The sequence below is a fragment of the Saccopteryx bilineata genome, chromosome 2, assembly GCF_036850765.1.
Source record: "Saccopteryx bilineata isolate mSacBil1 chromosome 2, mSacBil1_pri_phased_curated, whole genome shotgun sequence".
NCBI lineage: Eukaryota > Metazoa > Chordata > Mammalia > Chiroptera > Emballonuridae > Saccopteryx > Saccopteryx bilineata.
The window spans coordinates 143,425,230-143,537,674 of record NC_089491.1 but is presented as its reverse complement, the minus strand read 5'-3'; the positions used below and the strand labels follow the sequence as shown (position 1 = coordinate 143,537,674).

General features: G+C 36.8%; 1 protein-coding gene and 1 pseudogene across 1 annotated transcript; one reads left to right on the top strand and one right to left on the bottom strand.

The window, feature by feature from the left end:
• Nucleotides 1-5,927: 5,927 nt before the first annotated feature.
• LOC136322338 (small ribosomal subunit protein eS7-like) lies at nt 5,928-16,726 on the bottom strand (annotated as a pseudogene).
• A 13,849-nt stretch (nt 16,727-30,575) lies between these two features.
• On the top strand, nt 30,576-89,260 carry ABCD2 (ATP binding cassette subfamily D member 2). Its single transcript, XM_066258113.1, has 10 exons — nt 30,576-31,692; nt 33,238-33,418; nt 40,179-40,294; nt 44,398-44,566; nt 45,686-45,780; nt 51,006-51,151; nt 71,195-71,340; nt 76,332-76,416; nt 81,844-81,969; nt 87,510-89,260. Exons 1-10 carry the CDS (start codon nt 30,757-30,759, stop codon nt 87,727-87,729), a joined length of 2,220 nt encoding a protein of 739 aa, XP_066114210.1. The 5' UTR covers nt 30,576-30,756; the 3' UTR covers nt 87,730-89,260.
• Nucleotides 89,261-112,445: the final 23,185 nt, after the last annotated feature.

The window sequence follows — 112,445 nt, the reverse complement described above, 5'->3', positions numbered from 1 at the left end:
AGAAGCAAATGGGAGGTGAGACTGAAGGGGCAGCAGCAAGAAAGAGAAAGAATCCAGAGAGGCCTGTACTTATTTCAACAAGAGGACTGAAATACCGATAGCCTCCAGTTGACCCGGAGCGGAAAAAGACACAGAAAGGAAAGAAGTAACTTAGGTCCTTGAAAAGGCAGAAATAAATGAAATCCAGATAACAGAAAGACACCTTCCTTTGACAAAAGGGAACTACTTCTGTAGTCACGGCAGGGAAAGAAAAAAGTGAAGATATAAGATGGTTTATAGAAGTGGTGGTAAAAACTGAGAATTCTTATCTAATAGTTTCCATTTTCTCTGAAATATGAGACAAGGTCACCTAATGAGTATGAAGGGACAAAGAATAAGGTTTGGGGAGTCAAAGAAAAATATAAAATTTTCAAATAAGAAAGTAAAATGACTAGAGAACACTTGGGGAAAGGGCTGTTTGTCTCTCCCTTTGTTATAAATATTTGGAAGAGTGAACCAAATAGAATAAAATTGTTTGGGGTTTTTTTTGTTTTTTTGTGGGGGTTTTTGTATTTTTCTGAAGCTGGAAAAGGGGAGAGACAGTCAGACAGACTCCTGCATGTGCCTGACCGGGATCCACCCAGCATGCCCACCAGGGGGTGATGCTCTGCCGTGACCAGAGCCACTCTAGAACCTGGGGCAGAGGCCAAGGAGCCATCTCCAGCGCCAGGGCCATCTTTGCTCCAATGGAGCCCTGGCTGCGGGAGGGGAAGAGAGAGACAGAGAGGAAGGGGGGGTGGAGAAGCAAATGGGCACCTCGCCTATGTTTCCTGGCCGGGAATCGAACCCGGGTCCCCCACACGCCAGGCCGATGCTCTACCGCTGAGCCAACCGGCCAGGGCCGAATAAAATTCTGTTTTAAAAATAGCCTGGGGGCCCTGGCCGGTTGGCTCAGTGGTAGAGCGTCAGCCTGGCGTGCAGAAGTCCCGGGTTCGATTCCCGGCCAGGGCACACAGGAGAGGCACCCATCTGCTTCTCCACCCCTCCCCCTCTCCTTCCTCTCTGTCTCTTTCTTCCCCTCCCCCAGCGAGGCTCCATTGGAGCAAAGATGGCCCGGGCACTGGGGATGGCTCCTTGGCCTCTGCCCCAGGCGCTGGAGTGGCTCTGGTTGCGACAGAGTGATGCCCCAGAGGGGCAGAGCATCACCCCCTGGTGGGCAGAGCGTCGGCCCCTGGTGGGCATGCCGAGTGGATCCCGGTTGGGCACATGCGGGAGTCTGACTGTCTCTCCCCGTTTCCAGCTTCAGAAAAAAAAAAAAAAGTCTGGGGACGAATTACATTCATAGTATATTTATTATTGAGTACCTATGTTATTGCTAGACACCGTTCTAGGCACAGGAGATACAGAATGAACAAAGTAAGACCCCTCTTCTCATTGATATATTTTAATGAAGGGAGAAGGAGAACTGAGCAAAAATCAGAGGAAAATACTAGATTATAAAATGAGTGATGAATAAAAGGGTACAAGAGACAGTAATTGGAGGGCTGGAAGGTATTTTGATATAATGATTAGAGGAAATTGATCTAAGGAGGATACTTTAGCTGAGACACAATAGTTGAGACAAGACACATGCAAATAACTGGAGGGAGAGTATTATAGATGAAAAAGGGTAACAGAAAGAGGTCAGTGTGGCTGAAATACAATGCACAATAGAGCAAGTGGTAAGAAATAAGGTCAGAGAAGCAGGGAGGGTGCAGATTCTTCAGGCCCTCGTAGGCTATGGTTAAACTCAGATTTTACTCTCTAAAGGTAATGAAAAGCAATTGAGGCTGTTAAGCCTAGGAATGATAAATTGTGATCCGTGCTTTGAAAAAATAGTAACGGCTGTGTAAAGAACAGGCTACAATGTCATAAAATATAGCAGAAAAAAGTTGGTAGTTTTTCCTTACCTTTTGCTTTCTCTTTTCCTGCTTGATTATAACCCTGGTCCTGCAACAGGAAGGATAAAAAATATAACAAAGTGTCTCTCAAACAAGTTTCACTTCAGTTGAACTGAAGACTTAGAATTACAACTAAAAGTGTAGTGATAAAAACATATAAGGTCTACCAGAAAGTTCTGTCCATTTTTGGAATAAAACAAAATACAAATTTTCTTACCGTCAATAAACTTTATTATATAATATAATTGCCATTATTATTCATGATTTCTTGCCAGTGTGAGGGCAATTTGTATATCCCATTTTTGAAAAATGTTTTATCTTTTGATGCAAAAAATTGAACCAGTGCTGCTTTGATATCTTCTTCATTTTTGAATTTTTTGCCCTTCAAAAAATTTTGTAAGGACAAAAACAAGTGATAGTAGGAGGGTGCTAAGTCTGGGGAATATGGTGGATGCGACAGACATGCTTCTGTAGCATTTCTTCCTTGTTGAAATTCGTAAAAATTACAGTGGCGTAAATGAACTTTATCAGTAGCCATGGGTACACTATCGCTTCACACATAAGACTAACGTGACTCAACTTTGTTTTAGTTAATTTGCTACATCAGTATGTATACATTAAGTGATAAAAATAGAGAGGCACACATGCACCAAATAAACATGTGCTTACATGTCGAAACTTGTGATAGAAATGGACAGAACTTTACGGTAGAACTTATATTTTGTAATTAAAAAAAGTATAGTGAGAATTACCTTATTTTCTGAAAAGAAATTATGAAAATGCTCTTAAAATACTTATACTATTGATATATAAAGTTGCACATAATTTTCTTAGATAGAAAATCTAAGAATAAAACAGATCTATACCTATGATAAATAATTATGCATAAAATAAATCTGAATTATAAAATCAAGATAAGCAAAGAAAAGCCAAATATTAGAAAGGATACAGTATTTTTCGCTCCATAAAACGCACTTTTTTCCCCAAAAAGTGGAGGGGGAAATGCCCATGTGTCTTAAGGAGTGAAAACTATGGTATTATATTATTATAAATATGGTATTATAATATTTTAACACACCATTTGGTTCAGAATATTTCTTTTCTTATTTTCCTCCTTAAAACCATAGGTGTGTCTTATAGTCAGGTGTGTCTTATGGAGCAAAAAATATGGTATATGACTGAAATATTCTCATCTGATAGCAATATTCTTAGTCAACACTGCTATTTTCTTTGCCTTTCTTTATATTGAATATTACACTAAAACCAACAGGAAATAAACAATTGAAATCTATACATAGGATCTAAGAAAATGCTGTTTATCATTAGAACAACTTCAGCTACAAATATATCAGCTATTTGTACTTAAAATCTCTTATCTTCTTTAAAAAATATTCTTTATGGATGTCCTTCACACCTAAGACCTCTGTGCCAAACACTGTATTGAATCACAATGATAGTACAATATCTAATAGTTTAAAATATTTGTTCTGTTAGTAATAGTAGAATGCTGCCTGACCAGGTGGTGGCGCAGTGGATAGAGCATCAGACTGGGATGCAGAGGACCCAGGTTTGAAACCCTGAGGTCGCACACCTGAGTGCAGGGTCATCAAGCTTGAGTGCAGGCTCACCAGCCTAAGCGCATGGTCGCTGGCTTGAGCGTGGGATCATAGAAATGACACCATGGTCGCTGGCTTGAAGCCCAAGGTTGCTGGCTAGAGCCCAAGGTTGCTGGCTTGAGCAAGGGATCACTTGCTCTGCTAAAGCCACTCAGTCAAGACACACATGAGAAAGCAATCAATGTACAACTAAGAAGACTAAGAAGCTGCAACGAAGAATTGATGCTTCTCATCTCTCTTATCCTGTTTGTCCCTCTCTGATTCTCTGTCACAAAAAAAAAGTAGAATGCTAAAACATTCATGACAACATAAGCAGATCTGCACAATACACCTTTTGAACAGACATGATACTAAGGTCTCAAATTCAAGATCTGTGCAAGAATTTCAAGTAAAATGACAAAATGTATCTTAGCTCTATGAGATTATGTAATAATATAACAAAAGTAGCAATTGCTAATAAATAGCATATGTCTTGCACCATTCTGGATGCATCAGTTACTTCACATGTACAAGCTCATTTAATACAGTAACTCTATAAGATAGGTTATAATTTTATTCCTACTTTATTGATAAAGAAACTAAGACACAGAGAGGTTAAGTAACTGTCCACAAACACACTGAATCATAGAGCTCATATTCAAACCCAAGATTTATAATTTTGAAGTTTTTAACCAGTGTAGGATATTACTTCCTAAGTATATGAATTGTAAATATACAAAGTTGTTCATTTTCCAAATGATTTTCATAAGCTACATGAATATGACCATCACTGAATACCTCCAGACTCTTGCCATTTAGTGAACTTGTTCTTTACCATATTTCTTAATAGTTATGTCTTAATTGACCATTTTGAGCTCATTGAGCAAAGAATCTGGTATATTCAGCTCCATGAAGCATCATAAGTTATATTATTGACTTTCAAACTTTAGAAAAGAAAATGTTAATAAGTTACATTTCATTGACTCATCAAATGCTAAGTCTAGAGTGGACCTTAAAGTTCAGTTTATTCCCCATCCTTTTAAAGTTTAGGCATAGAGGCCCTGGCCAGTTGGCTTAGTGGTAGAGCGTCGGCCTGGCGTGCAGGAGTCCCGGGTTCGATTCCCGGCCAGGGCACACAGGAAAAGCGCCCATCTGCTTCTCCACCCCTCCCCCTCTCCTTCCTCTCTGACCCTCCCTTCCCCTCCCGCAGCCAGGGCTCCACTGGAGGAAGAGATGGCCCGGGTGCTGGGGATGGCTCCTTGGCCTTTGCCCCAGGCGCTGGGGTGGCTCTGGTTGCGACAGAGCGACGCCCCGGATGGGCAGAGCATCGCCCCCTGGTGGGCGTGCCGGGTGGATCCCGGTCGGGCACATGCAGGAGTCTGTCTGACTGCCTCCCCGTTTCCAGCTTCAGAGAAATAAAAAAATTTAAAAAATTTAAAAAAAAAAGTTTAGGCATAGAAAGCAAAGTTACTTTTCAAAGTTCAGAAATACTATATAAGAAATAATCTGTATAAAGAGATAATAAATAATCTGTAGAAAGAGATAATAATTATCGATTCTGTGAGCAGTTACCACATTATAAAGCTCAGTAGAATGAGGAACATGTCAAAGTCTAAATACAGTCTTCATATACATATAAATCAAGTGACTTTATTCCAGGCTGATTCTCCATTGTCCAGGTTGCTCTTGCAGTTCTCACCAAACTATATATACTACATAATACCTATTCCTATGGGAAAAAAAAATAAAAACTAATTAGAAACTCAAGACCAATTGCGAGATCAGTGTATTAGTCGCTAGACCACAGTGAAAATGAAAAAGGATCCTGACTTGTAAATAAAAGGTCATTTCTTAAACAAAACATTGTAAATTATTATTAAGGCAACCAATGCTACTAAGTCATACTATATGTCTAAAAGAAGAGACTGCATCAGTTAATATTTTTAGCTTCAAGAAAGTAGAAGCAACTCAGGCTAAATTAAACAGAAAATTTATTAAAAGGAAACTGGGTTAGCCAACAGATTTGCCAAGAAAGCTAAAGTAGTAGATTTGGCAACAGGAATAAGAAAAAAGAAGTTGTTTAGGGAGCTATGTGATCCCAGTCAAAATCCTGTCATAATTAGTCTCTAAAGCCCCCACTGTTGGCACTGCTGAAAACTGAACATCATCACCTGACTGGAGCATCGCCACTTCTAGACAGTGCTAGCATCACTGGCATTGATCCTGCTGCAGCTCCTGCAACTACCTGCAACTACAAAAGATGCTAGATGCTCTGCAGTCCCTATTTCTTTGGGTCAATAACGTGTGTGTGTGTGTGTGTGTGTGTGTGTGTGTGTACAGGGTATTTTATTTAGCCATTTATTTTGTGTGTGTGTGTGTGTGTGTGTACATGGTATTTTATTTAGCCATTTATTTACAACTGAAACTCCAGGATTTCAAAATTAACATCTTTGCCCATGAGTTTCTTATAGACACCAGAAAAAGTTTCAACCTGTGTTCCATATTAATCTGCTGGGCCTTATCCAAATGAACCTTCAGGAGCCAGCTGCCACCAGTTTCACATGGATTCTTTTGCCCACAATTGCCCTTGAGAAAACCAAGTCCTCCAGGATGGCTTCGTGCATGGCTGTCAGAGAGCAGCTCCTGGTACACTTTTGCTTATTCTTTGTACAGCTTTTCTGAGTAGGCTTAGGCAGAATTCTCCTCTGAGCAATAAAGACAATGTGCTTACACTAAACTTTTTCTCCAATTCGTATACGAGCCAGACTTGAATTTTCTGGAAAGAATTCAGTTGAGGAACAGGAACAAAGAGTATAATAGCTTTCCGACTGCCACCAACTTCAATTTCCTTCGCTGCTGTTATACTCACTCAGCTCCTGAAGCTGGCCCAGAGGTCCGAGTTCACCTCCAACTCAAAGAGAGTCTAGGACAGGAGTAGTCAACCTTTTTATACCTACCGCCCACTTTTGTATCTCTGTTAGTAGTAACGTGTTCTAACCATCCACTGGTTCCACAGTAATGGTGATTTATAAAGTAGGGAAGTAACTTTACTTTATAAAATTTATAAAGCAGAGTTACAGCAAGTTAAAACATATAATAATAATTACTTACCAAGTACTTTATATCAAATTATTGCTAAGTTTGGCAGAATAAATCTCTATAAAACAACTTACGGCCCTGGCCGGTTGGCTCAGTGGTAGAGCTTCGGCCTGGCGTGCAGGAGTCCCGGGTTCGATTCCCGGCCAGGGCACACAGGAGAAGCACCCATCTGCTTCTCCACCCCTCCCCCTCTCCTTCCTCTCTGTCTCTCTCTTCCCCTCCTGCAGCCGAGGCTCCATTGGAGCAAAAGATGGCCCAGGCGCTGGGGATGGCTCCTTGGCCTCTGCCCCAGGCGCTAGAGTGGCTCTGGTCGCGACAGAGCGACACCCCAGATGGGCAGAGCATCGCCCCCTGGTGGGCGTGCCGGGTGGATCCCGGTCGGGTGCATGCGGGAGTCTGTTTGTCTCCCCGTTTCCAGCTTCAGAAAAATACAAAAAATACAAAAAAAAACAAACCCAACTTACTATAGTTAAATCTATCTTTTTATTTATACTTTGGTTGCTCTGCTACTGCCCACCATGAAAGCTGGAATGCCCACTAGTGGGCAGTAGGGACCAGGTTGACTACCACTGGTCTAGGAGATGCCAGACTTATGGAGGAAGCAGGCATATCACTCATCTCCCAGTCTTTCCTTCAAAAGGTTTACCTGTATACTATAAAAGCTGCTGCACAAAATCCAAGCTTATAATTCTCAGAGCCCTCCCTGACTGCAATCCTCCCCAGAGACCAGAGAATCTGAAGGATACCTAACCTGCCTTTTTCTTCCAATGCACTCCAAGTTACCAGTATCTGCCTGAACTGTGTTTATAACCACACCTGTGGCCCAGCTTAACAGGGCACTGGGTGCTCTGGCTCTATAGCCAAAAGGGCTTTCATTCATGAAAACAATAGGACTCTAGAAAAGATTGTGTGTGTGTGTGTGTGTGTGTGGCAGAGAGAGTCAGAGAGGGACAGACAGACAGGAAGGGAGAGAGATGAGAAACATCAATTCTTTGTTGCGGCTCCTTAGTTGTTCATCAATTGATTTCTCAAATGTGTCTTGAGTAGGGGGCTACAGCAAACCGAGTGACCCCTTGCTCGAGCCAGCGACCTTGGGTTCAAGCTAGTGAGCCCTGCTCAAACCAGATGAGCCTACGCTCAAGCTGGGGACCTCGGGGTCTCGAACCCGGGTCCTCTGCATCCCAGTCCGATGCTCTATTCACTGCACCACCGCCTGGTCAGGCTAGACAAGATTCTTAACTGGATATCACCCCAGGACTCAGCCTAGAAATCAGGCAAAATTGCCTGACGGCAAGGCTTCTAATATAGGGGGCATCGAGGGGCTGCGTGTTATTTTCCCAAGACCAGAGAAGCCCTCAGACACCTCTCAGGTCTTATCCCTCCAGCCCACTCTAATAATAATACTAAGTTGCTAGTAGGTCCTCAGAAGGAGCTTGTTCACTTATCTTGTGCCACAGCTTTCGTGACAGCCACCAGAAGGGCAGGTTTCCAAATCATCTCACTTCAACAACCAAAGGGTCTTATATTCATAGTCCCATAGGAATGTAACAAAGAAAAAAATAGCTCTTTTCTTTTTTTTTAAGGTTTATTGATTTTACAGAGAGAGGAGGATGGGGAACAGGAACGAGAAGTATCACCTCATAGTTGCTTCACTTTAGTTGTTCATTGGTTGCTTGTCATATGTGCTGCCACCAGGCAAGCCTAGGGTTTTGAAATGGTAACCTCAGCACCACATACCAGGCAGAAATAGTTCTTATGTATTACATAAGAATATATCTATCTCTATATAGAGAGATGGATTTTTTTTTCTGAGAGAGAGAGAGGAGAGAGAGAGAGGAGAGAGAGAGAGAGAGAGAGAGAGAGAGAAAGTAGGAGGGGAAATGGGAAGCATCACCTCATAATAGCTGCTTCTCATATGTGCCTTGACGGGGCAAGCCCGGGGATTTGAACCGGCAACCTTAGCATTCCAGGTCAATGCTTTATCCACTGTGCCACCACAGGTCAGGCCAGGCAGAAATGGTTGTTGTTTTTTAATTATTTTCCAAGTGAGAGGAGAGGAGATAAACAGACTTCCACATGCGCCCCAACCAGGATCCACCCAACAACCTGAACCTGGGGCTGATGCTCTGCCCATCTGGGACCATGCTTGCAACCAAGGCAAAGGCTCAACAGAGCCATCTTCAGCACCCGGACCAATACACTCAAACCAATCGAGGCATGGCTGAGGGAGGGGAAAAGGAAGGGAGAGGGAGTAAGAGAGAGGGACAGAGAGAGAGAAAAGGAGAAGGGGGAGGGGTAGAGAAGCAGATGGTCACTTCTCCTGTGTGCCCCGACCAGGAATTGAACTTAGGACATCCACACACTGGGCTAATGCTCCACCGAGCCAACCAACCAGGGCCATGTAGAAATAATTCTTAATCATCATAGGAACACCATCCAGAACACTAGGTTCAGCAAAGAAGGATTGGAAAAAACAACTCATCACCCAGTTTCTTCCTGGAAGGGTCTTAACTACATACATGCCTCAGCTGCTGCCTGAGGGTCAAACTTCCAATCAGCTAGTATTCAGGGGTCTCCAAACTTTTTACACAGGGGGCCAGTTCACTGTCCCTCAGACCATTGGAGGGCTGCCAAATACAGTGGTCCTCTCACTGACCATCAATGAAAGAGGTCCCCCTTCCAGAAGTGCAGTGGGGGCTGGATAAATGGCCGCAGGGCGCGGGCCGTAGTTTGGGGACGCCTGACTAGATGCTGACTGTGATCCTCCCCTTTAAGATACGTATGGATCTTGCCAGACTCTCAACTACTGAGAGACACTAAGAACAAAGAAGGAGGTTGGGAAATTCCAAAACCTGAGAGACAATCAAGAGCTAGGGCCAGGCTGTTCAAGGTGCTTCATCTCCTGCTGAGACCATTCAGTCAAACTGGGAGAAGTGGCTGTTTATCTACTTTGCAGAAACCAAAACAGAGGGTCAAGAAAAATAAAGAAACAAAGGAAAATGTTCCAAACAAAAGCAAAGAGAGGTCTCCAAAAATAGATCTTAATGAAATAAGGGTTGAAAGACAAGATTATTAAATATAACTATAACCACAATAATTTAACAATGGATACCCAATGAAAATAATGCAAACGTGCTATCAAAATATAAAAGGTAAGAATGAAAGAACTTTGATAGAGGTTTGAAGTTAGTTATTATCAGCTTCAAATAGACTGTTATGTTTATGTAAGACTCATGGTAACCACAAAGTAAGAGCCTATCATAGATAAAGAGAAAGAAAAAGGCATCAAAGCATAACACTAAAGAAAAATCATCAAATCACATATGAAGAGAGTAAGAGAAGAAAGAACAGAGGGATTACAAAACAACCAAAAAACAACTAACAAAATGGCGATGGTAAGTCCATAACAATGATTACTTTAAATGTAAATGGTCTCAATTCTCCAACCAAAAGAGACAAAGTAGCTAAATGGAACACACGAACACACACACACACACACACACACACACACACACACACGGCCCAACTATTTGTTGCCTACAAGAACTTCACCTCCGCCCTGACTAGGTGGTGGCGCAGAGGATAGAGCATCGGAATGGGACACGGAGGACCCAGGTTTGAAACCTTGAGGTCGCCAGCTTGAATGCACAGGCTCATCCAGCTTGAGCATGAGCTCACCAGCTTGAGTGCGGTGTCACTGGCTTTAGTGTGGGATTACAGACATGACCCCAGGGTCACTGGCTTTAGCAAGGGGTCACTCGCTCTGCTGTAGCCCCCCCCCCTCCCATCAAGGCACATGGGAGAAAGCACTCACTGAACAACTAAGGTGCCGCAGTGAAGAACTGATGCTTCTCATCTCTCTCCCTTCCTATCTGTCTGTCCCTAACTGTCCTTCTCTCTGGTTCTCTCTCTTGGTCAAAAAAAAAAAAAAAAAAAGAAAAGAAAAGAAAGGAACTCACCTCTAGTTCTCTAGTTTAAGGACATTTATAGACTGAAAATGAAGGGATAGAAAAAAATATTCCATGCAAATAGAAACAAAAAAAAAAAACTGAGATAGTTATACTTAAATCAGATAAAATCTACTTTAAGCCACAGACAGTAATAGGAGACTAAGAAAGTTGTTACATAATGATAAAGAGGTAATTTCACCAAGAGGATATATTATAATTAGTTATAGGCAACCCTGCTTTCCCTCTCTCATATTACCTCTCTCTCTTTCTTTCCAACTTGAGCCTGAGATAATGGCTCCTGAAAATAAGAGTGGCAAGAAGAAGAAGGGCTGTTCTGCCATCAACAAATGGGGTAGTGACCAGAGAGTACACCATCAACATTCACAAGCATATTCATGGAGTAGGTTTCAAGAAGCATGTCCCTCAGGCACTCAAATACAATAGATCCAGAAATTTGCCATAAAGGGGATGGGACCTCCAGATACACGCATTGACACCAGGCTCAACAAAGCCATCTGGGCCAAAGAAACAAGGAATGTCCCATACCGTATCTGGCTGACCTTGTCAAGAAAATGTAATGAGGATGAAGATTCACCAAACAAGCTCTATATGCTGGTTACTTAATACTAATCATCAATTTCAAAAGTCAACAAACAGTTAATGTGGATGAAAACTAACTGCCATTTGTTGAAGAAAGTTATAAAACTGCCCCCCCCCCAAAAAAGAGCCCTGGCCAGTTGGCTCAGTGGTCAATTGGTCAATTGTTCACCCATCGTATGGATATCCCAGTTCAATTCCAGGTCAGAGAACACAGAAGTGACCATCTGCTTCTGCACCCCTCCCCTTGCCCCTTCTCTCTGTTTCTATCTCTCTCTCTTCCCCTCCCACTGCCATGGCTCAATTGGTTTAAGCTTATCTCCCTAGGCACTGAAGATGGCTCTGTAAAGCCTCTGCCTCAGGCACTAAAAATAGCTCAGTTGTCAGCATGGTCCCTGAGGGCAGAGCATCGGCCCCAGGCTGGGGTGGAGGGGTGGGGGGCAGGTAGATCCTGGTCAGGGCGCATGTGAGAGTCTGTCTCTCTGTCTCCTCTCCTCTCTCTTAAAGTAAATAAAAAACTGCCAAAAAAATAAATAAAAATTTATACACCCAACAAAAGAGTACTTAATAAATAAAACCAATATAAACAGAGCTGAAGGGTGAGATAGGAAACATTACAATAACAATAGGAGACTTTAATACCCCACATTCAACAAGTTGATTACTATGATACTGTGATTAAAATAAAAAATATGTATTTGTTCTTTATCCCCAATCCTAGCACAGAGCTCCTAAAACCCTTGGAATTTCCTAAATGAGAGCATAAAAGGTATCTTCTGTTATATTAATGAAGTGACTCTGGAAACACAACTTGGATGGAGCTGGTTGCCAAGAGACATGCCCATGTGATTAGTGGTTTGGAACTTTAATTCCCCCCACAGGAGGGGATATGCACTGGTGGTCCAATGGCTGCCAATAGAAAATAATTTAATTGATCCTGCCTGGGTGATGGAACCTCTATAAAACTATAATCTAGTAAGTAAAATGTTTCTCTGAGTTCTGTAAGCTCTTCTAGTAAATTAATTTGACCCTAGAAGGGGCTCATGAAATCTCCAATCTATTATTGGTTGATCAGAAGCACAGGTGACATCCTGGACTTGCAACTGATGACTGAAGTTGATGGAGGGCACGATTGGGACAGTCTTATAGGACTGAGCCTTTAACCCATGGACTATAACACTATCTCCAGGTGTATACTATCAGAATTGAGTTGAATTGTAGGATACCAAGCTGGTGTTGAAGAATCTTGTAAAGATGGAAAAAACAGATATATTGGAATGTAAATCAGAATCAGAATCATCCAGATATAAAATCAATATGGGAACATTGAACTTAACTACATATTAAATCAGATGGACTTAACAAACATATACAGAACATTTCATACAGCAGTAGCAAAATATATGTTCTTCTCAAGCACACAGAGAACATTCTCCAAGACAGATCATATATTAATCCAAAAAACAGGTCAATAAATTTAAGAAGACAAATCATATCAAGCTACAATGGTATGAAACTAGAAATCAATTACAAGAAGAAAAATACACATTTATGAGGAGACTAAACAACGTGCCCCTAAACAATCTATGGGTCAAAGAAATTAAAACAGAAAATTTAAAAAGATGTCTTGAGAGAAATGAAAATACAAACACTACATATAAAAACTTATGGGATGCAACAAAAGCTGTTCTATGATGGAAGATTACAATAATAAATGATTATACTAAGAAAAAACACTCAAATAAATAACCTAATTTACACCTCAAAGAAGCAGAAAAAGAAGAACAAGCTAAGCGTGAAGTTAACAGAAAAAAAGGCTACCATGTATGTCTAAGTGGAAATAAAAGAGACAAAAAAAAACAACAGAAAAAACTCAATGAAACTATGAGATGGCTCTTTAAGAAGTTAAAGAAAATGGACAAACTGCTAAATAGAATTATCAAGAAAAAAAGATGATTCAAATTAGAAATTAAAGAGGAGACATTACAATTGATATTATACAAATAAAAAGAAAGGATCATAAGAGACTACTATGAACAATTGTAGACCACAAACTGAACAACCTAAAACAAATGGATAATTTCTGGAACACATACAATCTATCAAGACAGAATCATGAAGAAACAGACTACTATTTCAACAGGTCAATTACTAAAAAGTAGATTTAATTAGTATTACAAAACCATCCAATAGCAAAAAATCCAGGACCAGATGGCTTAACTGGTGAATTCTACCACACATCTAAAAAATAACTAATATTAAGCCCTATCAAACTCTTTCAAAAAATAGAGGTGTAGAAAACACTTCCAATTTCATTTTACCAAGCCAGCATTACCATGATACCAAAACCAGGCACGGATACTACAAGAAAAGAAAATTGTAGGCCAATACCCCTCTTAAAAATAGAGGCAAAAATCTTCAACAAAATATTAGCAAACCAAATTCAACATTACATTAAAAGATCATATACTGAGATTAAGTGGGATTTGTTCCAGGGATGCAAGGACAGTTCAACACTGGTACAGGAATCCCAGTTATATACTACATAAACAAAATGAAGGGGGAAAATTACATAATTACTTCAGTAGCTACAAAAAAGTCATCTGAGAAATTCACCATCTTTTTATGATAAAAACTCTCATAAAAGTATGTGGAGAATTTACTTCAATATAATGAAGACCATAAACGACAAGCCCACAACAAAAACTATTCTCAACAGTGAAATGTTGAAACCTCTCCAAGTTCAGGAACAAGGGATCCACTCTCACCACTTTTATTCAACATAGTAAGGAAGTCCTAGCATGTGTAATCAGACAAGGAAAAAATTAAAAGCATCCAAAACAGAGAGGAACATGTAAAATCACCTTTAATGGCAGACAACACGGAAACTCTAAAAACACCACCCAAAAAAAGCAATAAATAAATTCAGTAAAATTGCAGGATACAAATCAATCTATAATAATCACTTGTGTTTTATATACTATCAACAATCTATCAAAAAGGGAGATAAAGAAATAACCCCATTTACCACTGCAGCAAAGGGAATCAATTACAGCAAAAAGTACTTAAAGCAGGTGAAACACCTGATACTGAAAACGATAAGACACTGATGAAACTGAAGAAGAGAAAAATAAATTGAAAGATATTTTGTGATCATGAATTGGAATACTATTTTTTAAATGCCCATACTACTCAAAGGAATCTGCAAATTCAATACAATCCCTGTAAGAATTCCAATGACCATTCTCACAGAAACAGAACAACCTGAAAATCTCTAAGGAACCACAGAAAGACCTTGAATAGCCAAGGTAATCTTGAGAAAGAAGAATAAAGCTGGAGGCATTACGTTTCCAAATTTCAACCGATATCACAAAACTCTAGTAATGAAACAGTATGGTACTGGCATAAAAGCAGATACACTGGCCAATAATAGAAAGCCCAGAAACAACACCATACATATATGGTCAATTAATTTATGGCAAAGGAACCAGAATATACAATGTGGCAAAGAGAGTCTTTTAATAAATGGTGTTGGGGGAAAAAACTAGATATAGCCACAGAATGAAACTGGAACCCTACCTTACACCATATTTTAAAAAATCAACTTAAAATGGTATAAAGACTTGAATGTAAGACCTGAAGTCACAAAATTCATAGAAGAAAATATAGGGAGTAAGCATCTTGTCATTGCTCTTAGCAACGATCTTTTTAAAAGCAACGGTATTAAGAGCAAAAATACACAAGTGGGACTACATCAAATAAAAAAGCTTCTGCAAAACAAGAAAACCATCAACAAAATGCAATGGAGAAAATATCTACAAATCATATATCTGATAAAGAGTTAATATTCACAATATATAAGGAACCTATACTACTTATTGCTACATACTGAAAAGAACACTACAAGTTTTCAATTCTGGGAAGAAGGAACATAGATATGTTACAATATTATTTGTTAAGAAAGAATCAAGTAAAATAGAGATGCATAAAGAGATTAAGGGAGGAAAGGAAAAGAAAGAAGGGAAGAGGAGGGAGAGAAGGGAAAGAGAGGAGAGTGACAGAAAGAATTACAACCATGCTGAAAACAGAAAAGTATCAAGGTATTCTTCCTCTTGCTAATCTTTCTAATAAGAAAAGATTTAAAGGAAAATGCTAAAGAAATACTTTCTTTACGAAAAATAGACACAAAAGCAGTAAAGTTGTCAAGGAAATATCAAAAACAACACTAATATCAAAAACAACACTAACATACATTTTACATGGAGTACACAGGAGATACTGATCCCACATTAGGGATTAAATAAAGTCATATGCCTTATATTGTTACTCTTGAATTTTCCCTTTTTGTTTATTTTACTTCTTAGTTTGCTGCTTAATTTTTTTGGTGGCATGGTGCCATTCAAAATAAATTGTTTCCAGATTGTTAAGATCTTATAATAATATCTTAAGTTGTGAATAAAAGTGAAAAATGTAAATAAAATTAATAAAGCCATAACTAACAAATGAAAAAAAAACAAGACTTTAGGGCTTGTGTTAGACTGAAATTGATATTAACCTTAAAACATCATAATCTAACATTTTAATTAGCAGACTTATTAAGATTCAGGACAGTACCTAGCCTAGAAAAAGTACTTACATTGGCTCTCCAAAAAACTAAAAAAGTTCTACCTGATGTGTGAGGAATAGTAATGATATATGTTAGAATGTTTCGGCTTTTAAATAAAGTCTTCCAATATAAGAATAAAGTTTTTAAAGATGTATGAATTACAAAAGATGAGGTATTTAGAAAAAATACTGAAATCAATAAGGCAGAAATCCATCTAATGCAGAATACAGAGTCTAAAGTTAAGTTCTGAGAGACTGAATTCTCATAGTATTTTCACACAATAAAAATCATTTCACAGTTACCGGCTAATAATGATAAACATAAGCAGCTATCTCCTGAATCCCAAAGAAGATTTTAGAATGTGAATAAAACCCAAATATAGATGTATTTTCAGGCTACTCACAATTAAATCTTATAAACTTTGTTTTTGATAATTGTAACTCACTAAAAGCTTCAAAACTGGAAGGTTTTTCACTCAATTTATGGGATTCTGTGAATAATGATTTCCAACTGATCCTGAACAAAATGTCATGAAAATTTGGAGAACCTGCTTCCAAAAATGTTCAATAACAAAGTAGAGCACATAGATTTATAAAGTAATTCATCGAAGACTCATGTGTTGGTGAAATCTAATTAATGAAAGGCAACAAAACTTATAATGACATGACCAAGAACTTTTGTATTCAAAATTAGTATTATTTCAAAACATTGCAATCCGGTTACATTAATTGTGCATACCGTGTTTCCCCGAAAATAAAACAGTGTCTTATATTAAATTTTGCTCCTAAAGACGTGCTAGGTCTTATTTTCAGGGGATGTCTTATTTTTCCATGAACAAGAATTCACATGTATTGAAAAAATCAACATTTATTAATATACTGTAGTCATGTCATCACAAATATCAGCATAACTAGCCAAACTCTGAATTCCATCAAGAATTTCTTGTGACTCTATTTCCATGTACAACAATCTACATGTTAAGGTGTTTAAAATTTTGAAAATCTCAGCTTCTGTTTGGTAAAATATCAAGCTTCTTTGGATGCATCTGTGATATATATGTAAACCAAAACCAATTCCAGGTATATCTTGGCTACACTGGTTACACAATTTAATAATAACCCTGTTTTGCCATAATGCTATGATTCACCAAGTTTGTAATCATATTATCATTGCAGAAATAATTTTATCTACAATGATCTGCTGTTACATGTGTCAAATTACTGTCTGCAGCAATAACCTCCTTTAAATAACAACTAAATCTAAAAGTAAATGGTGATGCTTTTTCAATAGTTTAGTGTCTTCAGATTGTCATTGGTCACATGACAATCTGAAGACACTAAACTATTGAAAAAGCATCACCATTTACTTAAATGTTGGCAAATATTTTATGCACAAGTTATAGGTTCATCATCAACCTTACTGAAAAACAAAATATCAGTACCTAACTTATCATTAAGCATTAATTTTCCTTTATTTGAGTTCCCTGCTGCCAAAAGGATTACAAACACATTACCAAACAATAAAAAAAAATAGTTGTTGGTAAAACCACGGTAGCAACAACATTCCTACTACTCTGTATGTCTCTGACAGGACTGGTTCGCCTCCATTTTCTTGCAGATATTTCACTTACACCTAATCTAAAATTTCCATGTTTCCTATTGACCTCAAACCTGGCATGGTGGTTATACAAATCTCTCTGACTTTAGTTTGCAATAGTACAACCAGATGATACAAAAAGTGGCCAGCAGGGGCCTGACCTGTGGTGGCGCAGTGGATAAAGCGTCGACCTGGAAATGCTGAGGTCGCCGGTTCGAAACCCTGGGCTTGCCTGGTCAAGGCACATATGGAAGTTGATGCTTCCAACTCCTCACCCCTTCTCTCTCTCTCTCTGTCTCTCTCTCTCTCCCCTCTAAAGATGAATAAATAAAATTAAAAAATAAAAAAGTGGCCAGCAGGGACAGCAACACTCAATACTTCTCCCACCCAACTCAGTGAGTTAGTTGTCTCTAACTACTCACACCCCAGCATTCTTTATTTTATCAGTAAGTGCCCTTTATGCTGTCTTTTAAAAGGCGCTATTAGTTACTTTCCATCTGAAAAGTGGAGGCCTGAGTTATCATTGGATGTCTTTAGATTTAACCACATGTTAAACTGGGAACTCTCTTCACTGCACATATGGCTCATGCACTAATTCAAACCATGGCAAAGATTAAAACAAAAATAGATGTACACTGAATTTACCTGGGCTCATTTAAATAGAACGATTTAATGGTAGTTAATATTTAGTTAAAATACAAAAATTCCAAGACAGATGCTAAACTGGGCATGCCACTAGGATCACAGGCATAAACAATAGATATTGAAGCAAACTGGAATGAGGTTCACTATACACTTAGGTATTATTCTCACTTATCAGATGAAGAAAGAGACACACAGAGACAGAAGCTACTTTACTGTACAGCAGGGGTCCCCAAACTACGGCCCGCGGGCCACATGCGGCCCCCTGAGGCCATTTATCCGGCCCCCACTGCACTTCCGGAAGGGGCACCTCTTTCATTGGTGGTCAGTGAGAGGAGCATAGTTCCCACTGAAATACTGGTCAGTTTGTTGATTTAAATTTACTTGTTCTTTATTTTAAATGTTATATTTGTTCCCATTTTGTTTTTTTACTTTAAGATATGTGCAGTGTGCATAGGGATTTGTTCATAGTTTTTTTTTATAGTCCGGCCCTCCAATGGTCTGAGGGACAGTGAACTGGCCCCCTGTGTAAAAAGTTTGGGGACCCCTGCTGTACAGAGTATTAATTGTAGAGTTAATTATGCTTGAGCTTCAGGCTCTACACTTATATATGCCCCTTCCAAATCCTATATCTAATTCTATAGTCATAATTTTGCATCCTTTTTCCATAAAGAGGGCTCCTCACAACCTGGAACTGTCCATGTATAGAGAGGTTTAATAATTAACCCAAACTCAGACAGCACAGGATATGTAAAAAGTGAGTTAGGCCTGACCTGTGGTGTCTCAGTGGATAGAGCGTTGACCTCAAAAGCTGAGGTTGCTAGTTCGAGGCCCAGGGCTTGCCCAGTCAAGGCACAAACAAGAAGCAGAGAAGTGGCTACTAGTTGATGCGTCCCTCTTCTCCTCCTACCCCACATTCTCGCTCTCTCTTTTCTCTAATATCAATAAGTAAAACATTTTTTTAAAAAAGTGATTTAGGAATGGTGTTGATTTAACTTGGAGAATACACAGTTTTACCAGAAAATGACACTAATTTTTTCTCCTGCAGAATCCTAACTGGTGTCACTATTTTGAAGTCTTTTCCTGCTATATTCCAACCTACATACCACTGACACCACACACAGTCATAAAATACCACTTTTATTGTGTTACTTCCAAATTTGAAAGATTCCTCAATAAAAAACAAATCAAATTTCAACTTCTCAGTGCGGTTTTCAACCTCACCATCAAGCAGATAGAACCACTTAATGACAAGAAAAAGAAAAGCTCTGTACAAACTTCCCTTGATGCCTATCTACTTCAAGAAACTGACTCTCTTAACACCAGTCCCATCATCTCCAACAAGTCCATCATCTTCTGCATTATCCAAGATTGTTTAAGGTTGTATTTGAAAATGTTTAAGTATTTATATGCAAAGAAAGGTAAAAATAAATACTATGTTAAGACAAACATCTAAGTTGCACTTAATAAGTAAAGGTACCTGTTCCAACTTACATACAAATTCAACTTTAAGAACAAACCTACAAAACCTTTCTCATTCATAACCTGGGGACTGCCTGTATTAAGAACCTGTTTCATTGCTTCTCTGTGGTGCTTGTTCTGGGCAATAGTACTGCTGTCCTTCAAGACTTAATATAATTTCCTGTTTCTCAGTCCTCTAAATATACACAGACTTTTACTTGTACCACTTTTACAATACTCATCTTTCCATATAAGCATAGCATATATTGTTAAGCACATTGTTCTCAAATCCTAACTCTGTCCCTGATTAAATGGGTGACCTTGGGCAAATAACTTTACAGTGCTTCAGTTTCCCCATCAGTAAAATGGGGATAACATTTGTAAATACCTTATAGCAGGGGTCCCCAAACTTTTTACACAGGGGGCCAGTTCACTGTCCCTCAGACCACTGGAGGGCCGGACTATAAAAAAACTATGAACAAATCCCTACGCGCACTGCACATATTTTATTTTAAAGTAAAAAAACAAAACGAGAACAAATACAATATTTAAAATAAAGAACAAGTAAATTTAAATCAACAAACTGACCAGTATTTCGATGGGAACTATGCTCCTCTCACTGACCACCAATTTAAGAGGTGCCCCTTCCGGAAGTGCGGTGGGGGCTGGGTAAATGGCCTCAAGGGGCCGCATGCGGCCCGCGGGCCGTAGTTTGGGGACCCCTGCCTTATAGGGTTCTTGTTTTGCGTAAATGAGTTACTATACAAAAAGCACTTAGAACAGTGATTGTCATACATACAAGTGCTATTTAACTACCTATTATAGTCATTTACCTAATTTCTACATTCACCATTCTACCATAGATCCTTTTTGTGAACCAAAATTGTATTATTTTTTTTCTGAAACCCCCTATCAGGAAAACAGCTGTAGTTAGGCTTGCTCGCTTATTTTCCAGCAGCAAGCACTTTGCATAATTGGTGCATGAGTACGTGGTGTGTGTGTGTGTGTGTGTGTGTGTGTCCTATATAAGGCTACAGATACTTTCCCTCCAGCGTGCAGTTTTCCTGACTGCTGGCCTACAACCACAAGGGATGGTTTTCCTATTTGCTCACCCACTGCCATGAGAAGCGTTTTCTCCTGCCTGTTTGCTCATCCACCATTGTGAGAATCCAATTATTGGGAATGGCCCAACACCTTTCGCTTCTGCTGTTCTTCTGTGATTTACTGGAATCCAATGTGAACCTGCCTGGCCTTGACCACCAGCATTACGCCACTCCCCCACCATACAGCTTAATAATGCCCTAAACAAGTAGGCAAGTAAAAAACATATTTGTTGAATTAATTAATGTGGAATGCTTTGAAGGAGTAGTTGTTCCAAGAAAGCTTTGTAAATGGTCTCCAGTTACTTCCCTTGTCTACATTAGGAACTATTATATTCCTAACTTGTCTAAGCTAGGAATTATTATAGGTGGAAAACAAGTAGAGTTTTTTTTTTCTCTCTCTCTCTGTCTCCTTGCCCCTCCCTCTCTCTCTCTCAAATAATCAGTAATTTTAAAAGAAAAAAAAAACTTTTAATTACTAAGTTCCTAACAATTCTCAAAACTTCCAACTGAAAAACAACCCTAACAACAGAGGAGAATAAACAAGTACTCCAGGATGATCTGGAATGATTAAAATTTTGATTCTATAGTAGCTCCAATTAGCTGCCAGTCATTACTAAGCACTGTCTCGGACTCTGAGGTCCTTTATTTAAGGCCTTATGATTCAGAGTGCTATGATCAACTAATTTTGCCTACCCGTCCACTGTGATAGAACAAAGTGGAGACACTAATTTTTTCATTACCAATTGAGGGGTTTGACCCTAAGGAGCCTAACCACTCCCCCCAAATTTCTTTTAAATTGCACCTTTTATCTTAAAATTTCACAAAAGTCTTGCATTTTATTCTGTAATGTATCCATGTTTGTTTAAGTTTTAAAAAATATCTTTTTCCTCTGATCTCTCCGTAAAACTGATGCTACAGGGAGGTGCATCATGTTTCTTCTGTGGTTTCTTAATTACCTTGGTACCCAATACCTCCAGGTGCAGCACCACTTCATTTGGAGAAACACAATCTTAAACTACATGTTTCCTGCAGTGTATTGTTGCCTGAATAGCCAGAAGATTAAGCTATATGAACGAATAACAGCACCTATATTTTAAGCATTTGTAAAATGATTTCATATCTTACTTAATATTCACATTTTAAAGTTCAATTCAAAACATCAAATTGTCATTTATCAACTAACTCTTATGAAGCCTGTAAGAGAATTTTCACTTTTCTCCAAAGTGGAAACATGATGCTAGAACACTTGCCAGGAATAATTCAGATAAATTCCTAAAATACAATGCTAATATATATTCAATAGGATAAATATTCCTGCTAAAATTATCAGACATAGTTACACTACTTGGTGAACAAAAGCTGTCTTTCCTCTTATAAAATTCCTCAGGATGTAAATGTTATATTCTAATCATATCACCACCGTCCTAGGTCAACTTGTCACAAAAAAAAAAAAAAAAAAAGGAATTTGATGAAGTGAAATTATAGGTCAATATGATTTCCACCCTAGTGGATTTGCATGTCAACAGTAATGATTAGATTATATAAAACTAAACTGTCAATCTATCATGCTTTATAGGATTAATACAATATACAAGATCAACTGTTAGTTCTCTTGCAAATTATTAAAGTAAAAATTATTCCTTTACCTCCTTTTAAGAAACAAATTCTTTTGGATTTATGCCCCCAATAATGAATTTAAGGGCAGGAAGGAAAGGCCTCTTCCATAACTTTCCAAATCCAATCAAAGACTATACTGTATAATGACTCAGACGAAAACCCTCCCAAAAGAAAGGCTCGGGTGCGAGAAGACACAGGAGGGCTCACGAGGCAGAGAACGTGGTAGGAGGGAAGAGAGGGCCGAGAACCTCGTCCACTGCGGGCTGACACCAGAAGCCCGCAGGGCAGTGGGAGAAGTTGAGTTGCTCTTGATTTACAGAGATATGGGGCTAGGGCTTCGCAGCTTGGTTAATGGTCAAGACCCACTACTAGCAAGTTCTCTCCAGCTAAGTTTATGTACTGCCCTGAGGGCCTAGGAAAGAGGCGCCATTACGGTACTAAATGTTCACGGACTCAAGAACCGCAGTCTCACGACCAGCAGCATAACTCACCGGGACCCCCCGACCCAGTTCATCTTCCCAAAACTTCTGAGTGAGGAGAAAGCGGTCCCAATGGCTAGAGCCGGAGCGTAGACGTCTCAGTTCAGAGCCGAGCAGCAGATTTCATGTGGTTCTCCGGCCCCAAGGCTCAGCCTCCCTCCGGCCTCCGCCTGGGGTAAACTCTTCCCTGCCCTCCCGACAGCCTCCGCGCCTGGGGTAAACTCTTCCCTGCCCTCCCGACAGCCCCTGCGCCTGGGGTAAACTCTTCCCTGCCCTCCCGACAGCCTCCGCGCCTGGGGTAAACTCTTCCCTGCCCTCCCGACAGCCCCTGCGCCTGGGGTAAACTCTTCCCTGGCCTCCTGACTGCCTCTGCTGTCCCCAGTAGGCTCCTCCCCGTTCTCCCAACAGCCCCTGCGGTTTCTGCAGAGATCCTGTATTGACAGCGCTCAGCGAAGGCTATGAGAAAGCAGTCAGCCCACCTAAAGGAGAAGGAACAGGAACACTTATAACTGTTCAGGCAAGGAAGCCTAAGTAGATGAAATATCGGAAGGATCGTGGTCACATGGTTAGTGTTTCAAACCATCTCCACAGTAGTTTTGTTTCATTGTGGGTCCCAGCCTTCTTTTTCCTTTTTTTTCTTTTTCTTTTTTCTTAATAAGAAGCTGAGAGGCAGAGTGACAGACTCCTGCATGCACCCCAACAGGGATCCACTGGGTAAGCCTTCTACTAGGGGGATGCTCTACCCATCTGAGTCCATTGCTCCATTGCTTGGCAACCAAGCTATTTTTAGCACAGGAGGTGTGGCCATGGAATCATCCTCACTGCTGGGGCCAACTTGCTCCAACCAGTCATGGTTGTAGGAAGGGAAAAGAGAGTTAGAGATAGAGCAAAGGGAAAGGGGAAGGGTGGAGAAGCAGATGGTCGCCTCTCCTGTGTGCCCTGACCTGAATGGAACCAGGACGTCCATACTCTGAGCAGAGATTCCAGTACTGAGCCAACCCGCCAGAACCAACTAGCTTTTATTATTTTTTTTCCAAGTCAAGTACCAGACTTGGAGGACAAAAAGAAGGCAAGAACAAGGTTATAGGCCTTCTTAATCCTAAAGATATTCCCATTCCCACTTATTACCTTGTATCCAAATCCTTTAGATATCTCTAATGTGCAATTTTAATAGCAGTTTGTTTATTAGAAACATTGCACTGTAGTAATATACTATTTTGAACATTTTGTGAGTTTCTGAGAGAGCTGTGATTAAAACTTGATTCAGGGCCTGGCCAGTTAATCCAGTGGATAGAACATCAGCATGACCTGTGGATATTTCAGATTCCATTTCCGGTCAAGGCACACAGGAGAAGTAGCCATCTGCTTCTCTTTCCTTCCCTCGCCCCCTTCTCTCTTGTCCCCTCTCATGCTGTTGGGTCAGCCCTCTCATGCTCTTGGGTCAGCCCAAGTGCTGATGATAGTTCGGTTCATTCAATCATTGGCCCAGGCAGGGGTTGCTGGTGGGTCCTGGTCTGGGCACAGGCAGGAGTCTGTCTCACTATCTCCCCTCCTCTCACTTAAAAAGAAGAAGAAGAAGAAAAAGCTTGATTTAGCTGTAAAGGCCTAATTAAGACTTTCAATTCTTTACCCAAAAAAGAAAAATCTCAAAACAAAAGTGATTTTACTGTTCATGTCTGTATTATGTTTGTATATTATCACAAAATATTCATCTTATAAACTGTTCTATAATTTTTGGTTAGAAGCTAGAAATTTTTTGTCCTAAATAAATGCACAAAGTATCCCCCCCCCCTTGTTATTATGATTATTTTCTAGATTTATATCTAGGGAATAGCTTTTCATTTCAAATGAATATATTTTCTGTTAAGTCATTGGGAAATGGCCCTTACAATAGAATTATGTCCTGTTTAATTATATAAATTCTGATTTTCTTAACAAAAGTTCACTAAAGTACATCTATCATTGGTTTGGCCAGGTTATTACAGCATTTCAAATCAAATTAGTCTTAGGCATGAAATAAGTGGTCATTTTTCAAACCATACAATCAAGGTAGAACAATGGCCCAATATATTTGCCTTTCCTACTTTCAACATTTTAAAACAGATGCAAACTGACTAAATTAACTAGAGAGGGATGAGCACTTTGCTAAAGGATTAACAGGTTGGTGTGTGTGTGTGTTTTGCTATATTGTATGTGAAGGGACATAAAAGAGAAGGTGACCAATTTATTGAAAAAGTCAAGAACTGGCAGATGGATAGAACTATCTCTCTGCTTTCCTTCCAGTCACAGGGAGGTAGTGGAAGTGGTGAATGAAGCTAAGAAAAGATTGATCTAAGAGACACATCTTCAGACAAGGTATTTACTGATTTTTCCTTAACAGAAAATACATTTCCTTACGAACTAGTTATTAGGTATTATGTGTAACAGTTGAAATGTTGCCCTTAGATCTCAGGTCAGCATTGTTTATGCCTCACATAAATAAGGCTAGCATAATTGGGGAACTGAGTGGAAAAGGTGAAGGGATTAAGAACTACTAATTGGCAGTTATGAAAAGTCACGGGAATGTAAAGTACGGCATTGGGAATATAGTCAGTAATATTGTGATTACTATGTGTGGTGTCAGGTGGATACTGGAAATATTGGGGGAACACTTTGTAAAGAATATGATTGTCTAGCCCAGTGGTTGGCAAACTCATTAGTCAACAGAGCCAAATATCAACAGTACAATGATTGAAATTTCTTTTGAGAGTCTAATTTTTTAAACTATAAAGGTAGGTACATTGTTAATGACTTAATTAGGACCGACTGACAACCCTGCACATATGTGGTATTTTGTGGAAGAGACACACTCAAGGGGCCAAAAAGCCGCTTGTGGTTCACGAGCCGCAGTTTGCTGATCACTGGTCTAGCCACTATACTGTACACCTGAAACTAATACAAATAATATTGAATGTAAACTGTAACTGAAAAATAAAATTTAAATTAAGAAAATAAAAGGAGATATTTTAGTTGGGGGAAAATAAGAAAGTCTGGCGTAACTGATAGATAATGAGTCAAACACTGTGCTATTTTAGAACCAGGAGGGCAATTAGGTATTCTCTTTGGTCAGGAATCACTTCAAGAAAGGAATATAGGAGTGGTTTTCAACCTTTTTACACTTGGGGACCGTTGAAAATAGGAGAATTATCTCGGGGACCAGGAAGACAGAAATCACCCAGAGCATAAGTGAATTCAGCTAAGATCATTGGGTCTGTAATCTTCAAACAGCATCAGGATGATTAAGTCTTTCACAGACCAGAACGAAATTTCTGGTGGACTAATCCACAAACCAGTGTTTGAAAACCACTAGAATACAGCATATACAATACTACTTAAGATTTGTTGAAAAGGAAAGTCATCCAAATTCTTAAACCTTAAAGTATCTTGTATATGTATATATTCTCTAATATATAAATCTATTTAATTCTGCTTTTATGTGGTTTTTGATAGTGACCACTTTGACACTGACATTGAGAGTCTCATATTCGAGAAGAGAGTAATCTGGTAATTTTTGCTTATTTTTATTTTCATTCATTTTCTAAATCTTTTTCTAAGATTATATCTCCCCTCTTAAGAAAATTTTAATACTTTCACACATAAACACATGTAAAGTTGAGAAACTCAAATGAAAATTAGGCTGAATTATGTTTGCTAGAGTAAGTGATCTTTTGTTCACCTCCTTTTTCCCACATAGTTTGGAATTCAAACTAAATTTACATTCTTATTGCTTTAATTACATACTCCCAGTGGGGGAAAAAAATGAAAGTACCTTGACATTCTTAGTTTCTTACTTGAATGGCATATATTTCAACTGGAAATACCTATCTAGTTTCTTATCATCTCAAATTCTTCCTCTGCCTTCCCTGAAGGCTTGAGTCTAGTCTCACATACTAGGATCAACTCTGACTCTGAGTGAAGAGAAGGAGTGGAATTTAAATGGCTACAATTAGGTCTGTCCTTAAGACTGTACTTAACTAGCTCAACATCAAGTCAAATCTCACATTAACTGTTTTCCCAGTTCCAGTGACCAGCCTTCAACCTTCCTTGTACCACAATTCTGGTCATCACATTTCTACCTTGGTTATTTTCCTCATACCTAATTTGTCATTCTACAAGTCTTTCTCTCCAGGCATTAAAAGTTTGTTTCTGTAACCCAGCCTTATTATCAATTGTTAAACTGACCTATCTATAAATAGGGACCTACTTAGATTTCTAATATTGTTTGCTTATAGAATTCCCACCACCCTGCTCCTCCCCTTATATCGCTGTCTTATGCCAGTGATGCAAGCCACTTGTCTCAATTGCCTGCTGTTTTCTGACCCATTCACCCTCTGTGTGCCATGTTCTGCCTGGCTGATGTTGGACAAATAAGTTTGTAAAATTTGTGTTATTTGATTTTGATCACTTTTATTATTAAAAATGGCCACTGCCCAGATATGTGATCTGTGAAACTGTTAATTACCTTCCTGCTTGGGAAGGGGCTTTGTTATGCTAATGTGTGCTGGAGGAGGGGTTTTCACTCCAAAAAGTTTTTTTTTTTGTATTTTTCTGAAGCTGGAAATGGGGAGAGACAGTCAGACAGACTCCCGCATGTGCCCGACTGGGATCCACCCAGCACACCCACCAGGGGCGACGCTCTGCCCACCAGAGGATGATGCTCTGCCCCTCCGGGGCGTCGCTCTGTTGCGACCAGAGCCACTCTAGCACCTGGGGCAGAGGCCAAGGAGCCATCCCCAGTGCCCGGGCCATCTTTGCTCCAATGGAGCCTCCGCTGCGGGAGGGGAAGAGAGAGACAGAGAGGAAGGAAAGGGGGAGAGGTGGAGAAGCAGATGAGCGCTTCTCCTGTGTGCCCTGGTCAGAAATTAAACCCGGGACTTCCGCACGCCAGGCCAACGCTCTACTATTGAGCCAACTGGCCAGGGCTCCAAAAAGTTTTAAGAGAAGAAGAAGGAGAAGAGAAGCAGCCAAGATGGCCGAGTGCTGAAGGAGAAGCCAGTTTGTGCAGAGAGGAGAAGGTGTGCAGATGGGAAACAGAGGTGGCTGAGCTAGTGAGGGCCTTTGATTCTAGGAAAACCCAGATGTGTCAGTAGCTTTGTGAGCACTGAATGAGTGGGTTTTGGTACCCAGTGTGTTTATGTTTACTCACCGGCCAGGTGCGAGGCTAGAATAAAAAGAATGCCCAGCCAGTTTTCGGCTCTGCTGTTTCTCTACCATCTCTCTGAATCTAATGTGAACCTGCATGTGCCTGGCTGTGATGGCGGCAACGACTGGCCGTACACTGAATATCTTCCTATCATCCCTAGTTAAGTTTACCCTGACCCTCCACCTGTCCTATCACAGTCAAGAAATGTAACATAAAGCCTTAAAATGTATAAATAAAAGATACCTTATTTTGTTACATGAAAAGCATGAGATTAGGAATATAAGATTATGGCGATTCTAATAGGGACGGGGGTAAGAGGGCAGTTGTAGAAGGTAAAGGGGGGATAAATGATGATGAAAGGAGACTTGACTCAGGTTGGTAAACACACAATACAATATACAGCCCGATCAAGTCGTGCCACAGTGGATAGAACATCAGCCGGGGATGCTGAGGACCCAGGTTCGAAGCACCAAGGTTGCCAGCTTGAGAGCAGGTTGCTGGCTTGAGCAAGGGTTTACCAGCTTAAGCATGGGGTCTCTGGCTTGAGTGTGGGATCATAGACATGATCCCATGGTCACTGGCTTGAGCCCAACGTCGCTGGCTGGAGCAAGGGGTCACTCGCTCTACTGGAGCCCCCCAGTCAAGGCACATATGAGAAAGCAATCAATGAACAACTACTAAGATGCTTAAACAAAAAAAACCCCGATGTTTTTCATTTCTCTACCTTTCTGTTTGTCCGTCCCTTTCCCCACACACACACACTAAAAATAAATAAGTAAATAAACAAACAAGCAAAAAATACAGTATACAGGTGCTATATTATAGAATTGTGCAACTGAAACCTATATAATTTTATTAACCAATATCATTCCAACAAATTCAATTAAAAATAAATTTTTAAAATATTTTGAAATAAACTACTAAGATACTATGAACTCTACATATAGACTTAGAAAGTTTTAAGGGAATAACAGATTGTGCTGCTAATCTGCAAGCTAACAAAGAGACTTGCATGAATTTGCCACTCATGTATTAGTAAATCTGTTGAGTTGAATGTAAACAAATGAAAAAGGATCTGTAACAATTCTTGAAATAATATAGGTACATGGGAAAGGAGTTTTTAAAGTGTAGGAATATTGTTACTTATAGTAGTAAGGATAGTTCCTTATTCATAGTAAACTGAATGATGATCATTCAATACTGAGATAGGTTGTGTATTCTAAAACAGGGACTGACAAACTTCTGAAGAGAGCCAGATAGTAAATATTTTAGGCTCTGTTTCCTCTACCCAACTCTGCCACTGTGGATTGGAAGTCATAGATAATAAGTAAATAAAGGAGTGTGGCTGTGTTCCAATAAAACTTTATTTATGGACATTGCAAAATTTTTACATGTCACAAAATGTTCTTTTGATGTATTTTCAACCATTTTAAAATGTAAAAATTATTTTAGCTCATAATCCATATAAAAAATAGATGGTTCTATATATATACACACACATTGTGTGTGGGGGGGGGGTTTGAGGAAGCAAAATGTTTTCACATATTCAAGAATGTACTCATCCTTATCTTTTAAAAAATGCCCTTTATTTCCTTTTAAGTATGCAGAATTTTGCTTCACTATTTAGCAGCTCAAGTCCTACATTAGGGATATAGATGATTTTTTTTTAACACTCTTGGTTGTTATCAAATAACTAAAATGTAAATGGGAAGTAGCCAATAGATTATCTGTAAACCTAAACAAAACAAACAAAAGCTTGCAAAAGGGAAAGAACTCTTGAAAAATGAAGTAAGGTCCTGGAGAAGCTACTTCCACTCTCTAACTCTGGTTGGATTCCCAATGGTTATATTTGATTATCAAGTCAGATACCTCTAATTAAGAAGGGACGCAAGAGGGTGGTAGAAGGGAAACATTGAAACTGCTCTCATTTATTTAGTAGTCACCTTGTAAGTAAATACCAGTGCATCAGAGCTCTATGGCTAAAAATAGCTGATATGGGCTGGGAGACCTTTATTATAAGCAAAAGTAAACAGGGATGGAGGTATAGCAAAGAATTAGTTTCTATAATACAGAAGACTTCTCTCCTATTTATTTACAAAATTATGCCCTCAACTACAACTTTTATGATAAGTTCTTGGGTTTCATATAAAAATCAGAGACAGTATTAAAAAATTTTAAATGGATGAGAAAGGGACTGCAAAACAGAGCCACGTATTTTTTCCAGTGCCCTTCCCACTTGTCACTTTCTTCTCTCCCCCTTTCAGATTCATTCCATAGCCTTTCATATTCATATTCCATTGATCCTCTTGTCTTTCCTCCCTTAACTCCCTGGTTCTTTCTCCCTCCTCCCGTTTTATAAGCTTTTGAAAATCTCTTTTTGCTCTTCCCTTTGTGGTATCTACTAAAACCTTAGAGAAGTGATGTATGTTCTGAAACTTCTGTGGGTTTCTAAGTGACGCTGGGCATGCTCAGTAGCGAGGGCAGGTTTTGTTGCCAGCGGCTGCCCTGATTCGACCTCTCCAAAAATAGACATTTAACTCTCCGAATTCCAGTTTAAGGCTGTAATTCGTTTTGCTCTCTCCTTGTTTTCAAGGTTCAAAGGGAAGCAGTGAAGATTCCAAGGTCCCACCGCCCTGTCAGCCAATGAGGGGTCTGAGAGGGAGGAGCTTGGGGCAGCTTGGTGCAGCTTTAGCTTCTGATCGAATCATCCCCAGTAGATGCGGGAGAGCCTGAGCTCTGCTGCATCTGTCAGAGCAGAACAAAATTAAAAACAAAAACAAAAACACAGAAGAGGAGAAGCGCTACAGAGTATGAAACGCTGTAGGACTTTCTGAAACATTTACTGGGGATCCCCGCGGAGCATGATCTTTTAAACAATTCTTTTCGAAGCCGGTTTGGGTAACTGGGAAAATGATACATATGCTAAATGCAGCAGCTGATCGAGTGAAATGGACCAGATCAAGTGCTGCTAAAAGAGCTGCCTGCCTGGTGGCTGCGGCATACACTCTGAAAACCCTCTATCCCATCGTCAGAAAGCATTTAAAGCAAACTGGCCACAGGAAGAAAAAAGAAGCTTACCCGGCTGCAGAGAAGAGAGAAATACTGCATTGCACCGAGATTACTTGTAAAAAACCTTCGCCTGGAGTGAATGCAGATTTTTTCAGACAGCTACTAGAACTTCGGAAAATCCTCTTTCCAAAACTTGTAACCACTGAAACAGGGTGGCTCTGCCTCCACTCGGTGGCTCTAATCTCAAGAACATTTCTGTCTATCTATGTGGCTGGTCTGGATGGAAAAATCGTAAAAAGCATTGTGGAAAAGAAGCCTCGGACTTTCATCATCAAATTAATCAAGTGGCTAATGATTGCCATCCCTGCCACCTTTGTCAACAGTGCAATAAGGTACCTGGAGTGCAAATTGGCTTTGGCTTTCAGAACCCGCCTCGTAGACCATGCCTATGGAACCTATTTTGCAAATCAGACTTATTATAAAGTGATCAATATGGATGGGAGGCTGGCAAACCCTGACCAGTCTCTTACTGAAGATATTATGATGTTCTCCCAATCTGTGGCTCACTTGTATTCCAACCTAACCAAACCTATTTTAGATGTAATACTGACCTCCTATACGCTCATCCAGACTGCTACATCCAGAGGTGCGAGCCCCGTTGGGCCCACCCTGTTAGCAGGGCTTGTGGTATATGCCACTGCTAAAGTGTTAAAAGCCTGCTCCCCCAAATTTGGTAAACTAGTGGCTGAAGAAGCTCATAGAAAAGGCTATTTACGGTACGTGCACTCCAGAATTATAGCCAATGTTGAAGAAATTGCCTTTTACAGAGGACATAAGGTAAGAGAAATTAAGGTGATGAGTGAAATGTGAGACGATTCAAGCTGCCACTTCAGTGCTAGATACCATCTGTTGTACTATTGATAGACCCACTTCTTTAGGGTTTTAGATTCCTGTGACATGTAAACCTTTATTAAAATATATGCCTCATTACCCTGTTTAATGACAAACTGTTAAAAAATTATAGATTGCAAACTCTTCTGAAGTTTCATGGGAATGAAACGTTCAGCACTGTAAAAAAAAAAACAGAAGCAGCCTACCTAGCCCTAGTTACCCAAATATGCTCAGAATGATCTCTAAAGCATTTTTTAAAACTTAAGTCCTAACTTAGTAGGTTGTTCTACAGAATTAAAAGAAAATATATATTTGGAGACTAAGTAAACAGATTTCTATTAAGATGGAAAGTTTAGGATGGTATTTCGTTATCGTTGTTGTTGTTTATTATTTTACAAGAGAGGGGGAAGCATGCTTTTATATGAAAGACAAGTTTAACAATTTTTCATGTCTGGTCAATGATGGAGTGTCCTAAGTTCTAAGAAGTACAGTAGCATGTGTCTACGAATGGCACTTCCATTACTCTTAGTTAATATTACTCTTAGTTAATGTTCAGCACTATATTTTCACACGAATAAAAAGAAGCAGTGAAATAAAATTTTGTCTAGCTTTGAGAAAAGCTAAGATTAGAAATGAGGAGGAGAAAAGGACTTCTAGAGTGTTATTTTAAATATTTAAGATTTTCAACATTAAGCAGATCCCCAAAATAGTTAGCCTAATTACCTAAAATTGCAGTGCATGAAAGTAACTTTATAATATTAAATATGACAGAAATTATTAAGGTGAAGCATCTGAAATCTTAATACAAATGACTTGCCAAATAAAATATTAAGTTGAAAATGATGTTTTAATTAGCAAGCAGAATTATTTAATTTTTGAAGCATCAATTATCAAAAAAAATTTTATAGCAAAGTTAGGACTTCTACTCCCACTTGATTGGCCTCATATGTTACATTAGTCATAGGGATGTGTCAGTTTTCTTGAATCATTTTACTCAGTGATATAAATTATAGCATGCTGTAGCTTTCTTGAATTTAAGACAAAATCCAATAAATTGAGTTAGTTCAAATCTGGAATCTAATTACACATACATATATCATGTATTTATTTTCAGATATTTTTGGTACAATCAAGAAAGATAGTTTCTAACATTGTTTATTCATGTCTTATAGCATATCATTTGATTTTAACATCTTATACATATAATTTTAAAATCATGATTACAAATCATGCATATTCTATACTTAACAATACTTACTGAGTATCATGTTTTTTAATATTACAAGTGTGATAAAACTAAATAATGATGAATAAATATAATACATATTAAGATGTATTTAATAGTTGTTAGAATTATAGACAGTACAATACTGAGTAAAACAAACTAATATGTAATAATATGTAACTTATCTTTAAAAAAACCCTCAAGCAAACAATATTTATTTTGATAGCTCATGCTAAGTTAATTCTTAACTCTTTTTCTTTCTATAGGTAGAAATGATGCAACTCCAGAAAAGTTACAAAGCTTTAGCAGATCAGATGAACCTCATTTTATCCAAACGTTTGTGGTACATCATGTTAGAGCAATTCTTGATGAAGTATGTTTGGAGCGGCAGTGGACTAATTATGGTGGCTGTACCTATTATCACTGCAACTGGCTTTGCAGATGGTGGTAATGGCATTTATGCTTAATCTCAAATATATTTTTAAGATTACTTCTCTTGAAGGTATCGCTTTTGCTTTTGTGTGAGTAAAACTGTGTATGTAGCCATTGTTCTATAGTTATTAACACTCAGAAACAATGGAGGACTTTGCAATATCCAATAATAAGACAAACAAAGTGAAAAAAGGAGACAAGTGGCTCAAATGTTCCATTTCTAAACTATTTCAGAGCTCTCTGATGCAGTGTTTCTGGGAGTTGAACTTGAGCAATCTTAATTATACTGCCTAATATAAAATAGCTCTCTGGTTTAACATTTAAAAACAAAACAAGATACCTTCAAAAAGAGTATAAATACAAGTTTTTCCCTTTGCCAACTTCAGTTCTGTATGTCCAATGCATTTAATCTATAAATATTCTCTAACTAGATCTGCCCTGATTTGATTTGAAAAGTTAGGCAACCAGTACTGTGTCACAGAGTGCTTCATGTCATGATACAGGGTCTCCTCTACTTGAAGATAATATAGATAACCTCTTATGTAGCATGATTTGCTGGTATTGTGGGAGAAGAGGTTTTCAAGTTACAAGTGTTTAATTCTGTCCTATCACCATCTTAATAGTTTTTACCAATATTTTCATCTTTTGGAATAACTAAGAAAGGACAGCATTAAAATACTGTGCAATACTTGACTGAAGTGGAGGTTGGACTTAATGGGTCGGGACAGAGGGGAATTAAATAAAGAAGCATCATTTTCTGATCTTTCTGTAAAATAATACATACCATCTTCTCTTTGAAAAACCTCTTGACCAAATTGGCCTTAGTGTTGAAGGAGCTAAACAAAAACTTAGGCTCTATAGTGAGACAGAGCTTTTCTCAACTCTTGGCTTTCTCTCTACCTGGCTGTATACATCTTAGTCCTATTAATTGAAGTTTCTTCATCTATAAAATGAGAATCAGAAAAGCTTCTTCAGAGGGTTGTTGTAAGGATTTAACAGAATAATGTTTATAAAGTACAGAGCATGGTATAGATATTCTTGATATATTGTGACAATCATGAAATATAAAACAGAAGACCACTAAAAATAATGTAACAGAATTCACACTATTTTGCTTGAAGGTATCTAATAAAAACAAGTAAAAAGTTACCATATGCCTTTGTATTTTAACAGTACTTCAATACTGTAATCAATTCTTATAAAAAACACAAGCCAAATTTGAGTCATTATTAACCTAAAATTTTTCATTTAAGCAATTAGATTGGTCAATCTCTTGTGATAAGTGCTACACTTATACCAAATATATTTCACAACTCCACAACAAACAGTGTGTTTACAGCACTGGGAAAGTGAATTTTATCTGTTTTTATGTTTTTAAAGTATATTCATTAAAAATATCATTAAAAAGCTTATATTAGAAAGGACATTGTGAGTAATAGTATTTTTAGACTTATCCTTTCATAATGAAATAAAATAACTTGCTTTTTCAACAGTATTAAAGGAAAAAAAGCACTTAAAAACCTATGGTTTTAAGATTAATTTTACTAAGAAATTTTGACAAAATTATCAGATATTTATAGTGAATCTAAGTATATGGATATTTTTAAAAGTTTCATGTATGATGTATATTAACAACAACCCCAATTACAAGATTATGGTGTAGTTCTATTAGTCCTTGGAAGCACCTGTCTTATTAGAAAACCTGGAGTAAACACAGGGCAGAGAAAATGCACCTATTAATGGTGACAAATTAACCCCACAGAGATCAGTAAGACATAAACAATGTATGCAAAGAATATAACAATCTTACTTCTTCTGTAGGTGATGTAATAAGATATAAATATATCCTATGAATTTTGAAAATACCATATTAAATTAAAGAACCAACATTAAAATTTTAGATGAGAGTAATAACATTGATGCAAATGAAACAAAGTGATTCTTAGCTTCCCAGATCATACCTGGTCGGGCTCTCTCAAGGTGTTATGATTTTAGATCAAAGTGATTCTTAAAGCTTCTTTACAGAAGAAAGCTTATATTGTTTATTTTGTTATTTTATACAAAATAAACCAATATAAGAATGTCATAGAAGAAGAAAATGAGTTCATATGGCAACATTATCATGAGAGTATGTTCTAATATCTTTTGTAATTTGTAAGGTTACTATAGGTATGCTTTTAATGTTCATATGTATGTGTTTACAGAATACATTTGACCTACAATGACTTAATATCATTTTACTCAAACAAAGTAATTTATTTAATTTTTTTAGCTAATGATATATCTTTGAGGCTTTCAGTCTTAGAATTGCAAACCATAGAGTCTAATTTAATCTTTGATCTTAATTTACTCATACCCTGAGTTGTCCCCTTATGTTAGAGATGAAGTAAGTATATGATACTAAATATATTTAAGATAGAAAAATGGGTGAATGAGAGAGAAATAGCAAGAGAAAAGGGAGGAAAAGTAGAATACACAAAAGAAAGAGAAAAGAATAAAGATGCAGTCAATCGTGACTCTGCTGTTTAATAGTATTTATCCTTAAGAAAGTTACATAAACTTTATATGCCTCAGTTTCCCTATATTAACTATAAAGATAACAATATATATCTTAAAGAATTGTTATGAAAGTATATGTATTGTATTCATGCGCTTTAAAACAGTCCTTGGAGCCCTGGCCAGTTCTCTCAGCAGTCGAGTGTCAGCCAACATGTGGAAGTCCTGGGTTTAATTCCCAGTCAGCACAATCAGGAGAAGCGGCCAGCTGCTTCTCCACCCCTCCTCTCCTTCTTCTCTCTCTTTGTCTCTCTCTCTTCCCCTCCCACAGCCATGGCTCAAATGGTTTGAGCAATTTGGCCCTAGACACTAAGGATGGCTCCGTAGCCCTGCCTCAGACACTGAAATAGCTCAGTTGCTGAGCAACGGAACAGCAGCCCCAGATAGGCAGAGTATTGCTCTGTAGGGACCTGACCTGGTGGATCCCAGTCAGGTGCATGCGGGAATTTGTCTCTCTGCCAGCCTGCTTCTCTCTCTCACTTAATATGAAAAAATAAAAATTAAAAAATAAAAATAAAACCATCCTTGGCAAGTAGTAAGAACTTAAGTGGATGCAATTGTTGATATTTATTCTTATTCTTGCCATATGTGCTCTGGAGTCATAATCTGGCTTTTTTGTTTATTAAGCTGTATCTAAGGACAAATAGTGTAACCTTTTAGCATTTACATTTTCTCATTTTTAAAATGGGGGAAATTACAGCAGGGCAGTTAAAGAAGGTTACATACATAAAACTTATAACAATGCCTTCTCTTAGGAAATGTTTAATACATGTTTGCTCGCATAGTTATTATTAAAGGAGTAAGGCATTTGAAAGTGATTAGGAAGTCAGAGGTAAGAATGCAGATAGGAGGAAGAGCCTGCATAATTGTGGAAAGAAGAAGGAAAGGAAAAGAGTTCAATAGTAGACTTGTTATACAATCAACCTACAACTTTAAGTGAATCTATGGTAAGAACAGGATTATGTTTATATTTAAATTCACATTACAAAATTGCATATGAAATTATGCCATTTTCACATCAGAAGAGGACCTTATAGGTCATCTAGTCTGGAGCCCTAGATTTGCATACACTTATACAGGTGGTTGGTGGAAGCACTAAGGCTAGAAGACATTCTATAATTCCTAAAATATTGCTTTTTTCCCCCTTCACCATACTGATTTTATATTAGCTACTGTGGAACTTATTCTTTAAGGGACTTCACTTAGTTTTAGACTGGCTAATCATAGGACTAAATGGTTAAAAAAGCATAGATATTTAATGATATAGAGTTTCCATTATATATATTTTAGAGGACATTACCCCTTCCTTTGCTTTGTATTAAGATAAAAACTGAAATTATGTGAGGAAATAGTTTCCTGGGAGCTATAATTTCAATTTTTTCATATTCTAGGCCATGTTTCTTCTTTTCTTATCAAAAGCAGTTCTGTGTAGGGCCAGAGAAAGCTACTTATAGGTTCGTCCTGCCAAACATTATCCCAGACACCTTAACAGGCAGAGCCAAATAGTATCAGTAAAATGAGCAGATATACTAAATATTAAATCCTTAAATGAGACACTTTTGAGAAAATATTTAAAATATTTTTTAGAACAATAACATGTGTTTAGGATACAAAATAGGTGAGTGCTTTAGGTCATGACCTGGTTTCTCAGGCACTCAGCAATCTGGCCCCGTCCTAGAGGCTATGCTGTTGCCTGCATGACAACATACTACTGGCACTGCTTTCTCAGCACCTGCCAAGGAACAACCACTAGAATAAAGTCAAATGAAATCTGTCCAGAGTAATTTGTAATTTTGTTGCTCGAAGCATGAAGAAAACCCAGTAAACATTAATCTGAGAAGCAACATGGAAAATGCTGTGCAGTATCAAGCCCAAGTCCATCTGTGCTAGTGGTTTTTTTTCTTTTTAATGGAGGCTGTCAGTGAAAGCTACTATTCACACCTATTTTACCTCAAATTCGTAAAATCTTACAATTATTTTTGGTCATCAGTCAGATTCTCTATGAGCTCATACTATTCTTAGAGCTTTAACTGATACAGCAATTTGCTATTTTGTTAGTTTACTGAGAATCCTTTGGTAATTTTTTTGTGGGTGTGACTTGTCTAAAATTTTCACACATTTTAATGTGTTTAAGAGTATCTATACTCTGTTCTCAGTCTGTTTATTCAGTCGTGTTTTTCACTCCTCAATTATACTGGTACTCAAAGTCATTCCGCCTACCCCGCCAATCTTCGAGGAAACTAACTTCAAGGAAAATAAAGACAGTTTGCTAGAGTAGTGTTTAACAGGAGAGACCATATTGGATTATCATAAAAGGCCACATGATCTCAGGATGTTTCTGATACTCAAATGAAATCAGTGCCTAACACCGATCCACACTGTCTTTTGACCAAACTATTTATCATTCTTTTGGCATTGCTTGAAATTTCCCCTCTTTGTGCCATTGTTCATGCTGTACTTGTGATGCATTAAAATCCTATGTGGTCTTCAAGACCTCCCTCACACTTTCCACCTCCACGAAAAATTTCCTGTCTCTTCCAGCAAGAATGATTGTTGCCTCTTTCAAATACCTCAGATTAACTCTCATCATAGGCTGCCCAGCATAGTTAGTTGGGAACTTGACTTCTCCCTCTTACCAAACTATATAATCTTCCTAAGGAGAGAGTCTGAAAAGCATATTTACTTTTGCATGTCCTATAGAACCCTACCTAATTCCTTGCACATCTAGGTGTCCAGTAAATGTCTGCTGAGTGAATTTTACACAGGGATCCTTTTGAACTCAGCTGAACTGTCTACGAGCAAATAAGGGTGAAAGTATCTGGTTGTAATAGTGGGGCACAAGTTAAATAATTGTATTGTTGTGGAGGAAAAAGAACCTTTCCACTGAGATAAATCAGAGAAAAATAAATATTAAAGTAGGCCTACAGATGTCTTATCATTCTAATGTCTTAATTAATTTATAGTATATAATTTAGAACTTTTTGGATAATCTATAGAAGGATCAGATAGAGAACCAAATTGATGGAAAGATTAAAGTAATGACCTGGAGAGAATAATATTTTGAAGAATCAGACTAAATTGAGTAGATATGCAATAACAACTAGAGAAAATAATAACAGCTAACATTTGAAGCAGTGGTTTTCTACCCTTGGTTTGGACCAGTGGTTGAAAACCACTGATTTAAAGCACTTATAGGCCATGGATTAGGCTAACACTTCCATGGCCTGTAAGTGCTTTAAATCAGTGGTTTTGTATTTCACCTTTAAACCTCACAACAACCCTTTAGCCTTATTGTTTTTCTCATTTACACATAAGAAAATAGGAATGGAAAGGGAAAATGGCTTGCTGTATATACCTTAGTACCTGCCAATAAGTAGGAAAGCCTGTATTAAAATGTAGTCTAACTCCTCACTCTTAACCATAATATTGCATTAACAGTAACTTGGGATGTTCATCCATCCATCCATCCACCCATCCATTCATCCACCCATCTATCCATCTATCCATACATGCATACATTTAGTAGACATTAAGGAGTATTATGTGCTAGCCACTCTTGAGTGCTAGTAATAAAAAATAAAACACACATTCTTCACCATTAAGGAACGTATAGTCAATTAGAAAAGCTAAATAGGAGTTTCCATTGAAACCTGTATTAAAGAATTAATTCTTGAAGAAAGAACTAGGCAAAAAAGAAATGAAATATTAAAGTCAGAAGGAATCACATATGCAACTATCCGAGGGTAAACAGAATATTGCATGTTTGGGGAGCTGCTGTATTATAAGGTAAAGGTTAATTGAAACAAGTAGACAGATGCTAAATTTTGAAAGTCAGCTAATTATCATTTCTATTAAAGGAACCACACTAGAAATATTTGTTTATATTATAGTTAGTTGGATTTTATTGACCAAATTAATAGTGTTTTATTGCATAACTACCATAGGGGCAGGGAGTTGAATTTGAAAAGGGTTGGAAGAATGCTTAATGAAAAGTCTTAATTCCTATCAATTTAATTGTTTTAACTATTCATCTAAAAAATAATAAAACAAAATGGAAATTTAAATAAAATCTAGTATAATTACTACATTTTCAATAATTCATTAACTGTCTACAAAATTGCTTTTACTAATGAAAAATTTATACAATTTCATCTGTATACAAAAACTATTTAATTACTTAAAAAAATTAAGTAGCTTTGTAATTTGATTTTATATTTAGAGGATGGCCCCAAACAAGCTATGGTTAGTGAACGGACAGAAGCCTTTACCACTGCTCGAAATTTATTGGCCTCTGGAGCTGATGCTATTGAAAGAATTATGTCATCATACAAAGAGGTACTTGCATTTCTTGTTGTCAAGATGATTAAAATAAGATATGTGGAAATCAAGCAAAATGTAAATTACCATGTATAATTAGTGTTTTGGAAATATATCTTCTATGACTGCTGGCCCACCATGAATCTCGTAAAGGGCAAAATTCCAGGGCCTCTGTTAGCTCTTGCAAGCTCTTTTGCAAGCTCTCTTTCCATAGATCCATGGATATGGGTTTTGCCATCATCTCTTTCCATGGATATGGGTTTTGCCTTTGGTGGGAATTCCTATGAGATATAAACAGATTTCTTGAGACATAACATTGTCAGACTGTCACACACACATGTCATATATAAAGTAATTTTGTATGATGTGTCGCATCATATATCATATCATCAAGATATACAGTGACTACTATGTGTAAAGGTTATTAGTAAAAAGAAACTAGTGTTAAGGCTTCACTAATCAACTTTTTTTTTTCTGAGTCAAATGCTAAGCAAGGGAATGACAAGCCTTGGCATTCACAGGAGATACAGTCTTTATTCTAACTGGATTACGAGATCTGAGTGACTGAGAAATTGTTATTTTAAATAAAAAATAGTACCTTGGTAATATATATATATATATATCTTTTCTTTATTAAAAATTGCAAGGAGTATAATAAAACAAAGGATAGCAATTCCAAGTGTATTGTTGTTAATACCCTTTCATTTTTACACTATCAATTGTAATTCCTCTTTTTCTGTCTATATATAACATACAGTACTTGTTTTTAAGTTAAAATAAAAAGCCTTTACGTGTGGATTCTGGAGTCAGAGTGCCTAAAATTAAATTCTTGTTCCAGTATTTATTACATACTATGTGAACTTGATCAAGTTCCTTAACCTCTGTCTCTGTTTCCTCATCTGTCAAGTGGAAATAATGATAACATTGACTTCGTCAGATTGTTTTAAGTTAATACATGTAGAATATTTAAAACAATACACATTAAGTGCTCAGTCGATCTGAGCAATAATATTGCTTATATACCTTTCAAACTTTTACTCATTTTTCATGACAAGTCAATCCTCAGCAAGCACGTATAAAATGTGCTTGTGAGTCCACCTTCTTCCTGCCTTCTCTCCGGAGTCTGGGTCTTCCTTCTCTGAGTTCACAGTACATCTGGTGCATTCCCACTTTATAATTGTCTCTTGACTGCACCAGACCTTGAGTGGAAGCAGTAGCTGTCTTACTTGTCTTTACATTTCTAATATCCATTTTAATGCTTGGAATATTATATATGGTCAATAAATATTTGTTAGCCCTGGCCAGTTGGCTCAGCGGTAGAGCGTCGGCCTAGCGTGCGGAGGACCCGGGTTCGATTCCCGGCCAGGACACACAGGAGAAGCGCACATTTGCTTCTCCATCCCTCTGCCGCGCTTTCCTCTCTCTCTCTTCCCCTCCCGCAGCCAAGGCTCCATTGGATCAAAGATGGCCCCGGGCGCTGGGGATGGCTCTGTGGCCTCTGCCTCAGGCGCTAGAGTGGCTCTGGTCACCACATGGCGACGCCCAGGATGGGCATAGCATCGCAGAGCGTCGCCCCATGGTGGGCGTGCCGGGTGGATCCCGGTTGGGCGCATGCGGGAGTCTGTCTGACTGTCTCTCCCTGTTTCCAGCTTCAGAAAAATGGAAAAAAAATAATAATAATAAATAAAAAATTAATAAATATTTGTTGAAGAATGTTAATAAGGCTTGCAGATATCACAGAAATAAGATTAAAAATCACTTTATTTAATTGAGATATTACTTATAATATTCCTATGGACAGTAATTCTCAGTATTAATTGCTCTTGTGACTTTTGTATTAATGCCAGATCAACATTATAAATTTAGGTACCTATTAAATCATCCTTGAATAAACCATATAAAAGAATTACAAATTTTGTGATTTGCTGACAAAATTTTTCCATTTCATTCAACACTGATTTATTGAATTGTTTTCTTTCAATTTTTAATATCATTTTATTTATTTTTAATTGAATTTATTGGAGTGTCATAGGTTAATAAAATTATGTAGGTTTCAGGCATACATTTCTATAATACATCATTTGTACACACTGTATTGTGTGTTCACCCAAGTCAAATCTCCTTCCATCACTATTTATGCCCTCTTTACCCTCTGGTACCTAGCCCAAGCCCCCTTTCTGTCTTGTAATCACCATACCATTGTCTGTGTCTTAGAGGATTTTTTTTCTTTGCTTAATCCCTTCACCTTTTTTACCCAGCCCCAGTCCCCTTTCCTCTTTGACAGCTCTCAGTCTGTTTGTTCTCAGTATCTATCAGTTTGTTTCTATTTTATTAGTTTATTTTGTTCATTACTAAGGTGACCAACTTTTTTACAATGAAAAGGAGGACAAAAATAAACTGAAGAAAACAATATTGTAAATAAAAGAAACATTTTATTCATTGCAACAATAATACACTATAATATGATAAATGCATAATAAAAACATTTATAATATTTTATATTGTAATGCTTACATGTCTATTGATTTTTAATAATAAATGTAAGAAAAAATACTCATTTAGATACAAATACGTTACATCACATGCAATGGATCAACTCTGCATTGATTGAATATGGACATTTACAGATTAGTATTCCAATATCAAAAAGGAGGACATGTAGGAGACAGTTTTCAAGGGAGGACGGAACATACAAAAGAAGGACTGTCCTCCCTAAAGTTGGACAATTGGTCACCTTATCATTACATACTCAGTTTTGTTTTGTTTTTCAGACACTCTTTGTCCACTTCACTTTGTAGCTTGGTCTACTAACTCATTGCCTCCTGCCTTTCTTTAATTGACCTCTATATATGGTTTTGGATATTTTCTATGCAAGTATATTTACCCAGGTTTCTCTTGAATCTGTATCGTGTTAATCTTTAGCTCTGTTTTCTCCCTTGGAAACTCAAGAGTTTCTAGATAACATTTTAGAAATTACCCTTTATATAGTTATAATATTAACATGTAGAAATGAAATGCTAATCTAATTACAGACTTCTCACATACAGTAGAGGCATATGGTAGACTTTTTAATAATACACCTACTCATTTATTACTTAAGTTTTATACACACAAAAATCTTACCTAAATGTTGACATTGTTGCATTATTTCACAATTTATTGCTTAAGAAACATTTGTAGCGACATTGCTTGCTAATTGATACCAATTTCCTGGTAAACATTTTTGTAAAGGAATGGTTTTTGTGTTTTCCTTTTCTCTAAGAAAGATGGCCTTGACAGGAGATAGTCACGTTTTACAGTACCTTGATAACAAGATGTTCTTGTAATAGAAAAATAGCTGGAGATTCAGTCTAAATTGGACAATTGGCAGAATAGAAGCAAGACACCATTTGACTAAAGCAGAGATGTTTCTCACCTTATTTTATAACCTCTTCTAGAAAATAAAAGGCATATTTAATGTTTTTCTTTGGTCATATAAATCATGCTTGACTTGAAAAGAAGCTGAATTTTGGGATTTGGACTGAAAATGATTTGAAGTTTTCACGGAGCTCACTCCCAATATTGGTATTCTCTAGTAGGGGTATTCTCTCTGGACAAACTTGAGAATTTTGTTAATCAATTTGACTCACACACATTAATTTTATAATAAGAAAAATGTATTTTCTTCTATTTGAAATCTTCCTCTTTAAATTGAAGAAAACATACCAAAATAAAGATTTTTTATTTCATTAAATGAATTTAAGCTTTTTACAAAATTTTCAATTTTATGGAAATTAAATATGTCATGTAAATGGGTTAAATCAGAAATTTGACTGAAAGGTTTTTAAGTGTCACTAATATTCTGAAATCTTTACCTTTCATTTTGAACCTTTGACTTGAATGAGTCATTTTTTTATGTATTTTATAATTCCAATTAAACTTACATTGACACCTTGGTATGTTGCTCTCTTGGTAAACTTTTTACTGTTAGTTATTTTAATTATCAGATGTATTCTCTATTTTTCATGAATAATAAAATAGAACCTTTGACGTTAAATCAAGAAGATTATATGATGACACATTTATTTAAAAGTCTGTCTTATGTATATTACCTTCATTTTATTTCTCTGTGTTGGTTTTAGGTCACGGAATTAGCAGGCTACACTGCTCGAGTTTATAATATGTTTTGGGTCTTTGATGAAGTAAAGAGAGGCATTTACAAAAGAACTGCTATCATGCAAGAATCTGAAAACCATGACAAGGACGGAGCTAACATAGAATTACCTCTCAGTGATATATTGGAAATCAAAGGTTTTAAACTTAAATATTCAAATATGTTTTTCTGTATTTGAGTACTTATTCCACAACCAAAGTTTTTTTTTTTCTTTGTTTTGTTTGTTTTGTATTTTTCTGAAGTTGGAAACAGGGAGGTAGTCAGACAGACTCCTGCATGCACTGGACCGGGATCCACCCAGCACGCCCACCAGGGGGCAATGCTCTACCCATCTGGGGCGTCGTTCTGTTGCAACCAGAGCCATTCTAGCGCCTGAGGCAGAGGCCACAGAGCCATCCTCAGCGCCCAGGTCAATTTTGCTCCAATGGAGCCTTGGCTGCGGGAGGGGAAGAGAGAGACAGAGAGGAAGGAGAGGGGGAGGGGTGGAGAAGCAGATGGGTGCTTCTCCTGTGTGCCCTGACCAGAAATCAAACCCGGGACTCCTGCACTCCAGGCCGACGCTCTACCACTGAGCCAACCGACCAAAGCCCAAAGTTTTTTAGATGTTAGCTTTTACTTGTTACAAGGAGCCAGCATTTAGTTATTTAACCAATTATTCCCAAAGTTAGTGTTGCAATTTGAGGAGTGGTGACTAACATTACTATAAAAACCATACTGCTTTTATTTAGGACATTTCTAGAATTATTTTTGGAAACTGCACATATGGCAGAATTACTTGTTTGCCTTTAAGATTAAAATAACAGAACTAGGGCTAATGTGATATTGTTCTTCATCATTCTGTGTTTTAAAACTTAGTTTTTGTTATCATATCTTTTAAATTGCATTATTCTGTTTCTTAATTCCCTTGTTGCAGCATTGTGTTGATTTGGTAAGAAAGGTTAATTTAGAGAAATAAAGAGCTATAAAGAGTATGACTGAGTTACATCAGATAGAATTTGGCTTTGCGCTCATGATTTTGACATCAAAGTATTGCAAAATAATGTTTCTGAGAGAGATTTTCAAGTGGACATGTCAAAATGTCCCAAATTACATTAAACTTTGCTTTAAATATAAATATATATTTACATTTATTTTTATGATTTACTACTATGATCTTTATAATAAATTTATCTTTTATGCTACATTATATTTTAAAATATTTAATCAGCAAAAACATATGATAGCTTTTGTAACATAAAGTGTTCCTTAACTTACAGGAAAAGTTATTGATGTGGATCATGGAATTATTTGTGAAAATGTTCCCATAATTACACCAACGGGAGAAGTGGTGGCTTCCAGTCTTAACTTCAAAGTAAGATGATATTCAAGAATCTTCTGATTGTTGCCATCACACTAATACAAAACAACTCAGAAATCATAGACCTTATGGTAAATGCTTGGAGGAGCATTTGGAAAGGAGGGGAAATCCAGAAAGGTATGCACAGTGGCTCAATTACAGAAGCAGTTACTTCCTCAGAAAGCACAGAAAAAGAGAAAATTTATTTCTACTGCTATATTGCCAGGTTAAATAGCAAAATATAGTGTATTAAGAGCCTATACTAGGTAACTCTTGAGAGCAATAGGAAATTTCTTTAGAAATTAGAATCTGGAAAGAAATTTTAATTTATTTTCTGAAAGGAATTATAAACTACAAACCTATGTTATAATATATTTACTAAAATATGAGGGTAAGGGTCATTAGCAGGTTTACTTCTGTTAATACACATTCCCTAACTTTAATTTATATTGTAAATCATTACATCTTAGGAAAAATCAGGTTCTGGGATTGAAATTTAGTTCTTAACTCCTTTGAGAATAAGAGTTTTTATTTAACATTTTATGTCTTGATTACAAAAATTAAGATATAAAAACAGTTAATAAACCTGAAGCCTTGCTTTAAAGCATTGTAAAATTCAAACATACATTTTGAAATTCAAGTACAAAATAATTTTCTAATAAGCATTAATAACTATAATGAAGGCATATGACATGATTGGACTTGATAACAGAATTGCAAACAGGACAATACATGAGCTAATGATTTTCTTATGGATCTTGTGTCCAAGTTTAATGATTAAAAATGTATTTAGAGGCCCTGGCCGGTTGGCTCAGTGGTAGAGCGTCAGCCTGGCGTGTGGGGGACCCGGGTTCGATTCCCGGCCAGGGCACATAGGAGAAGCGCCCATTTGCTTCTCCACCCCCCCTCTCCTTCCTCTCTGTCTCTCTCTTTCCCTCCCGCAGCCAAGGCTCCATTGGAGCAAAGATGGCCCAGGCGCTAGAGTGGCTCTGGTCGCGGCAGAGCGACGCCCCGGAGGGGCAGAGCATCGCCCCCTGGTGGGCAGAGCATCGCCCCTGGTGGGCGTGCCAGGTGAATCCCGGTGGTCGGGCGCATGTGGGAGTCTGTCTGACTGTCTCTCCCCATTTCCAGCTTCAGAAAAATACAAAAAAAAAATGTATTTAGAAATGAATAAGGGTACTGGAAAAGGATGAGAAGTACTGAACAGAGAAAATTCTGTGTTAACAAATATAAGAGAAATTGTGTTTTGACCACAATTTAATGAGGCTTTATTTTCCATTTATAGACATATAGAGTTCTCTAACATGAGTACTAATTAGGTGCCAAAGATGCATTATAACCTTAAGTAGATTTGAAATAAAATATTTGAGAAGCATGGAATGTTTAATTGTTTATTAAAGCTGAGCAATTTATAATTTATGACTTTTTATATAGAGCTCTTTTGTTGTCAGATTAGGTTTTATAATATCAATTTTTATTGTTCCACTTATTAAATAGAGTAAGAGTCTTGAATTCTACTGCTTATTCATGCACTATTGTGGACCTATCACACTTTCTGTAAAAAAATTTAGAGCCCAGTTTAATTTCATTTTCAAAGATTTTATTTATTTTAGAGAGGAGAGAGAGAGAGACAGACAGACAAGGGGGGAGGAGCAAGAAGCATCAACTTCCATAATTGCCTTGACAAGTGAAACCTGGGTTTCAAACCAGCGACCTCAGTGTTCCTGGTTGATGTTTTATCCACTGCACCACCACAGGTCAGGCCCAGTTTAATTTTATATAAAATAAATTTTAAAATAATCTAATGAGCCCTGGCCAGTTGGCTCAGTGGTAGAGCGTCAGCCTGGCGTGCAGAAGTTCCGGGTTTGATTCCTGGCCAGGGCACACAGGAGAGGCGCCCATCTGCTTCTCCACCCCTTCCCCTCTCCTTCCTCTCTGTCTCTTCCCCTCCTGCAGCCGAGGCTCCATTGGAGCAAAGATGGACCAGGCGCTGGGGATGGCTCCTTGGCCTCTGCCCCAGGCGCTAGAGTGGCTCTGGTCGCGACAGAGTGACGCCCCGGAGGGGCAGAGCATCGCCCCCTGGTGGGCAGAGCGTCGCCCCCTGGTGGGCGTGCTGGGTGGATCCCGGTCGGGCGCATGCGGGAGTCTGTCTGACTGTCTCTCCCCGTTTCCAGCTTCAAAAAAATACAAAAAAAATACAAAATAATAATCTAATGAGACTTGGCCAATTGCTCAGTGGATAGAGCATCAGCTCAGCATACAGACATCCCGGGTTTGATCCCCAATAAGGGCACATATAAGAAGTGACCATCTGCTTCTCTTTCCCTTCTCTCTCTCTCTCTCCCCCTGTTGCAGCCAGTGACTCAGTTGGTCTAAGTGTCAGCATTAGGCACTAAGGATAGCTTGGTTGATCCGAGCATCAGTCCCAGACAGAGGTTGCTGGGTGGGTCCTGGTCAAGGCACATGCAGGAGTCTATCTCTCTGTCTCTCCTCCTTTCACTTAAAAAAAAAAATCAACATTATCATCTAATGAAAGTGTTTTATACCTTTTGAAGTTCTATGAAGACATGTTATTATAGTACATTTCTATGATAATTGTTTATTTTTGCCTCAGACAGGAAGTTTTATTTAAAGTGTCAGGTCCTTAAAAAATAATAAAAAGTTCTGTTCCTCTGCACAGATTGATAACCAGGTATTTAAAGAAAAACAATTCTCACCCATTTATTGGCCTTCAGAATTTTTTTAAAAAATTTTTTTCGGAGAAAAAAATTCAATAAATGTGGGAATTCTCTTTGCTTCACACTCTCTACTTACTAAATATCAGAAAACATGCTAAAATATGAATGTATAAAAGTCTATTATGAATCAAAGTGTTTTAGATATATGAGAATTTCTAACAAAGAACCTATTTTGTGAATGTGCCTTATGACATGGCACATACCTTTAAAAATAATCAGTTGGTAAGTATTTATGCTTCTCTAAAATTCCTTAATCCTCTCTCTAGTCAAAGAGCACAGCAACCACAAATTAATTCTTTCTGGGCTCTTCTCAGGATTTTCTGTGAACTTTATTCTATCAAAATAGCACTTTAGCTCTGGCCGGTTGGCTCAGTGGTAGAGCGTCAGCCTGGTGTGCAGGAGTCCCGGGTTTGATTCCTGGCCAGGGCACACAGGAGAGGTGCCCATCTGCTTCTCCATCCCTCCCCCTCTCCTTCCTCTCTGTCTCTCTCTTCTCCTCCCACAGCCAAGGCTCCATTGGAGCAAAGTTGGCTCAGGCACTGAGGATGGCTCTGTGGTCTCTGCCTCAGGTGCTAGAATGGCTCTGGTTGCAGCAGAGCAACGCCCGGATGGGCAGAGCGTCTCCCCCTGGTGGGCACGCTGGGTGGATCCCGGTCAGGCGCATGTGGGAGTCTGTCTGACTGCCTCCCCTTTTCCAACTTCAGAAAAATACAAAAAAAAAAAAAAAAAAAAAAGCACTTTAGTTTGGCTACAATTAAAAAGAAAAAATATCGATGGTCACATTTTATAGACTCAAGCTTGCTTCTATCTTAAGGTCTGTGGTAGTTGTCTTTGCTGCCAGGAATACTCTCCTCCCAAATCTGACTAGTTGCTTTTTGTCACATGCTTAGCTAAAATGTTACCTTTTCAAAGAGGACTATCCTGACCACCCCCGATCAAAAGAAGCCTCCCACCAGCCTCACAATACCCACCATCATTTCCTAACAAGTTTTCCTCTCTTGCTGTCATAATAGCATTTATCACCACTTAAGTTTTTGTTCATGTGTTTATTGTCGTCTTTCACATTGGAATGTAAGGTTCATGAGAACAAGGACTTTGTCCTGGCCAACATTGTATTCACTGTGCCTAGAAGAAATGTCAGACACATGGTAGTCAATCAATGTTTGCTAAAAAAAAATCTAATTATTTACACAGAATATGAATCTGAACCATTTTTGCTTTACATATACTTATCATATACATTCCCAGTACCTTTAATCTCTATTTCAACCCTTCTTTTTTTTCTTTCTGTTCTCCCTCCCTTCCTCTCCCCACTATCTTCTTTCAACAAAAAGATTTCAGCTTATGTTATACACAGCAAATGAGTCGAGGAAAGACATGGAACTGGTTGGTCCCTTATTATTACATTATTACATAATGCAAGTAATGTAACACTCTTCTATTTTTTTGAGTTTCAGTATGATGTATTCTACATCACTGATACTTAGATATTTGTATATATTTACTGATATACTGAAAGTATACTGTAATTTCATACTTTCATAAATATTTATTTTTGACTTACTGATTGTAAAATTTCATTTGTTCTCAGAGATAGATCAAATTTCTTTAAAGGTGTTTCTTTTCCTAGTTCTTCACAATACCCTTTAAATATCACACTAAGACAATCTCTCAGTCCTACTGATTAGAATGGCAACTCATGATGTTCAACTGTTTGAATTTAAATGATAAATAAAATGAAAGATTCTAAAGAGAATCACCCAATTAATAATGGATTAATATCTATTATTGTTATATCTAAAAAACTGTATATAGATATGTAGATAGACTATAAATATATTATATATATATATATTTTAATGCATCCCTAGATATAAGATTAAATTACAATCCTCTGATTTTCCTCTCTTTTGGTTTAGTAAACATATTTTCTTTATCTGTGAATAAAGCAGAACTGCAGTAAATTTATCTCTCTGGTTATAGGCTTTGTGATTTCTGTAACATTTCAGGCTGCTGAAGTAAAAAATTAAACAACCCAGTTGGCTCTTAGAATAACTGTGCTGTATAGCTAGTAACTCCAACTGACAAATACAACAAAGTTATATTTTAATGCAATATAACATTAATCAAATATTAATATACATAAACTGAAATTTAATATATTTTAATTAAAATTTTAAGTTTCTTATTTTCCATGTGGTTATGTTTCTACATATATGTGTAGTATATAATTTTAAAATGTCAATCAAAATTTTGAAAAGCCAAGTGCTCATTTCAAGCAGATTCATTTTCTTTGAGATTGCATTAATTTTTTATACTTTTAGCTTCAGAGCATAAGCCAAATTTGATGCTATTAATCTTAATATATTTTTCTTTGATTCCTTGCCCATCATAGGGAGGATATCATGTGTTCGAAAGTTTTTAAAAATTAATCGCTTTTAAATGTTGCCAAATGAAATTATTTTAAAATATTGCAGTTTGTAATTTTATTTCTTACTTTAGGTACAAGAAGGAATGCATCTTTTGATAACAGGTCCCAATGGTTGTGGGAAAAGTTCTCTCTTCAGAATTTTAAGTGGCCTCTGGCCTGTCTATGAAGGAATCCTCTATAAACCACCTCCACAACATATGTTCTATATTCCACAAAGGTAGGTAAAGTTTTTTATGTCACAAGCAATAATTTCCTTTTGCTTTTCATTTATCTTGATTCCTTAGGCTCTTTAATTTGTGATCTTCAAGCATATTTTCATTCAGAAAAGCAATTAAAGAAATAAAAATTTAATTCTAAAAAGGGCAATACCATTTCCAGGACAATATCACTTCTGTTCATTTTTACATCTAACCGGATATAAAGAATACCCAAAGGCTACAAATGTTAGTCTCAAAGAATAGCAGACTGGTCCAAAAAATAATTAGATTGTCTTTTTTTTTTTTTTTTCTTTTTCATTTTTCTGAAGCTGGAAACAGGGAGAGACAGTCAAACAGACTTCCGCATGCGCCCGACCGGGATCCACCCGGCACGCCCACCAGGGGCTACGCTCTGCCCACCAGGGGGCGATGCTCTGCCCATCCTGTGCGTCGCCATGTTGCGACCAGAGCCACTCTAGCGCCTGGGGCAGAGGCCACAGAGCCATCCCCAGCGCCCGGGCCATCTTTGCTCCAATGGAGCCTTGGCTGCGGGAGGGGACGAGAGAGACAGAGAGGAAAGTGCGGCGGAGGGGTGGAGAAGCAAATGTGCGCTTCTCCTGTGTGCCCTGGCCGGGAATCGAACCCAGGTCCTCCGCACGCTAGGCCGACGCTCTACCGCTAAGCCAACCGGCCAGGGCTTAGATTGTCTTAAATGTCAGATTATCTCTTCTCATAGAAAAAAAAATAGTATACTAATCCTCCCATCAAGCTGCATACACACCCATAAGTTCTAAAATTGCTCAGTTATGTTTACTTCGTATTTTAAAGATTGATTTTAGAAAGAGAGGAAAGGAGAGAGAGATCAGTTTGTTCCAGTTATTTATACATTCGTTGGTTGTTTTTTGTATGTGCCCTGATCAGGGATTTAACACACAACCTTGGCCTATTGGGACAAACCTCTAACCCAGGGGTCCCCAAACGTTTTACACAGGGGGCCAGTTCACTGTCCCTCAGACCGTTGGAGGGCCGGACTATAAAAAAAAAAAAACTATGAATAAATCCCTATGCACACTGCACATATCTTATTTTAAAGTAAAAAAACAAAAAACAAAAAACAAAAAAACACGGGAACAAATAGGAACTAGGCTCCTCTCACTGACCACCTATGAAAGAGGTGCCCCTTCTGAAGTGCAGCAGGGGCTGGATAGATGGCCTCAGGGGGCTGCATGTGGCCTGCGGGCCATAGTTTGGGGACCCCTACTCTAACCAAATGAGCTAACCAGGCCAGGGCCTGTTTGGTTATGTTTGAAGAGCCTTTATAAAATATTTTTATTACAGTTATGCTATATGATTAATTAATGATTTGAAAATACCTTGTTTAAAATAGTTTAAGAATGAGTGTCAAGTAAGCATAGAAATATTTAAAAGGAGCATTGATCTTCTGAAGTCCTTAGTCATTGTCCTTCATAAAAATTTAGAAATGTCTAAACACAAAGTTATACCGGAAAATTTAAAATATTCACTGTGGATAAAAGAAAATAAAATTTGAAGAAGAAACATAGCTTATATATATTTATCTGATCCAGTAATTTTTCCATCTATCCTCACCCTGGTTTACGTAGACAACACAGAGTACCCCTATTACGTTAAAAGGACTATTCTATGGAAGCAAGTAGAACACCTAGGCTGGACGTATAGTACCAGAACCAATATAAATGTTACACCAAGTATAATGCTATCACATTTTTCTTTTGCTTCTTTTTCTTTGTCATAAAGTGCTTGTATCATCCTGCCCGGTAGTCTAAGTTTTAGACCACATATTATAATTAAGCAGATGAGGTGCTGTGGATCTTTTTTTCTTGATTTTTATTTATTTGTTAAATTAGGGAGAGAGGGAGAGAGCAACATCAATTTGTTGTTCTACTTATTTATTCATTCATTGGTTGATTCTTGTAAATGCCCTGACTGGGAATCAAATAGGCAACTTTGGCGTATTGGGATGACATTCTAACCAACTGAGCTACCTGACCACAGACTGGCTTTATTTTCTCTTTAAAGTAAGACTGATGGTAGTAGTGGGATACTACCTAGGTGTAAGAGGATGAAAAACTTCATTGGCAGTAAGAAAATATTGGGTGTAAACAATATCATGGATACTCGTGTTTAACCCAAAATGGATACCATCTTGTGACACCAGAATCATTGTCTCTTTCTTTTTTTTTTTTTTTTTTTTTTGTATTTTTCTGAAGCTGGAAACGGGGAGAGACAGTCAGACAGACTCCCGCATGCGCCCGACTGGGATCCACCCGGCACGCCCACCGGGGGCGATGCTCTGCCCACCAGGGGGCGATGCTCTGCCCCTCTGGGGCGTCGCCCTGCCGCGACCAGAGCCACTCTAGCGCCTGGGGCAGAGGCCAAGGAGCCATCCCCAGCGCCCGGGCCATCTTTGCTCCAATGGAGCCTTGGCTGCGGGAGAGGAAGAGAGAGACAGAGAGGAGGGGGGAGGGGTGGAGAAGCAAATGGGCGCTTCTCCTATGTGCCCTGGCGGGAATCGAACCCGGGTCCCCCGCATGCCAGGCCGACGCTCTACCGCTGAGCCAACCGGCCAGGTCCTCATTGTCTCTTTCTATGTTTTAAAGTCCTTTGGAAAACCTAAAGCTGAAAGCTAAATTATACTCCCAAAGTTTAAGTTTCAGACATTAATGGTTATGTAGAATGATTTAAATTTTTTATTTGAGGAAAATATTCTGTTATATCATAGAATTTTAATCTCAATGCAAATTAAAGTATGTACATAGCCTTATATTTTTAGCTATTTTAGAGTTCATATATAAAATGAAAAATACAGTTCTTGAATATAACTGTGACCCAAGCAACATAAGACAGTGCAGAGATACAGGAAAGTCCCTAATCCAGGAAAGTCATCCTTCAAAAATGGAGGAGAAATAAAGACTTTTGTGGGCAAAAATTTTGAGGGAATTCAGTGCTGATAAACCTACCTTACAATAAATGGTAAGAGATGTTCTTCGTTGAAATGACTTCAAGCCAAAAATAGTAACGTGGGACTAAAAAAGTTATTATAAAATGATAATGGGGTCAATTTATCAAGAATATATAACAATTGTAATATATATGGACTCGATATCAAAACACCTAAATATATTAAGCAAATACCAACATATCTGACAAGAACAAAATAACAGTTGGGAATTCCAATACCTCACTTTCAGCAGCAGATGCATTTCCTAACTGAAAATCAACAAGGAGACATTGGACTCCCACTTGTGACAGAATAGACCTAACAAACATATATAGACATTTAATCCAACAGCAGCAGAATACACATTTTTCACAAGTGTGTGTGGGATATACTCTAGGAAGATCATATGATAGGACACAAAACAAGTCTTAGCAAATTTACGATCGAAATACCAAGTAATTTCCCCATCACAATAGTATGAAACTGAAAATCAGCAATAGGAGGAAAGCTGAAAAATTTACTAATATGAAGAAATTTAACAACACACTCCTAAGCAACTAATGTGTCAAAGTAGAATTCAAAAAAATTTAAGAAAATCTTGAAACAAATGAAAATGTAAATACAACATATCATAACCTATGGGATGCTATAGTAGCAGTTCTAAGAGGGCCATATGCCTACATTAAGAAAGAAAGAGAGATCTTAAACTTAACTTTATACTCAAGGAACTAGAAAAGAACAAATGAAGTCCAAAGTTAGCAGAACAAAGGGAATAACAAGTATCAGAGTAGAAATAAATGAAATAGAAATGAGAAAAGATCAATAAAGATAACAGCTGGTTGTTTGAAAAGATAAACAATATTTATGAATATTTAGCTGCAGGAACTGAGAACAAAAGAAAGAAGACAAATAAATAAAATCAGAAATGAAAGAGGAAACGTTACAACTGATAACAGACATACAGAGGATCATTAGAAACTACTATGAGCATTTGTATGCCAACAAATTGGACGACATAGAAGAACTGGATATATGCCTAGAAATATACAGCTTACCAATATTGAATCATGAAGAAATGGAAAATATGAACAGATAAAGAGCAAGTAAGGAGATTGAATCATTCATCAAAAACCTCCAAAAAAAGGAAAACATAGAACGAGTTGGTTCTATAGGTGAATTCTGACAAACATTTAAAGAATTAATGATAATCTTCTCAAACTCTTCTAAAAAATAGAAGAGAAAGGACACTCCCAAACTCATTTTATAAGGCCAGTATTACTGTGATACCAAAGCAGACAAGGGCACTACCAGATAAGAAAACTTCAGACCAATATCCCTGATGAATATAGATGCAAAAATTCTCAACAAAAATATTAGAAAATCAAATTTAATAGCTCATTAAAGGAATTATACCATGATCAAATGGAAGTTATCCCTGGGATGGAAGGACAGTTTAACATATGCAAATCAATAAATGTGTTGTACAACATTAATAGAATGGGAGATAAAAATCATATGATCATCTCAATGATGAAGAAAAAGCATTTGACAAAACACAGCATGCTTTCATGATAAAATCTCTCAACAAAGAGGATATAGAAGGAACATACCTAAACATCCAATCATATACACCAAACCCACAGCTAATATAATACTCAACAGTGAAAGATTGAAAGCTTTTCCTCTAAGATAGAAAAAAGACAAAGGTGCCCACTCTCACACTGCTGTTCAACAAAACACTGGAAGTCCTAACCAGAGCAATCAGGAAAGATAAAGAAATAAAAGGCATTCATAGCAGAAGGAAAGAAGTAAAAGTTTCTTTGTTTGAAGATGATATGATCCTAGATATAAAATTTTTTTTAAAGATTACACTAAAAATATTTAGAACAAATTAACAAATTTAGTGAGTTGAAAGATACAAAATAGGCCTGACCTGTGGTGGCGCAGTGGATAAAGCGTCGACCTGGAACTCTGAGGTCGCCGGTTCAAAGCCCTGGGCTTGCCTGGTCAAGGCACATATGGAAGTTGATGCTTCCTGCTCCTCCCTCTCCCCCTTCTCTCTCTCTCTCTCTCTCTCTCTCTCTCACTCTCTCTCCTCTCTAAAAATTAATAAAAAATAAAAAAGTAGAAAGATACAAAATAACATACAGAAATCAATTGTGTTTCTATACACTAACAACAAACTATCTGAAAAAGAAATGAAGAAAACAATCCTATTTTTATTAGTATAAAAAAATAAAATTCTTAATAAATTTAACTGAAGAGGTAAAAGATTTATACACTGAAAAATATAAGACCCTAAAAAAGAAACTAACAAAGGGAAAGATATCCCATGCTCATGGACTGGAAGAATATTATTAAAATGTACATACTACCCTATAGATTCAGTGCAATTCCAATGTCAATGTTGACAGAAATATAAAGAACAATACTAAAATTTGTGTGAAACTACAAAAAATCCCTAAAAAGTGAAAACAATCATGAGACAGAACAAAGCCAGAGACATCGCATTTCCTGATTTCAAATTATACTACAAATCTATAGTAATTCTACAACAGTATGTATTAGACTAAAAATAGACATAAACTAATGGAACAGAATTGAGAGTCTAGAAATAAATACCTCACCTGTCAGTTAATACAGTGTATCTGTAAAGTCATGGTGCACTTTTGACCAGTCACAGGAAAGCAACAAAAGACGACAGAAATGTGAAATCTGCACCAAATAAAAGGAAAACCTTCCAGTTTCTGTAGGATGATGTGGCAGCATGTGCACATGCGCAGATGATGACATAACATCATGTATACAGCGGAGCATGTACATGGTCATGCCAGTCAAGATGTGGACGGTACAGAGGAAAGTTCAGTGTGTTCTGTGGCTCGCTAAATTCGAATCTGTGACCAAAGTGCAACGTAAATATTGGCGCGTTTATAACGAAGCGCCACCACATAGGAATAACATTACTCGGTGGGATAAGTAGTTGAAGGAAACTGGCAGTTTGGTGGAGAAACCCCGTTCTGGTAGGCCATCAGTCAGTGACGAAGTCTGTAGAGGCTATACGGGATAGCTATCTAAGGAGCCCTAAAAAAATCTGTGAATGAGCCCACATCGAACTGCACTGAATAGGTATGAAACTGGGAGAGTTTTCCTTTTATTTGGTGCAGATTTCACATTTCTATCGTCTTTCGTTGCTTTCCTGTGACCGGTCAAAAGTGCACCATGACTTTACGGACACACTGTATAATGAGATGTCATCTCACATCTATTAGGATAAATATCTTCATAAAAGACAAGGGATAACAAGTGTTGGCTAGAATGTGGAGAAAAGGGATGCACTTCTGATGAAAATGGAAATTGGGGTAGCCACTATGGGAAACAGGATGGCGGTTCCTCAAAAACTTAAAAATAGAACTACCATGAGACCCAGCAATCCAACTTTTGGATATTAATCCAGAGGAAATGAAAACAGAATCTTCAGGAGATATTTGTACTCCCATGTTAATTGCAGCATTGTTCACAGTAGCCAAGAGATGGAAAAAACCTCAGTGCCCATCAACAGATGAATGGAAAGAGACGATGTGATGTGTATATATACACAATGAAATATTTTTCAGCTATGAGAAAGATGGAAATACTGCCATTTGTGACATGATTGAAGCTTGAGGGCATTGTGCTAGGTGAAATAATTCAGACAAAGACAAATACCATGTGGTATCACTTATATGTGGAATCTAAAAATGCTAAACTTATAGAAGCAGAATAAATTGGTGATTACCAGTGCCTGGAGAGTGGGGGAAGGTGGAGATGTTACCAACTTCCAGTTAAAAGATGAATACATTCTGGGAATATAAAGCACAGCATGTGAGTATAGTTAACAATGACATGTTCTATATTTGGAAGTTATTGAGAGTATATATTTAATGTTCTTACAACAAAAAAGATATAGTAATCATGTGAGATGATAGAGATGTCAGGTAACACTAGGTGATAATCATTTTGCTGTCTCTAAGTGTATCAAATCAATGTATTGTACACTTTAAATTTACACAGTGGTATATGTCATTTTGTTCTTAGTAAAACTAGAAAAAAAAAACAAAAACATACCACTAAACGGTATACTTAAAAACGGTTAAGATGTGAATTTTATGTTATGTGTATTTTACTACAACTCTTTAAAAGTTGGGGAAGGAGGTGCATAAATCCAGTCTTTGCCCTTAGAGAAACCTAACTATGTGATTTTGCAACAGACTGGGAAACTTTTTTTAGTTATGAAACTTACTCTTGCCTAAAAAAAAGGTCAACTACAACTTAATTTAGGAGAAAAATGAGAATCAAAAGTATTTTTGAAGCCTAAAATGTTTCTTAATAATTACGTTAAGTCATTTTATGTTGATCATACAGCCTTAGAAACATGCCAATATGTATTTATGTTTAAAATCTTATATCTTGCTAAAAAAGCATAGAATTTACTTAAATGTATATATAAACTAAGTGTATAGGTGTAGTATTTATTTCTTATATTCTCAAGGCTGCTGATTTTTCAAATAAATTGAAAAATAATCTTATAAGATTTTATGATTTAAAAGGAAACTGCTAAAACCTATTTCAAAATATTTTTAAGTAGCTAATCTTAAACATTTTTTCTTGGATTATTTTCAGTAATGAATATTATCAGATATTTTATTTTATTGCATTAACTTATAGCAATAGAATATTGCTTAAATACTAGCTTGGAAAAAAAAAAGCCTGTAATTTCAAGGTAGAACTGAATCTTATGTACTGACAGAATAAACTTCATAAGTCACAATCAGGCCTTTATAATAATCTCCCTGTTTTTACTTGTGATTGAAAGATTTCTTGTAGAAAATAGATCTCCATATGTAATAATGAAATGCACATTAATTGTTATTTTAATCGGGAAAAATTAGTGGGTTTTGTTAAAGTGGATTTCTAATGATGTGCAGTGTACAGAAGAAAAAGTAAACTATTGGGGGAAAACTATTCTAATTAAACATATGAAGCCACTTGTTTTTTTTTTAACCAAATCTCTAGAGAATGCTGCTATGGTTTAGTTTAGTTTAAAAGCTGGGAAACCTGAATTCCTAAGAAATTGTGAAATCATTTTAGCAATCTTAATAATGAGAACCAGATAAAAGGAATCTGGGCCTTAGTTCAAAAATACAAACAAAAAGTAGTGGTAGATAAATTAGTTTCAAAACAGCTTTTTCTCTTGTTTCTTCTTCATTAATTTTTAGATATGACAATTACTGGAGTATTTCATAAGTTTAAGCAAAGACATATTTCATCTAAAATACAGATTTAGCCACTCTAAATAAATCTATGGTAAAATTCTTAGTCTTGCCCAGATAGTACTTTAAAGAAATATTTTGGCAATTTCAGGCTGTTTTAGACTGAATTTCTAAGCAATGTGACTGTAGTTTTTCATGATTAAAGCTCGTTTTCCCTACTGACCCTTAGGAAAAGTCTTCCACTTGGATACAGATCTTGAATTTCTTTTGTTAATTCTTGGTGCAGTTCCTCTATCTTCCCTGCTACCTAAGGATAGATTTGGGATCTCCTGCTCTTGTTTTCACTTATCCACTAATTTATGGCCCAGCTGTCACTCAGTGATTCCCTAGTAAGTTTCTGTCTTCAGCCATTAAAACCTTGAAAGCCCAATCTTTTACTAAGTTGTTTAGTTCGTGTGCTAACAAAATATGATCATATGCTAACACTCACCAAAATGTGAATGTGAAACTTTTGGTAGAGGTTGGGGGAACAGAGAGTAAAAGAGAGAAAGGGAAGGAAGGAGAGAGGAAGGACAGAAAGGAGTGATGAAGGAAGAATGGAAAGACAGAGGGAAGACAGAAGATAACAGGTGTTTACTAGAAAAAAGTAGCAAAATCTAAGGATTCTTTTATACTTTTAATCATCCAGAGGGTCATTTGTATACATCACAGGTGTGTCCTCAGCAACAGTCTCAAGTTGGGCAACAACCCACCATATAATTCTGTTCCCAAAGCTCTTGCTCTCTCTATCTTGAAAGAAATATCTGAGGAAAGAAATTTTGAACCATGACCTTACTATTCAAACCTATATGGCCAACTACATACGCTCAGACCAACAGATTTGAAATAGATTCAGATTTCCCTCAATTTTGTATGGAAAAGAAACTTGTACAAATTTTGTTCATCTTTGACTCAAAGTCTGAGAAGTAAAAGTTTAGGAAAGTAAAAGAAGGCTTATATTATGGATCAAATTAAAATGGATAAATATATATATATATATATATATATATATATATATATATATATATATATTTGTACTTTTCTGAAGCTGGAAATGGGGAGGCAGTCAGACAGATTCCCGCATGCGCCCAACCGGGATCCACCCGGCATGCCCACCGGGGGGCGATGCTCTGCCCATCTGGGCCACCGCTCTGTCACGACCAGAGCTACTCTAGCGCCTGGGGCAGAGGCCAAGGAGCCATCCCCAGCGCCTGGGCCATCTTTTGCTCCAATGGAGCTTCAGCTGCGGGAGGGGAAGAGAGAGACAGAGAGGAAGGAGAGGGGAAGGGGTGGAGAAGCAGATGGGCACCTCTCCTGTGTGCCCTGGCCTGGAATCGAACCCGGGACTTCCGCATGCCAGGCCGACGCTCTACCACTGAGCCAACCGGCCAGGGCTGATAAATATTTTTTAAAGGAGGAAAAAGAGGGATAGAATGGGTGGGATAGTTTAGTTCATATGTTGGGGGAAATTATTGTATTTTATTCTTTGTCAATATTCTACTCTTTTTTTTTTTTTTTTACAGAGACAGAGAGTCAGAGAGAGGGATAGATAGGGACAGACAGGAATAGGAAGAGATGAGAAGCTTCAATCATTAGTTTTTCGTTGTGGCGCCTTAGTTGTTCATTGATTGCTTTCTCATATGTGCCTTGACTGTGGGCCTTCAGCAGACCGAGTAACCCCTTGCTCAAGCCAGCAACATTGGGTATTGGGTGAGCTTTAGCTGAAGTGAGATGAGCCCACACTCAAACTGGCGATCTCGGGGTCTCAAACCTGGGTCCTCCACATCCCAGTCTGACGCTCTATCCACTGCGCTACTGCCTGGTCAGGCAATATTCTACTCTTTTTTTAAAAAATAATTTTAACCAATAGTTACTAAAGCCCTGGCATAAGATACTAGAGCAAATAGACAATAAGACACAGTTATAGTATGGTGCTTATGTCAAATTTAGTTTTAAACAAAAACATGCAAGTAACTTCAGTAAAAGCCAGAATAAGATCCTCAAGAAAGGCAAGAAATGCTCTAGATGTTTTAAGTGAGGGAAAATATAATAGAACAGTGTGTCATTTGACCTGGGTTTTGAAAGTTAGGATTTTAATAATTGTCATGAATAGGGTGTTTCTCCAATGTCCAATAGATCAGAAATGCCACAGATTCAAGTAAGATTTTGAACACTTCTAAGCAGGGCTGTCCTGTCCACCCTTCCTAGTCTAATATATGCCAAGCAGAGAAAAGCAAATATTTATTAGATTTATCTCCATTAATATTATGTCATTGGTACATACTGGAAATAGTAGCGTCCATCCCCTAGGTCCTCAAGCATTGCTAAAGTGTTCTTTTAGCTGAAGTTGTTTAAATTACTTTTTAAAGTTCTCTAGTGACTTGGGAGTCTGCCATTTCCCCCAGTTTCTACGCAATGAGCTCATCTCCTCTTTAGGAGTAAATGACACAATCTTAAATGTTAAATTTTAGTCTGCCAATGCTTCTTGAAAAACAACAAAAAGATGACAGTAATTGCTTCTATAAGTCATTTTTTTGTTTTCTTTTGTCAGAAGAGAACAAAAATTATATATATAACATTTTATATATACCAGCTCAGCGTAAGTAACATGTTCAAATACCATGTTACTTAATCTTCTAGACTAAATGTAAATACTGCTTAATAAAGTAGTTATGAATCACAGTTTAAAATTTAATGCATCATAAAAATCCTAAATTTGGCTATACACAGGAAGGACAGCATGACTAATTAGTTTGTACAGCAAATTAAATATAGATAACTTTACTCCTATCTTTTAATTATGAACAGTACATGTGGATTATGCTTTGCATAAGTCATGCTAAATGGAACATTTTAAATAATTAAATTGGAGTTCAAAGGGATTAGAGACTTTAATACTGAGAGTTACCCAGCAGTTTAGAGCCAGGGTTAGATTTTACCAAATCTTTGGATTCAAACCCTCTGAACTCACCACCTATTATTTTCAGATTAAGAAAATAATCATATTAAAAACATCTACTTGTAATTTTTAAAAACCCACCATTTGACCTTAAATATTTTCAGGCAATCATAATAATTAAAGCCCCTCTAACACTGTTATTCCCCACATTTATGGGGAATAACTATCATTCTTTTATAGTTTGCATTCACTTTTTTAAATATCTATTTTCTTCAACTGTTTTTCTTAAGAAGAGCTTTTGACATGAAATCCTAGCTTTTAAAAGTGCCAGAGTTGAATCCATGTTTTCTCTGATGGCATTTTTTACCCATCCCTTCAACAATAGTTTATGTATTTTTAAAATTAACTGAATTAATATTGATTTTTATTTTGAGAATCTTATGACATTTTGATATAATTGATAGATTCTAGGGTATCTGAGCAAGAGCTGAGCATCTTTGGCCTATTACTTTAAAAAAAATTAATTTACATTGTGTCAAACAATTACTGAGTGCTAGTCACTGTTTTACACACATTTCTATTTTTCTGTATGATAACACATAAGGTTGGTGTTAGTATCCCTAGTGTATACGTAGATGAGAACACTTAGAGAGGTTGAAGTCCTGGGCTGATAAATGTTGGAACTAATATTTGAACTTAGATGTGTCTGACTTTAAGGTCACTTGTCTTGCTTATTGCCTGCAGCAGGAGACATGTCTCTAAAAAATTACTGTTCTTTTGCCTAACCTTGCAAGTGAATATCACCAACTAAGGTTGTTTGCTTGGTATGCTTAAATGGTATTGACATCAAACTATTGTTTGAAAGTAGAGTCCTTTTACTGTTGAGGGTGGAAGGCAATCCATGCCAATTTTAGCATAAAGGTTAACATAAGTACTTGGCTTTCATTCATTTATGTTAATGTAAAGAAGCTATAGTCTTATATAAAAGTGAAATTGCTTTAAATTTACCTTTATTCAAATTACTTTCAAATTACAATATGTTCTCTATTCTTTCCTATTCTTCTAAAACCCATTTCTCTATACAACTTTAATTTCTCAAAAATATTACCTTAATTTTATTATTCTTTTATTATTTATTTATTAAGTGAGAGCCAGGGAGTCAGGGAGGCAGAGAGACAGACTCCCGCATGCACCCCGACTGGGAACCACAGGCATACCCACTAGGGTGTGATGCTTTGCCCATCTGGGGCTGTTGCTCCATTGCTCAGAACTGAGCCATTTCAGCACCTGAGGTGAGGCCATGGAGCATCCTCAGCACCCAGTGCCAATTTTATTTGAACCAATTGAGCCATGGCTGCAGGAGGGAGAGAGAGAAGAGAAGAGGGGTGAGAAGCAGATGGTTGCTTCTCCTGTGTGCCCTGACTGGGAATTGAACCCAGGACTTCCACACGCCAGGCCAATACTCTACCACTGAACCAACTGGCCAGGGCTCTAATAAATACTATTAACAAAGTTGACTTTTAAATGATTTACATTCTTATTAGCTTGCTGATACTTTGATTATTCCACTAACATTATTTTTATTAATTGTAATGAACACGTTCCCTGCTCTTAAGGAGGATGTGCACTTCTTTGCTTTGGCACCTAGAAATATTTTATCCTAAAAATATAATCTCAGTAATATAACTATTTCTCTTCAGTTGTGTATTCTTTTTTGCTACCTATTTATTTTGAAAATATTAGGAATGACTTATGAATTGAGGTCTCAAATCTTGTTTTTGCTGTTCATAAAAAAATTTGATTACATGATTAGTTCTGACATGTACATTTATATGAATTATTAATAGCTAGTTATGGTTTTCGGATTCCTGACTTCTTATTACTATGGCAGTACAGCAGGTCTTAGCTATATCTTATTCTTAAATTTAACACATGCCTTAAATATAGTTAAATTGCAGTGAAACTTTTATCAGTATTGTTCACAATTAAAATCCAGATGACTATGAAATACTTAGCATTTTAGGTGATCATTCCAGAGACTCCAAGCACAAGACAGAGTTAACATTTCTCCATGCTTTCTCCTTCTTTCTATCTTTGTCCCTATTAAGTAGAAAAAAAATAGAGAAAAATATAAAAATAAATAAATATAAACCCTAATAAATTTCAACATTTTACCAAAACAGCCATAAATTGTCGATAATTAAATGTACAGAAAGTGGGGTATATAGTACAAATTATAAAAGTACCCTGAGACATTAGTAATAACTATAAAAAGCCCAGATCACTGAGAGTGGATTTGATCTCAAATAATTTTACCGTTATAATTGATAGTTTAATTATATGTGCATTTGAAGGAATTTTAGATTACAAAGAAACATAACCATGATAATTATTTAAATTATAATGTGATACCTATGGGTTTATTCCAGTTTTTTCCCACAACAAATAGAGGTGAATTTGACTTTTACTTAGAGAAAGTAAATCAATCAAAAGTATATAGTGTTTCTCTTTTGTTAGCTACTAATTATAAGCAATCCATTTATTATTATTGCTTATACTATGTATGTTGCATGATTTCCTTCCTGATGGGCCAGAACAAGTAAGCTCATAACATTCTGACATGGTAATTGATGTACCTGAAATACTTAGAAGATAATCTGAATAGATAATCTACATATCTAGAAAGGAAAGTTTAGTAAAGGGTACTTTAAATACTTATTAGTTATGTATATCTTTGGTAGGACTAGAGAAACTTGAGCTAGCTTAAAATGTTAAATTCCAGACTTTTGAGTTTGAAAAGGATCACATGCAAACTAATCACATAAACATTGGTTATAGGCTCTTCCATTCCCTTGTGCTTTCAAATAGATTCAACAGCATACCAAACTGTCTTAATACAGACTTTCTAGAGGATTCTGTGATCACTTTAACTTCATGATAACATTTTTAAATAATTATATTAATAAAACCTATTAGAGTACCCTTAGTTACTATGTACCTCATTAAACACATAATGTCCTATTTTCACCATTCCACATTATATAAAACAATAATTGGGAGAAAAAATTTTAATAAAGCAATATTTGTTGCCCTTAATAAATATATAATTTTTAAAGGTTGTTTTTTAACATTTTTAAAATTTTTATTTATTGATTTGAGAGAGAGAGAAAGGGAGAGAAGGACAGGAAGATTGATCTGTTCCTGTATGTGCCCTGACCGGGGATCAAATCAGCAACCTCTGTGCTTTGGAGCAAAGCTCTAACCAACAGCTGTTCAGCAGGGGCATACATACAGGGGATCCTCAGGTTATGACAGTCTCAAAATATGACGTTTCGAGTTAATGACACTCACTCCCATAAAAACTTTAAAAAATTGAGACGTGAGTGTTTCGATTTACTCTGTTAGCATCATACTTACAGATTATGTGGACAAGCTAGAAAAAGTTTGGTTAGAAAAAGTCATCAACATTCCAGACTAGTCTGGAACAATTCTGTAAGTAGGTAGAGAGGCCTGCAACAGATCTTGTACCCTCTACATCAGCTGCTTCTCGAAATGAAACACCTGTGTACAGGTAGAATCATCTCTAGCGTCTGCTGCATGTTCCTTAGACAATCCTGATTCACCTGACCCAGTATCTCCAGCACCTTCTGCAGGTTCTCCTGCCTCTCCAGCTCCCTCCTCCCAATAGGTCACTCTCTTCCACCTTGCAATGCCCCTTCCAGTGTGTAAGTCAACCACAGAAATAAAGGTAAGAAATTATTTTTACGTTCACTTTTTGTCATTTTTTTCAGTTAATATAATACAGTGTACAGCATACTATATTTATGTCCTTTTCCTTTTTCTGTGGCCTAGTTGTGTTTTTATGTTCTAGCTTATGATTTTACAACTGTGTTAGGTTACGTAGTGACTTAGGCTTGGGTGTGTTTCAACTTACACCAAAATCACTGTCATTGGAACAGAACTATATTGTAACCTGAGGAACCCCTGTATATAATTTTATAAAATATTTTTGTTACATTTGCTCAGTCTTTTCTTTACATAAATTTTTAAAGTTGCAATATTCATACACTATTAAATCATTTTGAGTGACAATATCTCAAATAACAAATTATAAGAACATATTTGCAGTTCTTCATCTAGCATCATAAAATGTTTATGGTTTGACATTTTATTTAAATCTCACCCTGATTGAATTAAAAAAACTTTTCTCACCTGACCAGGCAGTGGCATAGTGGATAGAGTGTCAGACTGGGATGCAGAGGACCCAGGTTCAAAACCCCGAGGTTGCTGGCTTGAGCATGGGCTCACCAGCTTGAGCGTGGGATCATAGACATGAGCCCAAGGTCACTGGCTTGAGCAAGGTGTCACTTGCTCTGCTGGAGTTCCCAGTCAAGGCACATATGAAAAAGCAATCAATGAACAACTAAGAAGCCGCAATGAAGAATTGATGCAGCTCATCTCTCTCCCTTCCTGTCTGTCCCTATGTGTCCCTCTCTCTGCCTCTCTCTCTCTGTCTGTCTCTGTCACAAAGAAAACAACCAACTTTCTTTTTTGTTTTGATTTGATTTTTTTTTATTTTAAGAGCGTGTACTCAAAACAGTACTGACTCACAAACTCAATAAGAAATTAATATTTCAAAACATAATTCAATTATCTTGCTTTGCCTTAGAGTTAAGACCCCTCTTGAGATAAATTGCCATATTTGTTCATCAGAGAGAATTGATAGATTTCAAAAGGCATAAGGAAATCTTAAATAATATTAAGTTATCTTTTGAAAGAATTTGAAAAGTCTTGCCCTTCCAAAGTCCTCTTACAAGGAAAGCATATTGATAACTTTGAGGCTACATATATTGCTCTAGTAAACTAAATGGCCCTTCAGTTAATTTTATAAAGTACTTCTAGCCTGGCTTATGGTGGCGCAGTGGATAAAGTACCAACATGCAATGCTGAGCTTGCTTGCTCAAAACCCTGGGCTTGCCTGGTTAAGGCACATGTGACAAGCAATCAAAGAACAACTAAAGTGAAGTGGCTGTGCATTAATACTTCTTGCTCCACACCCATCTCTCCTCTCTCTATAAAAAATCAATAAAAATAAAATATTTAATCAAAGTACTTCTAGGTAAACTTGAGACTTTCTTGAGTGTTTAACAATATAATCTCTAAAATTGTTGTAATTAGGTAGTTATTAATAGTGTTGAGAATAATCAAAGGTTACTATGAGATGTAACACTACATGTTTCTTAGCTGGCTAAATAGAAATACTTTTACATTTTTTTTAAAGGCTGCTTTATCACATAGATAGAAAACTTAAGCCTAACTAGAAATGAAATTTTTTTCCTTAAGAGTTTAGTGAATGCCTACTATGTGTTCTGACTACATTACCTCCTTTAATCCTTATAACATACATTAAAGTAAGTTATTTTGCAAATAAGGTACCTCGAGATCTGACTTTGGGTCGCTTTGCTAGTAAACGGTGAGTTCAGGATTCTAGCCCAGAACCATCTCTCCAGAGTCCGTTATCACAACCATGATGCTATGCATCTTCCCTGAAATGTAGATATAAAATATGATGCCATCAAATGTTGCCAGTTGATCAAGTCTTATGGTAGAATCCTGTAGAACAGAGGTCCCCAAACTTTTTACACAGGGGGCCAGTTCACTGTGCCTCAGACCATTGGAGGGCCAGACTATAAAAAAAACTATGAACAAATCCCTATGCACACTGCATATATCCTATTTTAAAGTAAAAAAACAAAATGGGAACAAATACAATATTTAAAATAAAGAACAAGTAAATTTAAATCAACAAACTGACCAGTATTTCAATGGGAACTATGCTTCTCTCACTGACCACCAATGAAAGAGGTGCCCCTTCCGGAAGTGCGGTGGGGCCCGGATAAATGGCCTCAGGGGGCGGCATGCGGCACCCCGTGGGCAGTAGTTTGGGGACCCCTGCTGTAGAAACAATAGTGGGGTTTGGGGAAGAAACGCTTGTGAAATGAATGCTCAGATGTATTGTAATCATTATAATCTCAGTTAAGTATTGTGTCATGGCTGTTTTGTGGATCAAATATCTGGGGTTCATGGTAAATTAAGAGGATATCTGTGCTTCTGATTTACATTAAATTAGAGCTGGCATCACTTTGGAAATTAGCAAAAGTATTTTCTCCTAAGGTTTTTTAGTATTTCTTCTTCTAAGTAGTGTCAGTGTAATAAGTAAAGAACTGCTCTTTGACCCTGGTGGCCAATTTTTATTTTATATTACTATTATTATTACCAAATATTAATTTAAGATATCATTACATTTTATCAGTGCTTAAGATGATGGCAATAAACAAAAAATTGTGTGTCCTCATTGTATTTTTAAAAATATATAGTTAGACTGGAGAGGGAAAGATAAAGAAGAAGGCGGGAGAAGAAGACAGTGATACAGTGAAGAAATGTGGCCAGAAGTTGTGCAGCCACTTTAGGAAAGAGTTGGGCAATTCCTCAACAAGTTGAACACATTTACCATATTCTGCAGCACTTCCACTCATAGGTATATGCCACTACTCATACTAGCCAAACAGGGAAACAACTGAAATATCCATCAACAATGAATGGATTTTTAAAATGTGGCACATCCATGCAATAGAATTATTCAACCATAAGGAGGAATAAAACACTGTTACATGATACGTTATGAACACTTGCTAACAGAAAAGAGACCATCACAAATGACCACATATTGTATGATACATATATATTAAGTGTCCAGAATAGACAGAAAGTAGATTAGTAGTTGCAGGGTCTGGGAGGAGAAAAGAATGGGGATAGTCTGCTATTGAGTACAGAGTTTCATTTTGGGTTAAAAAAATATTCTAAAATTAGACAATGGTGATGATTGCATGAGCTTGTGAATATACTAAAAGTCATTGAATTGCACAATTTGAAAGGGTAAATTTTATAATTTTATGATGTAGACATTATATCTCCATTTTTAAAACATGACCACAGATTTCTTATATTTGTAAATACCAATTTAAAAATCTTATCATATAAATGTATATATGTATAATTGAAATATGAGTATTTTGATTTTCAAATATTGGTTAAATGTGTTACAAAATCTATCATCAACTAAATCATTTGTACATAATGGGAACCAAATAGCACTTGGTCTACAGAACATATTTTGTATTTGTAACCTTCAACTCTCTCTCTTTCTCTCCGCACATACACACACATACACACACACAGCCATACACACACACACAGCTGTACACACACACACACACACACTTTTTTTAAGTTGCAGTAATCATAAATCTTCACCCTTAACTACTTTAGGGTGTAATTTCAAAAAGCAAGAATAGTCACTAACATTACCATAATGCAATCATTAAACTCATGAAAATTAACATTGCTAATATTATCTTAACATACTTTTGTTAGTTTGCCAACTGGCGTCCTACACAGAGAGCAAGGAGAGACTGAAGGAAGAGGCAGACCACCCCAGATTGGTGGGTAGCTGTTTTAATAAGCAAGGACGTATACAAGTATCATCTTGGGCAACTATCAGATGAGTCAACTTCTGCCCCTGCCCAATAGAATCTTTAAAGTTTATGTAGCAGTCTTAACTGGGTTCAGTCATGTATACTGTCAGATGGTCTCAACAACACATTGCTCTCTTCAGGCTGCGTGCTTGAAATAGCTGCAGCTGGGTCCCATGGGCAGAGCAGTCATTGCAGGGGCAGCCATTTTACATAAGGGACTTACGCATCCAAAGATTTGGGAATCCACAAGGAGTCCTGAAGCCAATCCCTCATAGGTACCAGGGAAGGAAGGACTATATAGATCAGTGGTTCTCAAATGGAGATAGTTCTGTCCTCCAGGGAACAGGATCTGGAGAATATTTTTGTCACTACAGTACTGGATGCGACTAGCATCTAATGGATAGAGACCAGGTATGCTGCTAATCCTCCCACAATACACAGAGTATACCTTGACAACAAAGAATTATGTAGTTCACTGTATCCATAAGAAACCCTGCTATGCATCTAATTTTGCATGCTTTTTGTAACTTAACAATATTTTATGGATATCACTCTATATTGATTCATAGAGATATTTGCATCCTGTTTTTTTTCTTTTAGCTACATATATATGGCTGGTATTATCATTTACTCAGTCTCCTTTCTATGAGCATTTAGGTTGTTTTCAATATTTTACAATTACAAATAATGCTGCAGTAGATAATCTCCTGTACTTTATTTGTTGCTGTTGGTATTTTTGAAGTATATCTTCAGACTAAATTCGTAGAAGTGGGCCAAAGACCAAGTGATACGTTTGTTTGCCAAATCCCCTCCAAAGGTTTGTGCCACTTTATACTTTCACCATTGTATGAAAGTGCCTGTTTCTCCAGAGGCTGGAGTGAGTGGTCAAGTGTTTGAAGCTCTGCCAATCTGATATTTATGAAACTCATGGTAGTTTTAATTTTGATTTTTCTCATTATGAATGACATTTTGAAAAAAAAAATTTGTTCACATTCTTGGACCCAAATCTTAAATTTTATAATAGTTAACCTAAATACTATTTGATGAAATACAGAAGCAACATTTATAGAATATTGCAAAGCAAGTATGTATTTCTATGCTGAAAATATTCAGCTATCCCCTGTTAGATTTTGAAATAGAACACGTTACTTGTGGCTATGTTTCAGGAAGTCTCTACATGAACATAACAGTGTATTATCCTGCCATGTCCAAGAGAAAAATACTTATCACTTGGCAATAAATATAATCCTAGAAATGTGGTATTTAAAGTCTGCTGTGCAGTTTTCAGACCACCAGGATGTCACACCAAGTAAACCAAACTGACTTTTTACTAAGATTCTCGTGTGCTTGGTGTTTCATAGGCCATACATGTCTCTTGGAAGTCTTCGGGATCAAGTCATCTATCCTGATTCAGTGGATGACATGCACGGCAAAGGCTACACAGACCAAGATCTGGAATGTATTCTACACAATGTCCACCTCTATCACATCGTCCAAAGAGAAGGCGGTAAACTCTATCATTCTTTTTTTTAAATGCATTTAACTCTGTATCATAAAAATAAATAGATTGTGATTTAATTTAAATATATGCTATTAGAACATAAGCACACAGGTAAAGATGGAGTTTACAGCTTTTATTGCTTTTCCATTATTGACGACATCATCTTTCCTGCCTGTGTTATATTTCGTGTAGCATGCCATGCTTTTTATTAAACATGCTCCTTCATTTTAAAAGTTATTTTTTCATACTTGAATGTACAAATGTCCCTGAGGCCATTGTCAGTCTAGATATATGTAAAGTTTATGACAAATATTTTCGTGTCAAGTTCTCAGCTTACATTAAACTTAATAATTTGAGAGATAATTGTCATGAAACTTCTTTTTTGTTTTTAGAACCACAGTCTTAACAATAAATTTTTCTCTCTCTCAAGCAGCAGATAATTAGATAAAATATAGAAACTTTTGTACTGTGGTGTTTCAGTATAAGACATTTTTGAAAGAATAAGAATAACAGTTATATGTCTGAGCTTAAAAAAGAATTGCTTTATAATAGACTTTCAAATAACTTCAAAGCATATAATAAGCTATAAAAGGTACTGAAATAACTAGCTTAATTCTAGGTTTAATTTTGCATGGATTTTATGCTGTTTCCTACTCCTTTTTACATTATCAGAAGAAGCAGGGTAGTATATAAGAAGCAGGGTAGTATATTGACTCAGCATATGAGCTTGGAAGGCAAAGTTCTGGAATCAAATCTTAATTAGCACTGTTCTCTTTATCTTAAATGGAGATGAATATCTATCTTACAAGGATTCTAAAAAGACTAAATAAGACAATGTAAGGCCTTTAGAACAGTGGCACATAGTATTTGCCCAAGAATTAGCTAAGATGCTATTACTAATTACAGTACTGATACTATATATATATAGTATTTTGTTCTTGTATGATGATATTTGATACATTACATAGAAATTTCACATGTATGAGTTTATTTGATCCTTACAATAAGTAAATGAGGCAGTAAAGAGAGGCAATAAGTAAATGAGGCAGTAAATGAGGCAGTGTGCTTCTCCAGGGCACACAGGAGAAGCGCCCATTTGCTTCTCCACCCCTCCCCCTCTCCTTCCTCTCTGTTTCTCTCTTCCCCTCCCGCAGCCGAGGCTCCATTGGAGCAAAGTTGGCCCGGGCGCTGAGGATGGCTCCATGGCCTCTGCCTCAGGTGCTAGAATGGCTCTGGTCGCCACAGAGCAACGCCCCAGATGGGCAGAGCATCGCCCTCTGGTGAGCATGCCGGTGGATCCCGGTTGGGCACATGTGGGAGTCTATCTGACTGCCTCCCCATTTCCAACTTCAGAAAAATACAGAAAAAACAAACAAAACAAACAAACAAAAAGAGACAGGGATTCAAACACAGACCTTACTTGAAAGTCAGTGTTCTCTACTGTGCTATGACATTATGGTATATTATCTCCTAGCCTGGACAACTAGTAAAAATTGTTATATTCTTACACATCAAAAATTCCAAGGAAACCCACTTTCTTAATCCTTAAAACATAAAATATGTTTTTAAGCAAAATAAGAAAACACATCTGCAAGGTCATCACTTACTTTATTAAAAGCCTACTAAGTTCTGTTTAGTCTACCTAATAATTTGCTTAGAGAAATGCTTTGCTTTAGTAAAAGTTAGAATTAAAAACTTTGGTTTAGACCCTGGCCGGTTGGCTCAGTGGTAGAGTATCAACCCAGTGCATGGAAGTTCTGGGTTTGATTCCTGGTCAGGGCACACAGGAGAAGTGCCCATCTGCTTCTCCACCCTTCCCCCTCTCCTTCCTATCTCTCTCTTCTCCTCCCACAGTCGAGGCTCCATTGGAGCAAAGTTGGCCCGGGCACTGAGGATGGTTCTATGGCCTCCTCCTTAGGCACTAGAATGGCTCTGGCCGCAACGGAGCAGTGCCCCAGATGGTCAGAGCATCGCCCCTGGTGGGCAAGCCAGGTGGATCCCGGTCAGGTGCATGCGGAGTCTGTCTGACTGCCTCCCCAATTCTAACTTCGGAAAAATGCAATAAACACCAATAAACACACACACACACACACGCACACACACACACAAAAGAACAAAAAAAAGAAACCAACTTTGGTTTATTCCATCAAAGAGGTTACAAAATAGAACGTAGAAGTGTTAACAAATGGACATGAACTAAAGCAGTTTGTACATCTCCAAGAAGCAGGAAAACCGTTCTTTTCTCAGCTATCTTAGTCTTACTAAATCAGCATCAAAGGGTTGGCTTTTTATTTTGTTGATGGTTTCCTTTGCTGTACAAAAACTTTTTAGTTTGATATAGTCTCATTTGTTTATTTCTATTTTGTTATTACTACAAGAAATGTCTGAGATTTTACTTTCTATGTTTTCTTCTAGATTTCTATGATTTCAAGTCTTAATTTTTAAGTATTTAATCCATTTTGAGTTTATTCTTGTGTATGATATGTAAGAAGCTTGTTTAATTTCATTTTTTCTCACGTATCTGTACAATTTTCCTAACATAATTTATTGAATAGACTACCTTTACTCCATTGTATGTTCTTGCTTTCTTTGTCTTGACTCTAAAGGTATGGGTTTATTTATTTCTGAGCTCTTTGTTTTGTTCCATTGATCTATATGTGTCTGTTTTTATACGAGTATCATGTTGGTGTGATTACTACAGCTTTGTAGTATAGTTTGATACCAGGTGATGTGATTCCTCCAACTTTGTTCCTCTTTCTCAAGATCATTGTTGCTATTTGGGGTCTTTGTCAATGCATCAGATAAGGGCTTACTGTCCAAAATTTATAAGGAACTCATACAACTCAACACTAAAAAACAAATAACCCAATTAAGAAATGGGTGAAGGACCTGAACTGACATATCTCCAAAGAAGATATACCGAGGGTTAACAGACATATGAAAAGATGTTCAATATAACTAATCATCAGAGAAATGCAAATTAAAACCACAATGAGATATCTCCACATGCCTGTCAGAATGGCTATCATCAATAAATCAATAAACACAAGGTGTTGGGGAGGGTGGAAAGAGAACCCTCGTGTACTGTTAGTGGGAATGCAGACTAGTGCAGCCACTGAGGAAAGCAATATGGAGTTACCTCAAAAATTTAAAAATGGAACTGCCTTTTGACCCAGCAATTCCACTTCTGGAAATATATCAAAAGAAACCTGAAATACTAACTCAAAACCTATATGCACCCCTATGCTCATTGCCACATTGTTTACAAAGTAGACAAAATTTGGAAGCAGCCCAAATGCCCATCAATAGATGAGTGGATAAGAAAGATGTGGTACAGTCCCACAATAGAATACTACTCAACCATAAAAGAGAAGGAAATCTTACCTTTCATGACAACTTGGATGGACCTGGAAAGTATTATGCTAAGTGAAATAAGTCAGTCAGAGAATAACAATTTCCACATGATTTCATTTATGTATAGACTCTAATGAACAAAATAAACTGACAGAAAAATAAAAACAAACTCGTAGATACAAAGAACAGACTGACAATTGTCAGAGGGAATAGGGGTTGGGAGGCTCTATGAAAAAGGAGAAGGAATTAAGCAAAGGGAAGAAACTTCATAAACACAGACAACAGTGTGGTGATTACAAGAAGGAAAGGGGGTGGGGGAGGCAAATTAAAAGAGTGTAAATGGTGATGGAAGGAGTCTTGGCTTTGGGTGATGAACACACAGTACAGTGTACAGATGATCTATTATAGAATTGTACACCTGAAACCTATATAATTTTATTAATGTTATGCCAAGAAATAAAATAACAAATGAATAAATCAGCATCAAAGGTGATACTGTGACTTAGTGTTCTGATTTTTGGTGTTCTGAGATTACGCAGTATTGCCCACTAAAACTTTGAGGTTTAGTGGAACAAAGGACATGTTTTATTTAAATATGTAAAGCTAAAATTTCTTTTGACACAAATACTTTTCTCTTGTGTTTTCTCAATGGCAAAGGGAAAAAAATTTTAAGCCCACACTATTTCTCCACCATGTAGCAATCTCACCCTATTTTTCATACCATCGCTTATGCTTTAAAATTATGCTTTAAAATTCAACCATAGAAAAAATGTTATCTCAACAGTTTTCACTAGATGTAAAAACTTCAAATCACATGGCATTTTGAGATTTTTTTCCTATTATAAAATTATAAGGATTTGATTTTTAAATAGACAGAAATTTACTGGAAGGAAAATGACACCACAATTCTACAATTCAGCTTTTCATATAAAAAATATTCTGGATACATTTCTATGTCAGTATGTATAAATATAACCTATTTTTTAAAAAAAACAGAAACATTGCTTTTTAAATAAAAATCAAACAGAAAGTCAGCAATTAAGATGTTGTAAGAGGTGACAAAGTAAATCATAAAGGCATGAACATAGACCTACATATTATTCCCAACTCTGATACCTAGCTATGTAAAATTAGACACGTCAATTATTCTGTGAGTTTCGATTTACCCACCTACAAAATGTTACTAATAATATCTACCTCATAAGACTGTGGGATATATAGTGAGAAAACTTGTGTGAAGTGCCAGACACATGGAAGCCATTTAAGTTAGTTCCTGCCTCACCCTTCATAGGCTATGCAACAGGCTTATGCAAATTTGTTTGTCTTTTTCTCCCCTCGCCCTCCAAAGTAAGCGTAACTATATCGACTCTTCGGAGATATTCAGAAACAAACAAACTTTTAACGTGTCAGTATTTAGAATTCTTAGAGGATTATTTGTCAGTAAAAGGAATTATTACCATTAAAATAATATCATATCTACAACAAAATGCTCATACATAATGAGACTCTTTAGTCCATCTTAGCACGTCCTGTAAAATACCAGGTGCTGTGTGTTAATAGCTTGAACTTGCCAGACTCCCTTGTCTAAAACGGTAACAATTAAACAAATGCTTTCTAAATCTATATCTTTATATTTTTGTAAGGATGGGATGCTGTTGTGGACTGGAAAGATGTCCTATCAGGAGGAGAAAAGCAAAGAATGGGCATGGCTCGCATGTTTTACCATAGGTAAGTACACTAGTCTCAGGAAACTACTATTCCATTGTTGTAACAAAAAACCTTTGGACAAGATTCAGTGTCCTCATCTTTAGTTTGAAAAAATCTTGCTAAAAAATGGATGCTTAGACTTTATAGTTTAGTGTTTTTTTAAGTTGTTTTTTTATATGACAAGAAATTTTCAAGCCTCTTTTTTCTATTCATTTTATGTTGACTAATATTAGATGACAAAGTTAAATTTTTATTTTTATGTATTCTAAGTTTGAAAGGAGAAATAGTGTCATTTTAAATTGTGAAGGATGCTTAACCACTGTTGCACTGTTGAGAACACTGGAGGCAGGCATTCAGTAAACTTCTGAATTAAATTGTTAAATTCAAACTAAATTAACTTTTCAACCACTCAGTAGCCTATTCAGGTTAGCAGTGCTCTCCTAGAACATCAGGGATACAACAGAGCAGAAAGGAACTAGGTGTTAATGGACTCGGGTAAAGAGAGATTCAGAAAATAATTTCTCTCAAAAAACCTTTCTTCTTTGCAATCAACTTCAGATTCATAGCCTTTGAAGTTCCAAGATACCAGGCAGAGGACATTAGAAAGAAATAGTAAAGCTCTTCTGATTTATTCCTCTTGACTGTCCTATTCTTCTCTGAAAAAGAAATCTCTCTCTCTTTCTCTCTGTTTCTTTTTTAATCTTAGGTTTCTGGCAATGAGAACCTGAGTTGTATGCAGAGCAGGAGGTTATCGGGAAATTACATTACTTACTTTTAGCACTTACATCTTGGTCAAAAAGGACCAGGAATTATATACATGAATGTATGAATGGGCTGCAAACTGGGTGGATACCATACTCCTGGAGGGATGGCAGTGGAAGCATTAATACTTTTGTAAAGAAACTTAAAAAGCTGATAAAAAGAGCAAAAATATATCAAGTAAACTTCACTAAACACTTAGCACCCAGTTGGCCCACATTTAGTAACTAGTTGGCTATCAATTATTTTTTAAAAAACAACAAAACTTTTATTATGGAAAAAAACACATCAAAACATCTCAAAGAAGAGATGTTTGGGGTATGATGAGTACCCAAAGATGGGTACCCAAAGAGATGGGGTAAAATGAACCCATATTCCCAGCATACTGATTCAATAATCTACCATTTTGCCACATCTGATTTACCTATTTTTTTTTTATTTTTGAAGCATTTTAAAGGGAATCACAAACATTGTGACATATTCCTTATACTTTGGCATCAATCTCTAGAATCTTAAAATATTTTCTTACATAATAACATACCATAATTGTACCTAATAAAATTGATAATAATTATTTAAAGTCATCTAATACCTGGTTCAAATTTGGTTTATCACTGATAAAAGCACATACCATTTAAACAATTCTATTAAAATATAATTACATATTTATTTCATAGAAGTAAAAAATTTAGATAAATAAGAAGAAAAAGTCTGCTATCTCATTACCCGTATAATACTTAATATATTGAAATAGTTTCTTCTCAATCTTGGTACACAAAAGTTGGTCATTATCTTGAATTTTTAATGTAACCATTTTCATAAAGTATGTTAAAATTTATATTCTTTTTATTTTGTAAGCTTTTATGTTTATTATTACATAATAGCTAACCAGATTTTTTTTAAATCGTAATTATTATAAAATTTTATGTACCTAATGCACAAACCTTAAGTATACAATTCAATGACTTTTGCTAAATGAATAAGACATAATGTAACCAATACCTCAATTAAGATAGAGAACATTTCTGTCATCCTAGAATGTCCCTCATTCCCACTTCCAGTCAGATACCCCCTAGATTATTTCTGTTTTGTTTTCTATCACTGAATATTAGTTCTTCCTGATCTACAACTTTATATAAATTAAATCAGAGTATGTATTAATTTTGTATCTAACTGAAATTTTTAATGGGAAAAATTGTTGTGTTAATAATACTGTATTTATAATAGTGTACATGGTTAGTTTAAGAATATGGCAAGCTAAAAAAAAAAGATCTGAACCAAAATTTACTAACTTAGAATTTTTAGTGAAGTATATTTTATAATGCCCCTTTCTCAGAAGATGTGGTAAGATTCAAGTGTGAAGTCTACAGTTTGACATTTATGACCAGCTGTTACTCATTATCACCCTGAATCTGTCTGAGCCCTGTCCATAAATATTCAGTAATGTGATCACTAGCATAGTCAGTGAAATGTAATATGATGGAATATAAAATGTGACCACAAATTTCTACCTGCACCATTTTGTTAATATAATTAACCCTGTAATGAAGAGCAAGAGGCATTAATAAAAGATGCCAACCCAAAGAGATTTCAAATACCCAAATTTGAAATAACTAGTTGATACTTATGTATCTAAAATATTTTAGATATAATGTGAGACTGAATAAAGATCAAGTTACAAGAACACCAGTGAAAAGAAAATTTAGTGATCATAAAGATGATGAAGTTGTTGAAAAGCAGAATCTATTGAGAAAAAATAAAATGAAATGGAAATATTAAATCCAGTGAAGAAAAAGTATAATGAGAAACTTCCCCCCCACACACCATCTTCAAAGAACTAATAAAAACGGTTTGAATTGCACAGTGTGAAGAACTTGAGCTAGCTACAATAGAGAACTTTGGCAAGGAGTATTTAGTCTCACAATTGTATAGTTTTTTTTTGTTTTTTTTGTTTTGTATTTTTCTGAAGCTGGAAACAGGGAGAGACAGACAGACTCCCGCATGCGCCCGACCGGGATCCACCCGGCACGCCCACCAGGGGTGACGCTCTGCCCACTAGGGGGCGATGCTCTGCCCCTCTGGGGCGTCGCTCTGCCGCGACCAGAGCCACTCTAGCGCCTGGGGCAGAGGCCAAGGAGCCATCCCCAGCGCCCGGGCCATCCTTGCTCCAATGGAGCCTCGGCTGCGGGAGGGGAAGAGAGAGACAGAGAGGAAGGAGGGGGGTGGGGGTGGAGAAGCAAATGGGCGCTTCTCCTATGTGCCCTGGCCGGGAATCGAACCCGGGTCCCCCGCACGCCAGGCCGACGCTCTACCGCTGAGCCAACCGGCCAGGGCCTGTATAGTCTTTTTGAGAGGACTTTCAATGTTTAAAGAATGATGGCCTGACCAGGTGGTGGCGCAGTGGATAGAGCGTCGAACTGGGATGCGGAGGACCAAGGTTTGAGACCCCGAGGTTGCCAGCTTGAGCCCAGGCTCATCTGGTTTGAGCAAAGCTCACCAGCTTGGACCCGAGGTCGCTGGCTTGCGCAAGGGGTTACTCGGTCTGCTGAAGGCCCGCAGTCAAGGCACATATGAGAAAGCAGTCAATGAACAACTAAGATCTTGCAAGGAAAAACTGATGAGTGATGCTTCTCATCTCTCTTCGTTCCTGTCTGTCTGTCCCTATCTATCCCTCTCCCTGACTCTCTCTCTCTGTCTCTGTAAATAAAATAAAATAAATTTTAAATGATTCTTAAAAAAAAAAAAGAATGATGAAGATAATCCTGTTTTAGCGGGGATAGACTAGATCTTCTGCAGGGCTCACTCTTTTGATGACTTGGCAAAAGAAAAAGAAATAATCTGAGAAACCATATTTTCTAATATTTTACTTAGTTATATCAGTTCCAGATCCCTGCTATTGCTTACTATGTTTAAGTACACACACACACACACACACACACACACACACACACCAGCCATGCCAAGGAAATGAAAGTGTGCAATTTCTCTTACCTCTGCTGGACTAGGGGTTGCTATGACAACAGAGAATAGATATATACTTTTTCTCTAATTCTAAAATGCCATTTCTTCTCTGCGCAGCTCAAAGCACTCTGAAAAATAAAATACAAAACATAACTACTGGAGAGATTTCCAAAAAAAAAAATAATTTTATCTAAAACCTATCTCTCTTATGTTGAAATAATTTTATTCTTTTAAAAAATTAATTTATTTTACAATTATAATTGACATACAGTATTATATTAGTTTCGGGTGCATAACACAGTGATTCAACATTTATATACCTTACAGGTGATGACAACATAAGCTTAGAAACCATCTGTCAACATACATATTTATTACAATGCTTCCTACTTTACTCCTTATACATTACATCCTCATGACTTATTTTATAACTAGAAGCCAACCCTCTCTCTTATATTTCCTTTTCTTTTCCCTCTCTCCCACTTAAAAAAAATTATCCATAAAACAGTGATCAACTCTAAGACAAAGAAGTAATACTTAATACTTAAACCAAAACAGTAACCAAAAGCCAAGCAGGGAAATTGCATCTGTTGATGACACGGGGACCTGCAGTGATCTTTTAGTTCTTTGCATGGAGAGCGGTTATTAAAGTTGAGTAGGAGTTCCGCTTTGCCTTTGACTCCTGTAGCTACTAGCCTTGACTACTCTCTGCCGCTCTCCCCCCTTGCAAATAAGTAACAGAATCTTATTGAAAAGCAAGTCCATCATGGAAAAGCAATTTACAGTGCTAAGTAGTAATTATTTATGCTGGATAAGGAATTACTACTGGTTTCCATTTTTATCTTGTCATTGTTGCTTATTTTTAAAAAGCGGAATATCTTCGTAGAAAAAATTGTCCTGGTAAATACTTGATACTGATTTTCAGTCCTGAAATAAATAATAAATGCCAGTGTATGGGTTGACCCTCGGACCTATTAACAAAGATAAATCATGTATCTGAGTACAGATATATATCTAATGTCCAGACAGGCTTGAAGGAAGACAGGTGAAGGAAAAAGAAAGAGTAGGATGTAAAATGAAAGGACAAGAATAAACAGAAGAAAATGGTTGCAAGTTATAGGTTTCTGATAGTAGTAGAAAATCATTTCCAGTGTAAAAAATGAACCTAGAAAACACAAAATTGTTGAGTACAATCAGAAAAACATTTACTGATATTTTCCCCCTAAGAATTTGATTGTGAAGCATGGTCACAATGTTACCGAGTTCAATACCTACTCTAAATTTAGCAGATTAGGAATACTTAGTTTGGCAGAATCTTATAGCAAGGAGAATCCACTAATAGTGAATGATTAGGTAATCACATTGCTGATAAATTATCTTCTTAGTAAATCTCGTCTTACAGGGCTGTGGCTTGTTTGATAATTAGCTACTGTAATTTATTTTTTATTTAATTGGTTAGAACCTTGTCACCAAGAATGAATCTGCCTTATGCAGAAAATGCACTCCCTGACCTGCCTCCTCTTCCCTTGCCTCATGTTTATGATTCACTCATCTGCATAATCACAAAGCTTATTGTATTGTGAGCAGGCTTCAGAAAATCTACTTAAAATTTAAGATGGATATCATATTCTTGTTAACTTTAAAAGTTAACATTGCAACTCATATTGGTCAAATACTTATCATTCAAATAGGAAAAGCATTCATTTATTTGTGTTTATTTTTTTAAAGACCAAAATATGCATTGCTGGATGAGTGCACCAGTGCCGTCAGCATTGATGTGGAAGGGAAGATATTTCAGGCTGCAAAGGGGGCTGGAATTTCCTTATTGTCTATAACACACAGGCCTTCTCTTTGGTAAGTGTTTCCAATGCAAATTTATGATAGGTGGTTTTTCCCTATGTTTTTTAAAGAATAACTTTTCTAAACTTTTCACTAGAGAGCATAGGACATTTCACTTATTTTTCTACATGTATTTTTGTTGACACTAGTAGTTTAGATACCCCAAGTCTAGCATTGACCTGCTATTTGAAAACTGTCATCGCATTCCAATAATCCTGAAAGGAAGTAGAAAAATTTGGTGATTTTTTTAAAACTGAAAATATTCATAATTCCACCGCATGTACTAGGAAAGAATATCCAGGGGTGGCAAAAGTAGGTTTACAGTTATGAGAATGTGAAACAGTTTATTTAGGTTTTTTGGTTTTTTTACAGAGACAGAGAGTCAGAGAAAGGGATAGACAGGGACAGACAGACAGGAATGAAGAGAGATGAGAAGCATCAATCATCAGTTTTTCATTGCGACACCTTAGTTGTTCATTGATTGCTTTCTCATATGTGCCGTGACCTTGGGCCTTCAGCAGACCGAGTGACCCCTTTCTTGAGCCAGCGACCTTGGGTCCAAGCTGGTGAGCTTTTGTTCAAACCAGATGAGCCCGGGCTCAACCTGGCGACCTCGGGGTCTCAAACCTGGGCCCTCGGCATCCCAGTCCAACGCTCTATCCACTGTGCCACCGCCTGGTCAGGCCAGTTTATTTTTTTTGAGTTAATAAAGCCACTGTAATAAGCAAAACCTGTAAGTCTTTTTCTACCCAAACAACTGTACACCCACTTTTGCCCACTCCTGTATTTTATGGTTTTACATCATCTTTTTAATTTGTTCTTCAAAATCCAGGAAAATACCTAAATTGATATTGCCCAAATGATAAAGTTGAAGGGAAACACAGAACAAAAGCTTTTTTTTTCTGTTTTGTTTTAAGGAAAATGATTGAAAATGTTTCATAAATAATATCTCATAAAAACATATTGGGATGTCTCATTTTTTAAAAATGACACCATTGTTACCATTCCGTTACTTTTCCATTGACTCATCATCATAACAGTTGCTCTTGCAGACTCAGCACTTATTTTGTTCTGGGCTCATTTTCTTTAAGCCTCATAACAACCCTAAGGAGAATAGTAGTCCATTTATTTCAGTTTTACAGAATCTGGTCCAGTTACTCCAATTTTACAGAATCAGGGCTGACAGAAACAGGTCAGAAAAATTCTTGAACCCTCTCTGATATGGCCACGTCATTTACAGACATGCTTCCTAATTGATCACATGATGGGATAATACAGAGTTATCTCTTAGACTGGTGTTTTCTGATGTCTATCAGTGGATTTGTTATGCTGTCCTGTCTATCAGTTCCTTATTCAAGTTAGCCTAAAGAGGCATTGGGAGCAGTCAACCATTTTTCTCAATTAAGACTTTGTGTTTTAGAGCAGTTTTAGGTTCACAGCAAAATTGAGAGAAAGGTACAAAAATATCCCATATACTCTTTGCTCCTATACACACATAACCTCCCCCATGTCAGCCTTCCTGACCAGAGTAGTACACTTGTTACAACCAATGAAACTATATTGACACATCTTTTTCACCAAAGACCATAGTTTACTTTCAGTTACTCTCGGTGTTGTACATTGTATGGGTTTGAACCAATTTATAGTTATATGTATACAACATTGTGGTATAATACAGAATATTTTCATTGTTCTAAAAATCCTCTGTGCTCTATTTCTCATTTCCTTCCTCTGACTCTTAGAAACCACTGATCTTTAATGTCTCCATAGTTTTTGCCTTTTCCAGAATGTCATATAGCTGGAATCACACAGTATGTAGCCTTTTTAGTTGGTCTCTTTTACTTAGTAATGTGCATTTACACTTCCCCTTGCCTTAGCTTGATAGCTCTTTTTAGCACCGATTAGTGCTCCATTGTTAGGATTTACAGTTTATTTATTTATTCACTTACTGAAGGACATCGTGGTTGGTTCCAAATTTTGGCAATTATGGAAAATGCTGCTATAAACATTCACATGCAGGTTTTTGTGTGAACATATGGTCATGTCAAGGAGTGCAGTTGCTGGATTGTATGGTAAGATGTGTTTAGTTTGTAAGAAACTGCAAAACTATCTGTCCAAGTGATGTACATTTTGCATCCCCAGTCATGTCGAAAGAGATTTCCTGTTGCTCCACAGCCTCGTCAGCATTTGTATTGTCAGTGTTCTAGATTTTGCCCACTTTAATAGGTGCATAGTAGACAAATAATTTTTAAGGAAATAACAAAATATGTAAATTTTTTTACCTTTTGACAGGAAAAACATGTTTTTAATTGCAGCTACCCACAGTTCATTTACTCATAAAACTATTGTCATTTTAGTGCTGGTTATGAATTACCGTATTTTTCGCTCCATAAGACTCACCTAGGGTTTTTTTGTTTTCGTTTTTGTTTTGTTTTTTGTATTTTTCTGAAGTTGGAAACAGGGAGGCAGTCAGACAGACTCCCGCATGTGCCCGACCAGGATCCACCCGGCACGCCCACCAGGGGGCGATGCTCTGCCCATCTGGGGTGTCGCTCTGTTGCGACCAGAGCCATTCTAGCGCCTGAGGCAGAGGCCATGGAGCCATCCTCAGCGCCTGGGCCAACTTTGCTCCAATGGAGCCTTGACTGCAGGAGGGGAAGAAAGAGACAGAGAGGAAGGAGAGGGGGAGGGGTAGAGAAGCAGATGGGCACTTCTCCTGTGTGCCCTGGCCAGGAATCGAACCTGGACTTCTGCACACCAGGCCAACACTCTACCACTGAGCCAACCGGCCAGGGCCAATGCACCTAGGGTTTTAAGGAGGAAAATAAGAAAAAAATATTCTGAACCAAATGGTGTGTTAAAATATTTAATAAAATATACCACAATGATATTTCAACAATCTAAACTCAACAGCAGTATTAACAACAATTAGCACTGTTATTAACAAATGAGAAGAGACTTTAATATTCAAATACTCTTCTAGTTGTCCAGGAACCCACAGCAGTTAAAAAAAATTTTTTTTTTAAAAGAACATTCGCTCTATAAGACGCAGTGGTATTTTCCCCTCCACTTTTGGGGGAAAAAGTACATCTTATGGAGTGAAAAATATGGTAGTTAGTGTAGTCAATTTATGTTGTACAAATCTGTCATTTCTGATTCCTTTCACCCTAGATGAAATTCTTATTTTCCCTGAAAAAATTTCAGAAGACGGAAAGGATGTGTTATATTTTTCCCATAACAAAAAATGGACAATTTTTATTTGTAAAGATTAATCTCAATAATGGTTTCCAAAGTAGTCAAAAATTTTAGAGGCTTATTAAATTATTTGATTCCTAAATAAAATTATAGCTTTTTAATTACTACTTTCCTGTGCTTTATCCTATTTGTTCAGGAAGTCTGCTGATTATTTCCGACATGAGCCTCAGTTAATATAGTGGTTTCTTTTAAACTCCTAAAGTGTTTATGTTAGCCCATCATAGAACATGGCCTTGATTCTCGGGTCAGGAAGCATCTATACAATTTCTTTCTTCCATGTGAAAATCAAATAATATTGTAGGACTGGAATAATGAGCCAAACATTTCTTAATACATTGAAGATGGGAGTTGACAACAATCTAAAGTACCACATTCTAAAATTGCTCCTGGCTGTAGATCCAAGGTTAGGAAGGCCTAATGAAAAGTTGAGAGTGAAATAAACAGAATGATATTTTTGCCATTATTTCTCTTTCTTGTATTGCAATCCTTCTTTTGTTTTTTTCATTACTTTTGTTGTTAGCTTTCAGATTTTAATAGCAGCATTTCCACATTTTTTGGCCTTGACATAGAAATACATTGTTTTCAATTTAGTTTTTGTGAGTTCCTACCTGTTGGGAGGTCAAATTTTTGAAAACTAAAAAACCTAATTATAATAGATGCTCAAAAGTAAATGAAAAAAATTATTAATCCCTTTCACATAATATCAAAAACATGAACTTCAGCCTTCAACTTAAGAGTGATTTTAGTTTTTTAGACATAGCTCAACCTAACTTAGTTTTCTCATCTCACAACATGTTAAAACCATCCAACCAAAATGGGTGAAACTCAACTATCCATTAAATGATGAATAGATACACAAAAATGTATAATATTATACAATGGAATATTTTTCAGCCTTAAAAATTATTGAAGTACTAATACATGCTTCAACTAGATAAACTTGGAGTAAAAGAAGTAAAGTAAGTAAAAGAAGCCAGTCACAAAAAGGCACACCTTATGTGATTCCAGGTATATGAAATGTCCAGAATAGGCAAATCCATAAAGAGAAAGGAGATAGGTGATTGGCAGACACTGAGCAGAAGAGGAAACAGGGGAGGTCTGCTAAAAGGCATGGGGTTTATTTTGGGGATGAAGAAAATATTCTGGTATTGGATAGTGGTGATGTTAGCATAACATGATATTTCAACAATGTAAACTCAACAGCAGTATTAACAACAATTAGCACTGTTATTAACAAATGAGAAGAGACTTTAATATTCAAATACTCTTCTACAATAGTTGTCCAGGTATGTGACAGCTCCTGAATAAATATCAAAGCACACTTAAAATGGGTATAAGGAAAGGAAGCTGAGGGGGAAAAATAAGCATTTCAAAGATGAATTTATGGTATGTGAATCATATTAATTAAAAAAAACATAAAAACTACTAAAATAAGCCCCCACTGATTATAGTAAATAATGACAGATGAGAGCTTAGAGGGGAATAAGAAATGATAACTATAAGGGAAAGACAGAAACACTGAGCACACATAAGACCAGGAGCCGCTTCAGCGTGAAGCTCTGTGGCTCAGCCCTGTGCCAGCATCACTCTGTCCACACTTCCCCACCAGTCTCTGGCTGGTGGGGACCGCAACCTGCCTTCAGGAGAGGATGAGCTGTCCGCTCTCTCATTAATAAAATCATCTCTATACCTCTCTGAAGTGCCTAGTTATGAACCTGAGCCATGAGAAAAAAGATTAAATTATATGGAGGCAGAAGTATTTTTAAAAGATTTCTATCAAAGTTTATTTTTTTGAGGTTTCAAAACTTTAATTATTGAGTAGTGTTTACTTATGTAGAATAACTCATTCCAATAGATGATATATTAATGAATTGGTATTGTATTTTCTTTCTTTCTTTCTTTTTTTAAGTTTCTTCTCTATAAACTTTGAAATGTTTACTTTTTCCCCTCAGCTTCCTTTCCTTATACCCATTCTAAGTGTGCTTTGATATTTATTCAGGAGCTGTACTGGGTTATAAAAATAAATTAAGTAGATGCAACAGTGTGTTACAATTCATATACAGTACATTCAGTATATGTAATAAATTTAACACAAATAATAATATTTCCTAAAGATTAATGACTTTTAGAGTAAAAAAAAAATCACAAAATTTAACTTCTTGAGGGATTCTTGACAATCAAATGTAAAATGGCCACCTTACTTAAAGTTTAACTTTGGAAATAAATTAGAATGATAGACCTATAATGAAAATACCTCTTCAAATTATTGCTAATAATATCATTTCACTCCGATTATACAGGAAATACCACACGCATTTATTACAGTTTGATGGAGAAGGAGGTTGGCGCTTTGAACAATTGGATACTGCGATCCGTTTAACACTGAGTGAAGAAAAACAAAAGCTGGAATCTCAGCTAGCTGGAATTCCCAAAATGCAGCAGAGACTCAATGAACTATGTAAAATTTTAGGTGAAGACTCAGTGCTGAAAACAATCAAAAATGAAGATGAAACAACCTAATTTGTTTTGATGTGTTGTAAGGGTTAATTTTTAGCTAAAAGCTCTGAGACACTCTGTTATAGTGCATGCACTGCATTAAATTAAGCACAGAATATAAAAAGCAGCAAGAAATATTTTATAAGATCAAGGGAATATATGACCTAACTTTTCAGAAGAAAATTTAAAAATGCATTATGTAAGATTAGTCATTATGGCTGGTACTAATTCCTGGTGAAAGCCTAATTCACCTGTAAAACAGGATTTTCTAGGTGAATTCATGATGAATACCCAATCTACTGTGTATATGTGATGTGTCTGAAGTTCTTAACAAACATGAGAGTTATCTTCAGAACAAAACAACATCTTAAGAGCAGCATTTGGGTTGAAATTAGTTGCATAAGATTAGAAGTTTGAGTAACATTTCAGTCTATAGTTATGGTTATTAGGTTTAATAGCTAGAATTCAGTTTCATCATTGCTAATAGTCAACTAAATCTGTATATAAAGTAACTGACAGTTTGATAAATAATTTCAATATGAAAAAAATTATTTTAATGGCAGTGGTTAAAGGAAGAAGCATGGCTATATGTGTATAAAATGCCATATTTTTTAATTTTAGATTTTTTAGTGTCTTAATGCAGGCACATACAAAATTAGTTTTAATGAAACTCTTTATATACTTGTTAATAAACTCTTTCATTTTAAAGAGAATTGCCAATACAGAAAAGGAGTATCCAAGCAATATTGGTCTCAGCTGTTACTTGGCAGCATTATCTATTGCAACTTCTTTCCAGAAATACTTCGCTTGTTTTTGTGCACAAAGGAGGAGTCCACTACATCTTTAAAATAGCAATATTATACTCAAATATAGGGATTCTCTAAATCACAATAATAATAACATACAGGAGAATAGAACTTTATAGTTTACAACTTTCACATCATTTTATGTTCATCCTTGTGGCAATCCTTTGAGACAGTTAGTATTTTTTCTAGTTTGCTGTGAAAAAATTGACATTCAGACTTGCCTTAATCATGCAATTGATTTAAAAACAGATCCAGGAACCAAACTAAGTTCTCCTGATTTCCTGGTTCTAGTGGAATTTCCATTATATAATATATTATCCTTGAATTCTAAATTTACAAAGTGGAAAAGTCATTGCTCTGTGGTTTAAAATGAGCCAGAAAATTAGCAAATCATTCAGCAACTATGCACTCATAATATTAATTTACATTCACAGACAGCAATCAGAAGCAGAATTAATTGTGTTATAGGTAAATTTAATATTTATTGAACATAATGAGAAAGACTCTGTATAGAATAGTAGTATGAAATAAATGTTAACTATCCATGTGCCCTGGAGTTTAAAGTACAAAAGCCAGGATTGGCATTTTCATCTCCTACTATCTATGTTGATAAGCTAGAAAAAAATGGGAATGATCAGTTGTGAGTGGTTTAGAATTTTATTTGCACATTTAGACACAAGAACAATAATTATTAAGTCAATGATTCTCAGACAGTTCTGGTGGTAGGGTACCTGGAAGTCATTCATAATGATCGTAGAAAAACATCATGACATTTTCAGTTCTGCCATGCAAACTAAGGCAATTTTAACTATGAATAAATGTAACTACCTTATATGTAGGAATGCAATATAAAATCATAATAAGTACATCTGCTTAAGTTTTTCCTCTAGTATAGTTATCAGCTACTACTACATCCTTTAGAAAAGTGAGGCAGGTGTCAGAGGTATAAAAAATGTTTGCAACCAAAACTTAATAAAAATTATCCACTAATGATCATTTCTATGTTAGCAGTTATTCATTTTATACTGCTGATGGGAAAAATCTGAGGCAAGAATCTTAAATTAACTTTTAACAGTGTAAGAGGAAAATGAAAAGTCCTCATTTGAAGCATGTGCAAAATTTCGCGTCTTAAATTTGATAAGCTGAAAAATAAAATACTTAGGACTCAATATATTGTGCTTTGAAACTTTGAAAAGAATGCCAAAACAAATATTAGATTTGTAATTAGCCCTTATTTAATATATCCTACCAATGAGCTAAAGTAAATAAGGTACATTATTTATAACACTATAAACTCAAGGATTCAAGGATGTTTAACATTTTGTACTAAAAACTACACACACTATAATTTAAAAGTTAAAGTATAATAGGAACATGTTTTCCATGAACTTTTTTGTGCCTATTTATTTTCTGAATTTTCTTCCAGGACCAACAACACCCTCTAATTTGGAGGGAAAAGATATCTGTGATTTCAATTTCTATTTATGTACTATATACCATATTTTGTTATTCTTATATTTTATAAAAAAATGTGAACAAGATTGAGAAACTAAATAGCCATTTTTAAATATGACAAGGAACAGACAGATGAGGAAAGGAAAAAGAAAAAATATTACAATTTTCAAATTACTTTTAACTTATATTATCTATTTGACTTCTGTTTTTGTTTGCTTTGCTTTGTTTTTGTTTGTCTATGAAAGCTACAAGTTTATGAAGCTTGGTTTTTTTAATGTGCATTTTTGGGTTAACGTTTTAAACTTGGAAAATAAGTTGCATCTTTGAAAATGTTGCATTATATTTCTACAGCATGTAGTGTTATGCCAAGAATGAGTATAAAATAGTATGCGTTCCTGTAAACAAGATATTGTGTAAAAATTCCTATCCAGTAATCTCAAGGAGAATGATATCTTGAAATTCGACCCAGGTTTACATTTTTTACAGTGGGATTGGTTTTCCCTTGATTTGGTTTTCATGTCAAATTTTTCTGTTAGTGAAGGTATAAATGACATGTTAGTTTTTTATTTGTGACTTTGGTTCCAAGTATAGTTTCATATTTGGCAATAGGCTAGACTATTAAAATCTCTTTGGAATAGTTCTTTTATTCTATAAGCCTAGAAAAATTTGTTACACTCTGGAACACAAATCCAGAGAATGTTACATACTTCTGATATGTGCAGGAAATGATCATGACTATTAAACCATTGATTGAAAAAGATTCTTGAATACTTTATAGGCAAAAATTATCCTCATTTAGAAACACGTACTTTCACATAACCCAGGGTAGTTACGGTTCTGCTGATATACGTTTAGGTATGTCATATATGTTATAGAGTTGGGCTTGCTCTGTTTGCCACATGAGAATTTTCAGATGGATGTGTAAAATATTTTTATTAAAAGCAAATCCCTTCTTCATTGTTGGTGCCTTTTCTGATAACCAAGTACAAAAACTGTTTTACAGTTTCTAATCTGAAATTTTCAAAACCAGGTATCTACACTTATAAGCAGGAATTGTGTTAAAGCAAATGAGAAAAATGTTCTTAATGGTAAAAATCACTATGTAGCTAAACTACAATGTGTCTATGTGTGAATATATTATAATATGGTCTTCATTCCCCTATACAATTATGTGAGCTCAGCATTCTCTGTGAATTTCTTAATCATCCTAAAAAAAACTTGATTAATCAAAGGAATTCCAGTGGTTGAAAATGCCCTATGTCTATATTTTAAATGACTCTGTCAGCTATCTGTCCACATACACTTCAGTTACAGTTTGAGTGGTGCACAACCTTGTGTATTGCTATGCACAATAGTCACCAAGGAGTTGCTGAAATATTTATTTTCTTTATTAATTAAACACACACTTATTTATTCAGTATCAACCTATGCCATTCACTGTGCCAGGTTCTAGGAATAAATAAAATATGGTCTGTGTACTAAGAAGCATACAGTCCATTGAAAATTAGGGAAATGAGTACCCTCAGTCAGAGAAGCACTCAATAGCTACTATCTATTATTTACCAAGTAGGCACAAAGCATTGCATATGCAATGAGAGGAAAGTCAAGACAGAAACATTAAGTAATTCATCCAACCTCATTCAGCTATGAAGTTATAAAGCTGAAATTTTAACCTGTAATATTTTATTACAAAGCCTATGCAACTCCCTACCAATTTCCTTATACTTAGTTTAGGTCAGTTTCATTATTATTGTCTTTAACTATAAAGTTGTAAGTTATAGTATATTTTAAACTGGTTCAAAATTTCTGGTTAACTAAACAGATGTGTTTTTCTCATCTAGAAAAGAAATTACTCTAAACATTACACAAGTAATATATTTCATTGTTTTTATTGTAAATGTTGGATGTGGTTCTATAGGAAGAAAACAAAAAGCAAATTTTCATATTTTAAGAAAGAAATGGGCCCTGGCCGGTTAGCTCAGTGGTAGAGTATCAGTCGGCATATAGGTGTCCTGAGTTTGATTCCTGGCCAGGGAACACAGGAGAAACGCTTATGTTCTTCTCCACCCTTCCCCCTCTCACTTCTCTCTCTCTCTCCCTCTTTCTCTTTTTTCTACTCCTGCAGCCATGGCTCAATTGGAGCAAGTTGGCCCTGGACACTGAGGATGGCTCCATGGCCTCCACCTCAGGCGCTAAGAAGAGCTCAGTTGCTGAGCAACAGAGCAAGGCCCTAGATGGGCAGAGTATCACCCCCCCTAGTGGGCTTGCCAGGTGGATCCCAATTGGGGTACATGTGGGAGTTTGTCTCTGTCTCCCCTCCTCTGAATTAAAGAAGGAAAGAAAGAAGAAAGGAAGGGAGGAAGGAAGGAGGGAGGGAGAAGAGAGAAGGAAGGAAGGAAAGGAGGGAGGGAGGGAGAGAGGGAGGGAGGAAGGGAGGGAGGGAGGAAGGAGAAGAAATGTTCAAACAAGAGAGGCCTGGTCTCAGCCCTCATGAAACATTTTAGTATATCATCAATACTAAACAACTGTATTCCTATTAGATCTTATGATCTCATCTAAATGACAAATTTGTTTCGTAGGGTAGTCTCAATTCTTGTACTTCCTGACTTAGACCACTCTGTTGTAATATTTAAGCAAAAGCATATTCTGGAAGCAAGATTCCCTTGACTATACAATTAAGGGCTTCATAGTTCTCATGCCCTCCAACTTGGTCTAATTTACAAAGTCCAATAAAATCAGCCTGTAGGACTGTATCATCCTTCGCCAGTAGGTGCTCCCATACATTAGCATGTTGTCTTGAAACCTGAGAGACATCAGCTTCTCAAGTTCAGATAGTGTAAAGTGAACCAGTTTTGTACAATGAAAAGTATCTCTGTTGTGTTAACACAAAATGCGGATCACTACAGTAGGAAAGTTCTAAAAAAGCAAGAAAAAAATTAATCAATATAAAAGTGAATATACAAGGCTTCCAAAGTTAAACACATTTAAAATTATATGCTCTATCTCAGTACTTGTGACCCAATGTAAAAGATAAGGTGATTAACTATTCACCTTGTTTGTTCATATGAAATTTAATACCTGTAAAATAGAATATGCAATAATGAAGCAATGAAATAAACACTAAATAATATTTGCTTGGCAGTATCTTTTAATTATAGTTTATTTAATCCACAAAAGTTAGGAGGCAAGCTTATATATTAAATATTTAATTTTAACACATTGAATATATTAAACATAATGATTGAAATCTATTCAACCTAGACATTATATAAATGTATAAAACTGAAAAAGTTTACACTAGAAACGTCGTAACACTTAATTAGAGATAAAGCAAAAAGATATTATAATCAGATGACATCCTATTGGAGAGATAATATAAGACCTTTTGCAACATGCTGATAATGATAATTTAAGAGTGACAAAAATTGATGAAGCAAGTGTCAAAGTCTCCTTGGTCAGGCTAGCTTGTTGCTCAATATGGGACAAGTTTTCGAGATCCATATAGGTGGGGTTTAGAGAAATGAGGTTAATGTAGATCCAAGCAGATACATATTTTCCAGCAACCTAACACATATTCACAAACACACACATGACCTTTTTGAAGTTTAATACAAAAAAAGCATAATAATTTTGAGAACTTAAGTAACTAAAGAATTTTTTATTGTGATAAACACATTAAATTGACCTTCTTAAGCATTTTCAAGTATATGGTTCAGTCGTGTTAAGTTCATTCGTATTGTTGTGACACAGATTGCCAGGACCTTTTCACCTTATAGATCTAACCTCTATGCCCATTGAACAACTCCTCTTATTTCCTGCTCCTCAGCCGTAATTATTATTTTATTTTTGCCTCTATGAATTTAACCACATTCGCTACCTCATCTAAGTGAAACCACACAGGATTTGCTTATTTCACTTAGCATAATGTCATCAAGATTTACCCTTATTTGTGGCATGCAATAGGGTTTCTTTCCTTTTTAAGGCAGAATAATATTTAATTGTATGTATATACCATGTTTTATTTATCTATTCTGTTGATAGAATGGGTTGCTTCCACTTTTTTGGCTATTATAAGTAGTGCTTCTATAAACATGGATGTACAAATATCTCTTCAAGACCTTGCTTTAATTTTGGGGGGGTATAAACTCAGAAGTGGGATTGCTGGATCATATGGTAATTTCATTTTTTTATTTTTTAAGGAAACTCCGTACTGTTTTCCATAGTGACTCACCATTTTACAATCCCACCAACAGTGCATAGAGTTCCAATTTCTCTACATGCTCATCACTCCTTGATACTTTCTGGGCTGCTTTTTTTATAGTAGCCACCTAGTGAGGTAGTATCACATTTGGTTTTGCTTTGCATTTCTGTGATAATTAGTGATGTTCAGCATCTTTTCATATGCTGGTTGGCAGTTGTATATCTTATTTGGAGAAATGTCTAAAACTTTTTGCCAGAAGAATTATTTTTAATTAAAACTTTCCTCCAGGCCCACCATGGTCTGGCCTCAGTTTGTTGCCTCTGCTTCCGAAAAGTTGTCTTGCCCGGCCCTGCCTCCACCTCTCTGCTCCTCATTCCCTTGGCTGTATAAGACAGGTGTTCCGTTTCCTTTTTCTCCTTCCATTTTACTTTCTCAGTCAGAAATGTCCTTGCTATACTATATTCATCTATCAAAATCCTATTTAGCTTTAAGAATATTCTAAATTCTTTCTGGTTGTATGTAGTGTTTTCGTTGTTCATGCTTACAGAGCCTTTATTGGAGACCCTATCATTACATAAATCCCATGCTACCTTTTATTATTTATTTGTGTACCCATCATCCCCATTCATTCATTCATTAATTCATTTATTCATTTGTCACGTAATCTTCTCAGATTGTTCAGATAAAAGAGCCCCTCAACCAGTCCCTCTCTATCATATCCATCAGTTTTATTTCTTTCACTTATTGTTTCTGCATTTATCCACTTATTACTCAATTCTCTTGGCCTATCTATGACCCCTGTCCTCCTTATACTATAAACTCTCTGAGTCAGAATTCTTGTTTGTCTTATTTACTCTAGTATTCATAGCACCTAGAATAATGCATGATAGATGAGGGTCACTTAGAGAATATTTGTTCAATAGGTGCATAAATGAATGCGTGAACAAATGAATAAAAATAGAAGAAAAGAACAAATATATGAACAAAAATAAATTTATTAGAATAAATGAAATCACCAGAGATATAAAAAGTACACTCACCCCTTCATATCATTGTTATTAAAGGCACACTGATAGATAAATCTATAATGTATAGTGGGGGTTTTTTTCTTTGTGCTAAAAGAAAAACTGAGCATCTTGGGAATTGCAAACTATTCCTTCATTTACTTTTTGCCCCTCCTCTCCAAAACCAGTTAGGATGTATATATTTGTTGTAAGCCTCCCAACCAAATGCTGACTATAAAAGTTTTGAATTAGAATATTTCTTCTAATTCGCTGTTTCAATAGAAATTAGATATCATATCAACGGTCCATCTTCCTCCATGTTTTCCCTCTCTGAGATCCCACGTGTTTACATCTTTCCTCTTTCTGCTTCTTTGGGTGGTTCTCAACACTCCTAAAGTAATTTAGAATAGTCCCAGTAATTCATAGATACTATACCTTTAGTTTTATCAATCCCAGTGACCATAAAGACGTCTTTCCTCAAATGAATATCATACATAGACTTATACTTTCTTTCGTGTTTATATAAGATTCAATACCAACAGAATAACCTACCCAGACGACTACTGGAATCCTTCCTGACCTTAAGAACAGAAAGATCATTTCAAAGCAGAAAGCAAATTTCCATTCCAACCCATGAGCCTGTTAGCACCTCCTCTCTCCTCACCACAAGCTTGAAGAATAGGCTATGTTGAGCAGTGATTAAAACAATAGCACAGGCTCTGCAGAAAGACCTCTGGATTGAGTCCTGCCTCTGCAACCTCCCTGCTGAGCATGTTACTTAATCTCTGCATGCCTCGGGTTTCCCATTTTTAAAGTGGAGATAATAATAGTAGTTGCCTCATAGTGTGTTGTGAGAATTAAATGTATTCATATTTATAAAGTACTTAGCAGAGAGCTTGGCATGTGTCTATAAACTATTACCATTTATAGATATAGTGGTATGAGTTATTTAAATAAAATCTAATCACCATCCCTTAGAAGATAGTTGTCATTGGGTCATGAAAGAGGGAGGAATAAATTAAGGCATAGGAGTGGCCCTTTTGGATTGAGAGACTTCAAATGCAAGTGGTTAAAAGACAACTAGCTCAGTGTCTGATGCGTAGTATTGTAGTTACTCAATATATGCTTGTGGAATAAATGACTGAATGATGGAATGACTAAATAAATGAGGTATTAGTAGAAGAGAGATAAACACATACCAAAGATAAAATTGCTTTCTTAGTAAGTTTGCCAAGTGTCCAAATGCTAGTTGGCATGTCACTGAAATTGTGTGGGCTTGCTAACTTTGCAGTGGGTCCCACTGTTTACTGAAGCTTGAAATAATGCATAAAGTAATATGTCAGAAAAGCTGAAATCTAATCTTCCTTTGAATTTGCTGTCTCCAGTCCCAAATCTGCCAGGGCTCATACACCATTACAGTGACCGCTTCATGCTAATTTTTCCCATACAAATGCAAAAGGAAATAAGACATGAGGAGAAGAAAAGGATCAGGAGGAAAAGGACAATGAAGAGTAAGATAATAAGAGGGAAAAGGAAATGGTATGTGTGATTTTTGCAGTGACCACCGAAAGAGTGCTGGAGGGGGGAGAGAAATCGAGTAATTTGGCGACCTATGACCTTCAGCATGCTGCCTTACCTCATCTTTGCTCCTACCTTCTCAGGTGAATTTTCGTATTCCCTGGGAACTCTAGAACAGGTGCCTATTGAAGAATCTCTTTATGATGAAGTTAGAAAATTGGGATTTATCACAATCTCTTATTGCTCTACTTTGAATGATCATATCCCCCCAAAACTATACTGATCACACCCTTCTGGCAAATCCCCAAGTCCGTGTGATCCTAGTCACCAGTTCTCTTCCTGCATGGACAAAGGCAGCTGCATGCTGGTGGAGCGAGTCCCTCTTCAGGGTAAAACGTTTACTAGAAATGCATGATCAGCTTCAAAAGATTGCTCAGTATCACTCACTCTTCCACTAAGCAGCTACTTTCTCAGATTTTCACTGCTCTCTGAACAAGTCCAATCCTTTTTCCTTTTTTCTCACAGCTGGTCTTTGTCTAGGCCTTTTCCTTTCTGCTACCAAACATGAGAACTTGGCCTTATCCTCACGCACTCCTCCCTTTCTCCCTTCTCACGGAGGACCACCTCTTTTATTTCCTAAATCACTTGTTCCTAGGAAGCATCCATGCCACCTTCTCATTCCTCATGCTCTATATATATTTACCACTAAATCCTATACATTTTGCCTCCTAAATAATAGATCTCAATAAGTCTCCTTTCCATTTCACCACACTAGCAAGGTTCAAGGATAAATCGTTCTCTCTGACTTGGATTGCCATTGTCTCCTGACTGATCTTACTGTATCCATTCCGTGAGATTCCACCAATCTATTCTTTTTAAAAGTTTTTAAGTGTTTTATCAGTGTGGCATTGCACATACACTGAAAACTGCTCAGAACATAAATATAAAGCACCATACATGATCACAACTTAACATCTGTGTAACCACCACACAGTTAATAAATAGGGCATTGCAGGAATTGCAAAAAGCCCAACTAATGCCTCCTTCAAATCACTAGTTCTGTTTTCCTTTCTCTTGGTATAACCACAATCCTGACTCCTTACTCCACTGATTAGTTTTGGGTCGGACTTCTTTTATTTAACATTATGTGCATGCAGTTCATTCATGTTGTAGTCCTTAGTCATAGCCTGTTCATTCCCATTTTTACATAGTGATCTATTGTATACTTATATCACAATTTATTTATTCATTCTACTCTTAATGAATATTTCTTCTGTTTCTGGTTTAGGGCTATGAACATTTTTATACATGTCTCATGCTACACATGTGCACACATTTCAAATCTATCTATGCTAGTCACGGTAGCCAGAAAGACCTTTTCTTAATGCAGATCTAACCTTATCATTCTCCCCTTGACTTTCAATAACTATTGGGAAAGATTAAAATCCTTAACCTGTCCTACCAAGCCTTACATAATATGGATTCTCTCTTTCCAGAACCTTTCTCTAACCATGCATCCTTTGCTCCATGTCCCTCTTTCTTTTCCTGAAATGGTAAACGTTCCCTCTTATCACGAGGTCTTTCACAATTTGACCCACTTGCTCATATAGCTATTCTTCTGCTTCCTTGCCTAGTTCATTTCTTTTTCAGATCTCGACTCTGTCTTTGATCTTGCAGGGAATCTTTTTCTTACCCTCCTTTACAATTTGATTTTCATAATGCCATATGTATCCTTCATATTACTTAACACAGTTATAATTTTACCTATCTTTGAGTAAAACTTATTTTCAGCCCCTGCCCCCACACACATACATTCACACTAGAGGATCAGTTTCATTAACACTAGGACTATGGCCTGACCAGGCGGTGGTGCAGTGGATAGTGTCGGACTGGGATGTGGAGTATCCAGGTTCAAGACCCTGAGGTCGCCAGCTTGAGCGCAGGCTCATCAGTCTGAGTGCAGTGTTGTCGGCTTGAGCGTGGGATCCTAGACATGACCCCATGGTCACTGGCTTGAGCCCAAAGGTCACTGGCTTGAGCAAAGGGTCACTCTGCTCTGTTGTAGCCCCCCACTCAAGGCACATATGAGAAAGCAATCAATGAACAATGAAGGAGCTGCAACAAAGAATTGATGCTTCTCATCTCTCTCCCTTCCTGCCTGTCTTTATTTGTTCCTCTCTCTGTCTCTCTGTCTCTGTCACAAGAAAGAAAGAAAAAAGACAAGGACTGTGGAGTTCACTTCTTCCTCTTCATCTTTTATTTTTTTTCTTAAAGTGAGAGGAGGGGAGATAGAGACAGACTCCTGCATGCACCCAGACTGGGACCAACAGCTATCTTCAGTGCCAGGGGCCGATGCTCAAACCAATTGAACCACACTGACTATGAGAAGGGAAGAGAGATGAAGGGGTAAAGGAAAAAGAAAAGAAGCAGATGGTTGCTTTTCTTGAGTGCCCTGACATGGATTGAACCCGGGATGTCTGCTTGTCGGGCCAATGCTCTATCCATTGAACCCAACGGCCAAGGCCATGTTTACCTCTTTTTGTTTGTTTTGACTCTAGATTTTATCTTAGCTTTCTGCCTGGCCCATAGTAAGAACACGAGAAATAGTTGTTCAATCAATAAATCAATGAATCAATGAAGCAATTTATCAGGATTTAGCTTGTTCCATGCATATTGAAATGTTTAATTTTTCCAATTATAAATAGTACTTTATGGGCAGATATAAAAGTATTTTTCCTTAAGATATAACATAAGCATGAGAATTTATTTGAACACTTTCATATTACTGGAATGTTAATTATGGAGTTTCCAGCTGTTTAGTCCTCTCCAGGGCAGCTGTAAGGTACAGAGAGAAGTCTCACTGCCGTCATCATTTCTGTGGTGAAACTGCGTGGGGTCCGGCTTGTTCTCAAAAGTACACAACAATGTTTTTAAAATGAGACAATAATAAATAACAAGCAGAAATGCAAAGCACCTTCCCAGACACAAGAACTCTGGGAATGGGTAAAAAGTAAATGAATAAATATATATTTACATATTTAAATAAATATATGTAATGTACCTTTTGGATTGGATATTCTATGTAGATTTTTCATTCATTTAATTGTTTTCATTTTAATCAAACTTTTAATAAAATAAGAAATGTAAAGCTGTTTTTCAATGATGGCACCATAGTTTTTATTTATTTCTAGGCAAGCATGAATACTTCTTTGCATATTTTGTATATATTTTAGAATGAATGGTGTTCAAAGTTAAGAGATTGTTTAAATGCTTAAAGTTACTTAGATATCTAAGTACAGACTAACTTTGACTTATTAAATGTTAAAGCAAAAATTAAAGTCTACCTGAGATATATTAAATTTAGAGATTATATATGATTAAATATATGGATTTATATATTTTAGACTTTAAATATTTGAAGAAGATTTTTTAAAAATTTACAAACTGGCTTTGTTACTAAAAGAAGTTGATTTACCCTTACACATGTCTCCTTTTTTTTCATAAAATAGTTTGAAAGTGAAAAACCTTGCAAAGGAGCCTGACCAAGTGGTGGTGCATTGAATAGAGTGTAGGACTGGGATGCAGAAGACCCAGGTTCGAGACCCTGAGGTCTCCGGCTTGAGGACGGGCTCATCTGGTTTGAGTAAAGCTCACCAGCTTGGACCCAAGGTCGCTGGCTCAAGCAAGGGGTTACTCAGTCTGCTGTAGCCCCACGGTCAAGGCACATATAAGAAAGCAATCAATGAACAACTAAGGTGTCACAATGAAATACTGATGATTTAATGATTGATGCTTCTCATCTTTCTCCGTTCCTATCTGTCTGTCCCTATCTATCCCTCTCTCTGACTCTCTGTCTGTCCCAGTAAAAAAAAAAAAAAAAAAAACCTTGCAAAGGAAAATGAAATTTATTTATAAATATAGATTGGTAGAGTAGAGATACTGATTTGAAAAGTCTAACAATTTCCTGTTCATATTTGTTTAAGTATCTAGTTCCCTCCTCCTTAAAATCTTGTTGCATTGGATGTTTTCTAATGTCTCTTCAACATTCTATGATTATTTAATTCCCCTAGATTATTTGATATTTATTCTCTGATTTCCAATGTGGCCAGTTTGAGTAAAATTGTATCTTATTATGTAGCCCTCTAGTGGCTAAAATTTATAAGGAACACAATATTAAGGAATAAAAATAGCAATTGCTTAAGAGAAAAGAACATCTATTTAGAGAAGGAAAAGGGCCAGGAAGGACAAAAAGTAAGTGAACTAGATAGAGAGGAAAAGTAAATGAGAGGTCAGGGTTAAGCAGTGTGACATAGATAGATGAGAAGAAGCTAGAAGTTAATATTTTCTTAGCGACATTTTACTAGAAACTTTTCATGTATTCTCTCACTTAATCTTCATAAAAATTTTCTTAAGTAGGTACAATCCTGCCTGACCAGGCAGTGGCGCAATGGATGAGCGTCAGACTGGGATGCCGAGGACCCAGGTTCGAGAACCCAAGGTCGCAGGCTTGAGGACGGGCTCATCTGGTTTGAGCAAAGCTCACCAGCTTGGACCTAAGGTCGCTGGCTCGAGCAAGGGGTTACTTGGTCTGCTGAAGGCCCATGGTCAAGGCACATATGAGAAAGCAATCAATGAACAACTAAGGTGTCGCAAGGAAAAACTGATGATTGATGCTTCTCATCTCTCTTCGTTCCTGTCTGACCTTATCTATCCCTCTCTCTGACTCTCTCTGTCTCTGTGAAAAAAAAAAAAAAAAAAGATATAATCCTATTTTACAGGCAAAGAAATTGAGGCTCAGAGAATGAAATAATATGGTTAAATCATACAATTTGAAATTTGTATTACATGGTTTGTAATTTTATTCTGAAATCTGTGCCCTCAAATATCAAATGAAGTAAAAAACATTAAAGATTAGTTAGATGAAAGTTTACTTTTTTCCTTATAGAGTTGCAACTTCATGTTGGCTCAAGAACTGGACAGGCAGGGGAAGGATGAATGGAGGTGACAGGGCCACCACCCTACCGCACACCTATTTACCTACTTATGGTTCTTGTGGAACTGGAAGTAAGAGGTGGGGTTCACTGATGAAATCCAGGTTCATGGTTCCAATCATGATGCATTAGCTCCAAAGGGTGGAGGGGGGAGAAACAACCAGCAATAGCGTGACAATTTAAGCTAAAGAAGTAGTTTCTGTATTTCAGTTCTGCAAAACAATATTCACTTGCAGCAATTCCTCAGGAGCGTGAGTTAAGAGAGATAATAATAGCCTTCTCTCACATCTCTTCCTCTCTTACATCTCCTATAATTGTCTGCTGTTTTTCTTTCTTTTCTTTTTTTTTAAACCTATTTTTATTACTTGTGATACTATAACTATAGCCAAAGGCTAGGGATGGACACTGTTTGGTAAAACACTACACTGGTTCCAGGCAGTGTGGAATCACTGTGAATAGTTTTAAGGATATGGATATATCTCAGGCAACGAAACAAGACATGTGCCAGAGAGTGTCTATTAAATTTTAAATAGTGTTTGTCAATTGTTACAAAGCTAAAGATTACTGTTTTTTAAGTTAATTAAAAAAAAATATTTGCCTGACCTGTGGTGGCTCAGTAGATAAAGCGTCAACTTGGAATGCTGAAGTTGCAGGTTTGAAACTCTGGGCTTGCCCAGTCAAGGAACATATGGGAGTTGATGCTTCCTGCTCCTTCTCCTTTCTCTCTCTCTCTCTCTCTCTCTCTTTCTCTCTCTCTCTCTCTCTCTCTCTCATCTCACTAAAATAAATAAAATTAATTAATTCTTTTAAAAAGCCTGACTTGTGGTGGCTCAATGGATGAAAGTTTGACCTGAAACACTGAGGTTGCCAGTTCAAAATCTTAGGCTTGCCTGGTCAAGGCACATATGAGAAGCAACTACTATGATTTGATGCTTCCTGCCCCTGATGCCTCTTTCTTTTTCCTCTCTCTCTATCTCCTCTCTCTAAAAATCAACAAAACTTTTTAAAAACTGTATTCTTTAAAAAACAATTTGATAGGCCCTGGCCGGTTGGCTCAGTGGTAGAGAGTCTGCCTGGCGTGCAGGAGTCCTGGGTTCGATTCCCGGCCAGGGCACACAGGAGAAGTGCCCATCTGCTTCTCCACCCTTCCCCCTCTCCTTCCTCTCTGTCTCTCTCTTCCCCTCATGCATCCAAGGCTCCATTGGAGCAAAGTTGGCCCGGGCGCTGAGAATGGCTCCATGGCCTCTGCCTCAGGCGTTAGAATGGCCCTCGTTGCAACAGAGCAATGTCCCAGATGGGCAGAGCATCACCCCCTGGTGGGCATGCCAGGTGGATCCCGGTCGGGTGCATGCGGAAGTCTGTCTGCCTCCCTGTTTCCAACTTCAGAAAAATACAAAAAAAAAAAAAAATTGACAGGCCCTTCAAATGCATATAAAGAAGAACATTTCCTGGAAAGTAGGTCTCACTATAATAAAACTTCTACATGAATATTTCAACTAAATACTTGAATTGTTGATTTATTTTCCTTAAAAATACTATTAGGCATTGGAGAAATTCTTGGAGTTCTTTGCATAGACTATGCCCTCAGTAGTTTATTGATCTTTCAAGGCCCATCAATTGTTCCGTCTCTTCATGCTAATTTTATATTCTCTTATCCCTTTAATAAAGTGTGATTTCTTTTGATGGAATTGTTTTATTCATTATAGTAGTTTTATTTTTATTTATTTATTATTGTGACAGAGACAGAGAGAGGGACAGATAGTCAGGAAGGGAAAGAGATGAGAAGCATCAATTCTTTGTTGCGGCTCCTTAGTTGTTCATTGATTGCTTCTCATATGCACCTTGACTGGAGTGCTCCAGCAGAACGAGTGACCCCTTGCTCAAGCCAGTGACCTTTGGGCTCAAGCCAGTGACCATGGGGTCATGCTACGATCTCACACTCAAGCCAGCAACCCCACACTCAAGCTAGTGAGCCCACACTCAAGCTGTTGAGCCCGTGCTCAAGCCAGCAACCTCAGGGTTTCAAACCTGGGTCATTTGTGTGCTAGTTCAATGTTCTATTCACTGCACCACTGCTTGGTCAGGCAGTAGTTTTATTTTTAGTGGCAAAGTAATCATACTTACAGCAAGTCAAAAAGTCAAGGTATCTAAGGAAAGCATTCATAATCTCTCTCTTCTCCCTTCAATTCTATCCCATGTGAACTAACTGCTGGGTAATCTCTACATCTTAGTCTACTTTCATATTAATACACAGGAGGTCCTCGGGTTATGACACAGTTTCATTCCTACAACAGTGATGTTACCCAAATTTTGGTATAAGTTGAAACACACCCTAGCCCAAGTCACTTACCTATCCTAACACAGTTGTAAAATCATAATCTTGAACATAAAAACACAATTAAGCCACAGAAAAAGGAAGAGGACATAAATATACTGTACTGTACACTGTACAGTGTATTCTTCTGCTGCGTGCAACCAAACTAGTTCCCCCATGTAGTCCGTAAGTACGACACTAACGGCATAAGCCGAAACACTCCTGTCTGAATTTTTTAAAGTTTTTATGGAAGTGAGTGTCATAACTCGAAACTTCTTATGTTGAGACTGTCGTAACCTGAGGACACCTGTATATAGGATTTATATCCTTTTATTGCTTACTCCATATATTATAATTCTATGACTTTTGTGGACACACAAAAAAAAGGGGCTCTGTAATAAATCTGACTGAGAGTAACCTCATAGGATGATCTGGATCACACATTCCTAGCTGGGTGGGTCATGGGAGGTAATTACATTCAGGCCTAAAGAAGGTTTATGGTTTATTTCTGCCTCAAGTGAGCCCTGTCCACTGTTTTTGTGCATCTGGGTGAACACACCTTTGAAATGCCAGAAGTAATAAGACCCTCAAAAAATGTATCCACTCTCAAGGGAGCACAGCACCTTGTTAACTATCCTGTACCTTTCTTTCTCCCACCTTTCTCCTTCCTGTATTTCATATGTACAAGAGAAACGGCAAAACTCTCCTTCTCTGGAGCATTTGAAATCCAGCTGCTCGGCATGTCCTCAGTTTGGCTCAAATAAACTCTTATAAAAATTCTCTACAGGTTTGGACACTTCTTACATTGACACTTTTTAAAAAGTAACTTACTATAGATATTTTATCTTAAAACACTTATTTCTAAATTGTTTTTTTTAGTAGAAGCATATCATTCTGTAGTATGAATGCATCATTCCAACATTGCTAGATATTTTTTTTACCAGTTTTTTTGACATTTGTGCATTTGACCTTTATATGGTAATCATGTTCCTGCAGAATAGCTTCTCAAAAGTGAGATGGAAGAATTAGTAGATATTTCCAAGTCTCTAACCAAAAAAGAAGTAGCATTCCTTGCACAGATAAATCAGAATATCTACCTGCTATCCAGATTCGAGTGCTGAATATTATCAGTTCTTTAATGTTTACCAAACCAGCGAAAAGTAGTACCCTATTGTTTTCTCACTTGCTTTTTCCTGACTATTAAAGATGTCAAATGTTTTTTCAATGTCAAAGTCTAGCTTCCCTTTTTAAAGCTTTATTACCTAATATAGTTTCCCCTCATCTGACATCCTGCAATCCACCCGGTCTTCTTCATATACATGTGAATAACTCATCCAGCAACATGGTCATTTTGTTCCTTGGCCTCCTCATCTCTAACAATACTCACCTCCACCCACATAAGCCATCCACTTCTATGGCCACAGATGAACTTGTCATCATCTGGAATGACTTGAACTTCTGAACTTAAATTCAAATACATTACTCTGACTACTGCCTTCTCTCTATTCTTCTGCTTCTTTTCCTCGGATACTCCCACAATACCTGTTAATCCACCGAACTGAGGTTTCCAGTCCCATGTGTCCATTCTCTGTAAGTAGAACATCTCATAAGCAAGAAGCACTCTTCCAAAAACAAAGAAGCCAAAGCTTTCAGAGCAATGTTTCTTAATCTTCTTTGGAATTATGCAATATCCAATGATTTTCAACCTGAGGAGCTCTAGGGAGTGTTTGGGAACATGGGGATTGTTTTGGGTTGTCACAAAGACTAAGGGTTCGCTACTGGCCTTTATGAACAGGCTAGCAGGGATGCTCTATGTCCTTTAAAATCTGGAACAATCCCTCATAGAGAAGTACTGTCCTATGCAAAGTATCAGCAGTGACCCTAGTTAAGAAACACCAAACTCCCTTAATAATTTGTTTAAAAGGAGGAATTGCAGATGTACATACAATTTTATTTACAATATAAGGGGTTCCACTGACCCCTAAAGTTCCTCATTTGTAAAGCCCCTATTAGCAATCCTTTTGTAAACTACTATTTAAAAATATGATTGGCAGCATTGGGCTGTTTCAGAACTTCCTCAAGTTGATCTTTCTGACATACTTGAAGCCTGCAAAGAACAACAACAAAAAAACCCCAAAAATGAAACTGCTCTCTTTTGCTGTCTTTTGGGAAAGTCTAGCTTAGCAAGAACACAATAACCTCTTCACTTTGATTTTCCATAGAACAGCTGAGATAACATTTTTATAAGGAACTTCACCAAATCTGAGAATAATTTTTAAAATACTATAAAATGTATAAAGTTTATGTACCAATATCACTATTAATCATAAATGCCCTCTTTTATTTCATACTCTGCCTAAAAAAATTATTATTAGGAAAATTCCTTTTCCTTCTGGGCCTAGAAAGGGGGTGAAGGAGGCCTCACAGATCTGCAGACAACCTATACAAGTAATGGGCTTTAACGAGGTTTTCAATGCTTATAAGAAATACATCCATGGAGTATAAAGCATCAGCAGTTATACTAATTTTTTTTCTTCTCAAAATTAGGCAGAGTTATTTTTTCTTAATTACATAAATAAAAATTGCCTTCAGTTCTAATATGGTGTAGATTCCACTTACTATGTCATCTCCTTTTTATTTCTCACATGCCTTCACTCTTCGCTTCTATCACATTAGACCAGTGACCATTTCTTGGATTTGGAGTGTAATTTCATCCTTCTCTGCTTTTTGTCATATTGTTTTTTTCCTCATTATTGTACCAGTTAGTAAAAGCATATTCTTCCTTTAAAACCCTACTTGAACATTACTTTGTCTGTAAGTGCTCCCTGAATAACTTCGTTTGGAATTTAGTGATCATTTGTCTCCATTACATGAATCTTTTTATGATTTTTCTTTGATTCATTCACATGTATTTTTATGTGTTTATCTTATGCCTTTCATTATAAAAAGTTCCTGGAGATCAGGGCTATGTTGTTTTTTATTCATCTTTGGGTTTATGTCTCACAGGACACAGCACCATGCCTTGACTGCGTCTTCTAAAACATCAGCTTTTTTATTTCTTTTACGGTACCTTATTCATTTCCCCCTTAACAATTATCATAAGCTGCAACAATTTTTTTATTTACTGCCTGAATCCTTCAAAGAATGTGAAGTCAATGAGAGAAGGGTCTATTCTATTCAATATTGTTTCTCTAGATGAAACAACAGCTAATCAATAACTGCTTGTGTTTTGCATAAATGCAGCTTCTTAATGGTCAACTCCTTAAAACAATTGCACAATTCATCTTTGGATTATTCCTTAATGTGTAGTAAATATATGCTAATTAAAAATCACATATACATTATTAAAAATGTAGAGATGCAATCAAAAGGAAAGAGACATAAACTAAAAGAGTTCTTAGGAAAGAAATTAATGAGTGGTGGTTTAAAAATATTATTTATATTTAATTGTGGTTTTTTTTTTAGTTCTCCAATGTACTATTTGACAAGGAAAGGGTGAGAATAATGAAGTGTAGTGATTTAGATGCTCAGAAAGGCTTACACATACACTTGTTTTTAATTCCTGTAAACAAGACAGTATATTTCAAAGATTCTGAACATAAATTTCAGAATACTTTAAGGAAAAATCACTTTGTGTAAATTATTCATGTAAATAGTTTTGGGCTATATAACCTATAGTTACATAGCCAGAAAATAAACCTTTACAATGTGGAAGTAATAACTTAATGCAATGTAATTTATACATACAGTATTAAGAAGTATAAGATAGTGTAACCTTAAGAATTGTGTTTTATCCCTAGCTGGCTGGCTCAGTGGTAGAGTATTGGCCTGGCGTGTGGATGTCCTGGGTTTGATTCCCAGTCAGGGCACACAGAGGAAGTGCCCATGTACTTCTCCACCCCTCCTCCTCTTGCTTCTCTCTCTTTCTCTCTCTCCCTTTCTCTCTCTCTCTTTCTCTCTCTCTCTCTCTCTCTCCCCCTCCCACAGCCATAGATCAGTTGGATTGAGTTAGCCCAGGTGTTGAGGATTGCTCCATGGCCTCTGCCTCAGGCACTAAGAAGAGCTCGGTTGCTGAACAACACAGCAACGCCCCAGATGGGCAAATTATCACCCCCTAGTGGGCTTAATGGTTGGATCCCAGTTGGGGTGCATGTGGGAGTCTATTGCTGCCTCCCTCCTCTCATTGAATAAAAAATATTGTGTCTTAGTTATTTTCAAGAATTATTAGCTAGGCTTACAAAGGCAAAATTGTATGAAAGATAAGAAATAATTTTGTGACTCTTACTTATTTAAAGGAATACAGTACTTTTGACTTTCTTGTCCACACAGTTGCTGTACTCATCCCTGAGAGTCACATTAATATTTACTAAAACTTTATATATAGGATTACTTTCAACATAGATCATTACTTAGATTAATTTGTGAAATATTTTCCTCACCATTTGAAGAAAAATTTATATAACTGTATCAGGTCACAAATATCCTCATACAAGCTATCCAGTAGCACAATAGTTGGAGGCAATTTATATGTCTAATGGACAGTAAATGCTGTCCATTTGGGATGCTATAACAAAAATGACAGACTGGAAGGCTTATAAACAATAGAAGTTTATTTCTCTATGTGACCAGAATGTTCAAGATGAAAGCACCTGTAGATTCAGATTCGGTGCCTGCTGAGGACCCACTTTCTGGTTCAAGGTGCCACCATATTACATATTAGAACAAATATTGTGTGAATATGTTTGGCTAAACACACCTTATTGAGGGCCCTAATTTGCTGCGTTTTTACACCTGAGTAACATGAGTAAGGGATTAAGGGGTTTCCAAAGATTACATGGTGGAGCTAAGCCTTAAACACCAGGTCTTTGGACTCCAAAACTTAAACTGTGCTCTAAAAATACAATAATGTCTTCTCCAGTTAATTATTATTATCAGAACAGTTTGCTGGGGCTAACAGAGTATGCCAACAATGCAACAACAACAAAAACTACTTCTCTGTTGTATTTAGTTAGGGTTAAGGTAGCTGTGAACTTTCTTCTAGTTCATAACCTCTAATAATTTTTAGGTGCTTTCATTTTAGTTCCCAATAATTTCAGTTTAAAATGGTCATTAGTACATTCTGAGAGGGAATATGTATTTACACATGTGTATATTCATAATCTAGGATAGTGCACACACTCATGTAAGTATACATATCCCGTAGAGAAAATCTATTATTTTCTCTATGCCTCTGCTGTCACCTCCTTTAGTCTCTTCCATACTTATCAGAAAATAGACACATGGCTATAGAATCATGACAGACAACCTAATATGATATATGTCTACCAAATTCTTAAATTAACCAGAAAAGTCAAGCTATAATACAATGGAGTGACATGATTTTTTTAAAAACATATAATCAGAAATTATAATAATCCTAAATCATAAAGAATAATATATAGCCTGATCCGTGGTGGCACAGTGGATAAAGCATCGACCTGGAACCCTGAGATCGCTGGTTTGAATCCCTGGGCTTGCCTGGTCAAGGCACATACAGGAAGCAACTATTAGTAGTAAATGTTTCCTGCTTCTCCTCCCACTTTCTCCCTCTCCCTCTCTTTCTCTCTCTTTCTCCCGTCTCTCCAAAAATCAATAAAGCTTAAAAAAGAAATAAAAAATAGAATAATATATAACCATAAAAACTGATGCAGAAGAATAGCAAGTTCTAGAAATAACAGAACCAGAGTTGCAGTTCTAATTTCAGCTTTACCATGACTCCCCTGTGTAACTTTTGTCAGTCACCTCATGGAACCACTCGGCATTTTTGTTTCCCTATCGGCAAAACAGGATGATAATGCTTGCTCTATGTCATAGGGAAAATGTTGGGACTATCTAATTAGTGATTGTACAGTGTTATTAAAAAACACTGTGTAATTATTGGATCTGAGTCTTATCCTATGTAATGTAATGAGAATTTTATTTTACCCCTTTAATTGTAGCTGAAGATGTTATATAAGGCTTCCCATTTCCTCTACATTATTCCTTGTAAAAGAAATTTTGCAATGTGATCTCTGTGCTACATATGGTAGTTTCCTTTTTCTAACTACCTGTTGAGAAAGAATTGTTGAAACCAATAAATAATACTGTGTGGACACAGAAGATATTATGAAATACTAAGGACTGTGATAGGAGGTCATCTCTTATCTAAGGATTCAATAAATTAGCTCCTTGACTAAAATGGTAACACCTTTTGTAAAGGAATTGCCATACTTTAGATTCAACACCAAATATTGCAATGAGCTAATATTTTTTTACTGCATACAAACTCTGATGGATAAAGTCAGCTTTTTACAGTGAAAATGTTGGCCTTCAAGTCATGAACATCACTTGAACAATAGAGCATTAGGACTAAAGATCCAACTCCAGCAGTTAGTGTCTGTGTATAGTTGGGCAAGTAATTCCTTAATGTTACTCCCTTTCTTTTATTTTGATTTTGGAAATCAAACTAAATAAAATAAAGGTTCACAAAACTCAAAATGTAAGACTGAATTTCCAGAGCCTTTTCTAATATATAAAGTGTTATGTAAATTTTACATTATTATTATTATTGTCTAGTCATTGATAAACCCCCAAAATGTTCTGTGAAGGTGTTACTTTCTATTTCCTTGTCAGTCTCCCAGAGGTCAAATTGATATTTATAAAATTGTGTCATATAATAAAACTTTTGTCCACAGTACTAAGGTTGCATGTATCATAGCAGGTAATGCTCCTGTATAGAATATATCTCAGAACATGTGACTGACTTGAGTCTGGAGAATAAAAATTGTTGCAAAAGTTCTTAAAGTAGCCTGACCAGGTGGTGGCGCAGTGGATAAAGCGTCGGACTGGGATGCAGAGGACCCAGGTTCGAGACCCTGAGGTCGCCAGCTTGAACGCCGGCTTATCTGGGTTGAGCAAAAAGCCTACCAGCTTGAACCCAAGGTCGCTGGCTCGAGCAAAGGGTTACTCAGTCTGCTGAAGGCCCATGGTCAAGGCACATATGAGAAAGCAATCAATGAACAACTAAGGTGTTGCAACGTGCAATGAAAAACTAATGATTGATGCTTCTCATCTCTCTCCATTACTGTCTGTCTGTCCCTGATTATCCCTCTCTCTGACTCTCTCTCTGTCTCTGTTAAAAAAAAAAAAAAAAAAAGTTCTTAAAGTAAATACATTCCATGACCTCTGGATGGGGAACAAATGCATGGATTTCAGGAAATCTGTATAGTCATTTCTAATAAGTAAAACAATTTTACTTGCTTATTTTATTTTATAATCCAGTTACTATTCATTGATGTTCCAGAGCTTAGTCTTTTTTTTTCCTCCGCCTTCATTGAGGTATGATTAGCATAAAAGATTGTGTTAAGTTTAAGGTATACAAAGTATTGATTTGATTCATTTATATATTGCAAAATGATTACCACCATTGCATTAGCTAATGCCTCAATCCCATCACATAATTGCCGTTTCTTTCTTGTGGTGAGAATATTTAAGATCTATTTTCTTGGCAACTTTTAATTATATATAATATAGTATTATTAGCCATAATCATCATGCTGTACATTAAATTCCCAGAACTTGTAAATTTTGTAACTGGAAGTTACTACCCTCTGACCAGTATCTCTCTATTTCCGCCACTCCCCAGCCCTGATAACCACCATTCTTCCCCCTATTTCTACAAGTTTGGCTATTTTGGAGTCTGTATATAAGTGATATCACATAGTATTTGTTTTTGTCTGACTTATTTCATTTAGCATAATGCCCTTCATGTTCATCCAAGCTGTTGCAAGAGGCAAGACTTTTTGTTCTTTTTCCTGGTATATATACAACACATCCTCTCTAGCCATTTATCTGTTGATGGACAGTTAGGTTCTCTTCACATCTTGGCTACTGTGACTAATGCAACTAATGTTGCAATGAATGTAATGAATGTGGAAGTGCAGCTATCTCTTCAAAATCGTAATTTCTTTTTTCATTTTTTTTTTTGTGACAGAGAAAGAAAGAGACAGAGAGGGACAGATAGGGACAGACAGAAAGGAATGGAGAGAGATGAGAAGCATTAATTCTTCATTGTGGCACGTTAGTTGTTTATTGATTTTTTCATATGTGCCTTGACTGGTGAGTGTGTGTGGGGGGGAGTTACAGCAGACCAAGTGATCCCTTGCTCAAGCCAGCGACCTTGGGCTTAAGCTGGTGAGCCTTGCTCAAACCAGATGAGCCTGCGCTCAAGCCAGCAACCTCAGGGTTTTGAACCTGAGTCTTCTGCTTCCAGTCCAACGCTCTATCCACTGTGATACTGCCTGGTCAGGCAAGATCCTAATTTCAATTCTTTTGAATATATATCTAGAAATAACATTGCTGAAGCATATAGCAGTTTTAGTTTTAATATTTGAAGGAACCTTCACACTATTTTCTAGGGGACTGCACCAATTT

What these genes read in the sequence shown, in the direction of transcription:
- ABCD2 (XM_066258113.1), top strand. Translation starts at nt 30,757, where the DNA reads ATGATACATATGCTAAATGCAGCAGCTGATCGAGTGAAATGGACCAGA. An exon ending in ATGTTCTATATTCCACAAAG is followed by an intron (nt 51,152 to 71,194) that starts GTAGGTAAAGTT and finishes GGTGTTTCATAG; the next exon opens with GCCATACATGTCTCTTGGAA. An exon ending in GCTCGCATGTTTTACCATAG is followed by an intron (nt 76,417 to 81,843) that starts GTAAGTACACTA and finishes ATTTTTTTAAAG; the next exon opens with ACCAAAATATGCATTGCTGG.